The sequence below is a fragment of the Amblyomma mixtum genome, chromosome 3 (genome assembly GCF_055824585.1).
Source record: "Amblyomma mixtum isolate Tamu chromosome 3, ASM5582458v1, whole genome shotgun sequence".
Taxonomy (NCBI): Eukaryota; Metazoa; Arthropoda; class Arachnida; order Ixodida; family Ixodidae; genus Amblyomma; species Amblyomma mixtum.
This window is the reverse complement of record NC_143014.1, coordinates 114289693-114433871: the sequence shown is the minus strand read 5'-3', so window position 1 is coordinate 114433871 and position 144179 is coordinate 114289693. Positions and strand designations below refer to the sequence as shown.

Genomic DNA, 144179 nt, shown 5'->3' with positions numbered 1-144179 from the left:
CGACCACCTGTGGTACTTTAACATGCACTGAAATCTCAGAAAAAGGGCGTTCTTGCTCTGGCGCGTAAGAGCTCCACAGCTAAATGTAGATATTATGCACCAGCTGCTCGCGACGTCCCAAGCGCCACGGCAGGACTTAGTCCACCTAAAATAATTTCGTGTTTGCGCCTTGTCAGTGATTCTAAAGCAGATTTGTAAAATTTGTGAGTGGGGAGTGTTTCCGTTCGCTTTAGTAGCCGTTTCCGTCTTTATCATGTTGAAAGGCATGTGATTGTGATGATACGCATAAGATATCTAGACGCTTGCTTGGCGGGAATCCTCGATATCGCCACTGACATAGGCTGCCTTCTAAAATATAGCAGGCGGTTTAAGGCAGAGACACATGTGCGAAAAGTGAGTGCGATTCATTGTGGCACGCCTTTGCGAACGGCGTCGCAAGGTCCGATCGCATCTCGTCGCCTGCATCCAACCTGCTAGATGTCAACGACAGGCCGCTCGCGGCAAACGCAACGACGGGAAGCGGCAGCCAATGCGAGCGCGGATTGCTCTTGACGTAAATAATAAACCCTGGGATAAGAAATGTGAAAAATGTGTCATTTTTGAGGATCGCTGACCAATACTCATTTGCTGGCAGCAGTAACAACTGTGATACGAGCAAATTTCTTGCAAAACCGCCTCGTAGCTGCCGCTTGCCCGACGTTGGGGTCCGGCTTGCCTGGCGCCCGCTAGCTCCGCTGCAGACGGCGTCGCGGAAATTGACCATATTAATATTTTATTGTGAGATGATGCTGCTGACAGCAAAGTGATGTGAAGAGTAGTCTTTTTATTTTAACGCAGGTGACTTCCGAAGCGGGCTTCGAAGCGAAACAGGCTATATAGGCCTAGCGACGAGCAGGGTAGCCAGTCAGTAGCACAGCTCGTTGCCCGTAGCGCCTGCGGGCGGTGCCGTTGCCGAAAGCTCGCAACATACGCAGGCGTGCTTTGTAACTGCTTGAATTTAGCTGGCAGTCTTTCTGATAACATGGCTATCTTGTTTTTTCTGGTTCAAGTACACCAAGCCAGTCAGCGCTCAGGCACTGCTGCACGGAGGCGAAGTGTGAAACCGGCTGTGGGCGGAGCTTGGGTAGAGCGGCGCATCGATGCTTGCCGCTGCATGTGTCCCTGCTTTCAGTGGGGCGGCAGTTCGCAAGCGGCGATCGGTGAAGCGCGCCGGCGAAGTTTTCGCACATGTGTCCCCTGCTTTAGCATGGCTAAGACCGGAATATCGTGCAGTAGCACTTGATACCCTTACGTGATAAAAAAATTTGTCCTAGAGGACTTTGCCATAAAGGCTTATGGCCTACAGGCCATCCATCTAATGGCCTTCATCCGGAAAGGCAGTTACCATGAAGGCCTTCACTCTGAAGGCCTTTCACCTAAATGGTCTTACCTTGAAAGCATTTACCTCGAAGGCCTTCACCCAGGTGTACACACCTGACAGGTTGCCCACAACCCGGTGGGCAGGTGGGCCGCCTGCCTCAAAGCAGGCTTCACATACTTATATACGCTTGCCCGAAATCGCAAAACGCCCCTAGTAGTGTACCGCAAGCGCCACAGCTCCGCGGTCTGTTTATGCCAAATAATCCCCAATCAGCCAGGAATCAATGATTTTCAGCGTTAGCTGTTTTTAGCTCTTTCCTCAGTTTGGAGCCATTAGTTTCGGTGTCTGAAGGCCCAGCGGCGAATACCCAACGGCAAAAATGTGCCTCTCACATACATTCCCAGTACCTCCCGCCCAGCACCTCTTGCATAGTGGTGGGATTCGCTAACCGCTAGGCCACCGCTGCGGTGGTCAATTATGCGACGTCGCGAGCTACTTCAAAAAAGGAATGCCACCATTTTGGAAGTTGCACCTTAAGCCCTAACTCCAACGACACTTCCTGGGCGTACGTGCTCAGTGTCGGAGCTCTTGGCGTACGCCGGAACGGGCATCGAAAAGGGGCATGCATCTCCATGTCCCTGGTGCTGGCTCGCTCCCCATCTCGAGTCGAGGGAAAGAATTTCAAGCCGTGAAGAAAAGGGGCCGAGGGGCGCTGAAATGACCATTTAAACCGCGCAGAAAAGTTCGAGGAACCCGAAAGGGGCTCAAGCCATGAAGAAAAGAATCACCGAGACTCCCACGGTCCTCCGATTGTTGTAAACCGGACCCGGATTCCGACGCGTACGCGAGCGCCCGTGCGCTGGCGCTGATATCTAGCACGGACAGATATCTGTGCCTCGCCGAAGTTCGCTGGCGTCTCCTGCAGTGCGCATGCGCAGACCGGTTCTGGAGCACGCCAAAGCGCCGACGCTGGGCGCGTACGCCCAAGAAGGGCCCTTGGAGTTGGCACTTTACCTCGTCGTCGTTGGCGGCGGCGTTCGCAGCACAGACCACTTCCTACAACAGCTGTCACAGCGGTTAATAGATTGAGTCGAAACAGAACAACAGAAGGACAGCTGTTACAGCAGTTGATGGAGTGAGCCAGAAAAGAATTCATCAATGACCTTCGACACCCACTAATGCTACAACAGCAACCAAGCGAAAAGCAGTCACCACATACAGAAAAAAACATGCATCGACCGCGTCCTTCGAAAGCCAGTTCTAAGTAAAGGCAACCAACAGATAACAAACGATTTCAGTGGTCCATTATCCCTACTTAAAAATGAAAAAGATCAACTTTAATATTTCTCCATTTCTTCGCGATCACAGGCAAGCTGGCGCTGGATCATTCGCGTTATAAACTCGTAAACATGCTTTGATTATCGTTTCGGCAGCTTTGGTTAACATGAGCTCTAACCTCAGCATGCACTGTAGATTTCAGTACATGATGTTCAGGAGAGTTTATATTGTCACCTTCCTAGCTGCGGTGACGCAGTGGCTTTAGAGTTCGGCTGCCGAGTCGATGATAGCGGGATCGAATTCAGAACGCATCCGCAGCTTTTCGATCGAGGCGAATTGCAAACACAATCTCGCACCGCGCGATGGCAGTGTCCGGTAACCCGACCACCCCATGCAGGTGGTCAAATTCCCCCGGATCTCTCGCTACGGTGTCTCTCATAGATTGTACGCAACCTTGGTATATTAAAGGAACATTGAGGACAACTCCATCCAAATATTGTCCGGAGTAAAAATTGATTCGCTGGCTCTTTCTGGCTATGTCGACGCTTGTCAACAGTAAAATACGCTTTTATTGCTGAGAAAATTGGATTTAAAGATCTTCCCGCCAGTTGATTCAAACTCGTGACGCCCTTACCTAAGTGGCGGCGCAGCGTTGCCTCTGAGATCCGAGGCGCAAAAATCTGTGTCGACGCACGCACTTTACTTGCGAAATCGACCGCTGCTGGCGACACCTGTAATTTTTGTTCTTTTTTTTTGCATTTCCTAGCTTATAAAAGCTCCGTTTTCATTGAGAGTGGCGTTTTTGTGATTAGAACGTGATACCCTATCGATGCAGGCCAACTTAAATTTGCCCTCGTTGTTCCTTTAGCCTCCATATGTCAGTGCCCCTCCAACATGTTCTCATAGCGCACGATGCCAACGGTTGTCGGCTGTCTCCGTAGTTTGAAATTTCTGTTGAGCCTCGACCAAGTATACGTCTAAACAACAAGGCTCCCGCTAAAGCTAGAAGCGAACGCTTCATGTTGATGTCAATAAAATTCCCAACTATGTGCTGGCTGGTAGAATTTCGGGCGGTTCTTTCAATCTGCTGATTTCCGCGCTGCCATGCTCGTGAAACTTGTTTGATATTTTAAAACCTTTTTAGGCATATTTTCACGAAAACTCGTGAAATCACAATGGAGGATGAATTTTTGTTTTGAACGGTCAAGTTTATATGTACACAAATGACGATGGGTCGAAACTGGGGAATCAACGTTTTTTTGTCTTCGTAAAACCGCGTTCGAGCTGTACTGCCAGCAGCACGCTGAACACGAAAGCTCGAGCGCGTGTCTTCCACTGACATTAGCGCCGCTGGTCGTCAGCAGCTGGGTCTGAGGAAATGTTAGGGTGGAAACAGGACACCAGCTATCTCCAACCGTCGGACATAGGGTTAAGCGTGCTGTATGCGGAACTGTATGAACCGCTAAGAAGCAGGCGGTGGACACCGTAAATGGCTAGCTGTTGTTGCGAATCCGACTATCCCGAGATTTCAAGCAAAGCACATTATTGTAAGCACTCTGTGGTGTATTGTTCACATGCGCTATAGCTTCCTCTAGTGTCACCTAAGCGATGTTCAAAGCGCCATGTTTCCGTGTCATACCTTTGTTGGCGTCATTATTGCACGCGGGATGTTTAACGCCGCGCTCCGATTTGCTGAACGAAAACGGATGAAGTACCTTTTAGAATAGACTCCAAGAAAGATTTATGGAGAAGATAGCACGTAGCACAGCAGCGTACGAGCGGCACGTGTTTGTTTCCCATTTCTGTCAGAAACAGCACGTCACGCACCGTTTTCATTTCTGCTCTACTTCCTTCTGCATTGCCGCTTGACTGGTTCCGACGGCATTTCTGACGTGCAGCTGCGTCGCACGCTAGCAGCCTTGGTACCGCCTTTTGGTGGGCGGTGCGCCGTCTGTGCTCTGCCACCTAGCCGTCGTTTCAGCATCCGCGCACTTGCGAGCACGCCTCATGAAAATCAGAATGCAGCTTTTCGCTTTTTATGTCACGAGAAAAGCTCCGTAAGAATTTCAACTGAGAGTGTAAATAACCCGACTCCCGACGAAAAACACTATTTTGAAAGCATAAGAAAGCTTTGCTGCCAGCCTTCTATAATCAAGAAACTTGAATCCTTTTTTAGCGAACATACGCTTATTTTCCTTAGTCGTCAGGCTCATTCTAACTGGTTAATGTTAGACTACAAGCTAATTATTCATACATAAGTACGTGCGACTGGGAATTATTCTGTTAAAACATCGATGTGCCTGGTTTGAACACTCATTAAAGCGGCTTATTGATTAAAAATACGCCTGTTTCTCGAACCGAAGCACTTTAATAAGCCTTACTGGTGGAATGCACTCTGCTTGGTAGCTGCCTTTAATTTTAGAAATGCAGTAAGGAAAGAAAAGCAGGCATTCTTCAACAACACCGTATATCTTCTTTACGAACAAGCACAACAATGTTTTGCACTACTTTTTACTGTTTGAAAAAGTACCCTGGTTTCAGCTAACCCAGAAGTAGTTTTTGTTCCTCACTTCTAGTGTTGTTTGCTAAATGATGTGTTTTCCAGACCCATTATACGAATGACTCCGGGTTGTTTTCCTGAGTGCAATACTTCTCGCTTGCAGCCTATGAGTCCTGTGTTAAAAAAAAAAAAAAGTCGGTAGAACCTGCGCTGCGGTCGAAAAAGGCTCCAGTAGCGCTGTGCCTAATAGGGAGAAAGCGTGTGCAGTAAACCATTAAGACCAGTACGTCACACGTCACGAAGCGGTGGTTTACGAAATTGAACTCTCCTGCGACCGGACGTATATTGGACAAACTGGCCGGTGAGGTGTGCTTGCAGGAGCACAACAGATCAGTGGGCACATCCCCTTCTTTAAATCTAGCAAAGCACAGTAGTGAATTCTCTGTGCGTGAGCTTGTTATTGGTCAAAGAGTAATTTTGTTCCGGCATTCTGACTAATTGACAAGGGAGGTTGCGGAGGCCCGCCATATTTGTAAGAACAAGCACACGTGTGTTAGGAGCCCTTCGGCTATCTTGCATGACAGAAAGCTGTGATATACGGACGCGGCTGATTGTTTCTCCTGTTTTATAGTTGTTTTGCGTGAATTTTTTCCGGACTATGTACATATTCTGCGTTTTGTGGTCAAACGCTCAGTTGTGAGTTAGCTTTCGTGTCCATTCCTTGCACGTCCTTTATCGTTTTGCACTGTTTTTCTAAGATGCAGTAACAACTACCTCGGTTGTTTGCAATACTTTAGTGCTTCATTGGTGCATGATTTTTAAGACTAAATATTTTTTGGCCTGCGGATTATATACGGTAATAATTCAAGAGTTTTTAAAGCATTAATACGTTATCGTCCACATTAGCGTTGCAACTTTTCCTCCAGGCTGTAACAACCGAATAATCACTTAGCGACTGTAAAACCATCGCCACCTTGAAGGCGGTGCCCTTTATATTATCACGTGGCTCAGAGGGCAGGCACAGTCGCAGACGACAGATAATCAGGCTGGTGAAGAAATGAAACGATTTAATGGGTTAACTTGTGCTACAGGTAGCTGAATAACTAGGCGGCGGTGATACGAGCAACTGCACACGGCACCGCCCAAGATCAGATTCACCGCGGCTCTCGGCCGCAGTGAGTTTAAATGTAATTAGGAGCCTTCAAAATAGGATGCCTAAGACACCTGACACAATCACTACCATTGTAGAAAGAATGGTGCGTGAATGTTCCTTTTTTTTTTTAAATCTGGTCGCCTATTTCGTGACAGAAAATTTTAAGGCCGCGTAACGGTGTCTTTGACCAGGAACATAAAAATAAACAAACATTTCGAAGCTTCGCGGCATAATTCATTAACAGAGGAACAGAAGAGAACAGAGTGCAAGTTAACTAGCGTTCCTTGCGAATTATTACAGCTTGTCATATCTTCAAATATATTAAAGTTTTTGCAGTTTATTTCATTTTTTACGTCGCATCATCGTGACCTCCTCAGGTTATTCTAGCGTGAAACAGAGATATTTTTTTTCTACTAACAAACTTCTCTCGAATGGAGCTAATAGCAGCATATTCCTAATTTCTCTTCAGCTTTTTATTTAACCTCCCACAGGATCCTCTATTCTGAACTTACCAGAAAGTAATGACCCCAACATATTGGCTTGAAATGAAAACAATCTGTCTGACATCACTAAGTATGTGACTGCTATTCGTTGCAATTCTTCTAAATGCCCGGTTCACTCGTGAGTACGGTACTGTTCTGCCCACGGCACCCTCTTGGTTTTTAACTTGTATTACTAACATGCATAATGAGGTACAGTTGCCTGTTATGTACTATGTACACATTTACACAGTAATATATTTTTACTACAACATTGGTTCACTGCCGCGGGATGCTGATCGCAGTCTCTATCTGATGGAACATCCAGAAAATGTACCTCGATGTGTTTGAAAAAAAAATTATAAAGAATAAAATACTACGGAATGCTGCTTAGTGCAACGGCTATTCTTACAACGTTGTTGGTTCTGTACTGTAAGAAGTAGCCTCATACACGTGTTCAAATATCTAGACGATCGGTAAACTTTCTTAGTAAGTGTTCATTATTTTAATAAATTTTTGGACAAGCCATTCGGCATTTAGATTCAAAATAAATATTTTCCCGCCTAAAGAGTATGTCCTATCCTTAGGTATGGCAATTAGTAGGGCAAAGCTGAACGCCAATTGTTAGTATTCTGAAGGCATGCACAAAATTGTAAACCAATCGTCCCAATGAGACGAAATTGTTACGCCGAATACTACGATCTGTCAAAGCAACACCAGAGCGATCGTGGAACGACGTTTTTGTTTCTGGCATGCGGATGGCGGTAGAAACAAAGCAAAATTATATTATTACCCATGACAAAATCTGTTGGTAGGATAATGACAGACGCCATGCCACCAAATTCACTGTTTTGAGAAATATTAATTACTGCGCTCTTTAGCTAAGATAAAAAAGTGTCTTAGATCTATTGAGATGGGTGCTAAATTCAAAATGAAACAAGGAAACTCCTGCTAGGCGTTGCATCTTTGCAGAAAAAGCTGATAGGTTGCTATGTAGCCTACATAGTTGAGTACAAAGCGCCCGAAAAGATTAACAAGGTTAACGTGTTAGTACTGTGAAAAGACAATATTCAATTCTCTTCTTCGCTCTCAACTGGAAAGTGCATTTGCGGCGCACGATCAGAGCTACCCATTTTTTATTTACCTAAACGAATGAGCACAGAATCCTAGCGCACGTCTAATTCGATCTCATTTTCCTCTTTTGTGCTGCGTATCTTCGATAAAGCGACCTTTACACCTTGCGTACCTTTCGTTTCGCAGTAAAATAAGGCGTCTATTGGTTTTCGTGAAATTTATCATTTCACTATGAAGCTGGAACGTGAATTACCCACCAAGACTCGTATCTCTCATCTTGCCTTGACGATCCCTTTCGAGTAAATATTTCTATTTGTTGAAGGAGTGTATGTTTCAATTTTCCATTGTGAAGGCAGAAAATTGATGGGATCACCATTTCACCCCCTTCGCCAGTATCACTAACACTTTTTAATCCTTTAATCAAATATATTTCAGCCATGAAAAAATTGCACTCTTAATTTCCTGCTGTTGAACACCACAAATATAAAAAATTTTCTTTGTGCATCGTTTGGTTTTGATGGCTGTTGACTTCCTTATATGTATGTTATAAAGAGCCACTCGATTCCCTACCCTTGTCTGTTCAATAGCTTAAAGAGGGCCCTCCGTTCCGGCAGTCTTGATGCCATAGGTAGCATAAGAGGCTTTTCGCACAGTTTCCTCCCTCCCCGTTCGATCACGTTCAGCTTGATACTCGCGCTAATGCAGGGCGTACTACGTCCACCGCTAATGACGAGCGTGGCGCTGGCGGACACTCTCAATGTTTAGTTGCCCGCAACATAAATACCCATGAAGGAAGAAGATTGGACAGCCGTCCCCGTAGCTCAGTTGATAGAGCATCATCATCATCATCAGCCTGACTACGCCCATTGCAGAGCAAAGACATCTCCCATATTCTCCAATTAACGCTGCCCTTTGCTACTCGTGGCCACCCTATCCCTGAAATCTTCTTAATCTCATACGCCCACCTAACTTTCTGCCGCCTCCTGCTACGCTTGCCTTCTCTTGGAATCCACTCCGTTACCCTTGCCTTCGCATTACATGTCCTGCCCAAGCCCATTTGTTCCTCTTGATTTCGACTAGGATGTCATTAACACGCGTTTGTTCTCTCACCCACTACGCCCGCTTCCGATCTCTTAACGTTACCAGTATCATTTTTCTTTCCATAGCTCGCTGCGTTGTCCTTCACTTAAGCTGAACCCTCTTTGTTAGTCTCCACGTTTCTGACCCATAGGTGAGTACCGGTAAGATACAGCTGTTGTGTACTTTTTTCTTGAGGAATAATGGTAAACTGCCATTAATTGATAGAGCACCGTACGCGAAATTCAGAGGTCGTGGGGTCGGATCCCACTGATGGGATGTGGTTGTGTTTTCTTGTACCTTTTAATAAATTATCTTTCAACCATGTAATAATTGCAGTGATAATTTCCCACTGATGAACACCACAAATTGAAAAAAAAATATTCCCCTATACATTCTTTGGTTTCAGCGACTGTTCGCTTCCTTTATATGACTGCCCTCCATCGTTATTCTGCCATCTAGATTATTGTCTTTAATGAATGGCTGTATTTACAACGTTATCGTGTTGTTCCTCAATCGCTTCTTTCTATGACGTATGCGCATACTGAAGGAACCTAAACAGACAAAAAGTGAATAAATTTCGGCGATACGAAAAAGAACAAATAATAAACGTCAACTATTCTAGAATCTTAACCTCCTTTACAGAAAATTGTCCTCCGTGTCGTCGTGCTTCATACATCCTCCAAATAATACTGGTCGTAGTTAACCATGGCATGTTAGCCGTATACCACCCCGCGCACAATGCGCAGTGCACAGATGCTGGCAAATTCTTTACTGGAACACCGAAACAGTGCATGGGATAACCTTGATTGGACACATTCTCCGCTCCACAACCGTTTTGCTCATTACATACGCATTATTAGCGATACATGCTGCATTGCCTTTTTTTTGCTTTTTGTTTTTTTGCATTTGCGTGTGTGAAACATTTGGAGTACGTTTCATCTCTTTAACATTTTTTATATTTTACTTAGTGATGAGTATTTAGCGGTTCTGGCGTAGTGGCGGTTTTGTGGCCGGATCCACAGGTAGCGAAATCCGGTCACGACGTACATGCCGGGGAGATACGGTGACGAGGAGAACTCGCAGCTCATGTTCGCCGTGGGGTTTGTCTGCATACTTGCCGTGTCTGGCGGAATGAGTCTACTTGGTAACTCTAAACATACACTTTTTAACCATGAATGTCTATCTGGTTTCGCAGATAGGGAACACGTCGTCATTTATTTTTTTTTTTGCCACTCCGCCACAAACTTGCGCAGACACCCTGATTTGGTCAGATTTTCCCCTAAACATCTGACCAACCCAGTTCCCACCTCTAGTTATTGATCAATTCGCTCTCGCCCTGCCATAAGCTTGCCGTCCCGGTTAGCTCAGTTGGTAGAGCGACTGCTCTGGTGAAGTGGTGGTCCGGGGAACCCCGGACCAGGACGAATTTTTCTTTAACTACGAAGTTTCTGAGAGAGCTGTATAGCTTTTTTTTTTTGTAGCCGTATGGCTGCGCTCGGGTGGATGCCAATGAGTAATTACTTCCTTACGCCCTGATTTCGGCACGCGCCCATAACTGATGTGCCAGAGACGATCTCGCTCTTCCATTTTCAATATGGGCGGCACGGAGAAGAGATGGAATAATGATGCGTATTTCACACTCTACATGAAATATTTACATCGAGATTTCAAAGCAAAACTATCTTGGAATAGCGGAGTTTATTTTCCCGCCTGATTTTCACGTAATTATATTTTCGATGTTTTTGTTCCATGCAAATATGTTTTAATAATCGATCAAGTTTGTGGTTGAAGTATTTCAAATTCCTTCATCTTCAGCAGGAAATTGATGTCAGGCCTTCCGCTCAAAAACAGATAGATGGCTTGAAATAAAGCGACGAACTACATTTCGGTCATGTGTACCTCTGTGTTGGTTGCTCCTCCAGCTGAACGAGTCAATAAATTCATTCCATTGATGGCTTTCAAGTCGAAAAACTGAAACGGTGTGAGCGTTTGTTGCAATAAAACTATCTCATGGCTGAAACGGACTTCACTCTTAAAGAATGAATTTACTTTGTTTTAGCGTGAAAACCAGAGTATTCGGGGATTACACGGGATTTCGGCTATTAGATCACTACAGACTTAAATTTCAGATGGAAGTCGTACACTGAGCGAGAATGAATGTAGCGTGTCATCAGTGGTCTGATTCATTTTATATATCTCTGTTTGCGGAAAAAAATAAACGTAGACGTGCAATGGTGTGCCTACCTGGCACACAGAGAGTCTGTTCCTAAGTGGCGAGTCCAGCGTGGGTGGCTTTAAGCGAGACATACTCGGACGTTCCACAGATGAAAAGTCTGGATGTGTAACACCGCTTCCAAGATATAAAAGATCGAATTTTGACCACAAGTGCCAGACGAGTTTTTCATTACGCTTCCGCGCATTCAGTGATTTATGCGTTTACGTATTCAATCCAAAAATAAAAACGAAAACTGAGTTAGCGTGTGTGTGCTGCGGGAACGAGGGGGGGGGGGGGGGGGGAGTTGGCTTGCAGAGGATAAAAGAATGCGAGTCCACAAACACGTCTGGCAGGCCGGCCACCCTGAGTGGTTTAGCAACTATAACTGAGTGTAACAGAGTTTCAATAGGAAAAGAAGCGAGGCTCGAGTATTTGGAGGAATACATTTTATGCAACAAACTTCTGTTGAAGCGCGGTAAATTGAATGCTACGCATCTTTCGTGGAAACACAGGGCAAAGGTAAAGGTTGTTCCATGACGTCGAGAGGCTTTCCCTTTTTGGCATGGCAGCGACCTTTCAGACTTTGCAGTCGATAAGAGAGTGCGATGAACCCTTTACTGAACGACGCGGACAAGGAGAACGAAGAGGCACATGGGCAATGTGTTTTTTGTCTCTTCTTGCGGGGGAAGAGATTTCTCAGATAAAGAGTAAACAAACATAAAAACCCATTTGGTGTCTATGAACTGTGCTCACCCAGAAAACCCTTAATGCCCGCCTCCCCCCCCCCTTTCCTGCGCACACACACACACACACCTACAGTTATGTTAATCATCCTCTGTGGGGAGCACGCGCATGGCTTGAAGCATGAACATCTTGTCTTGTTTCATTTAAAATGCCATGAAACTCACATTCACACGGTACCTACGTCCCCGTTGCTGACACCCAAAATTAGAAGCAGGCAGTCAATGATGTTTGGGATGGGTGAAGAAGTATCAACGGAATATTTTAGCAAACAGACGAATCACCGAGGGAAAGTTGTTTCGGTGTCGCTGAACTTCATAATGCGTAAAACCCGGGCTGTTGTACAAGATATTCGAGGTAAAACAAACAAACAAACAAACAAACAAACAAACAAACAAACAAACAAACAAACAAACAAACAAACAAAGAAACAAACAAAAGAAACACTGCTACGTTGTGCTGGAATGCAAATAAAGAAGTACTGTTATCGGTTGTGTCGAACAAACAGTAGTTCTTACCTATCGCTATTGTAATAAGGAGAAATCAAATAATTTGTGTACTTTTAACAGAAAAAATAGGTCGAATATATCAAATAGAACATCGTAAAGCACGGAAAGATAACTAAAATGAAGTATTTTTTGGAAAAGTAACTCTGTTTAGAAGGCGTTTATTTTTGCGATTTGAACGAAATTATCGCAGCTGCAATGGAGCACGAAATTTCTGAACGCTGGCGCGCGCACATTTTTCATGATTAACGCGGTTTAGCCAGAGCGCACAAAACGTTTACGTAATAAAGCTATGACTGCAAAAGTTGAACCAACTGCATTTTCTTTTTCGCTCAACAACAACTGAATCCCGCATCAGTTCGGCTCCAGACATGCTTCCTATTACAAAAGGAACACCTTCATTCAGGAAAAAAATCAGGAAAATTACATTGGAACAAAATGAGAGGCATAAGATGGAAGCCTACGAGAATGCTAATTCGCTTTCCTTGTCTTCGCTTAGCTGTAAAAAAAAACGATGCAGAAGGCCTCCAGACAAGGTATTTGGTTCTGGATTAAGTAGGTCGTCGAGAACAGTCGGATTTAGGGGATTACCATCCTGTTCGTTTTCTGACCTCTCAAGGCTAGCCTCTTTTAAATAGAGAGTGTAAAAACTGCAGTTTTTTAAAACTTTTATTTGAAGTAATGCTAAACAGAATTAGATTTCAAAAAGTAATTAGGAAAGGGAAAGACAGTTTGTGTCCTGCGCTCCTCTATGTTATTCGCCGTTATTTAAGATACTTAGATGTGTATGCTCATGTCGAACACCGTAGATGTTATCCTGGATCGAGAGAATTTTCGTATCGATAACGTTTAAAACGGTTGCATTTGAAATAATCGTTAGGAGGTTCTTCCCAGGCCAGGGTGCTTTCTTTTTTCTTAGGTTACCAGTGCAGTATATCTATAATGCGATGATAAGATTGCGCATAGTACGAAATAACTGAAACTTAAGGTCATGCTGTAATACTCACCATTACAACACAGTGTCATTACATGCTGCATATACAAGGAGTCCTAATAGAAATATTTATTTTTTGCCGATATTATGGAGGAGCGGAAATCAGCAGAAATAAGTAAGTTCCCTTTAATCTTTTGCGGCAGCGAACATTCCAGGTGGGAACGGCGTCAGCGAAGGTAACCGCGCCCCTTTACAGGTCTTCCGGTTATTGCGAAGACAAAACGAAGCAAATATAAAGGCTAAGCAAAAATCCCGTAGTGCTGTTTGCTTAGGCTTGCACCTAAGAATCACAAGAGCCCAGGTGTTGCATGGGTCTGTGTTTTGCTCTTACGGCAGCAGGGCACCAGGGAAAATGGCCCTTGACAACCGGAAATGGCAAGTGTCAAGACCAAACTCAAAGCCCCAAGGAACCTTTCGTTTTATCGCTTTTGTGAGCATTACGGGTACGCACCGTGACCAATTTCAGCGTTCGAGATGTTATTATTCACTTACTTTTCGCTTCCACTTTCACGTAGCTGCAAAAGTTTTGTTGCTAATTCGTTTCTTATCGAACGACTTCTTTGAGTGCTGCACTCACTGAGATAAGATTCGGTTGTGCAGAAGGCATTTTTTCCAAATTGCTCTTTGTTGATTTGATACTTTCTTTCCATCTGAAGCTTTTCTGTTCTCGGGAGCATCATTTATACCTATCCAAGTTTTTGTGCTTTGACCTCACATCTGTGTGCTTTGCTGCCGGAACCATTAGCCAAGTCGCACAGTTTAAGCCAACTAGGAAATGTCGACTTCTTCCCGCCGTTGACTTCGCCCCAGACCGCCTTAACGCTGTTCGAAGCTCTGCCTTCCGAGCACACGCCCATGCGTCGGTCACATACACTTTCCTTCTGATTCTAACGCGGGAGAAATTTTAAGTGCGGGGTCTTTGGGATGAAATCGGGAAAATAAAACTAATAATAGTGAGAAAAAACTAGCGCGAAATCGCGGCCATGCACTACGGCCAACCAGTCCACAATACCATTCGCGCCAACGATTTTGCGCAAGGGTGTAAAGCGAAAGAAAAAAAATAGCGGAAGAAACGGTACGAGCCACAGCAAAGTTTTTGAATGTAGCAGTTTGAATGGCTGCCAGGAATTTAATTTCTGATGAGGAGAATGGACCACAGTGTTAGATTTCGTGTGATCGGAGTCGCCAGGCGAATTAGCCGCTGATTTCTTGAATTTGCACAGAGTGGCCAAGTTTATGCAACTTCTTTCAAGTTTTCTTTTTAGTTAACGCCAGCGCCAGGACAGTCCGGAGCTTGCGGCGGTTGGGCCCTGTCAGTGACTACGGGGAACAGTCGGCAGATTTGAAAACTAAATGCGGGCGGTCGGCGGACGTCGTCCGAGTGACGAACGAACTCGACGCCTTCCCCCGACCAATTCAGTCCGTTCGGTGCGTAATGCGTTGAGCGCTTTCTCGCGTCCAGTGCATTTGGCGGCGCCGAGAGAGCACCGGCGCCCCGAGCGCCGTCGCCTCCCGGCGGTAATTGGTGCTCGAGTGGTGGCGCGTCAGACCGCGAGGCAACGCCGTGCGGGGCGCGCTCGCGGCGGAAGACCGAAAAAGGGCCCCATCGAGCCAAAACCTAATCCCGTGTGAGCCACGGCGAGGCGAAAAGAGCGCCGGTCGGAAATTGGGCCCGGAAAGTCGCGCCAGGGGAGAAAGTGCGAATGTCACGACGCCACTCACCGAGCTGAAAGCCATTCACGGCCAGGGGAACAATGCTGAGGAGGGCCGCGGCGGCCAGAGATCGCACCCAGCGCTGGGCACCGCGATCGTCACGGCTCCCTTTCATGATGGCCTCTTCGCGCGTGGAGCCAGGATTGAGCTCTGTCAAGTAAACTCCGCTGGCTTCGAGTGCAGGCAGCCGACGCCGTCTTCTTATCAGATCGCTGCCAACTGAGAAGCGGAACCCGTCGCGAGCGATAGGAGCCGCTCTCGCTGCCTAGGCTTCCAGCCTCCGAGGGTCCAGTTTTGTTTTTTTTTTCTTTTCCTTTTTTGTCTCAGATGTACCGCTCTTTCGAAATACCGCTCTACGGCGCCGTTTGCATGCTCGCGTCTCGCACCAGGAAGTCCGCATACATCTCCGTTCGGACGCTGAGCGTCGTTCGCCCGCTGCAGGCTCCCAGGAGAGAAAGACGCTCTGCAGCGGAGATTCGTCCCCGTCGCGTCATGATCCGAATCGCAAATCTCTATCGCGAGTGGACTACGTTCGACCGGCGAAGTCGATTGCGGGACAAGGTCGAGCCTCGGCGGGAACGGCGAGAGGGCCGGAGAATGAATTGATGTAGGTGGCGTATAGGGATCGTGCCACTCGCACGTGTAACTCGCTCCGCAGCGGCGCTGCTTTTTTTATACGGTACTTCTAATCTAAGAAGGCGGGCCAGAGTAACATCGCGCGGCTAAGGTCTCCTGGCTGGTCCTTGGAACTACATCGAGGAGAAACTAACCAGGATAACTGTCGGCGCGATGGCAGATACAGGATGCGCTATTTAATTCTTTCTTTGGACATATGTTTTGAAGGTAACCAGGAAGAGGCTGCAGCTGATATTGAAATCAGGTCGCGACAGCTGCGGCTACCGAGCTGCCTCTCCTTGCGAGAGCTTAAAACACGAAGCTGGCGGACATTACTCAGGAAATACTGCAATAGTTAACACTCGTTGTACTGGCACTTCGTCCTTACCACAGTTTAGAACAGATTACAAGTTGCAATCCTTGGCTCACAATCTGCCATTTTTTCTCAACAAATATCAAGATACTGCTGGATTTAGTCCAAAACAGCTGCGAACATACTTTGTGGAAATGTAATCTGTATTTTTTCATATGTCGTTAAAGAAAACTGTGTTATTGCTGTACTCTTTTTTTTTGCAATTCAGTTCATTAGATAAACATTTTGTTAGCTTATTTCTGTTGTGTTGCTCTCATGCTTGCGCTGTACAATTTCTTTTCTATTTATTTATTGATTACTACGTCTGTATTGTTCATAAATTATTATCTCGTTCAGACTGCTGCTGCCATGTAATGGTTTCCTGGGCCTTCGTCAAGCTGTTCGTACAGCTTTTAGCCCCGGTGACCATCCAGATACTCGCTGAAAAATAAAACATGATTTGATTTGAAATAAAATGCTTCAACTTTTATAACTGTGCGTTGTAAATGTGCGCTCTTGTGGCCTTTTATTACACCTCCAAGTATAGTTATCCCGAGTATATAAGAAGGGCGCAACAGTTTGTTTCGAAACAGCTCTTCCCTGGCATGAGTTCAAGCAGGTACACTGCGCGAAGCAAATTAAGTGCGCAAATTAAAAGCGCGTAGAAAATAAGAGCATTGACTTAGCACGCACTCGTGGAGCTCGCCTCGAGCGCGGTACGTTCGAAACGAGAGGAGCATTATATTTAACGGCACGAGCGCGAGACTGGGTAGGTTACCTGAAAATTCTTTCTCGAAGTAGAAGCAGATCGCAGTGTCATAATGACTTGTCGTATGCTCTGTTTGAAGGTGCTCTTTTCAAAGCAAGTTTCTTTCAAATTCTACTCGAAAGTTTCTCCGTGGTTTTAGAACACGCATACGGCGACGCAGACGTTACCGCTTCATCACCGCTGCAAGTTGAAAGCAGGGGACAGCACCTTTGGACATCTGGCTAAGTGACATTTATTTCCGCTTCTACTCTGAGCTAGCCGGCATTCGCTTCGAGGTGGCGGAATGTGTCCCGGCGCACGCACGGTTCTCGTATTTCGTATCTACAGCCTCACCCTTCTCCGCTGGTAGTTTCCACAGCAGCAGCTCCAGATTGACAAGCGTGCCTTCCGTGGGACGGAGCTCGAGAAATTCGAGCCCTCTATAGGAGATGTTTGGCTACGCGCAGCGTGGGTGGAATTAAACCTGCTGCACCAAACGTCGGCTGCATGAAAAGACGCAGCTCGAGGGAAGCACCACTAAGTCGAATGGTGTGCTTGCTCTTGGGAGCCCTTTTTCTCGAAAACCTAGCGACGAGGAGCGCGCGGACGAGGTTCGCGTCTCTCGTAGAGCGGTAGCACCGCCACGAGCTCCATCCGGCACCACCGCCGCCGACTGGAAGCGGCTTGCGACCTCTCAACGCATATTACGCCGTGGCGTTGGTGCGTGCGACACTGTGTGCCAGGCTCTGGACACGGAGCCGCTTCGCCGCCCCCGGCACGCTGCTTGGCGTCTTTCCCCTTTTGGCTCACGCTCAGACCGCGCATTATGCGTGAAACCCGAGATAAAAAAAAAACTTACACACTTCTGTCTCTTCCCTTTTCTTCTCTTATTGTAACTCTTTCGTTGGAAACGTGGAAAAGCCAGCCATTCTATCCTCTTTAGTAGTGAATGCGTGGCTTCTGATTTGGTTCCTATTTTTCCGTACTCTTTGACGCCAACCAAATTCGAGTCCTTGATAGAGCTTTAGCATCTCTGGTTTTATTTTTTTTCGTTGATTTGCACTAGAAATGCTGCGCGCTTCACCTGCGAAGCCGAAATGTACCGATGACGTGAGAAAAGGAGCTTGTCATGTAGATCGCAACTGGAGAAGGCTTTAGAAAGGACCCACGTGACGGTCAGAGCGGATGACTTATTCGCAGTTCGTAGTTGCATTAAGAAGCCTGAGCTAGCTTACGTGTCGTACTGCTTAGCGACCTCCAGTGTTCTCGTGGCTAAAAGCAGAAAATAAAATAGAAATATAATAAAATGAAATATGTAGGGCTGCGCGGATCAGACAGGAGAGGAGACAGAAACGGAAACGAGACCACCGGCACGTTTCTATGTCTGCTGTCCTGTCTGATTCGCGCAGTCCTACATTTTATTTAATTGAACAACGTAGCCTGAAAGAGTGTTGTACTGCAACGACGCCCCCCCCCCCTCCGCCCCCCTCAAAAAAAAAATTAACAAGCGGCCTAATATCGCCTTGTTGGGGACAATTTTTCGTTTCAGTCATTTGAACGATATCTTTTTTTAGGTGTGCTATAAACTTCGATTGATATCATAAAATACCACTTGAGAGATTTGAACAGCTGAAGCTCACCGCACCGATAATATATTTAAATTGGAAAGGTAATTTCGGTCGCATGTGAGGTTAAAGGCTTTTGGAATGTCATAAAAATATCAGAAATGAAAGAACTATGGTTATTCTGATTCCGTGGCACGCGTTGGGGCTGCGGCCACTCCTCAGATAGATGACAGGTCACAAACACAAGGAAAATCAAACATTTATCCAGGCATTTACAACTTGTAAAAACGCGGTGCTGCCACAGTCGTGCAGCGCGGTAGAAGGAACGAGAGTGTCACGAGTTACGTAACATGACACCTGCGGAGGGAGGTGTAAAGAGGGAGAAGGAAGGCGGGCGAGAGGGAAGGCGCACGGGGAGAAGGAAGAAAAACAGCGGGGAGGAGAGAAGTCCAGTGTTCGCAGATGAGGCTGGCGCCCGGGCGGGAAATTCAAACTGGACTCGGGACAGCACACTCCCCGTCTGGTTATACATATAACCACTATGTGATGTGTTCAGTCCTCACATGGAATAAGCAGGACCGTCTCAGTCACAGGACGGAGAAACGTCTTAATCACTCCCCGTGTCGCCGTCTTGATCTCGACCTTTCGCACCCTGCCGTCCGCACTCGCGATGGCGTTCACAATGAGTCCCATGGGCCACTCGTTGCGATGAATCTCGCTGTCACTCAGGAGCACGAGGTCACCTGCCTTGAGATTCCGAGTTGTCCCCTGCCACTTCCGACGACTCTGCAGGGTGGTAAGGAACTCGCGTCGCCAACGGCACCAAAAAGCGTCGGCCAGCCACTGAACCTGCCGCCACTGTCGCCGATACACATTCTTTTCACCGAAGGCTGGTGGCACTGTGTTGCCGCCGACTTTCTGGGTCAGGAGTGTTGAATGAGTCAGCACTTCCCAGCACTCGGGGTCCGTTGAGACAGGAACGAGGGGTCGGGAATTTATGATCCCCGAGACTTCCGCCAAGAAGGTTACCAAGACTTCGTGAGTAAGGCGACGAGAGGTACTCTCAAGAAGCATGGAGTCCAAAATTCGCCGTGTGACTCCTATCATTCTTTCCCACACTCCTCCCATGTGAGAAGCATGAGGGGGGTTGAATACCCAAGTGCATCCTTGGTCTGACAGGAATGTTCCTAGCTTCTCGTGGTCTGGGCCACTGGTTTCCAGTTTTAGTTCTGAGCACGCTCCAACAAAATTCGTACCACAGTCGGACCTAAGTTGCTTTGCCGGGCCCCTTATGGCGAAGAATCTCCGGAGAGCATTAATAAAACTTGAGGTGTCCATGCTCTCGATCACTTCAATGTGAACAGCGCGGATACTCATGCAAGTGAAGAGCACGGCCCACCTTTTGCTGTTGGCCTCACCGCCTCTGGTCCGACGAGAAGCGACTTGCCACGGGCCAAATACATCTAGTCCGACATAAGTGAAAGGCGGCTCGGTGCTTAGCCTTTCTGCAGGCAGGTCTGCCATCTTCTGCTGCAGCTGCCTTCCTCTGAGCTTGCAAAACGTAACACAACTGTGTATGTACGAGGCGATGCTACGCTTAGCTCCGACGATCCAGAACCCAGCTGCCCTGACTGCTCCCTCAGTGAAATGGCGGCCTTGATGTTTTACCAGCTCGTGGTAATGCCGCACAATCAGGGTGGTGACGTGGTGCCGTCCTAGCATGATGATGGGCTTCCGCTCTTGCTGGTCGAAATGGTTTGCTCTGTCTAGTCGGCCACAAATTCTCAAAAGACCGTCGGAATCAACCCATGGGTCCAGCCTCCACAGAGGGCTTGACTTCGGAAGTCGCTTTCCTCGTTGCAAGCTTTTCAACTCTTCTGAAAAGGCTTCTTTCTGGACAGACAGAATAATGACTGCCTTCGCTCGGGCTAGGTGTTCTGTAGAAGCTCCTAGTTGTCGAAATGAGCTGTTATGCGGGCAGTCTGACACGTTGTGAGAGGTGCCCCGAAATTTGCTCACCAGCCGCACGAGCATTGCAACTGCGCGAGTCAGCTTAATCCAACTCGAGAAGCGCTCGAACCGCCTGCTGCCGAGTTCTTGCACGTCTACACTGGTTGCGAGAACATTTGCCTGGGGCCGCACCTCCGTGTCGGAATCAGCATCGACCAAGTCGAACTTGCCCTTCAATACCCGCGAGCAGTGTTCTTGATGATACAAAAACTCCGGGCCTGTCAGCCAGGCCGATCCTGCCATTTGGGCTGCTGGCACAGACCTTGTTCCGAGGTCCGCAGGGTTCACGTCTGAAGGAACGTAGTGCCATTGCTCTGGCCGTGTAGAGCTCCTGATGCGTTCGACCCTGTTACTGACATACACATAAAACCTCCGAGTCTCATTATGTATGTAACCTAGGACCCCTTTGCTGTCAGTGTAGAAATTTACAGCATCAAGCTCCATATCTATTTCACGACTGACGAGCTCTGCTAGCTCCACTGCCAACACCGTAGGGCAGTTAGAGGCTATTTTGTGGAGCTTGAGGTTTGACGCGGCCAACATCTGCTGTGTGCGGCGTATCAGGCTGATGGCTTCCTTGTCTGTAGAGACAGACTTCAACCCATCGTCCACAAAGAAATCCCTCTCAATGAACTGCCTGACGTCGCTGCCAAATTCTTCCTCTCCTTCTCGTGCTGTTCTCCGCAGCCCATAGGTTGCAACTGCTGGTGAAGGACTATTTCCAAACACATGTACCTTCATTCGGTACTCCACCACGTCACTGTAGATGTTGTTGTTGCGGAACCACATAAATCACGCATTTAATTTGAGAGCCATTTATTCCTACGTTTACTTTTTGTATTTTGCATCTGAGCCTTGTATTTATTGCTGTAGTTTGTGTTACAACTTGTATTTAACATTTTTCAATTTTGCTAAACCTGTTCTTTTTTGCATATATTATGTATTCGCCCCTCCTGCTTGGGCCTACTGTAGGCCTGCAGTATGTTCTAAATAAATAAATAAATAAATCTCAGATAATTTCGGTTGTCGTCTCGTACCAGGAAGCAGTAGAACATGTGCTTTATGTCCACAGTTATGGCCACGGGTTCCTTCCGGAATCGGATGAGCACTCCGAGCAGGCTGTTGATCAAGTCTGGACCGGTAAGCAGCACACTGTTTAAAGACACGCCTTTGAACTGTGCACTGGAGTCGAACACAACTCGTGTTTCGCCGGGTTTTCGTGGGTGGCAAACACCAAAGATGGGGAGGTACCAACACTCTTCTCGTTCTTGAACCGGTGGAGCTTCTTCGGCATGGCCATTCTTGAACATGTCCATGAAGCTCGTGAATTGTTCCATCAGTTCTGGTTTTCTCTTCAAAGTCCGTTGGACAGCAGTGAGGCGTGACTCGGCCAAGCACTTGTTATTCGGAAGCCAAGGCCTTGGAGAACGGAAAGGAAGAGGCGCTACCCAACTGTTGGATTCGTCCTTTGAGAACTCGTCGTCCATCAGCTTCAAGAACTTCCTGTCCTCGACTGAAAGTGAAGGTCTGTTGTCATCCTCCGTTGTCTGGAACAGCGTTTCAGCGATCCCATCGTCATAGCTGTGTTTCTTAGCAGCGTGTTGAGCTGGTTGGAAGCAGTGTGTCGACCCTTGCATGGAAGTGAGTTTCTCCTTGACCAAGAAAATGGTTCTCACATGGCTCGAAAAGGGAGGGACGTCCATTTTCGAGGACGTTTGTTTTGAGGTTGCTGACACAGTCCGGTGTGCGACTTCGACTTATGCAGACATTTCCTACGATGACCCATCCCAGATCCAGTTTCTGAGCAAATGGCGCATCAGCCGGTCCGTTGCGCTGTTGTCGAACCTTGTGTATTCTGAGGATGTCTCTCCCGAGGAGAAGTAGAATCTTGGCCTCCGGGTCCAAACAAGGAATGAATTTAGCAACAGCTCTGAGATGAGGGTGATGCAATGCCACTTCCGGTGTTGGAATCTCGGTCCTGTTGTTAGGCATTTCGTTGCATTCGATAAGCGTTGGCAACGGAAGCTTCACGGAGCCATGTATGTCTTCTATGAGAAAGCCAGACGCTCTTCTTCCTATTGCCTCCGTAGTTCCAGCACATGTCTTTAGTGTGTAGGGGGAACTGTGACCATTGAGTCCGAAAATGTCGAAGAACTCTGTTCTTGCGTGAGGCTGAGTCGGATGACTTACTTTCACCAAGCAGATCTTGGAGCAGGATTTGACACCGTTGCTTTGACCGCAGACCTCTGTGCACTTGGATGACACCTCAAGTGCAAAATCTTTGTCTAGAATTGCATCTTCAGCATCGTTCTGAGCTACAGGAGGCCTGTGGTTGACATTTCCAGCATGAAGCGCCGTGGCATGCCGATCGCTACCACAATCGTCCCATTTGAGAACTGTTTTGCAGTCTCTTGCAAAGTGGTCTGTCGAAGCGCAGAACCTGTAGCATATCCCAAAATTTTTCAGCAAACATTTTCGTTCATCCAGCGGCTTTTCCCTGAATGCGCGACACTTCCGGAGGGGGTGAGGCTTCCTGTGCAGAGGACAATACTTGGTTGCATCTTGCCACTTTAATGCGTTTGAGGGCGGATGGTCAGTGCTTGCCTCCACGTCCGTCATTTGCACTGAGATGGGTGCTCTTCTCGGGCTTCCATCCGTTGCCCAACTGTCTACTCTTGTGAGCCTTGAAGGGGTGCCGCTTGCGGAGCTGAGTTTGAAGCTAGGATCGTTTCTCGTTTTCGCTTGGTCCCTGATAAAGCTGGCAAAGAACGAGAAAGGGGGAAAGGCGACCTGATGATTCTGTTTGTACTTGGAGCCTTTCGCGATCCACATGTCTTGCAAGCGCTGGGGCAGCTTTTCTACAATGGGGTTTACCCCTCTTGCGGTGTCGAGATAGGAGAGCCCAGTCAGGTGAGGGTCACATTTTGCTGCCTCAACTTCAAGAAGGAGGTCTCCCAGCTATCTCAGTTTCTGGGTGTCTTTGTCGGTCAGTCTGGGGAAGTTCGAAATTCTTCGAAAGATGGCCTCTTCTATAATTTCTGGGCGACCATAGCATTCCTCAAGTCTTTCCCAAACTTTAACCCGGCCTCTGGGCTGTCGACGTGCACGGAACGCAGCCTCTTCGCGTAGGTTGACGATTCGGTCCCAAGCCATTTCACGAGAAGGTCAAGTTCCTCGCTTGCCGTGACTTCGAGAGTCCGAGTCATTCCCTTGAACGTAGATTTCCACGACCGGTAGTTTTCAGGGCAGTCGTCGAACTTCGTAAGCGAGGTACTGACAAGGTCGCGCCGAATCAGATACTTTGCTATGGCGGTCAGTTCAGGGGCGTTAGCTTCATCTCTCTGCTGACTAGCAATGTTCTGCGTGATGCCTTGGTTGCGAGCGCTTGGTGTGCATGGAGCGCGGTCTTCAGGTGCTTCATTGGCGTTCTGACAGACGTAATGCTCCCCGCCGTCATGCTGCTGCGATTGCTGGCGCGGGCCGATGCGCACGTGAGCCTGGTCAAGCACGTAGTCAAAGGTACGTTGAGCGCGGTCTTCGGATGCCTTGGAGACAGTCCGACAGATGTGATGCTCCCCGCCGTGCTGATCTACGGCAGCCTCCAGGACGTCCGCTTGCACTTCCGCGGCGGCCGCTTCTCTTTCCAACTGCATGACTTGTAACTCTTTGTCTAGCTCGGCTTTTTTGCGTTCGATTGCCGCAGCCGCACTTTTCTCTTGTTCTTCCAGTCTGGCCTTTTCCAGTTACACCGCGGCTTCTTTCCTCTTGAGAGAAGCCTGTACTCGCGCCGCGGCGGCCTCCGCTCTTGCTCTGGCGGCCAGCATGCTTGGCGTAGTCGAGACGGCCGAACGCTCTGAACGAGCTGAGCGCGACGAATGCCGTGACTGCACATAGCTTGCTGTGTTCTCAGAGCATGCAAAATGAGACTGGTCCGGACTCACTTGAGCAGCGGGCGACTTGCGGTCCTGTGACGCCATGTCGTCTGTGGCTGCGATGCGAAAACGGAACTTCTGAAGAGCGGAGCCAGGCAGCGGAGCCTAGGTGCTTTCGAAGATTGCGCGAGACACCGACTCGACGTTCATCGCGTTTTTACTATTCTGATTCCGTGGCACGCGTTGGGGCTGCGGCCACTCCGTAGATAGATGACAGGTCGCAAACACAAGGAAAATCAAACATTTATCCAGGCATTTACAACTTGTAAAAACGCGGTGCTGCCACAGTCGTGCAGCGCGGTAGAAGGAACGAGAGAGTCATGAGTTACGTAACATGACACCTGCGGAGGGAGGTGTAAAGAGGGAGAAAGCACGCGGGCGAGAGGGAAGGCGCACGGGGAGAAGGAAGAAAAAGAGCGGGGAGGAGAGAAGTCCAGTGTTCGCAGATGAGGCTGGCGCCCGGGTGGGAAATTCAAACTGGACTCGGGACAGCACAATGGTGTACGAAGAATTTAGTCAAACTTCGCATCATTAGTACTTCTCCAGGCCATGTTAATTTTCATCGATGGACTCCTCTTTTAGGTTTCAGTAAATTTGCTCCAAAAGGCACACTGAATGCTTCGAACTCATTAGCCTGCATGGTGTGCTACTTCCCGGCACCCGGTGGACTTTTGCAATGGGCATCGTATACGCGCTCGAGCACACCACGTAGATGCGCCACTTGCACAATCTCCGCGCCTATGACGTCACCCCGCATCGGGATTGGAAGCGCTCCTCATCATGTGAGCCTGCGCGATTAAAGTCAAGATGTCGTAGCCGGCCCGCATGCTTTCCATCACGTCGGAGACGTGCTTGACACAAATAGCATCGCTGTCTTGAATTCCTGGTTTCTGTGACTGACTTGTGCCATGAGCACAAATTTGCCTGCTGCCGCGGCGGCTAGCATCAGTACCCCTCAGCACATGGTGTATTATTCATTAAATTATTGTTGCATTTAATCCAACGTGTTTTTACGGAAATGTTTGTGAATATAAGCCACTACTGCGATGAACCCGGCGCATGCATGCACCATTTCATGTTTTCTAAGGGCAAGACTGATTCAGAAACTCTTTTTGCTGCATCGAACGCCTCGAACCACGCATGGTTCCGGACTATCGCAGGCAGACCACTTTGCGCTCGCAGAGAAAGGGCTCAATACAAGCCGTCGATTCAGAGTGACGGGTTCTTGCCAGTGGATTGCCGCAGGTAATCAGTCTTTACCGAGCCGACTTAGCCAAAACCTATGGAAGGTCTGCCGCTTGCAGTTGAGCACGCCAGCTAACACAAGTATTTTATCCCGGCCGCGGCTTCGTCTCGTGTGTCGTCTACCTGCGATGCTTACGCGCCTAATGCACGAAATACTCCTTGTGCTGACCCGCGGTCACGTTTTTTTTTGTTTCGTTGTTAGGCAGCTAATTAAGGACCGACTTACACACGCATTATTCAGCGTTGGCGTTGTCTTATCGTATGCAGCTTATTGTTTGGTAAGTGCATAGGAAAGAGGAAAGGCGGTCAGGTAGCTTAATCCGCGTAAATCGCCGAGAACAAAACAGTATGATCGGCACAAAATAGATCAATGACATGATAAAGAAAGCCGACCGATAAAGGGGGTGGGTGCCGAAGACGACAACTAGGATCAAAAATGGGTTGTACTCTCCAGTTATATAAAATCTTGGCCAGCAGTGATTTGTAAAACACTGAGTTGGTTATCTCACAGCTCAACTGCTGCGACAGGAGTGTGTGCCGAAGTGTGCCACGCTTAAAGGGGCCCTGAAACATCATACCTTTTTTTCTGTCGTCTCAGGTGCAGTGCCTGAGTTGTCGTCTCAGTGCCTCTGAGACCGTCTCGCCTTTTGGCACACAAGAGCAGAAGGACGACAAGCGCTGTACGGGCTACGCACGAAGTCACTACCCAGTCATGTGTCCTTGTGCTGTGTCTTGTCTTTATGTTTGAAGATACGCTAGTACCCCCTCCTGCCTCCTGCGGTATAGTACACGAAAGAGGGCCAATGAGAGCATTTTAAATTCTAAACAGAAACAGAAGCACTCTCGATGTGACGTAGGCCAAAAAGGATCACAAAAGAATTAAAATAAAAAAACTGAAGAAGTGGGCCAAGAGGGGTGTTTTAGAGGCTCCCTCGTTGTGCACCCTTGGCATTGAGGTAGCTCATTGTTTCTTTTTTCAGCTGCTATTATTGCGCCAACCACACGCGCACTGCTGCTCCCCCTCGCAGCTCAGTTCGTACGCCTATTTCTTTGCCAAACTTATTCCAAGTGACACAGGGGCGGATTTATGGTGTGTGTGTGTGTGCGTGTGTGTGCGCGCGTGTGCGTGCGTGCGTGTGTGTGCGTGTGTGTGTGTGTGCGTGTGTGGGTGGGTGCGTGTGTGTGTGTGTGTGTGGGTGCGTGTGTGTGTGCGTGTGTGTGTGTGCGCGCGCTTTGGGGGGGTGTGACCAAGATAGAAGCTTGTTTCAATGCCATTGTTAGAATACCTTGTTCAGTTGGGACCGCTAAGTTGGTAGAACGAGTGCAGTGCTGCCAACCCTAGGAATTTTAAGCATGAAATGCTTTTAGCTCCCGTTGTCGGCAGTGGGGTGACGTCACGCCGAGACCGAGAGCCAGCATACGGGCACTGAATTCCACTCATCCGGGCACTGAAACGAGAGCATCCGGGCACCGTACGAGATTTAACGAGACTCTCTAAGAGAGAGGGCCGCTTAGAGCAAGAGGGGAGCTCCAGGGAGAGAAGGGCTTTGGGCGGAAAAACTGCTTTCGCGCCGTCCTCAAGGATGGCGCTGCGGTCCCACACTCACGCATCTAAAAGACCGGCCGCTGCCTTTGGCAGGCAGATGTATACACGCTCGCGGAGTATTCGAACGCGCTGCATATACATTCTTGCCAGGCCTGCGTCTCGTCGTGTCCGCGTACGCTTCTGCATCGTCCTGCATTTCAATGCCGCCACCGTCACAGCTGCTTAAGCCGAGCAATGGAGCCTGATGAAAGGAGAGGTAGGAAGCTTCTTGCGGAAAGCGATCGCTTTGCGAGTGATACGCCACAGCAGAAGGCTGCTCGCCCCTGCCGACAACGCCATGATTATGCGGCCGCTCCCGAAAGCGACAAGGCCGCCACGGTTCGCAGCTGCCCGCACTATTGCAGGCAATCGCTTCGACGCAACAAGAAGAGTTTGGTGTGGTGTGTTGAACATAAGACCCATTTAAAGATTTTGACTAGTACCATCTACAACCAATGTGTTATGCCCGTTAACATTTCATGCTTACTCTGCTCTCGGTTACGGGAGAGGCAGAGATTTTTTCCCTAGATCTAGAGAATTAGGACGTCGTTTAGGGGAAAAGAGATTTTTTGTGTAATCTTGGGAAATTTCATTTGCTCAGAGAATTATTTTTTTTCTCCCTCAAATTGGGAAGACAGTACAAGCTTTTCATTCTTTTTCTCACAACTGACGGTGGCCCGCACAACACCGCCGCGCGCTCGAGTAAAGCTTGTTTCACATGTAGGTGAAAACGGTTTGTTGCTGCAGCTCAAAAGCTGTTTAGAGCCATCGCGGCAGCTCCAGCAGTCAGAGCGGCGATGTTCCAAAAAGTTACAAATTTTTCGCAGCGCTGTGCTGCTCAATGTTCAGTCGCTTGCATGCATGTGAACCAGCCTTTGCACGGACGTAATCGGACGTGTACGGTCCCGCCTGACATGACCAGTGGCACCAGCTGATGTGATCTGGCGCGCCACCGCCTTCCCTCAACGCGCGCGCCCCTTCCTCACGCTGTATTTGGAGCTCGCTGCACGACGTGAAATTCCTATTTAGTAAGCATATCTGCATGTTTGTTTTGATAACTAGGAAAGAATAAGGGCGGCATTTTTTTTATAAAGGAGCGCCGTGTTGGAAATCTGAGCTAGTCTAACTAGGGGATGTTGTGTCTCTACCCCCCCCCCCCCCCCCCCCCCTCTAACTCTCTTTGTGTGTCCCCGTCACACCTGTTTCCACATAGGCCATTCCCAGAGGCAGTGTGTGAGTTAAAAAAAAAAGGAATGGCCGGTTCGTCTGATCGTTTGCTGGTCAACTTCACGTCTTCGTCCGCTCGTCCGGCGACACGTTGCCGGTTGGGGCAGCCACTCCGAACTTCTTGGCCGAAAAAACTGATTTATTGGAGACGGGACCGAAAACAAGAACTTAGAGAAAAAGGCGGTTTGAAAAAAGGGCTGTAGAAAAGCGGCCGAGACTGGGACTGGGCGCGCTCGTACCGCTCTTTGTTTGCAGCGGTTTTTATCCCCTCGATAATTGGGCGGAGCTTTATTAAACCTGCTCTCGCCCAATTCTAACCAATACCGCTGCAGTGACACTCTACATACAAGTGGGCGGAGCCCAGTGCTCGCCAGAGCCCGACTCTAGAGGCGCCAGTAACGTCCACTGCTTAGCTAGACAGTCGGGGGTTTAAGAAGTCGCCGACCTTATTATCCCCCACCCCCACTTGACAGCTCATCTCTCTTCAATGTTCGTCAAGGGATCCTTTCAAGGGGTCGTCGGCCCCTTGGTCCCCGTTTCCCGCAGCCTTGGACAGCGTCCGAAGCGTCCGAATCGCGCGACCCGCGCTCGCCATTCCTAACCCCTTCAGACGGACACGGTAGGGGGAAATTAGCTACTGGCGGCATAGGCGTCTAGCTTAACACCTCCCCACCAAGAATGTTGGGTGGACGCTCGCCGTACACAAAACATACAAAAGCACGCAAAAGCACAAAAGACCCGGCTGTCAACAAAAAAAAAAAAACACGCAACAGCACAAGGGAACCGACCGTCAACCGGGCGCTGTACTAACAACATACAAAAATGGAACGCTTTTGCGTCCTACTAACAATGCAGAAAGAATTCTCAGGAAGAAACCTTCAGGTATGAGATACAAGCACAATCCTTAGCTTGCACATTTAGCGTGTAGGCAGACAAGCAAATGAAACTTTCTAATAAATCATTACAAAAATGGGAGGCACATGCAATAACACTGCAATACGGAATGAAGAAAACAAAGATTAACTCTTGAGTTCTCATGAAGTGCCAAAGGCACGCCAACACGATCCCAACGCCGACAAAATAGGCATTTTAACATGGATTATATGTCAGCACAAAAGAAAACAGTACACACAAGACAAAACAGCATGGGCTTGTCCAATTTTCAGTCTCTTGGCTGTAAACTTTTCATGTTTCCCCACTCTCACCAACTGCCCCATTGTGTGCTCGAGCCAAAGTTTACTCTTATTGCAAGCTGACAGCGGCAGAGTGGGCTGGGGCTGTGGACATAGGCATTGTCGCCACCCACCAGGATCGAACACGTCGCCTGTTCGCATGAAAGTGAACATTACGGGCTGCAGCGTGCACAATTCTTGCATTCGTGCTGCTCCCCGGTTGTGTCGCGCAGCTCCTACCGCTGCGGAGCCGCCGACCGTGTGCGCATACGGTGCGCAGGCCTCCGCACAAGGTTCTCGGTGCTTGTCCTTAGACGGGCTCTTAGTAAGTGCCAGCTCAGCCAATTCCTCCTCAGCGACCACAAGGTTTGCTGTCCACCTGTTGGGCAGACCCGCAAGAAGATCGCTGCGTGGGTAGTGACTCGCCCCTATCAGCGGCTGTGTAACTTCGCTCCTCTGAGGGCATGGAGTGAAATCGCCATCGCCGCTGCTCAGATTACACTCCTCTACCGCCAAGCTTGTCGCATCGTTACCTGAGTCTAGGTTTTCCAAATCGGAACAGCCTCGCTTACTCAGCTGTGCTGCTGCCTTCTCTGACACCGCTTTGAGAGCTGCGCATGGGGTTTGAACACACATGGCGCTATCACCAAACCCTGTCGGCCATACCGACGCTTCGCTTGGCAACAAAGGGTCGCACTGGGCGGCCTGGTCGGCCAAGAAGTTCATGTTGCGCTCATCAGTGCCACTGGCCTCGCTAATAACGTGCTCGGCTGGCTCGCAACAATCAGCCTGCGCACTCTGATCAATGGGAGAATTTTTCCCGGGCACGTCCGTTGGGCTCACCTCTCCCTTGGGAATCAAGGACTCTTGGTCTGCGTCAAGATTACTGTCTGACTCCAATTTGTGGCTCCTCAACGATAACGTTAGCTGCACTGTTTGCAGGAACCTGTGCGGCCTCTTGTATGTTCTCAATTGGAACCGAAAGAGTTCTGCTGCTGCTATTCTCTTCATTAGCCACATCGATCAGCAATTGATCAGCGCCTGTCGCGCTATTAGAGAATGCCTTTGTCTGTGCCGGCTCCGGCGGTACACTCGCCGCTCTCCGTGAGCGTTGCTCCTGCTGAATTCTCTTTCTCTCCTGCCGGAGATTCTCTTCAGCTATTGCTAATTGGCGCTTCAGGTCTAGTATGTAAGCGTCGCTTCTCTCCTTTTCTTTGGCTCGCTCAGCCTCTGACAGTTGTGCGCGCTCATGTCCATAGCGATAGCCATACCCACTTCGCCAAATGAGCGTATCCATTGTGCCCTGGTTAATTCTAACCTTGCGGCTCAAGCACTCCCGAGGCAAGTAAGGTGAGAATGGAGAAACTCACTCATCATGGCACTTCATCCGTGGCAGCAGCAGATCGCGTCCTAGGGTTCAGAAGTGTGTCCGGAATCCAGAGCTCGCAGCAGTCCCATCACTTCCTCCCGGCAGACGAAGTTGCACAGTGCCGCCGAAGTCGCGGCGCTTCGCTCCGTCGGTCTCGCTTCGCTCGCTCCTCGGCACTGTCGTGGAGTCTTGGCTCCAAGGCCTCTCCCAAAGAAATCACCTCACTTGGACCTTGGTCCCCGGGGCTTCTCGCCAAGATGTTGCCCCGTCAGGCTTCCGGAGGGTACGGCCTCCAACCGCTTCGCAGAAAGCCGCTCGAACGATCCTGGTCACGGCACCAGTTAAAAAAAAGGTCGGTATGGCCGGTTGGTCTTATCGTATGGTGGTCAACTTCACGTCTTCGTCCGCTCGTCCGGCGACACGTTGCCGGTTGGGGCAGCCACTCCAAACTTCTTGACCGAAAAAACTGATTTATTGAAGACGGGACCGAAAACAAGAACTTAGAGAAAAAGGCGGTTAGAAAAAGGCGGTTTGAAAAAAAGGGCTGTAGAAAAGCGGCCGAGAGTGGGACTCGGCGCGCTCGTACCGCTCTTTGTTTGCAGTGGTTTTTATCCCCTCTATAACTGGGCGGAGCTTTATTAAATCTGCTCTCGCCCAATTCTAACCAATACCGCTGCAGTGACACTCTACATACAAGTGGGCGGAGCCCAGTGCTCGCCAGATCCCGACTCTAGAGGCGCCAGTAACGTCCACTGCTTAGCTAGACAGTCGGGGGTTTAAGAAGTCGCCGACCTTATTGTCCCCCACCTCCACTTGACAGCTCATCTCTCTTCAATGTTCGTCAAAGGATCCTTTCAAGGGGTCGTCGGCCCCTTGGTCCCCGTTTCCCGCAGCCTTGGACAGTGTCCGAAGCGTCCGAAGCGCGCGACTCGCTGTCGCCATTCCTAACCTCTCCAGACGGACACGGTAGGGGGAAATTAGCTACTGGCGGCATAGGCGTCTAGCTTAACAGTGTGGTTCTGCGAAAGTGGTCTTTCTTCATGCACGCGCTCCCATGCGACCTGACAAGAAAGGTGGAACCGAACACGAGGGATGCATTTGACTCCTGGATTCCACGTACCTCCACTTCTGCCTAACTGTAACGACGTGTTTTCCCCGAGTTCCCCTTAAACGGCACCCAACGCAGCAGTATTGACCCTGCGACCTTGTGTGTACAACCGTCAGGGTGACATGACTCAACGCCTGCTGTCACCTGGGGAGACGAGCGTCTGCCATTCAACCGCGCCTCGCTCTTTGTCAACAGCGGGGTGACGCCGCAGCAGGTGTTCGCCTTTGGGGCATTTCCTTGAAACAAGATATAGGATCCACCTGGCCGGAAAGCCGACTAGCCCGACAACACGCTCTTCTGGACGCTTCCGAGTATCCAAGTGCCTCAGCCGAGGAAGACGACGAAGCGGGGAACAACCTTAAGGAGCACCCGGACGAAGTCCCTACGATTGGTCGTAAAAGGCGGGAAGATCTCGGGAGGGTCATCGAGGAGCGATTCCCTGAGCGATTCCCTCAGCGTTTCCCTGAGACTTCTCAGCTTTTACCCTGTTTGTCTCTGCTTGTAAATAACTTTGTAAATATGTGAATACAGTTTTTCCTTCACTTCCCCTACTCCCTGTCTCCGGCCCACATTCCTTCCTCCGTCGACACAGCGGCGGTGCTCCTGGACCCGATGCCTGGTGGAACACACTACTAGCCCGGCAAAACATATCAACTGGTGGCAGCGGTGGGATCGTCCACGCTTGGTCCTGGCTTCAGCAGTGGTTAGCGCTTGACTTTCTTTAAGAATCTGCCAGGCTGATAACTCTGGAAATTTTATCACTACCTGTAGATTGTTTTTCTGCACGTGCTCGCTTAAGCATTCCACGTAGCAGCTTGTATTGAAAGTCCTCGTTCGTTAGTTGCCATAGATTTGAGCAAACTAAAGAAGCCAGAGTTGATTTTGCTGTGTGAAAAACTGGGTATTGAGGTCAGGAAAAGTCACAGAAAGCCGCAGCTGATGGAGGCTATTAAGGAATGTGGTGCTGAGGGTGACGGAATTTTGGAGACCTGGGAGGTCATTCAGGAGGGAATCAGGAGGGCTAAGGAGGAGGCCGTCAGGGTTGAAAAAGAGCGCAAGGAAGCCGCTAAGGAGGAGACTGACAGGATAGAAAAAGAACTTGCTCTAAAGCGTTTGGAGTTGCAACAAATTTTAGAGGCGAAGCGCGCCGAGAGGAATTCGACATTAAATCTGGGGGTTTCGGCGCGAAAAGAAATTAAAATCGGGAATGAAAACTGCGTGTCTTTGCCCATTGCCCGCGTCGCGATCGAGAGCCCGCTCGGGGTGCGTCTGACCGAGGCAGCTGTCCCCCAAAACTTGCCTAAGCAGCATCACTCGATTTTCTCAAGTCGCTCGGATATGCTGCCCAAAGAAAAGGGTCTTTGTTTTGGAGATAACGCTGCGCAGGTCCTCCCCATTTCGAAGGCTCGTGAATTCGCAGCGCCAGCAGAGCACGTAGTTGAAGAGGGCAGGAATGAAACTTTAATCCAAGAGCATGTCCACAATGACGAGCCAGCCATCGACTTACTCACTTCTAGCAAAGGGGTAAAGAGCACCGATAGTAGTGCAGGCTACAGTGAGTCTTCCGAATCAGGCGCAGGTGATGATCTGGGGCTAGGAGAGGAATTGAATACCAATCTTGTGTTGCCCCACTCGGATGGCTTTCTCGAACTCCTTCATGTGGACAGAGAAACGTTCGCCGCTGAGCAAGAGAAAGACCAAACTCTACAAAATGTGAGTCACCAAAGTGACATGGGTGTGTTCGTGAAGAACATAACTTTCCAGCTCCGTTCTGGCCTGCTATACCGCCAGTATAAGGATAGGAAAGGTATCCAACACGACCAACTTATTGCCCGCGTCGCGATCGAGAGCCCGCTCGGGGTGCGTCTGCCGAGGCAGCCGTCCCCCAAAACCTGCCTAAGCAGCATCCCTCGATTTTCTCTAATCGCTCGGATATGCTGCCCAAAGAAAAGGGCCTTAGTTTTGGAGATAACGCTGCGCAGGTCCTTACCATTTCGAAGGCTCGTGAATTCGCAGCGCCAGCAGAGCACGTAGTTGAAGAGGGCAAACCTGACAGCGACTGTGGAGCTCCAAGCCAGAGCGCGGCGTTAGCTGAAAAGCGCGATGCCGCGCAGATTGCCCTTGCAACCCAGAAAGGCGTAGGAGCAGCGCAAAAATGTAGTCCTCCAGAAAGCAGTCGCGCGCTGAAAGCGGCAACTGCAAGTTCTATTGTAAGCGAGGAATGCGCCTCAGCGCTGCCTCGAAACAATGATCAGTTCAACGATGAGGGAACGACAGCCGCTCGCGACCAAACACCCGAAAATGAGTCATGCTCCAATGAAACCAGTGTGTCGTTGCCCATTGCCTGCGTCGGGATCGAGAGCCCGCTCGGGGTGCGTCTGACCGAGGCAGCCGTCTCTAAAAACCTGCCTAAGCAGCATCCCTTCATTTTATCAAATTGCTCGGATATGCTGCCCAAAGAAAAAGGCCTTAGTTTTGAAGATAACGCTGCGCAGGTCCTCACCATTTCGAAGGCTCGTGAATTCGCAGCGCCAGCAGAGCACGTAGTTGAAAAGAGCAAACCTGAACCTGTAAGCCCGAAGCCTGTAAATTCTCACGGTGATGAGCTAGAGCAGGCTTTGTTACAAACTGACGATGAGGCGAACGCCGGCGGCTTAACCCGTGACGGCTCCGCTATAGCTAGTGACGCGCCACGGAAACCAACAGCGAGGGTTTCCACAGAACGACAGCGTACAGAGGTGGCCAAACGGGAAGACTTAATTAAGGCAAAAGTGCGGCTCATGTTGACTGCTGCACGAAAAACCGGACAACCGTGTAACCGCCCCAATTTGGCACCTCAGCGCTCAAGAGTTCGCACGCACCGCATGAAAGGAAATCAAGCTAAGAGGACACAACGCGCAAACCAAATTCGAGAGAGGGGGATACGCTGGCACGGCATTCGCACTCGTTCGTTCCCTTCTCGCGTTCTGCTTTCTAAGCGCCAGCCAAACATCAGAACCGCGAGATTTGGACGAGGAACAGTTCAGGGTCCCAAGCTGAAGTTCCTAGCCTTGTGTCATTTTGCACCTGCTAGAGCAGCTATCGGACCGCGGCCGCGCAGGGGGCGGCTGAAGAATAGGAACCAGTAGATTCCTTGAGTCGCAACGCTGTTGTGGGCGGATTCGAGGAATAATCCCGTCTTGAGTTCAGTGCTTTTTGTCTTTTATTAATTTAACTCAGAGAGAAATTTTGGAGCTTGGCATTGCGGGACTCAGTTTACATGCGTTGCAGAAAATTGCGAGGTAATGGCAACGCTGATGGCCTCAGCCGAAGCTTTCACGTGTAATGCCCTTTCCTGACTCCCCGGACGTTAATTCGCTAGGCAAATTTGTATTTTTTTTTTGCTTTAGCGGGAATCATTTTTTGTCTGTTTTGTTTGTGTGTTCAGCACCTCCACCTTCCCTTTATGCTCTCACGGGAGGTGGCTTTCTGTGACATAAACCGTGCTACAGCACCTCCCCAAAATCTTAGGCATTTTCCCCTTTGGCTAAACATGCTCTCTGTATTCTTGTTTGATCAAACTTGGAAACTTTTGGAGGAGGACGTAAATTTCACGCGACAGCTTATTTTCTCGAAGGAGGTTTTGTTGACCGCAGACAGCTTGGCAGGCCTTAAAGTTGGTTTGGCGCTTTCTGCTTGTTGGGCTTTGGACTTTGCTGGTTGGGACTGTTACAGCTGTCAATGAAGCAAGAAGAACCATTGGGCCCAGCTGTGACCAAAAGGACACAACTCCAGGTCTCTGCGCAGAGCAGCGTTGGCTGCAACCACTACGAGAGCTCTTCGGGCGGCGGACGTACTGTTGTGTCTCTACCCCTCCCCCCCCCCTAACTCTCTTTGTGTGTCCCCGTCACACCTGTTTCCACATAGGCCATTCCCAGAGGCAGTATGTGGTTCTGCGAAAGTGGTCTTTCTTCATGCACGCGCTCCCATGCGACCTGACAAGAAAGGTGGAACCGCACACGAGGGACACATTCGAGTCCTGGATTCCACGTACCTCCACTTCTGCCAAACGGCCACGACGTGTTTTCCCCGAGTTTCCCTTAAACGGCACCCAACGCAGGAGTATTGACCCTGCGACCTTGTGTGTACAACCGTCAGGGTGACATGACTCAACGCCTGCTGCCACCTGGGGAGACGAGCGTCTGCCATTCAACCGCGCCTCGCTCTTTTGTCAACAGCGGGGTGACGCCGCAGCAGGTGTTCGCCTTTGGGGCATTTCCTTGAAACAAGATATAGGATCCACCTGGCCGGAAAGCCGACTAGCCCGACAACACGCTCTTATGGACACTTCCGAGTATCCAAGTGCCTCAGCCGAGGAAGACGACGAAGCGGGGAACGACCTTAAGGAGCACCCGGACGAAGTCCCTACGATTGGTCGGAAAAGGCGGGAAGATCCCGGGAGGGCCTATTTAAAGCGCTCGACACGCTCATCGAGGAGCGATTCCCTGAGAGATTCCATCAGCGTTTCCCTGAGACTTCTCAGCTTTTACCCTGTTTGTCTCTGCTTGTAAATAACTTTGTAAATATGTGAATACAGTTTTTTCTTCACTTCCCCTACTCCTTGTCTCCGGCCCACGTTCCTTCCTCCGTCGGCACAGCGGCGGTGCTCCTGGACCCGATGCCTGGTGGAACACGCTACTAGCCCGGCAAAACATATCAGGGAACAATGTCCTGTTCACCTGCCGCGGTGGCTCAGTGGTTTGGCCACCGGGATCGGCTGTGGGCACACCGAGCTCCAGCAAAATCACGTCTACGTCCGGGTTCCTGACCTCGGATTGCCACCAACCGGTCTATAGGAGTGCTATACTTCATCGCCTGTACGCCTGGTAATGAAAATTCGAAGCGTTCTGCGCCGTTTTCTGGCCCATCAGCATCTGGCTGGCCGCCCACGCCGGGCGCGCTAAGCCAAGCCTACATCTGCACCGCCGGGGCAACGCCCCCCGCGCTCGTCAGCATGCTCGCAGCCGGAACGTCGGGGAGATCGCCTAGCCTGTCAGCAGCCCAGCAGGCGCTGAATCCCAAGCAATGTGCTCCCGCGGCGCCCCGGCAAGCCACCGCAGCCACGATCGTCATGAAATTTGCGAACCACCTCAACCTCGGCAACACTTTATTCCCTATGCTCTGTCGGTCCGTTATGGATTCCGCCCACCTAACCAAGACTGAACGTGAGGATACCTACATCAAACTCCGCACCTCGCAAAACATCCTGGATATCGATACCCACCGCCCCGCCGCTGCTGACAAGCTGCTCCAACCCAAGCAAGTTTCACTGAACAACACCCAGTACGAAGTCACCTCGTACGTAGCTAACGACCCCCTTAACGCCCGTGGTGTTATACATGGCATCACCATGGACTTTACCGAAGATGACTGCCGCGAAACGACCCCCTTAATGCCCGTGGTGTTATACATGGCATCACCATGGACTTTACCGAAGACGACTTTGCCGCGAACCTTCGTGTTGACAGCACCCTACTCATAAGCGCCAGCCGTCTCGGACGTACCAACGCACTTCTGCTCACCGTCGAAGGGCTCCGTCTACCACGCTATGCCGTCTTCTACAGTGGTGTGTACCGCGTCTACCCGTAAAAGCCCCACAGCAAACAATGCATGAACTGTCTCGCCATAGGACACCGTGCCGACGTCTGTCCTAACAAGCCTAGCCTTATTCGGTGCTCGATTTGCAGCCAACCATTTCCTCCTGACCAAGACCCAACGACTACCCTACACGAATGTGAACCACACTGCTGGAACTGCAAGGGCGACCACACATCGTCTCATCCTGAGCGCCCCGCAAGGAAAGACGCCGACGCTGAAGTCCTAAAGTGGCACCGCGCACAACGACGCTATCGCGCCCGCGCCGCCCCTCTACCCCCTAAAGCCGACGCCGCCCCTGCCTACCTCGAACCGCTACGAGGCCCTTCAGCCCTCCTGCAGCAGCAGCAGCAACCACAAACGCCCCCTCATCCGCCGATTTTGTCGGTTACATACATACGGCGCACGATACCCACCATTCAGGAAGACACATCCCACCTCAACTCAGGGACGAAACAGCATCTCCTGACACACTCCACCTACCAGGGTCACCGTATCTCGATTCTAAACTGCTACTGGACTCCCTCCGACTCTAAAACCAGCATCCCACCTTTGCATATGGCCCTCGCTGCCTCTAATGTCCCTACTACTTTCGTCCTTCTTGGTGACTTCAACTGCCCACACCCTGCATGAGGATACGACCGTACTTAAGCCTCCGGACGAAAACTCGACCGCTTCGCCAGTATTCATCACCTCACCCTCCTGAATCACACGTTCATGCCTACACGTCTAGGATGTGGAGCACAATCCGACACAAACCCCGACCTTGCGTGGATTCGCAGCGATCTCCGCGCTTCTTGGAGTAATACGGGTGAGACGATGGGGAGTGATCACTGTATTCTTCAGATAACGCTTATTCCCCAGCGAATCTCCGGGCCACCCGGACCACATCTACCTCCCACTATGCTCGTAGACTGGCCAAAGGCTCGGCCGGTCCTCGACTCCTTATCTGTCTCACTCGAGGACCCCGAAAAATGGTGTAGCGCCATTATGGAGACCGTTTCTGAATACACCAAACATATTTGCCGATCTGCCGACTATCCATACATTGACACACACCTTCTCGGGCTATGAAAACAACGTTGCCGGGCCATAAAATATTGGCGCAACTGTAGATATAGCTGCGCACTGAAAAGAAAAGTTGCTGACCTAACGCAAGCAGCCCAAGAATATGCTGACCAACTATCCACGAACAAATGGCTTCAGCTCTGCGATGACATGGTCGAGAGACTCCACACTCCAAAAGTCTGGCACATTATGCGCACCCTACTTGGGCATGGTAAACCTCGTAACACACTTCAAAAGCTACAGTTGGCCCTCTCCGTCTCACAAGAAGAGCTGGCTGAGCATATCCGAGATCAATTTTACCCATCCTCCACTTCTCCTGCCAGCACCCCGTCATACCCTTACAATGAAGAAGAAGCAGACGTGCAAGGAATGAATTCCGACTTCATATTCGCCGAACTTCAGGCTACTTTACACTCCCTTAAGCGAAACACAGCACCCGGCCCAGATAAAATTACCCATGGTATACTCCGTAACCTTCCCGATTCGAAACTAGACGAACTTATTCAGATCATTAATACTGTTTGGCGCTCCGGGAAAATTCCCGCTGCATGGAAAGAGGCACACATAACTATGATTCCGAAACCAGGAAAATCATCTACGCTCATCACTAACCTCCGTCCTATATCCATGACTTCTTGCCTAGGGAAGTTGATGGAGAAGATGGCCCTTACCCGCCTCGAATGGCACCTTCATACCAATCACTGTCTCGCTCCCACTATGGTCCAATTCCGCGCCCACGTATGCACACAAGACAATGGACGGCAAATCTATGAGGATTTGTACGCCTTCCCAAGCAGCGCACAGCTTCGAGTTTTGACCTGCGTGGATATCAAAAACGTCGCCCACTCCGCAATTCTCACCAACCAGGCAGACACTCGCCCTGAGGTACCGCATGTTCAACTACATCAAAGACTTTCTTACAGACAGGACTCTCCGAATCATTGGCCCTGACGGCACACCTTCCAACCCCTTTCCCCTCACCGCAGGTACACAACAGGGATCCATTCTTTCACCTATGCTGTTCAACTTGGCAATGAAAGAACTGTCCCGAAAACTCGCTGAAATTCCTGGCCTACGCCACGCTGTCTATGCGAATGATATTTCTCTCTGGTCTACCACAGGAAACGCCAGGAAACTAGAATCCACTTTGTAGCAAGGCCTCGACGTCGTTCAGGAGCATGCACACCACATAGGTCTGAGTTTCGCCGAAAAGTCGGAATACATCGTGGCTTCTAACGCTCCTCAATGAAAAGCTTCTACCTATCGCGAACTCTTTCAACTCTGTCTCGCGCAAACCCCCATCCCCCGACGGAGCCACGTCAAGATCCTTGGCTTCACTTTTCAGCAAGATGGCAAGTGCAATGTGTGGCTTAGCCAACTCCTGCAACAACTGAACCAAATTCGCCACATGCTGTCCCGTATATCTCGCCAAAAGCATGGACTATGAGAACACGAACTCCGTCGAGTTATAGAAGCACTCGTTTATTCGAGGGTCATGTACGCCTACCCTTATCAACGCCTCACATCCCATCAAGTAAGCAAACTGGAAGCCTCTCTGCGTCGCTTCACTCGATTAGCCATGGGAGTTCCCATATACGCCGTAAATTCTCTGATCGCAGAAACCGCCATTTTCAACTCCCTCGAAGAACGCGCAGCAGCACACCACCGAGCCCAGATACAGCGTCTCTCTACCTCCGAGCAAGGCAGAAACCTCCTCAGCCTTTTCGGACAGACCATTTCCCACCTGCCCCCGCTTCAACCATCTGCTCCCCCGTAGAAAAGCCTCCCGCGTCTTACTGTAAAACCCATTCCACGCCACATGTCTCCAACGATAAATCCCGGTCGACGTGAAGCACTGACGAACCCTTTACCCGCACTGGACCACGACACTTACTGTACCGATGCCCATATCCTCCAGCACCAAGTAGTTACTGCAGTAGTCGGCCCTCGAAGCACCTCCACACATCTCCACACAGGAGTGCCCACCTCAACCGACGCAGAGACTCTGGCCATAGCAAAGGCGATTACGCTTCACAACCACCTTTCTTCCACCATCACCATCCTTGCAGACCCTCAGGCTGCCACACGCTCATTCGAATCTCAAAAACTCCCTCCCCATATCCTCGATACTTTGCTGCAATACCTAACCGCCCACCCCACGCTCCATGTTCGCCTTGAATAGATTCCTGGTCATCAAGGTATACCGGAGAATGAGCTTGCTCATGCTCTGGCCCGTGAAAAAATACCACCGGGCCAGCCCATTATACCCCAAGGCAGACCGCTACACACCGACAGGACAGCCGCGAACACCTTCGCAATTTGCGGCACATGTGACGAACCCTTCCGTCACCCTCCCATTTCCTTTGCCGTGCCACGCCACTCTAATTCGACAGGCACAGACTAACTCCCTTCCCTGCGAACTGTATTCCCACTATACCCTTCATAAACCAGGCAAACCCGCCTGTCTCGTGTGCGGAGAACATCCCTCAAACATTCATACAGATTGGTTATGCCCCCGCGCCACTAACTCTCCCACCATACCTTCCTCGCACACCTTGCCTCCCTCCTTTCACATCACATGGGCCCGATGGACCCCTCCACCAACCTCTCTGCAGCCCACCCTCTGGTCGCTCCTCGCCGCCCACATCCGAGATATCCAAGGGACACGTGGCCCTACTCTGCCACCGCCGATAAATAACGCCCACCGAACGGGCAGCTAAGAAGGCTCGGACTTGAGCCGAAAAAAATAAAAGTTATCTCTCTCTCTCTCTCTCAGTGGTTATGGCGCTCGACTACTGACCCGAAAGACGAGGCTTCGATCCCGGCCTCGGCGGTCGGATTTCGATGGAGGCGAAATTCTAGAGGCCCGTGTACTGTGCAATGTGAGGGCACGTTAAAGAACCCCAGGTGGTCGAAATTTCCGGAACCCTTCACTATTTCATCCCTCGTCCTGGGTCGCTTTGGGACGTTAGTCCCTCCAAAATCATAAACCATAATTTCCAGTTCCACCACAACGAACAAAGTGAGTTGAGGTCACAAGAGGCATACAAAAGCCAATCACTGCTTCATTGTTTTAATTGACTTAAACTATTACGTCAGCCACCCTCTAGAGCAACCGCCGCAAATGAACAAGCAGCTTTTATATCGCAGTTTCCGTACACTCCTGAAGCGACCTTGAAGCATTTTGTACGTACAGTCTTTGTCAAAAGTAACCAGGCTGCATAGTTTGCTTCTAGCTTCTGTAGTGGAGCCCTTGTGACTTTCCTAAAGGTCAAAAGTGGTTGGAAGGTAAGAAGACCCCCATTCCTTACCTTTAACGACCATTGCAGCTTCCGGGACGCTGTAAGAGCTCCACTGTACAAGCTAGAAGCAAACCATGCAGCCTGGTTACTTTTGACAAAGACTGTACATGGTATCCTTCGGCTGAAGTCTAAACGGACACAACATGTGGGGAAAAAATTCAGTTAATTCCACATGCCCATGCTTGTTTACTAATATCTTGCGTACAGCAAAAAAAAAGAGATATACGATATAGAGCCTTTAATTTGTAATTTCCAAACAGCGCTACGGTTTATCTCGTAGCTTCATTTAGAAGTTAATTTTACATCCTTGATTTCAAATTTACAGCTAATTTGCTTACCATCGTCTGGTAATAGGGTAGCTACATAATAAAACTTGCTACTGAACTACGCGTAAATATACAATTTTGCAATTTTACAATATACAACTGAACACTATTTTTCGTATCTAGAGAAATATAGGGAATTTTTGGTTGCAAATTGGGGGAGAAGCGGCTCTGGAGGTTGGCAGCACTGAGCGAGTGCCCCGGTCAGGCAGTGGTCTCTGGTTCGAACCCTTGACCAATACAAAATTTTTCTTCGACTACGAATTTTCGGTTAAAGCTGTACTACAGTCCCTTGTAACCGTATGACTGCGCTTGGGTGGGTGTTGACGAGCAATTACTCCCTTATTAAGCCCGACCCACATGGATCGATTTCCTCGCGAAAAACCTGCGAACGGCCGCCCGGCGGCGGCCGCTTGGCCACCAACCAAGCCGTGCTAGATAAGTTCGCCTGGCGGTCAGCCGCTCACCGGAAGCGGCGAATGCGAGCTGTCAGCGCGGACCAATGAGGGCGCTCTGCTTCCGCATCCAGCTTCCGCCCACCGCTTTTGATTCTGCGCACCGACCACAGTCAACATGGCGTTCAAATTTGCGCGCACTGAGTATTAAGGCTCGTTCACACTTGCCCAAAAATCCGGCGAAGGAAGCGGATTCGGCCGCTTTTGACGCCGACCGGGGCGGAAAGCGGCGGGGCGAGGTCAATCGGTCCAGACTGATTTCCGCCGCGCGGCGACAAACATGGCGGCGCCCTTCAAAGCCGGACCTCTCGCTTCGGTCGGTCTGAATTCTCGTTGTTACTGCTTCGGTCTGAATTCTCGTTGTTGCTGCCGTAAATGGAGCACCTGTTTTTCGCTTCGTCTCACCTTGCCTATAAGAAAAAACAAATGTGATAAATCTGCTTTATTTTTTTATTTAGAGTGACAATTCCCCACTTCTAGGCTTAAGAGGAGAGTCAGTTTGTTTACAGTAATGGTTCCCGTACCGAGAACCAGTTTGCGGCACTATAGGCTGAGTTTATTTTTGCGTCCCTACTAGCATACGCTGAACTAAATGTGGGAATGCGCCTGCGTTTAGCGTACGTAAGCATGCACACGCTTATGGTAAGTAGACAGCTTAAATTTATGTTATTTTCTCACTATATCCGTGTACGCCGCAAGCGGCGACGAGGTGTAGAAAAGCGCGAAATAGCCGCGGCGCGGCGGTTCCGCCTCGCCCGGGCGTCGACACATGACAGGTACTAGTTTTTGCGGCGAGCGAATCCGCTTCGCTCGCCGGATTTGAACGCGCCCTTACTCTGTCTACTCTAGCCTACGGTCTGATAAATAGAGACTAAATTGATAAAATTGAAACAAATCTAAATAATAATTTGTTTCCTTTGCCGCCCTCTAATAAACCAGGAAGTTAGAGTAAGCTTAAACATTTTTTTGTGTGTCAGTGTACTAAGATTAAGGCCATGCCGTTGTTAGCAACACTGAAATCAAGACTGCTGAGGTCTGGCGGCGGTCGCCTGTTTTTCGCCGTATGTGGTGCAGCACGGCGACAGCGCGTCGGCGTTCCGCCACGCCGCGTGAAATTCGCAGCGTCTGTTCGCTCCATGTGAGTCGGCCTTTACAGGACAAGGTACAGCCGCCGTCGATTGATTAAGAGCTGTCCGAACTCTACGTGTCACGTAGGACGGCACCGCGTACCACTGCGTATTATTTGTTTCAAAAGATCGTAGTATTTGCTGGAAGTAGTGAGGACAAAACTTCTTCGAAGTCTTTAGCCGTTTTCAGCAAGGGACGTAATATGAGCCTCTCCGCAGGGTCCAGAAGTAAAACAAGTTGCTGCTTTTGGTTTTATTGTGTTTAACGACGCAAAGTGACCCAGGCTATGAGCGATGCCGTAGTGGCGGGCTCCGGATAATTTCGACCTCCTGGGGTTCTTTAGCTTGCACTGACATCGTACTGTAGGCAGGCCTGTAACATTTCACCTTCAGAGAAATGAGACCGCCGCGGCCAGTATCGAACCCGCGTCCTTCGGGTCAGCAGCGGAGCGCCATAACCACTGAGCCACCGCGGCGCCTTGTAAATGAGGTTTCCTTAGAGCTTATCTTTTGAACGTCCCTTGCCGTACCGCTTAAATGGTAGTTGTGCGTCCTTTTACTTGTGATTCAATGATGACACTGCCCATGACAGTGAAGCAGTGGTGAGTCAGAGGAACCACCAGGCATAATGCGGTCCAGAAGTATGGGCGCCGCTCGTTTTCAGCCGAGTGAAACGGCCGTAGAATAGAAAGGCGATTATGCGTGCAGTTCGCCTCTGGCTGGATGACAGTACGGTGAAATGCTGGAAAAACACGCTGCTACGCTTTCTTTGGGCGACCGACATGACCGCGGACAGGCGTAACTCGTTTCGCTGTGCTTCAGGTCATTTAGGTAAAGAGACTCACCTCCTTCCCCTGCGAGGGCACTGCAACAAGCTGAAAAGGTGCGAAAATGGACGCGAACGACAAATGTATACATCAAAGGCAGGCGCAGATGGCTGACAGCTCTCTAAAATTAAGTTGTACATCTGCTGCGTTTTCTTCTTCCCACTGCGGTACTTCCGGTTGACATGCACGACGTTCTAGTCAGAGGGCTCAATGTTTGACCGAGGCACGCTATGAAGTCATGTCATAAAGTGTTCTCATGCAGCCCTTTCCTCGTCTCATCACAGTGCTTCTATCCCTGGCTATCCTTCGTGACCCACGTGTACGCCAGGATGTGCCATGCCTAGCACTGGAAATAAAATGCCGCCGCTTATCAGTTCTCGTTTGGAAAAGAAGGCGAAAGCATGGTCTCAAAAGACATCTTAGATTCAGATGGAAGTAACGGAAGTCGGAGGAGGTTTATCATGAACGGATGAGGATCACGCGAGTGTCACGCTCTGCTGCGGGCTTGACTCTATGCGGCCCCAGCATCCAGCTATTCCGAGAGGAAAGAAAAAGCGCCGCAGACAATGGCATGCTCCGGCAACGGACCGCGTTGCAGGGCCTCTTTGCTGTGCATGATGGCGGACCAGAACAACAAAAAAAAAGTGACAAGTCTCTGAACTCATGATCTCGTTGTGTGTCGCTGGTGTGGTGCACGTCCACTCAAGCTTTAGTGTGATGACTCTCCGGATTTCCGCAGAGAATTTATTTGATTTCTTTCAAGAGTAGCAGTCGGCATGAGCTCGACAGGATGATTTTGCTTTTTTTATTGTTGTTTTTAATGCTTACTGTGCTGACTCTCAAAAGTGCAGTGAAATTACGCCCATGCACAATAGATTACAGGATGGTGTACAGACGCCAGCAACAACAGGTTTTCTTCAACCCCACCGCGCAGCATGGTTGAAAAGCTCCCGGATTGTAAGGACTCTGAGGAGAGGTTTGCTATTTAGTCTATATAAATTAAATTTCTCACCCAACAAGTGCTGTTTATAAATAAAAATGACAATTAAGTGCTTCTTCGGTGTCGGTGGCATTAAATGTGTCTTCACTAAGGCATCAGCCACTGTTGTGAACGTGGTTTTTTTTACTTCAGTTTCATCTACAGAATAGATTGAGCACTTCATAACCCCAGCTTTGGCAGGCTTGGGTTTATTCCCTCGACGATCCTTACATGTACTCTGTCTGTGTTGACTTATTACAAGAGTAGCGAGTGCTAATCGCTGCCCTTGTTCCAAAAGGGTGCATTACAATTCTCTTTACGACGCAGTAGTTCATTCAGACTGATGTAAGACATGGCGGAAATTATAAATAAGGGTGTTTGCAGTGGAAGCTACTATTTGGAACGAGAGTAACCATACTGGACGTAAATGGGACATGTGCAGCAGTTCTAACGCTCTTAAAGAGCATGAGAACAATTTCGCGATCAGTAGTGGGGCTTGGTATTCAAATTATGCCGTAATAAAAACTAAATGTTTCGTTCTCAGTGCGCACTTCACCCGTATAAAGATGTCATGTGGCCTAAAAATTTATTGATGTCGTGAAAGTCAAGGTAGGACATTGCCAACATTTAGCGACTGCGTAGAGGGGTTTCTGGTCCTCCTACGCGCTGATTAATGAAGGGAAAAAGCTTCTGAAGAGCCAATAGGTGTCAAAAAGATTAGGTAACTCCAGCATGCCGGAGGGATGGCGTGAGTCTTTTGGACGTCGCGGGCGTAGTTCAATGACTCGTCGTTGATGCTGCCGCTACGCTCCCATGTTACGACAGCGCATTTTGCATAATTATCGATCCACGGTACTTGCTTGGTTCATCTTCGTAACGGGCGTGGCGGTGGATGTGAAAAGACGCGAGCACTCCCTGAACGGCTGCCAGTCACTACAGCGGACGCCAGGCACACGTGCTTAGATGACGCACTTTCGTCAGCGCGCTTATTCTGAGCTGCGTCAAAACATGGTGCCTTTACGAAAGTGCGGTGCTCTTGCCAGAAGCGTCAAAACGCCATGCATTATCTAAATTCACGTAATCAATTTTGAGTGCTTGTCGTTGTGTTCGGGGCTCGATGCTATGGGACTCCTGAGAACCGCGGTTGCTGTCTATTGAAATTCTGGCGCCGGGCCACTGGAACCCGCCTGAATGCCACGCAGACTGCTGCCCGGCAAGGCGTCTTGCACAAGGAGCTGTCAAGCGCCGAGTAAAGCCTTCGCAGCTGATAGAAATAGTAACTCATGCTCTTGTAATGGTTTATTTGCGTGCTGTACATTTCACAGTGCTCAAACAAAATTGAAGCTAGGCTTTTTATCAATCAGTAAGCACACACCACTAGGTAATACGCCTTATGAACTAGAATGACTCCAGTGCGTCAAAGCTCATATGTATGATGTCATACATTCATGCTGGCATGTCATACGATTTGGCAAGTTACACAGTTTCAAACTCTATCGTCTCATGATGACTTTAGCTCCGCTTCAAATTTGACTTTAGCTCCGCTGTAACGCTCTCCCGGCAACTGGCATGCACAAGTCTCGATATCTATATCTAACATACTGAGTATCACCGCTATGTTCGTGTTCACAGCCAACGTTACTCCAACGGAAAAAAATAAGGGTTTCGAGGAAGAGCTCTCGAATTCCTCTCCAAAATGATTGAGATACACCGCCGCAAATCGTTGTCATAAAAGACAATCTGATCTAAGTTTATTGTACTCACATAATTACCATTCTAAAGGTACTTAGGTTAGTATGCACCTAGTGGTTCTATCGCCTTGACAAATGTGGGCTTAGTTTTATTCTGTGGTTCGGTGCATATGTTTATACCATCTATTTTTGGTAAACGAATGGGCCACTAAGTCATTCAATAAAACTTCTTGCTGGGCGAGTTGGTTCATTTTGCTTGAGGGGATGTTTGTAGCGCGACAAAAAACAGACAAGGGACAGAAGACGAACGGGACAAGCGCTACTCTCAACTGGTTTATTCAAGTTTCGATCGCATACATTTGTACATTTCCCTTCTCCTTCAAGAACCTAATCACGAGAACACTCATGCGAATGACAAGCAAAAAATCCACACGCTTGCATCAGATCAGGTTATCTAAAAAGTTATACTCGTTAGAGTACATCTTCACCGAAGGGCTGCTGACGCATTCCGGCCCTTTCTTTTTGATATGGATTCTTTTTGATACCACTTTCATGTGGCAAAGTCTATATTGGCCAGTCCGGACGATGCTTGAACAAGCGCCTGCGCGAGCATGAAAAATGCCTTGACAATGGGAGCGGAACAAATATGGTAGTTCACTGCAAATCATGCAAATGCTCACCAATTTTAAATAAGACAGAGGTCATTGGCCGAAGCAAAGATGCGCTAACGCGAGAACTGGTAGAGGCGTTCCATATCAAAAAGAAAGGGCCGGAATGCGTCAGCAGCCCTTCGGTGAAGATGTACTCTAGCGAGTATAACTTTTTAGATAGCCTGATCTGATGCAAGCGTGTGGATTTTTTGCTTGTCATTCGCATGAGTGTTCTCGTGATTAGGTTCTTGAAGGAGAAGGGAAATATACAAATGTATGCGATCGAAACTTGAATAAACCAGTTGAGAGTAGCGCTTGTCCCGTTCGTCTTCTGTCCCTTGTCTGTTTTTTGTCGCGCTACAAACATCCCCTCAACCACTAAGTCATACTTACAAAGAAAGGCGAATGAGAGACTGGTGACGGGAATCCATGAGGTAAAGATTTGGAAACCCATAAGTTGGAGTCGTGGGAGTAATGAGATTTTTTATTCGCATGTAATGTTTTGTATGCCTCGATGTTCAATCCTTGTGACCTAACATACTTCTTCAGTTAAGAACAAGATCTAACATCCTGAATCGCATTACATATTTCAAAATGTCATTCCTCTACGGCTTTCTCTGCCATTCCTTTCTCTTCATATGTTCCCATCCATTACAGGAAGGCGGAGCGAAAGCTAAAGGCTTCCGCTCATCGTGTAACCTAAACTACAAGTATTATTTAAGCCATTCGATCAATGTTTAAATAGGTGCAAAGCAGACAAAAGTAGCTGCGAGCTGTCTTGTTTTCGTTGTAGCAGAATTAAACCAAAAGAAGAAAGTCGCTATGCAGTATCATTGGCTGGCGTACTGCGCCCTTACGTATCAGCTATGGTACTCCGAAGTAGGGACACACTGACAGCCACAGTCCAATGAGGAAAACTAGGCGAAGAGAAGAAACTTCGTTGATTGTTGTCGCAAGAACGAACAAGAAGAAAAGGCTAATTCAGTGTGCATACATCTGTAGCTGGATGCAGTCTAGTACGTCTACATGTCACGTTCATGAATTTTGTTCTTGTAACCCTTAGGATAACACATTGAAAGCACGAAAGGGAGAAGGACCAAAAGCATTACAAATGGGAACCTGAAATCGAGAGAGCCGTAGTGTGTAATGCAGTAGAAAATAAAGGAGTGAAGGATCTCATTAGAAAGCAAGCCGGTTATTAGAAAAAGAAATCGAAATATTCAGATCACCCGAAGGAAGAGAAAAGACCCTACTAAAGAGAGTGAGCTCCTTCAGGGGGCAGTTCGAACCATAAGGGTCAAGGAAATAAAAAAGGCAGAACGCCAGATTGTCGGGTCAGAACACTGACCAGAAAAGACACGAGCGAAAACAACAAAAGAGGATACAGTTGGTGCACTAAGACAAAACTCATGAATAAATCCCCAGCAACTTCGCAGGGCTTACAAGGGAAGGAGTGCCGGATGCAGTGGCGCAAGAATTATGTTCAGGGATTGCATGCGGTCGGGTGCAATTGTGGGGGTTGACACCGCCGGCTGCACAGTTTCGGCGTGTTCGCCAACAGGCAGGTTCCTCAGTATCTGCTTTTATTGGAGTTCTCGTTTGTTGTCAGGTACGCTATTCTGCGAGTGGTGATGAGCTTTTTCGAATACTCTACTCTTGTTCCCCAAAGCCGAACTGGAGTAAACTGGATTCTTTTCCTATGCCGCCTAAATACAGGCAGCTGTCACTCCCCAGAATGCTGCTATAGCTGCAAGCGCAGCATCTAAAAGACCCAACAATACGCGCGCACTTCTTATTTGTCCATATCGCGGCACTGTATTGACTTGTTCCGCCACCTAGTCCTTTTTTTTTCACAACGTAGCCGCCCTTGTGAACATGACTTTGCGGTCCTCGTCACCTCTCGCGTGGGCGGGTCGAGGCACGTAGACCGGATCTCGCGCCGCTAGAGCATATATTTGGGGAAGCGCGTGCTGCAATAGCTGCCAGCGGCGGCAGGGGCCAGGTGCGCGCTCGGGCTCAGGCACGTAACGAGGCCGCCAGAGGGAGAGGAGGGCAGCTGCGGTGCTTGTTGGTCCAGCGGCCGCATCAAGCCTCGCTGGCCCCCTTATTGGATCTCCGCGACAGGGAGCGCACAAACTTGGGCGTGATCCTCTGCAGCAGCGCGGCGTTGCTGTAGGTCGGGCTGATGGGCAGGTACGAGAAGGCCGCGTTTGCCAGACGCGCCCTCAGGAAAGGCAAGTCGTAGCAGTCTTTGGTGAATTCCCCTTCGTCGCCGCTGCCGGAACCGCCGGGCCCTCCGTGGTGGCCGCCTGAGCCCAGGCCCCGCTCCTCGGGCGTGCCTGCGCGTGTATTACGAGTCGCCATCGTTAGTGTACATGCCGCGTTCATGGGGACCAGCGTACAGCTAGGCTTGTGACAGAAACCCTTAGTCCATTAGTCCATTTCCGTGGACCAACTTTTCTGACTTTTGCGCCCTACGCATTATGACGAATTTTCGTTGCTTTGTTGAAACACTAATTAAAGCGGAGGGAGGCTTTAGGTAATACCGCGACTCAGCGGGTCAGATAATTCTTCGCTACTTTCTGTGCTGTACACAATTACCGGTCGTTCATCTTGTTGAGTTCATGCACCCACATACTGGGTGCCATGGGAACGAGTCTGATAAGTGCAAAACCTAGGGAGAAAAGGGAAGAGGCATGCTTAAGTGTTACTTAGCAGCACAGCTGCAGCCCCCATTTCCGGCCTTAGCGCATTACTTGCATTACTCATATAAAAGCCAGCCTTACACGTGAGTTTAAGCACATGCTGACCAAGCGATATTATTATGCGTCTATGGTTAATGCAATCTGTTCAAAGGAGGCCTAATAAAATGGCCCCAACATAGGAGTGTAAATTATGGGTGTGTTGAATAAACTGCTGAAGAGGGGTACAGGGTTGTTTGCATCCATATCACGCTCTTATTAGAATTTTGGCGCATGGTGGCTTGTTATTGTCGGCATGTACTACTCCTGAAAGAGCAGCTAAAAGCTGCTTTTAATAACAGTGCGACTGACTGGCTGGCTGGCTCAGCAAATAAACTCCTGCTTGGAGACATATCAGGGGTAGCTGTTTCGCTTCAAAAAACAGTACAGACACAATAAGCCATCCGCGGCATTACAACGATAGCTGTGAGATGAAACATAGCACCGATGAGCCGAGGTGTTGTATGAAAACGTTAAAGAATAAGTTTGTCCTTTTTCTCTCGTTAGTATGAGGATATGAACACATTGCATGTTTGCAAAGTTTTATAAAACATGAAAGAGAGCTAGAGACTGTGTTTAATGAAAGAAAGAGAATTTAGGTGGTGTTTAATAGCGCTGTTATGCAGCTCTGTGTTGGGGAGGAGTAACCTCTAAAAATAATGAAAATGGAAAATTGAATGTTTCGGGTGTCTGCATAATCGTAGCGGAGTATACCAGACTTGGTTCCTCTTTTTATTCTCTTAAGCTTTAGTTTCGAGGAAATCTACTCGCAGGTATTCTAGAAAGCTGTCTGCTGCCTGTTTTTTAAATAAAAATTGCGGATATTTTTTCAAGACTAAAAATGTACCCAACAGTACACGAACGGTTCCCGCTGGAAATACAGAGAGAGAAAAAAAGAAACCTTTCTCTGAGTACATAGAAGTTTGCTTCTGTGGATTTTGAGCTTACCATGCGACAAAGACATACAAGCAGAAATAGGAAACAAAGCGCTTGGGGTTACGTTGGTGCCGCAACGGTGTTGTTCCCCACCCCTTTGTCTGAAACTAATTTATAACATAGTTATTCGAAAATTTGACCTGACCATTATATCACGCAAGTATTTTGTCGGTTCTTATTGTGATGTAATATTATGTGACGCTAACTGACGCCGAAAAGCAGGTGGTGTGGCCAGGCCTTCTTAAAGTCTGGTGCGAGATTTGCAAACGTAGCTGCCTCAGTTGAGGAAGTTTGATAACAAGCGCAAAGGTTCTGCTGCACGTGCCAAGAAGCTGCGACACTTGCGCATGTTGGAAAACAACAGTATAGGATAACTTGACCAACAGGCAGAGAGACAGAAAGAGAGAGAGCGTACGCGCGCTTCAAATGGAGACCTCGCGTTGGCGATAGCCCCGCGAATGCTACCTCCCAGGCTAGGTAATCTAATAGCTTCTCAGATTTTGCATTTCATGCATTTTTAATTTGGGTGCTATATTTTAATAATGGTACTGTTATTTTTCTCTCTCATGTTTTTTTTTTTCAGTGTTTATCGCAATTTGACTTGAGTTTTCTTCGTTGGAATTTTTTTGTGCTATATCTATTTATTATTGTGTTTCGACTTCTCGACTGACATATTTCTTCTAGTTATTATCTTTCATTTTGCGTAAAATATCTGCAGAGTTTTTTTTCTATATGTGTTATCGCCTGCTGTAGCCAATTATTTTTTTTTCTATGTACCGCTTGCCTCAGTAATGCCCTGTGGACCATGAGGATATCGGAAATAAATAAATAAATAAATAAATAAATAAATAAACAAATTGAGAGTATCAGCTCCAAAGTTGGGCGGAGTGCCCCATACACGAGTGCGGCCATTATCCGCATATGCACGGTAATTTATTGTCCGCGTCGACATGTTATCATAATCAGGTTCACACGCTTAGACTAGACAACGCCTTGAATCTTATTCGTTTTCAATGCATATGCTTTAGTAATATGTGAAAGGTCTTTTTTCCAGCACTCGTTTTGCGGACACCAACGACGAAAAGGTCGACTTTTGTGCTCAGCGCCGCGGCTTTTGTTTTAGCTAAAGGAAGCTGTTGCATACTTAAGGTTTGAAGCAAAGTTTAGGTTTGAAGCTCATGAAAAGTTTGGGATTAATTGGATCGATTAGCTAACTTAAGAATTAGGAACTGGAGGTATGGTTCTAATTCAAAAGCTTAAAAGAAATCATAATCTATGGGGTAAAAGAAAGAGAACTTTTGTCTGCGGACCATCCATTCATTCTGAAGCGTCCAGGGCTTTGGCCATGCCCAAGTTCATTAAACCATTCCATCGAAGCAGTTTCGAAATGAAGCGGGCTCAGCGCTTGCAGTCCAGGCCGGGATGTGGCGCAAGATGAAGACATGCAAATGACATGCCGTGTGGTTTTGTACGACAGCGCTCCTCGGTAGATTGCAGCTCTGCTGTTGCTGCTGTACGGCCCGGCAGAAAACCTATTTTCCCCATGGCGGCCTTTGTTTCGATTGTGTGAAAGGAAAACCTGCCGGGTTTTCACGTGTGCGCTGAATTGATTCGTCAGGGATACAGCGCACGGAACCCAAAAAGCTTTTCGAGGGGGGGGGGGGGGGGGGGGGGGGGGGCTAGGATTGCATTAGGGTTTAACTGAAAACATTGACAGAAAAACTGGAATCAGTTTCAACATGTTTTCGGACAAAATTGCTCATGCGCCATTAACGATTCGCCGCCCAGTAGCAGAGAGTCGAGCGTGGGCAGTGCCTAGTACGCTGCCAGTGTGTTTTCAAAAGCAGGTGGTCTGAGAGGCGAAACGCATTTCTAACGTTATGCGAGTCTCTACACGAACTTCAAGCATTCCGTTTTGTATGTTATGAGAAAGTAGTAGTCCCTAGAATGAGATTATAAATAAGTATCTAAAACATTAAAAAAATATATTACAGATTATCTGTTAACAGCCATCTGACCATCCAAAAATGTGAATAAAACTAGCGCCACACGCCTTAGTAGGAGACGCAAAGGTGGAAGTTGTGCAGCATGCTCCCATTTTGGGAGCGAAAATGGCATACGCAAGCTTATATAGTATAGCGCCCCAGGCTGTCTGAAGCATCACTGTACAGTAAAAGGGCAGGAATCGGGGATGAAGGGTGGGTAGGGGCGCCTAATACAAGCTCATTTTAACGCGTGGAAATATGAAACGCCAATCCCAAATGCAACATTGTTTTTACTACTAAGGATATCTGATTTCGAGCAGAGGGGTGATGTACTATGAGCTACATTATTAACTGTCGACTTTAGTTTAGTCGCATAGATAACAAAGTTCATGACAGTGACTAGTGACTTATACAGAGGTCGAATGCATACCTGGTATTGTGTTGTCGAGGAATATGCCGAGGAAGCCTCCAACAAACATGCTTGTACTCAGCAGGATGACGATTGTCTGATCTAACACGTCGTAGCCTGTGAAGTGAGACAACGTGCACAAATTAAGAAAAAAAAAACTGCACAAACACTGGCTTTCTGCAAAGCGGCCACCTGGCAGTGTGCGTGTTCGCTGCCATAATAGCATGTAGTGACCACAGTAGGATCACTTCACACCTGGACAAGGTTCCTCAAGATTTGCACGATTAAAAGAGAGGCAAGGAGAGGCAACACATCAACAATGAAAAGCAGTCCGGTAGAAAGCCACGTTGATCTCCGAAATCCTTCAGCTTCAGCATCGTTTGACTAAGATGCGTTTTCGGAATAATGATGGGTTCAAAATTGAGGCCCAGTTTGCGCGTTTCCATTGCTTACGCAGTCCAACGAGGAAAATGATTACAGAAAGTAAATGGTCATGATGATTTCCCGTCAGAAATGGCGTAATTTGTAAGTTTAAGTCAAGTGCCCTTTGTAGGGTCTCCCAAAACAACTTGCATTTTTGCTGTTTCTAAAAGCATGCCCGATGGTTTGGTTCGTCTTACAGACTGCAGTTCGCAGAAAATGCGAAAATACTCATTTTTTTTCACGCGGTAGTAATTAGGCTGTCGTCTCGCAAAAAATTTCCGGCTACTCCGTAACGAAATTCTCTGATTGGTCAATTCCCTGATGACGTCATCAGGGTCTAATGTCCGCAGTTTATCAGTCAGAGAGCACTGCCACATTTGAAATTCCCTGCGAAATTTTTTGATTGCTCGCGAGAGGTCACATGGCCTTTCGACGTCATCACAACGTGTCCAGCGTGGATGATGGCAACCTGCTCAGCGGTTTTTGAGAAAACTGCCCACTGCTGCCAAATTCGACGCAGTGGCCACCTGCACACCATGGCGCTGCGCATAAGCCTTACGGAAGCTCCGGAAGAGCAACCTGGGTCTCACAAGCATCACCGGTGGCTGTGTTTGAAACAGCCGCCTACCGAGGCAGTGGCGCATCGCCTAACCGCTGCACCACTGCGCCAGTATGGGTATGGGGACTATCCGCGAGCTATGAATGCGATTCATAGAGTCGTGTCGTCAACACCGCGGGACCCGTAGTGGACCAGTGCACTGCCAAAGTTGAAAATGTGAACACCACCAACATTTGGAAGTTGGCCCACCCTAAAAAATTTCTAAGATCCCCCAAAATTTTGGATGTAGACCCACGCTCGAAAATGGATTCTGATCGATTAGTGTGTCGGATTAGTAGTATAATCCCTTATGTTAATCCAAAGTAAGGCACTTGAACATTCTATAGGTGATTACTCATGCATACGATGTAAGGGCTATAAATAGTACCCGATCCCGGCCGCGGCGGTTGAATTTCTTTGGAGGAGAAATTCTAGAGGCCCGTGTACAGTGCGATGTCAGTGCACGTTAAAGAACCCCAGGTGGTCGAAATTTCCGGAGCCCTTCACTACGGCGTCTCCCATAGCCTGAGTCGCTTTGGGACGTTCAACCCCATAAACCAAACCAAACCAAACCAAACCAAACCAAATCAATAGTACCGGTTCCGACCAGAGTTTTGGCAGGAAAATCGCAATAAGAACATTAGACTCTCATTGAAAATGAGACAACAGTAAACTAAATGCTATCGAATTTTCTTCTTTAGGTGTTTGGTGCAACGTTTTAAGACATTGGCCTCAGGTATGTAATCCAAAGGAAAATGCTTTGATGCAAGGACAAATAAGCATACCACGTAGTCGCGGTTGCACATAACGTTCGTTGAAGCCAAAGTATTAGGAATGCTACATTAGAGGAAACAGCATAATTCATATCAATTTCCTGTAGACATTTTGAGGCGAAACCGAATATATGTAGTCAGTAGAAAAACGAGCTCGAAAACGAAAGCGAAAAACGAAAAAAGGGCAACGAAGGATAAACGTTTTGCGCGAACTCTAACAAATGAGGGCGCACAGGGAAACTTCAAGAAACCACACGGTTCGGTAATACGGAATAAAATGAAGCTTTAGCGAAAAAAAAAAAAACTCGAACAGTCTGCCTCTTACATTATTAACGTTCATGGTTGTGAAACGCGTGCTTTCACTCATCAGGGAGGAAGGGGGGTTAGGTCAATCGCAGTCGCTTGCACAGACAGCATTTAGCAAAATGGACTGCCGGAATCCCAAAACCTTACATTGTGGGAAACGTCCACATTCCAGCCCATGTGATGCTTATGGCCCAGGTCCGCCTAAGTGATATTATTATTTGTCATCGTGTGAAGCCGACAGATTGCGACAACTACGACAAGAATTACGCCTGTCTGCTCATATTACTCCTCGCTGCTTGCTAAACTCTCTCTCTCTCTCTCTCTCTCTATATATATATATATATATATATATACGAGGTCTGTTAGAAAAGTATCCGACCTCTGGCCGTTGAAAAAAAACTTGCATAACTGGAGCGTTGCAAACCTAGTCATCTTTAAAGTAGTCTACTTGGGACTCCACACACTTCTCCCAGCGGTGCTGCCATTGTGGGAAGTATTCCGAAAAGGCCCTTTTCGGAATGGAGTTTAGCTCAGCTGTCGTTGCAGCCATAATGTTCTTCCTTGTCTGAAATCGCGCTCCTTTCAATGGCCTTTTGATTTTGGGAACCAGCCAGAAATCGCAGGGGCCATATCAGGACAGTAAGGAGTCTGTTGAATTACAGGAGTCTGGTTTTTCACCAAAAAATCTGATTCGAGTGCGAGGAATGTGCAGGAGCATTGGCGCGATGGGTGCGCCAATTTCCTGTTGACCTCAGCTCCGGGTTCTTGCGCCGCGCAGCATCACGTAGGCAACAGAGGACATCCCTGTAGTACTCTTTGGTCATTGTTTGACCCTGTAGAGTGCGTACTCGTGGTCTGCCACACAGAGGGTGTCAAAGAAAGCAGTCAGCATCACTTTCACATTGCTGCGCAATTGGCGGGCCTTCTTAAGTCTTGGTGACGTGGAATGCTTCCACTCTGACTACTGGGATCTGGTTTCCGGGTCGTACCTGTACACCCAAGACTCGTCACTAGTGATTATGATGTTGATGAAGTCGGGGTCACTGTTTGCGGAATCCAGCATGTCCTGTGAGACTTCAACACGAAGCTGGTTTTGCTCCACCGTGAGCAGCTTCGGCACGAATTTCGCCGCAACTCTCTCCATGGCCAAATCTTCGGTGATAATGGAATGTGCGGAGAAATTGCTCATGTCCACCTCTTCCTCAATTTCTCGGATAGTCACGCGACAGTCCCGCATCACCATAGCGTTCAGTTCGGCAATGACCTGGTCATTTTGGCATGTTGATGGCCGATTGGAGCGGGCTCGTTCTCCACCGATGTGCGGCCATCTTTAAAACAATTGTAGCACTGCTTAAACTGTGTGCTGCTCATAGCATCTTCACCGAAAGCCGTCTGAATATTTCGAATGGTTTCCACTAGGCTGTCGCCAAGTTTATGGCAAAATTTGTTGCAGTAGCGCTGCTCCTTTCACTCCGCCATTTTCCTTGCAATAAAAAACCGACGAGAGCACTGCACACTGCCTCACTCAAACGCTGCTTCCCAGCGACTGACGCTATCGGCAGGCGGGAAAAAATTCATGCATGCGCATGAAGGTTCAAGGTCGCCTCATGCAAGCGCGCTTGTCTCATATCCATCAGGTGTTCGCAAAAAAATAATAAAGTCGGATACTTTTCTAACAGACACCGTATATATATATATATATATATATATATATATATATATATATATATATATATATATATATATATATATATAGTGATGTCTTAAACCTTACAGAGCTTTATTTAGAAAACTATGCCAGATATGGCTGTTGATCTAGATTGTACCGCAAGGCGGGCATCATGTATCTCATACTGATGACTTAATGCACTTTCCATATATTTTTGAATGTTTATATTCATGGTATAAATGCTTCTCCCGCATTGCATATTTTTATTTTATTTATATGAATATACTTTAGCCCTCACTTGAGGGTCAAAACAGGAGAGGTTTTTCTTTTAATTTTCGAGGAACAAAAACATCAGGCACCGACAAGACACAAAAAAACATTATCAAAACACGAATACAGGACCAGCAGTGATAGGAAGATAAAAAAAGAAAAAAAAGCAGCTCCAACAAAGTACACGCGAATCACTTAACAAAGATGAGGGAAATCATAACAGCAGCATGATCAGTTGTCAATTGCCCCGTTGCCTGTAATATAATTCCAAAGGCTCTCAAACTCTGACATTTTGAGCTGCGACAATGCATTCCGCAATTCTATTCCACATATTAATACATGAGGGGAAAAAAAGAGTTTTTAAAAGCAGCTAGGTGGACTCTGTACGGCCGTATTGAGGCACTGTGGTTTAAACGCGCACTATGTTTTAGAGGGGGGTGAATATATGTTTCTTTGTTTATTTTTAGTTGATTCCTGGTGATTTGGAAAAAAAGTTTCAACCGTTGTTTTTCTCGTCGTGTTTCGAGCAGTTCCAGGTCGCAACATTTAAGCATGTCTGTTACAAAATCGGTCTTCCGATGACACGAACATACAAAACGCACTGCGGTTCTCTGAATTTTCTCGAGTTTATCTCGCATGTACACTTGGTGGGGGCTCCAAACGGAGGAGGCATACTCGAAAACAGGGCGGATAAATGACTTGTATGCAATTAGCTTGAAACTTTTTGGTGCATGCTGTAATTTTTGTCTCAAATACCATAGTTTGCGATAGGCTTTACAGCAGACCTCTACAACATGGATGCGCCAGCACAGAACGTCATGAATAAATTACTCCTAAATACTTAAAGCTGCGTACATTATAAGTTATCATCCCACATCCTTACTGAGCATTAAATACAAGTGCAGTTGATGTATTTTATGATGTAGAAAATGGTAACTTGATTTTAACTACGACACCATGCGCAGAGACGCACGTTAATACTTTGGTAATGCGGGAAAGCCAACTCAACAAGCTTTCAAATGTGTATATTTGACGTTCGATATTTCTATCCGTATTGCTGATTAAGGAAATTTAAAAACAGGTCTCATCTTCGATGTTGATGGCCAACAATTTCACAATGTAACATTGTCTGAAAGAATCAAAACTAAAAAAAATATTAGTTAATTTAAGTTAATTAATCGTCTAATTACTGATTCATGTGAAGCATATAATGTCCGCCTTGCTGTAGATTACAGCTCAAGAGACCGCACCGTCGTATCTGTCACAGTTTTCAAAATAAATAACTGTAAAGGTTAAAAAAATGGCACTGCATATCTGCAGAGGGAGATTAAGGGCGGAGGCGTTTGCCCCCACCCCCTTACCCAAGCGAGACATTGTACTTACAAAAACCATGCTGAATCCCTTTCTTTGGCGAAAACGGTCCGAGAAACGAATGGTTCAAATGCACACCGCCCCCCTCTCCAACCTCCGCCTCCAAGAGTGACCCATGTATCCAGCGCTGTAATCTGAGCACGGCTTCCATTTAATGCGTAGCCTTTTCTTGATGGATTAAGCACGTAAGAGGCGGCACCTTGAATATAAGTATTTTTCTGAAAAATACGAAGTTAAACGATGGGCACACGCACAGGGTTCTTCGTTTTCGGGTAAAATCCGATTTTACCCGATTCTTTCTCCCCAACTTATTTGCCCGAAGATGAGTTTTCTAGACGATGTTGGTTTTGAAGTTCAGAAAGCTGAATACACCGAAGAATATTTATTGATGTCTAGTGCTTATTCCAGACGGGTGTCTTCGGTCAACGAGGGATCTTAAGCCTCTTTCAACACTCGTTTTCATGAGGCGGATTAATTTGAGATTAAGTTAGAAAAGGGCGATTTAGAAGCAAAAGGCCAAAACATGGCTACCGAAGAGGCGTCTCACTGGAGTCACTGTATTAAGTGGTATACCCACGCTAACAACATCCTGATCATCGTTATGATATTGAATGTTCTCGCTCCGCACAAGTAAAGGCAAGCCGCGATCTTGCTCAGACGCAGAAGTGCTTCGTAAGAGGCTGGTAATGGACGCGACGAAATAAGTTTAATAGATTGAGAGAAAAGGAAGTGTTACTTGGTAAAAAATTCTTCAATGAAGCCCGCAATTTCCATGTTGTCTATCAAACAATGAACAAGTAATAGGGTTCTTTATGTCTAGTAGAAAACCGAACTGTTATAATCAACTGATCCGAGAAAAAGAAACGAACTACGGCATTTTTTTCTGAAAAATCTGGTCGTAAAATCCGCTCGAAAAATGTCGCCCAATTTTTCCCCTCTGAATTCCCGAAAAAGTAAAACTAAAAAACGAAGGGCCCGACATATAAGACAGGTACTCCGCGCAGCTTGGAACCATTTTATCCCTCGGCAAGCGAGCAAACTTATACAATTAGCCAACAAAGCAATGCAAACAAGAAAGAAGCTTGAAGGGGTCAGAAAGTGACTACGAAAAGGTCACCTGCGCGAAACACATAGACAACACCGCTTATGTCTGGCCCATTTCCGAAGCATAAACTGGTTGGACGTTGCACACTGTACCCGTCGTACGCGTCCATCATTAGTCTTGCTACGTTCTGCGCAAATCCGTATATTCAAGAATGAGCCATCTGGCCCACACCAAAGTAATAACTGACAGCACCTGTCTTTATTGCGTCCGGATTGCGGCTCGTCCAGTGCGACACCATGAGGCCGAAGAATAGCGACGATCCCAGCACGAAGAGGTTCCTCGAAGAGTTGAGGTCGACACACTGCGCGCTAGACAGGCCCACGGCGGCGATCATGGCGAACATGATGCAGAATACCCCTCCGATGATCGGGTCTGGGATCGTGGCAAAAAGAGCGCCAATCTTGCCCACCACGCCAAAGCCAATCATGAAGACGGCTGCCCACTGCACTATCGAACGACAGGCCACCTGAAAAAAAAAAAGAACCAAAAGCCAGCTGCTTTATGTCCCACCTTTCTCTCTGAGTGTCCCACACTACCAATGCAAACATAAAAGCGAAGAACGGCTGGGTTTCCTTCGCCTCAGAGCGTCGAAGTTAAAAGTAAAAAAATTAAAAGATGGTCATCGCGGTTTAACGCGAGATTCAGCGACAGCCGTTCAGGTATTTACTTTTTACTATTAGATGAAGTAGGCTATACGAAAGCGACTTCGTATCTATATAGTTCTATAGCGCTCTCTTTAGTTTTCCACACATCATAGTTTTTCTACTAGATCTTCTCTGCAGTGGGCCAATCTAGGCGCACGGCGTCACCGATGACCCTCTCCTCGGGCGGCAGGTTTCGCAGCAGCTGCCGCAGATGGACTGTACTACATTCCTCTCCTCCCCTTCCTACTCTCCCTCTTCCGTCCACGTTAATCACCTCCCGGATGGTTCCAGTGGTAACCAGACACCAGTTACGCATTCCTACGCTCTCTCCATACCCTCCTGCTTCCACGGTAACCACCCTCCAAGTGGTTCGCATGGCAACGCACCCAACCTGTTACATGGATGACGACAAGAACGGGCGCTTACCAGCTGTCGGTGTAATATAATGATGAAAGGGATAAGTCGAAAATTAGTGAAGCCTGTGGCAATCTTCTGACGCATCTCGTGGAGCACGCCGATCTCGCTGCCACTTGCAACTTCCTAAAAAGCGAAGTGATTGAACTCGCGGCGCTCCGGTTGCCACAGGTCGAAGTTAAGCATCGAAAAGTAAGCCGCAGCGTCGTCGGCGCTCCGTCGCTAAATAACCGATACAACGGGCGGATGAGCTGAAGAAGCCACAGTGGCGTCGGATGCGCACCTTGGTGACTGCGATGATACTGATGTTGGTGGAGTAGGAGGTGAGGCCGCAGCCGCCGCCCCATATGCCCGCCAAGATGCAGCCGAGCCCCTCCATCCAGATGCCGCGGTTGATGGCGTGTGTGGGTGGCGTGGGCACCTGTGAGAGCCTCGCGCAGGCGTAGTAGTCGCCTACGGACTCCACCACCGAGGACAGAATGGCTGACAGCATGCCCAACACCACTCCGAGCGACACCCGCGGCATCCCAAACTGGCCTGCGAGGTGCAAAGGGAGCAGCATGACTGCGCGCGTAGGCCTTCATTTCCGCTAAGAATTTGTACAAGTTTTCTCATGCATCGAACACTGCTACTTTTCTGTTGCTTTTATCCAGCCGTGCCTAATCTTTGTATGTGTCTGTTGCACCGGAATGAATTAAAGACGGAAACATCTAGCAATTTTCCTTAGCTGAGATGCGCGTAGCAGTCATACCATGACATGTGGCTCGGACAGTTACTTGGTTTTTTAATGTTGGGGAATGTATTGGCAAGGGGCGTGTCCTCCCAGCGTCCCACTTTGCCTTCTTTGCATTGAGATGGACTCGCGCAGTGGAGAAGTGCAGCCATACTCACCTGGGTAAGGTACTCGTATCCAGGGGCTCTTATCGATGATACTGGCTCTGATGTCAGTTCGAGCTGGGTCCCCGGGAGGCAGATAATCCGTGTTGGTCATCAGGAAGCAGGCGCCCCATGAGATGAGGATTGCCAGCAGAATCTGGAAGTAAATACTGTTTGAACCCATCGAATGCACAGTGACTGCGCACAACTGCGTCCCTTTTGCGGCAAGACCATCGGCGTATATGTATTGAGAGAAATTATGCTCCGTTAAATTGATTTGGTGCTCCGAGAAAACAACGGATGGAAATTTTCCTTGCGCGCGTGTATTGGTGATTTCATAAGCACAAGAACAAAACCTACCTGCTATACTACCCTCTTCAGAAACGAGGAGAACGTTCTGGCAGTTTGGATTTACTTCAGCGATGACAGTTTCTAATTTGAAGCTAGAACATATTTCAACTCCTATTGCAATAATCGCGGTCTTGAAGTGTCTGAAATTGCATGTAGTCCTACAGTGACACTTGGGTATCTATTAATATATATTTGTGTAGTTAAATATACTCAAATTATCGTGTGGATTTGCTGAACCGCCACTCAGAACTTGAAGAAACGAGAAATTTGTATTTCATATTTTACCAATAATTGCACAATATCAGTGCAGCTATGCAGCAAAAATATTTAGATTTGCTCATTTATTTATTTTCCCCCAGGGCCCAAGGGCATTATGGAGGGCAGTGTGTGAATCAAATGAATATATATAGAACACGAAAAGCAAAAAGATAACGCACAAATAAATGGTCATTATATAAAAATATTCACGAGTGCGCAACAAGATATCAAAGTGCGAAAACACCAGCAACCCCACAAAGCAGTACATGTGCTAAGAAAAACGAAAAACGACAGAGAAAATACACTGCTAAAGATTATAGCAAAAAAAGTTACAGAGAGCTGCGTGAAAAGCAATGACATCCGCAGTTTCATCAGTGGTGCCTGGAAGCGATTCCAACTGTCATAGAAGTGTTGGGAATGAAAAATTCAAGACAACATTAAGTGATCAAGCGTCATAAGATTGTTGTGTTAGAAGATTCTGTCTGAGATGTAGGTTGTAGTGAAAAACGTTATCAAATAAATATAGCCGACACACTTTTCTACGTTCCGTTAGAAAAGGGAAACAAAGAAAAGGCTTTCACGGCAGTCACGCGAGAAGTGCGATGAGAGTTAGACAATATAAAGCGAGATACGCGATTATGCACTTTTTCAGGTTCACTTATGAGAAAAACGACGCCGGGGGGTTAGAAAGAAGCTGTATATTTCAATTTTGGACGAGCCAAAGTTTTGCAAAAGATGGTTTTGGTTTATGGTAATCCCAAGGCGATTAAGGCTATGAGGGACGCCGTAGTGAAAGGCTCCGGAAATTTCGACCACCTGGGGTTCTTTAACGTGCACTGGCATCGCACAGTACACGGGCCTCTAGAATTTCTCCTTCAAAGAAATTCAACCGCCGAGGCCGGGATCGAACCCGCGTCTTTCGGGTCAGCAGCCGAGCACCATAACCACTGAGCCACCGCGGCGGCCTAGTTTTGCAAAGGAGAAGCTTTAGTACGCTAGGAGAACATGAAAAGGTCTTCTAAGGAAAATCAAGCATAGGGTTGGCGTTAATAACCACGTGATGGACACGCAGTTTCTATGACAAGTTACTAGTTACGTGAGCACCTGAATATTTATGGGAAGAGACAGATTCGAGGAGTATTGTTGAGGCAGTAAGTAGGAGCTGTCACACTAATGCGGGTCACACGCATATTGTTGTTGCACTTGTTAATGTTGCTCCCAACCGCGGTGGTTGCATTTCGATGGAGGCAAAACATTAGAGGCCCGTGTGCTGTGCGATGTCTGTCTTCCTAAGACTGAACCGTGACGGACACCGGAATCTGCTGGTCAAAACTGACTCACTATTAGTTTGCTGTTACGAATTGAGATCGGTTCGGAAAGCGTGCAGCCACGAAAGCATATTAGCGTCTAGGTTCAATCTCTTTAGTTTAATGAAAATTTTTAACTATAAATGATAAAGCGTATAAACTGTCAAAGCAATTTCCTCTAGCCGGACTTCCAACCTCTCCCAACTTTCCATTTGGCACCACAGCTTGGATCTTGTTAAAGTGACATTGAGGGAAAATTGAAATTGGCATAAATAAATAAAGCATCACGTTCTACTCGCAAAGAGACCACTGTTACTGAAAATAGAGCCCTTACGAGGTATAGAAAACGAGATACAGGCGTCGCCATCAGCAGCTTATTTCGCGAGTAAACTGCGTGCATGGACGCCTATTTTGGGGCACGGATCTCCGAGTCTAGGCTATATCACCATTCACATTAAAATGGTGCCAACCAGTCCACTTCGGTATAGGCCTCACGAGTTTGATTGGAGTGGTGGGATAGTTTTTAAGTTCTATAAGGAGTCTGCTTTGCTGCCGAATAAATGTTAATATACTCCCAAAAAACCAAAGAATCATTTTTTACTGACAATATTTAGATGAAGTTCTCCCCAGTGCCTTTAGGTGTATACGGTATTAGGTACCAATTTTTTTTAGACACTGAGAACGAATTTCCCCGTGAATCGACAGGAGGCTCACGCGAAGAGGCTGCAACTGTTCAATTTTTTTTAGAGAATGAAAATGAAACTTCTTTTCGATTATTTAATGGCAAGGCCTCTAATGGAATGTTTCTATTTCTGCTCGGGGAAGGGAAGTACACAGAACGGCCGCCGGGTGACATGAATAGATGCAAATGGTGCTTATTTCTCGACAAGGCCTTCGCCAGGGGTCGCATAGCATATATATAGATATATATAAAGTAGATGGGAAATCTTGTTCGGCAGTCGTCATCACTAAGCCACGCTGGTAATGGTAACCATTTGTACATAGTCATTAATTGGTTATCTTAATATATAATATATAGTTTAACCCGCCGCGGTGGCTCAGTGGTTATGGCGCTTGGCTGCTGACCCGAAAGACGCGGGTTCCAACCCGGCCGCGGCGGCTGAATTTCGATGGAGGCGAAATTCTAGAGGCCCGTGTACTGTGCGATGTCAGTGCATGTTGAAGAACCCCAGGTGGTCGAAATTTCCGGAGCCCTTCACTACGGCGTCCCTCATAGCCTGAGTCGTTTTGGGACGTTAAACCCCAATAAACCAAAACAATATATAGTTAGACTGTAGATGCAAAACCGCGTAATCTTCTTTGTATGAAGTGTGGTTTCAAAAACGGTGCTTTCCAAAGGCCTAGTGGCTGGTGATTTGCTATTGCACGGTGCTGAACGCGCGCAAACCCGCCCGCTGTACTGATCTTGAGAATGAGGCCTAATCAGAGCGATACGACGGATATGTAATAATGCTTTGTAATAATGCTTTCAAGGCTAAGTCATTCAGTAGCGCTACTTCGCTGACATCAATAAACTTTCAAGAGCTCTCATTTCCCAAAGAGAGCACCCGTTATTCACCGGGAAAATATTGCCCACTTAAGTAACGAATATGTTTTTGTTGTGCTATTTGACATGAGGGTAGTGCAGCTTTTTTGATGTCACGGCATCGAGAGCTATATGGTCCTTAGTTGCATAGCACTGCCGCGGTAAACAAAACGCAAGTATTATTAACTTTAATGACGTCATTTCCGCCTTCATTTTACCATATTTTACGTGTTTTGAAAAACTGAAACGCGTTTTGAAAAACGCAGTCGGATTAAAACGTGTTCCCGCTGGGACTCCTTTTTGAGCTGCATTTATAAAAAGAGCTTTCCTCAGTGAATCACACTTGAGCTACCCTCAAGCACGTACTGAGCCTAGATATGTGTGCTTCGCTTTGTCACTATGAAATGTCGACATGAAAGCAAAGCTGTGTAGCGCGTGTAACCAATAAGCTTTATGCGTAGATAAATAGGCACTTCCACATGAGTGCGACAAAGCAGGAAGGCGTGGCTGGTAAAATAAACAACGGCTCTTTTCGTTCAATTTAATTTCTTTCTTATGGTCTGCCCGGTGATGGCACAGGCGTCGCGCGGCTTGAGCTTATGACGAAGGGGAAAACGAATATTATTCGAATAGTCCTCGATTCAAATCGCAATATAGTCTCGGCCGGAGAACCTCATTCTTTTCCCGGTTTCTTTTTCCCTTCAGGTAACTGTTGTTTAGCAGCTCTCTGCGCATTGCTGAACCAATTAAATGGCATTTTTGGGCTTCTTAAGGTCAGTTTTGTTTTTGATATTTTGAGCAAGGATAACAGTCGAGCCCTGCTCGTAATGAATGCGCAAGGTGAAGGAATGCGTGCAGCATAACTCCAGCAGTACGGTAGACCTCTCTTGCGGCTTTTATAACTTCTTTTTTCTGTGGCGCGATATTGGAGTTGCCTGTCGACTGGCATTCACAAGTTCTCGTCTCTATGGCGCCCTTTCCAAGCAAGAACACTAACAATAACAAGAATGACGTCCGTGCTTTTTAGGAGATTCTATATTTGGCCACTTCTTGTTTTTTTTTTTCAGGTAGACGTCGACTGAGCGATGCTATTGCACGAGCAACAAAACTACGTTTATAAAAGGCGCTCGTCTACCGTGTTTACAACACACATGGGCGTCTTGTTCGATTGTAACGCTCTAGCTCGCCCTTCTGAAGCACCACAAGGATCTCAGAAAACACGGACCAGAACAAAGCACGGACAGTTGAAAACTGAAAAAAAAAAAAAAATGAGGAAAGCAAGCTAAATTGAAAGACAAGAGTTCACTCAATTCACGATACCTATGTAAGGCCACTGCACCGCTCCGCCTTACTGTGGGACGGCTTCAGAAGGGACCGAAAAGGTTTCGCCGGTGAACAGTGCTGTTCACGTTGCCTCCGAAGCACAGGGAAAAAAAAGAAGGGTGCAGTGCTTCAAGGAAAAAAATTTGTAGCGGATTCAAAGGCTTTTTACCATTGTTTTCGCACGTGGCCCACAGGGGCGGAAATTGCGTCGCGGCCACTTGGCGGGATATTAACCGAAAGCAGTGCTCTGCTTCCAAAGCAGAAAGAAAACGGAAAAAGCGGAGCACTCGAACGTGGTACACGGCGGCCACGGCTGAGCGTGCCGATTTTTAATATCGGCCGTACAAACAGTTTCCGCTCTCTTTACTATGTGGTTTCCTCCCATCACTCTCGGCATAAATCAAGGCTTATAACTTTCTTTGAAATGCCAAAGCCAGGTTTCGCAACTTCGCATGCGCTGCTGAAACAAAGTTTGTCGTCTATAGACGTGGTTCCGTTTTCTTTGTTTCTGCTCCTGATGCCTGGGAAGCATCTGTTCCCACTTTTTTTCTTTTTACGGGCAGTCTGGGCCGAGACTTTTTCGCTTTTTTTTTTTACTAGCACTGCCGATATCAGTGGAGCACGCTGTTGAAGGGAATAATTACTCTGTGTCCTTATTTAATTTTAGAGTAAGAACCGTGGGAGAAAGAGATAGGTGAAAAAAAGGGACATATAAACAGAGAGAAATTGGTAGTCGGATCAGGAGTGCGCGAAAGTCCAATGGCAGTATTAAGAGTGCGAGACGCAATGCTTTTTCGTCGACAACAATAAGCGGCGTAGAGATGCAATACTCGGCTTTGTATGAAAGAACAAAAACATAGAGAGCAGAGATTAATTTGTTCTCGATTTCGAAACTAAATTATCTCTAGGAAGAGGAATTCGCTGTCCTTTCGATACTTCCGCGAGCTGTCACTCTCACGTTTGATGCAATCGGGCATTTTGATTTAAACAGGTACAGTTCTCCTCAGAGCGCCTGAAGGAATGAAGGCGATCCTGAAAATTCAGTTTTAAAAGCCAAAGAGCAGCACGCAGTAATGATGTATGACTTTTTGTTATTCTCGCTCTCCCTTTCTTCCTTGCTTTCTCTCTCGCTCCCTTCCTTCCTTGCTCCCTTCTTTCCTTGCTTCCTTGCTCCCTTCCTTCCTTCCCTCCTTCCTTCCTTGCTCCCTTCCTTCCTTGCTCCCTTCCTTCCTTCCTTCCTTGCTCGCTTCCTTCCTTGCTCCCTTCCTTCCTTCCTTCCTTCTTTGCTCCCTTCCTTCCTTGCCCCTTGCTCCCTTGCTCCCTTCCTTCCTCCCTTCCTTGCTCCCTTCCTTCCTTGCTTCCTTGCTCCCTTCCTTCCTTCCCTCCTTCCTTCCTTGCTCCCTTCCTTCCTTGCTCCCTTCCTTCCTTCCTTCCTTCCTTGCTCGCTTCCTTCCTTGCTCCCTTCCTTCCTTCCTTCCTTCTTTGCTCCCTTCCTTCCTTGCTCCCTTCCTTCCTTGCCCCCTTGCTCCCTTGCTCCCTTCCTTCCTCCCTTCCGTGCTCCCTTGCTCCCTTCCTTCCTTGCTCCCTTGCTCCCTTCCTTCCTCCCTTCCTTGCTCCCCTGCTCCCTTGCTCCCTTCCTTCCTCCCTTCCTTGCTCCCTTCCTTCCTTGCTCCCTTCCTTCCTTGCTCCCTTCCTTCCTTGCTCCCTTCCTTCCTTCCTTCCTTCCTTCCTTCCTTCCTTCCTTCCTTCCTTCCTTCCTTCCTTCCTTCCTTCCTTCCTTCCTTCCTTCCTTCCTTCCTTCCTTCCTTCCTTCCTTCCCGTTCTTCATTTCTTTTTCCTCTATATCTCCCGGCCTTCCCTATTTTCTGTCATACCTCCATTTTTCCCTTTATTCCGTCCTTCCATTCTCTTTTCTTCATCGCTTAACAGAGAATTACATTTTCACGGAGAGTTCGGGGATAAAATTGTTTAGGCCGCGTTCGCTCTTTCCCCGAAATACATAACGAAGGGCGCAGTTCGAGCGCGAAGGCACTCTTAGGGCAATTACGCCCACAGCTTATTAGTATCATGATGCTTTGGGGCACCGAAGTTCAGTCAAACTTTTATTCTGCTTCAAAACTACTGAGTAAACGAGTTGGAGGAAAAAAAAGAGAGCACAGGACGGACGGTATCCAACTTAAAGGATCGAATAGCGCTAAAAGCAGGCGATCCATCGAACAGCGTTGTTATGGCTCAGGCATCTTAGCTCCGCCGAATGGCGCGAATGGAGGGCAGCCGGCAGACGTGCCGCAGAAAGATAGGAAACTCTCGAGGCATACTAATGAAGAATGCAGCACGAAGAGACGGCTTGCGACATCAGCCGCAAGAAGAGGCATCGATTAGCTCTTCTGAGGATAACTCACGACGAAGTAGCCGCTATTGAAGTTTGGACTGTAGGCTCGGGAGACTGAGCTAGGTTGTCCATTCTGAGTGTTGAAGGAGAGGACTGAGCGACCTTATAAATATCCACATAAGCACCCTTCCTCCCTGCTCTACGCCAATTTCTGCAATGCTCACAAAGAAGCCATTCCAGAATACTCTGCGAATCTCTCCCCGTTGTCCCCGTCCATGAAAACAGAACATCCCCGTTGATATGCACGAGAGCGCGTAAAGAGCGACAGTCAAGCCCGACTACAAATTGCTTTTTAGAATTTCGGCACTGCTTTAGGTACACATTCAAAACGCGCAATTTATCTCCTGCTAGCTTTTTCAAATCTCACTAGCACAGACTAGAGAACTAGAGCAGGAATGCAAACGCCCACGCTCTGTGGTGGTGCACAGTAGATGTCGTCAATGCAGGCTTTCTACTGCATGCGCAGGTAAGACAGTGCCATTTTCCACAGCCACGCTTCGAATATGCCCCCGCTTCGAGCCCTTGGATGAACAGGCGAAAGCGGCGGGGTAGTGCGGGAGAAGTATTTTGCTTTTTCTGCGGGGAACGAGCTTGCTGTAACTCGTCGCCATTTGTGCGCGTAGCGTTCCTTCGTCCCCGGTGAAAACGCAACGAGAAGCATAGACTACAGGCTGGCTTGAGAAGTAACGTACGAAACGTTCACATGATTTTTAAGAATTCTTTATATGGAGTTTCTAAAGTTGCTGTTTGCACCAAAGTTTGAAGCCCGTAATTTGCATAGGAGGAGATAATTTATGCCAGTCGTCAGAAGGCGGCCGGCCCGGAGTTGCAGAACGATCATTCTTTCTTTGCGGCTCTCGTTTCAAACACAACTGATGAACAGCAGCAGCCAGGGCGGGCATCGTCAATGCGTGGAAAACGCACGCATGAAAGTGCGAGGCCCGAGTACGGCGTATGGAGTGTAGCATTTGAAAGGAAGTCGATGTTTCAAGAACGCTGTGAATATTTGCGGGTTGTTCAAAGACAAGAAATGTATTTGATACAACTAGCCAACGAAATTCTCCTTTTAAAAAGGGCAGTAATGAAATCGGAGCAGGCAAGCATAGCTTAAACGAAATTGGCAGTGTTTTAATGAACAGTAGTTTTTCCGCGTTTTGGTAACATTATATCTGATATTGCTCGGTCGCAAAAAAAAAAGTTTATCCGGATATTACTATCAGAGAATTGTCCGCATTAATTATCATGAACAGTGCGCGAATGTCTGAAGTTTTGAATACGAATCGAGTACCAATAGTTAGCTTCTATCTATTGAACAACGAAGAGCAGATACATTTATTCGACTTAAAACAGTGCGCAGGGACAGGACACAGTCGAGAAACACACAGACACAGCACTGACTGTGCTGTGTCTGTGTGTTTCTCGACTGTGTCCTGTCCCTGCGCACTGTTTTAAGTTGAAAAATGAACCAACTGGCCCCGCTACTTCCCATGATACATTTATTCGCAATAGCATTTTTATTCTCATGCGCAGAAATATTGCACTTTGTTGAACATTGCACCAGTAAGCATTAACGCTTAAGGCATTGTTCGGATCGGTCAGTAAGATCACCGGCTGAAACATAATGCACGTTCACGAGAATACAGTTACTGTCTTGTAGTAATAGCAGGGAACCCTACTTCAGCGTAAAGAAATAATCTACGTAGGAATACCGTAATTAGGTTTACAGTACTAACGGAACACTGAGGATAGCTCCATCCAGTTATTGTTCTCCGGTAAAAAAATTTCTGGCTCTTTCTGGCTATGCAAAAATTTGACCGCGAGTAAAAGACGCATCTGTCGGCTAGAAGATTTGTTCGGAAAATCTTCCCGTAAGTCGATTCAGTCTCGTGACGCCCTGACAGAAAAGGACGGATTGCCATCGCTTAATGGCAATGTTGCTTAGCTTCAGTGATCCAAGCCCAGAAATCGATGTCGACACATTCATTTTACTCTCGAAATGCGCTGGGGATCTACGACACCTGTATTTCGCTTCTTGGTCTTTTATAGCTTCTAGAACCCTCGTTTTCGATGAGAGTGATATTTTTGCGATTAAAGCGCGGTACCCAATCGATGCAGGCCAACTTCTATTTGTCCTCAGTGTCCCTGTAAGTAATCATAATCTGTAATAGGGAATCCTGAGCCTTACAGAGTGCACGGAGCCGCCAGATTTCATTGTCTTCGTCGGCAAAGCTCACTAAGCCTTTCCCGCGAATAAGAAGGTGAGTGCTTGTAGATATAGAAGGTGAGATATAGCCAGAACCTTTGGAAAAATTTGTAATACGTAGGACACTGAATTTTCGAATAGATTACGAAGAATCGATGCGTGCTATTTTGTTGTCTATTCGCAGTTGTCGAATATTCGCGCATCCCTAATTATCACCTAATTAAGAGATATAGTAATATTCATAAAAAATTTGGAACATGTTGAGCGTGCAATATAATATTCTATAATTATCAGTTGGAAAGAAAATTTTTCTCGAAGAGATATCTATACCTAGGAACAGACGATTGAAAATCCTCAGATGTTTTGTTTTGGTTCAGGGAACCGTACTGAGATCCCTATACTATTTCTTGTTTACGTCAATGACTTGTGCTCTCAGTCGTCGTCAATAATACGCGTTTTTGCGGACGATGGGGTCTTATATAAGGCTGTGAAACGTTCACAACACTGCAAAGAAATTCAAGACCTCGATATGTCAGTTTTGTGTTGTTGTTGGACATTAATACTAAGAAGATCAAACTCATGATCTTTTCGACTCGCAAAGTACCTCTTGTGTACAACTGTTCTCGCGCCGGTGAGTGCATGCAGTGTCTTAATATGAGTACTTTGGGGTGCACCTAACCTACACTCTATCTTGAGACATCCATATCGACTATGTATTATCGTAAGTTAGGTACACCTTTAGTTGTCTTTCAATGTTCACAGCCATGCGCCACGTAATGGCAGCCAAGAGAACTACAAATTCTTGCCCGGAATTCCTGGTAATGAGAAGCCCTGTGCACAACAGGTAATCTCAATCAGGAGGCTTACGGAAAAATGTGCGTGCGCGATTTACTTAAGTTTCATGTGCAATGACAAAAACTTAACTTTCATTTTTCCTTTCGATGACAACTCGGTATCGAGGGCTTGGAGCTAGCCTTCTTGACTCTACTTTCAATAAAAAATATATTGAACCTACCGGGAAAAGCTTGAAGATGGCGAATTGTTTCACGACGCAGCCTTTTCCACGTTCCCATCCCGGAACTGGGATAGTGACGTTTTGGAAGTACTGTGAGAAGATGGTCATGAGAATTATGCTCCTGTAAAAATAAAACAAAACAGAAATAACAAAATTGGCGGCTGATTCAGAATAGCACAAAGTTTATATTCATCGTAAAAAATGTAATTGTTTCTTTTTGTTCTGATGCCATTCATCGCATTTTGGTTATGATATAAATGGGCGACATCAGGTGTCGCAGGATGTTCAGGGTTTCATCCTACACATTCTTTATTCTAAACATGCTGAATATTGGTACAAAGAACAATAAGAATGAGGTGTTACTGAAAAGCAATTGAGCAAAGCACTTTCTCTTTTTCTCCATAAGTACACTTTTCGCGGCTATCGCGGTTCGCGACGTGCCGATGCGGTGGCCCAATTTTCCCCCGAGAATTCTTTGCGCTCATCATATAGTCGTTCCTTGAAAGTGCCTACTAGTGCATTCTAGGGAGAAACTTTGTTCCCAAGTCTTTTGCAGTCCCATCTAAAAAAAAAGCAAAAGAATCTAAGTACATTCGAACAATTATTTTGGTCATACTACTCACAAATTTACCTCCCATAAGTAGTTCGAGGACCCTAAGTGCTCACTTTGCGTCATAGGATACAAGGAGAGTAAGAGGCAGAAAAAAATGCATGGTTTTGTTCTTGTTCTGTCCAGTGCTCTGTCTTTCACTAGATCAGCGCGCACGAAGACGTAAGTTGTTTAAAACCAAATACCATCGTGCTTACTAGAGTATATACTCCTTACCTGTTGAGACTAAGAAAGTGATAACTGTATTTAACATTTTTAAATTTTGGCCTTATAGATATACTTCATGATAGGCACGCGCCACCCGTCACTCTTTAGTTGCATGATGAGTCGTTGGCAATACCACTCGATGAAGAAGGCTCTTGTTCAGTGAGAGCAGTGTCCTATCTTGTTGAGTTCATTAGCGTGCCAGGAGCAACAACGGCGCACTAACTTCGAGAGAGCATGAACCTGCACACAGGTGCAGTGGTTCATAAGCTGCCCTGGTTGCCGAAAATGCAGTTTTATCTGAATTCCGGTTTTGAGGCTTCGCGAGTCTCTGCGGCGACTGTGCACATGGTCGTTAAAATTCTTTGCGCCTGATGATGAGACCGCGGCATTAGCTGTAACGGCAAGCGGGCACTCAACATGAACGCGGCGCCCCAGTTTCCAGAGCTGAGCCGGGCAGCCTCTTCGAAGAGCGAGAGGCCGACCAGGGCGATGCAGGGTGCGATGCCCAGTGGTGTTACCCAGCGTAGCAGGAAGCCCACGATGCCCGTGAAGCCCAGCAACACTTCGAACGCAGACGATGCGATGATGGCCCCGGAAATCTGCATCAGAGGCGCAAAGCACTGTGTACCACCTGGATGCACGTTGTTTCTCTGCTCTGGAATACCGCGCTCAAACGGCACCATAAGTGAATTTACGCAAATAGGTACAGACGAGGTCAGAATAATAAATTTACGTTTCGCGTGTCGCAGGTTCAAGTAGTGCGGCGCATTCTAAGGTGTTCATGTGGGCCGAAAGGGTTCAGTTAAAAAGAAGACGAATCGTGCGAGGCGAGCATCCCATATTGTGCCTCGATATTTTGCATTTCTTACGTGGTCTGAAGGGATGGAGTTTTGGTTCGGTTTCAGTTTATGATGTTTAACGTCCCAAAGCAACTCAGGCTATGAGTGACGCCGTAGTGAGGGACTCCGGAAATTTCGGCCACCTGGGGTTCTTGAACGTGCACTGACATCGCACAGCACAAGAGCGTCAAGTATTTCGCCGTCGAGGCCAGAATCGGACACGCGCCTTTCAAGTCATCAGGCGAACACGATAACCACTGAGGCATCACAGCGGCTCAGAAGCATGGTGCCCCATTTTTTATTACTGACACTCTTCTCTATATTCTCTTATGTCACAAGCGTTCTCACAAACTTCAGTGCTACATCTCCAAGAATTTGTTCTTGATTACTCTCTTGTCGGGGGTTCTACTATTATTCGCACCGACGCAGCCATTGCAGCGTTGCCCTTAAGGACAAGAGACGGTGGTATTTGAAGTTTTATCTTCGCAATTTCCACGATACGCCGAAACCTGCACTCTCGGATAGCACGAAGCGTTGCTGGTAGCTAATCGTAGATTATGTGTTGGTCACACGACCGACGCGAAAAGCGGTGCATGGCTTTGGCTGGAGGCGAAAAGCGTGGAGAAAGGGACACTTGTTTCTTCACTGTTCTTCTGCTGGTCATTCGTTTTCAACAGTCCTTTCTCTCTCATCTTCTGAACTCACAGGACGCATTTGTTAATCGCACAAAACGCAGGCTTAACGCACTGGACCGATGTCTCAGCACTATGAACATTAATATACCAGCCAGAAACCTTACATGTGCTATTAAGGAGCAGTTCCAGTTCTTGCTTGCGCCGTCGCATTGCAGCTTCCAAACAAAAGAAGCAAGTAGGTGTGATTGAAATAGTGGCAGAAAACTTATTTGAGCTATTGTATTTACCCGCCGCGGTGCCTCAATGGTTATAACGTTCGGCTGCTGAGCACGTGTTCGCGGTATGTAATTCCTGCCGCGATGGCACTATCTCAGCGGAGGCACGAAGCAAAAATTAGTGATCACTGCGGCAACCCGCACGGTGAGAATGCGAAAGCATTGACGTCTCCTCTGCACTTGTCACGTCTGTTTGCCTCTCTTTGTCATTTTCTTTTGTTTGTTAATAATTTAAGTACTGAATTAGCGTAATTACCTTATGCTTTACTTAAAGATCGATATATTTACTCTGATTATACCTTCTTTTATCTCAGTCAAGCATTTTGCTTTTTGAAATTTGGCGCCGTGGTTGCTTTCCCGTCCGCTTACTATATCCCTGACCAGCCTATTGAGCCGCCCAGTAGTTTTTGCTGATAATTAACTAATCTATGTCAATGAAACTTTTTTGATCGATTAATCATCACTCATCAAATACATTTCAATTCATTACAAACTTTTTTTATTTTATTCCTTTTCCTTTTCTCCCACTATTTTGCCTTCCGCGGCTGTTTTCCCGCACATTCACTATATCGACGTCCACGCTATTTCTACTTTTTTTTTTCGCCATTTCTGGCTCTTATAAATGAACTAATCATCCTATCGACATAATGTTTTTTTGCGCAGCATCCTGACACCGTCCTTTACCGATCACAATTATTCGCTTGATGCTACCTCTTCTGATAACGTCACCACTGCTGCGGACATGTTTTGCGGACACGTTTTGCGGGCACGTTTTGACCCGACCCCACTGACATAGCCTAGAAATACTTTCGCCTAAAATGCTTTCGTATTAGTGCACGTTAGAGAACCCCAGCTGGCTGAAATTAATCTGGAGCCATCGACTACGATAACGCAATGTTCGTCCTTTCACTGAATCCTTCGTTGTCCTCTCCACGGCGTGGCTTGGGTGTACATCCTGAGCGAGATAGTTATTGTTAAGCGTTAGTTACGCGCAACTATTACGTAATTATTGCTATTACATCTCATTTAGCGGGGAGCCTCTGTGCTGACAGGGACGGATCGCAAATGCTGAAACAAAGGGCTGCGTAGAACTGAACGCGCATTAATACGCTTCCGACTGAAAACAGCAACCAACAACAAAAGAGAAAATATAGCAAGAAACGAGGGAAAAAATTATAGAAACAAAAGAGCGGCAGGAAGTGTTACAAAAAAAAAATAAAACTCGCAATAGAGCAGCTACGAGCCATCGGTCGCACACTGAGTTTCTACCTGGAAATTATGCACGAGCTAAAAATGATTTTAATGTGGCGAGGCGATAAAAGAGACCCGACGCAGGTCACACTAGAAGGAGCGTCTCACGGGACCACGGATGGCCGTCGGACGTTGGGAGTTTCTTGGTTAGTTTCCCGCTATGCTGGGCGTAAGAGTAAAAAATAAAGAGAGCACGAAACTAGTGTTCGTTCGGCTCACGCCAAACGCAGAATTACCAGCGCACAGTAAGAATGAAGAAGAAAAATGCTGCTCATAGCCCTCACAGCCTGGGGCAACTGCTGAAAAAGAGTTTTAATGTTCCGTGACAAGTTCATGCAATCTGAATTGCAGACCAGGATATTCACCATATATGCCGGGCGAGGCTAGATTTATAGGCAAATCTCTGAGAGCGTGGAGAAGAAAGAATGGCCAGCGTGATTTTTAATACAAAATTTCTCGTTCAAGAAGGGCGGTGTTGGTCGTTCTCTGCACACCCTGAAATCCGCTTAGGATAGTAAGTCCATGAAGTTGGTAATCTAGGCATGAATGTTTTGCGCAAAATGGGCTTAAATACCACGAATAAAAAGAAAGGAAAAGTAACTCAATATTTGCAAACTTCATGTGCTTGCTCATTTCCATAATGGCTGCTATAACTATGCATCAACTGTGGATCGCTGAGTGAGGACCACGAAGCCGATTTATTGGATGCTGAAGAAGTTGTGCAGCGCGCCTAGCTGGTGCGCACCCGAGCTCTTTCTTACTGGGCGCGTTCTACTCAAGGGCTTTCGACTATCGACAAATAGAGCCGATAGCTTTGGGATGCTGATCACTACGACCTTAAGACTACACGTCGCTGTCTCTCGAGTGGTAGAAAAGCTATGGGGCAAACAGATTCTGGAGAAAATGGCCCTTGGGGCGCGACAGCCTAGTCCTTACATGTGTCTTGATAAATCGCCCAATTGTTGAATGATTCGGGCATGGAGTAATTTATCTGCTCTATCAGGATAATGTGCGGGGTCTGACTATTTTGGGCCACTGATGATTCAGCTTAATGCGCTAGTTTAACTTTAGACGATAATTATGGTTTGTCTGCGTACTTGGACCCTTCTTGCTTTTCAGCAGTCTAGGAGGAATTATGAATGTAAGTAATAAAAGATGACTTTAATTCGAGTTTTGTTCTTTCGAGTTATTTTTTTAGACAAATTTATTGATGTTTCATTTATAGCATCTTTCAGCGCTTGTAGTAATTGCTCAAGTACTGCGCAAAAATATGTAACCAAATCCATTGATAGTTTAGCTAGAATGGGAATATAGTTAATTGTGCGGAAAATCAGCGGGCTTGTTAATGAGCCGTGGACACATATTGAAGTATGTGCTGTCTCCGGAAATATCTTTCACCAATGAGATCATTCGTATGTTGAATTCAACCATCCCAAAAATTTCGGTCAGTATTCAGAGGCATTCGCTATTCGAAGCAGCAAGCTATTACCCACACAAGTTGAAAACACGAAGTATCCACGCATATCATGCTGACTGCGCTCAGAGGCTCTTTAGCATTTGACGGAAATGGTCATTTCTGTGTTAAATTGCGCTGAAGCGGCCGTAGTGCAGGATAGATTACAGCCATCAGAACACACACTCAGTATGGGCAAATTACAACAAAAAAGACGTATTGAGATTTATGCATCCAGTTTCGTTCTAAGTCACAAAGCACAGAGATGCGAAGGGTTCTCTGGTTCGGTGGTTTGCTCCCCAGGCTGCCTCAAGAGCTCACATCTTTCTCTCTTTCTTCTTCCCAAACATTCTGCGGTGAATTTCTCGACTTTATTTTCGTTCTGTGTGTAAAATTGCAGCGGCGATTTCGTGCATGGCCGCGTTTCCCATTTCTACCTTCTTATTTTGTGTGTCCGCATTCAAGCAAATTCAAGGAGGGAGAAGGTTTACAGCGCGAGTAGATTTATAACTTGCTCAAGCCAACATACGGCAATGGCTTTCTTCTTCAGACCGCTGTTATTGTTTAGTACAATTGATTATTTCGCTATCTTATTTTATCCTCCGCTTTAGTGCGGCTGCGTGCACATAACTTCTATGAATTCTATGAACGCGTTCTAGTCGTTCGTGGGGAAGACGATAATAGAAGTTGTTAAATCTACGCTGGGTCTTATAAGTTCTCTGTTTCAGCGGTCGTATTCGCATGCAAATACTCTGCAACTTTGCAAACCACACCGATGCACCTTTATTATTCATGTTTGGTTCGAGAAAATTTAACCAGAAACTGAATAAGCTCGTTTCTCTAAAACCAATAGCCCAGATATGAACACCTTAGTTTTGACGAAACACGAACATTATAAGCTATAACAGGGTATAATGGAAGAGGGCAGTTGTAGGTAAGAAGCACTGTAAAGGTTAGACCTGCGATGCATTGTTTTAACATGCGCTGCGAAGGAAATACATGTGACATTACCAGCAGCAACCTTGGAGATCTGCCAGACAGCGCCTTAAGAGCTGCGCAATGGCGCCCCCTGCTAACTCGATAGGCTCGAATCCTGATAAATTGCATACTAAGACATATTTATCAGAATTTACAAATTATTTATCTTGCTATTTCCAGCGTTTATTGTGCAGCGTTTCTGAAAGCACTCGCCACTTCCAGTACGTTGCGAAAATGTAATATGATGCTGCATTCATGCCAAGGAAAGTTTAAATTTTTATCTAGGTAGTTTGATGCCGCGACTTCCTCGTAGTGACGATAAGTTTCGTGTGCACAAGCACCATCGTCTCGATAAGTGACACTTGGCGACGAATTTGAATTCTTGAAATTCTGTGCAACACCTCGTGGAGCATCAGAATTACCATGCTCGTAAAGTGACACGGATTGTTCTCTCCCTCTGCTTAGTTCAAATGAACAAAAGGGGGATTAACGCAGGATGAGAAGAGCCAGTAGCAAGAAGGATTGAAACAGGTGCGTACTGCTGCAGTTTCATATGTCAAGAGTTCCTTTTTTTTTATAGAGTAGGACGCGGCACATTCACAGACTATTTTAGTCTTTCAGAGATAAGAATATGACGGGCTGTACGAGGAACCACGAGTCAAATAATGTGTCGTTTTGATCAATGGGGTCGAGCAGGTGACCGTGCGCTAGACATTCTTGAGCCGCCAGCCTATTCCCGAAAAGCACGCTGATGGGGCCTGCATGCTGCTGCGCAGAAGGTCGTCGTTAAAATTAATGTTTTTTTTTGGAGTCTCACACCTCGCCTGGACTACCAGGCCCTCCGTAGGAGAGGGCAGCGGATTAATGGAGGTCTGCTCGCGTTCTTGGTTTTCTAGAATATATTTTGGCCTCCTTCTCCGCCGTTTTTGCATTTCACCTTTGTCTCAGTGCGGTCGCTGCGGCCGGATGCCGAACCCGGTATATCTCGTCTGCAACAGCAGAACGGCGTAGTCTCACAGTCACCACAGCGGCTTGTAAACAGGACTAAACCTAACACAGCTGCACAAAAACTGACTGACGCGACCTCTCTAATCCATCCAGCATGAAGCGTGCAAGCATTAAAGTTAAAGAAAAAAGTAGTGAGCTATTACACAGACTTCTGTAGACAAAGACCCCAGCACGGATTGACAAAACGAGGCGCTCTTGCCTCAGCTGGCACTGGCTGTAGGCGGCAACTGTACGAAGTGCCGAAGAAGAGGATTGATTGGTTGTGGTGGTTTCGGGTAACAGCACTCATGACGCCGAAGAGAGAGGTGCTCTCCACGCTCCATGGAGACGAGCCTGCTCTAAGCCTCCTGTTAACCGGGCGGAACTGTGGTTAGCGTAAGCGGGAAACAAGCTCTGTGGTCTATTATTTTTTTCTCTGTGCAGAGCTATCACGAGACCTAGACACTCTGACTGGCAACAGCTGCAGCTACTGCCACACACACTATCACTTCAGGCTTGCTCCGCCAAGCGTTGCGTGCGGAGTTACAAATTGTGGGTGACTTTTTGACGCCTCGTTTCCGACCGCTACTGACAGATGTGCACTGAGTCTATATTCTAATGATGATCCCAGCGTTCACGAATATGGATGCGTTTCACGGAGCACCTCCGGAATTTTTTGCGAAGTAGGCAGATATTTGGAAGATATTTGGCTCATCATAGCAATAACTGTGACTTGCGTTGCACTCATTGCAATGAACTTCAGCGCGCGGCGTGACAACAGTACAGTTATTTTACATTCCCGAAAGAACACGACACCTCCTTACATTTCCTGTTGGGAGAGTTTCCATCAACATTTAATTAAAAAAATTAACTAGGAAAAAACAGTATAGAAGTGCATCCAGGGAAAATTTAGCCACAGAACAAAGAAGACAAAAAATAGCGAAAATACTGTTTCTCATCAATTTCCCGTCGCTCCTCTGCGCTGATAAAAAAAAAAAAAACACGGATCGTTAACAAGGCGGAGGCCTATCTATACTTCTGAAAAAATTATCTTTTGATTTTCTTCCGCCTAAAGTTCACAAACCCTACTCGCACACGATAAAGGAATCAGCTGACGAGAGGGTATTATACAGAAGATGCGCATATTCAATGTTCGTTAGCATTGGAAGACAATTTGGGGTCCTGTTTGTTAGCTATCCCCATTTTGTGTACGTACGCGCACCTTAAGTCACGTGCAGACGAAACGCTGTGTGCATTTGCAGCCCCTGCGTATTAGACGCTTTAAGCCTGTGACATGAACCAGTATTTTCTGGCGGGTTGGTTGGCGTGCGTCGTTATTTGGAAAAACTGTGCGAACAGGCAATGGCGAAGCGCCGAGAATAGGCAAACACAAAGAACTCTCATTGCTTTGACCTCATCGTCTCACCATTTTTTTGAGGTTAACAATATGTGCCAACTAGCCAGCCCGCAAATAATGCTAGACATGGGCCAGTATGCCTTGTGCCGCGTCGTGCGAACGACTTGTCACTCAGTGCATAGACAGTTTTTATTGGGGAGGTACCTCGATGAGATAAGCTGCAAGACAGCTAGTGTACTCGGCTCCTTTCACCTCCAGCCCATGCGCAATGTGGTTTTCCAAGGGGAAGATACGCCACTGCCACATTTCCCCTAAAGGTGTTGTAGATGCTCTCTCAGAAACTAAAGAAACCGTGAAGCGTGAATTTTAATTACAAACTAACATTTCCTGCACCGTGCTTTCATTGCTTCTGCGTTATCTGCTTGCTCTTTTCGTGAAATCACGCCTTCACTTGTATTCTACTGTATTGTATTTATTTTCAGTCAGAAAAATGACGAAAGTTCAGGTAAAAGGTGCATCGAGATGCTTGAAAGCCCTCAACCCCAGTTCGACGGCAACAGGGCGAGTGCAGTCTGCTTCAGTATGGTATAGAGCGCTCGAGCAGTCTGCACCCCGCAGTCAAAAGTGAAATTAGGAAGTACTCACTGGTTTGCGGGCAAACTGCTTGCGTCCATCTTGCTTGCAGGTTCATGTAGCTCTACTTTCGTGCAAGCGTAGGCTTTAAAAGTTGGACACTACGACTAAATGTCGACCTTTATGCAGTGGAGGGCGCCGGTCGAGCGCTGTACACGAGGGAGAGGCAGACTGTACACATATTACCAAACGTTTGCGTTGTGATTGAGCAATTTATAGAATCCGCCAGAGGTTCGGCTCTAGAGGACGAGATTAAAAGCACTAAAACGACAATTTGCGGAACGTCTGGAGGAAAATGTTTGCGGATTTGATGAGATGCACTTTCTGCCTCATTTCTCTCTTCTATCCCCTGATTTCGGGCAGCTCTGCTTTGTCCCCGAAGCTGATCGCATAAGCATGTAAGAAGAGCACGCTGGACGCTACTTAGTCGCCGCAGGCGCCTGGTGGCTCCAGCATCGGCGTGCGAGCCAGCTATATCTGCGCAGGTGCCTACCTCGCTCATCCGCGATTGCCAGACGGCCGTCCACTCAGCGTCCGTTGCAGGGCCCGTGAGTCCCGAGTCGGGATCACGCGCAGCGATCAACTCTTCCTCGGTCGGGCAGCGCCACTCTGGTAGCGCCATGGTGGCCAGGATCGGTACTAGAAAGGTCACGCTGCAGCCTTGAATGATGGGCAGCCTGCGCAGTGCCCATTAAGGGATGTAAAGATAAGGAGACAAGACAATGTTGCAGCACCAACACACGCGTAGTGGTTCGGCGTACGAGTCGGCTAGAGGTTTCCACAAAAAAGCGAGCCGAGGAATTCCTCGACGAATGAAGCGATATCAGGAACAAGGTCCATCTCTCATCGCCACCCTGCTGCGTGTTCTTCGCCGCATGCACCTCAATGCACTCCTCTCCTTTGCGCTTTATTTCCTCTGCTGTCTCCGTTCCTCCCTTGCATGGCCCAACTGCCCAGAAACCCGTGCTAATCTTGGACATTCCCTTTTCTCCTGCCGCATTGTCATGCAATCCTCCTATTATCCATACCCCTCTCCCCAATACGGTGGGCCTGGCCAGCTTCGCACCAGCGGATAGACGAACATGTCCCGGTGTCTCTTGTGCACGGCATCCTCATCACTTAGTTCTGCATCACAATAAAATATATATCTCGTGCTCTCTCAAGGGGCAGCTGAGACCATGGCTGTGGTTCTGCGGCAGGAGTAAGGAACAAGAGTTTGTGAAGTTAGCTATATCAGTCCACTTTGAGGGCTTCTGCGACCCGTGATGGTGCCTAAAAGTGATTTGAGCCGACTGTCCATAGTTTCTGATATCGTTTAAGGCAGGATATCAGCTACAAATCGCAATTATTGACCAAAAATGCGTGTTTGAATAATTGGCAGAATACATTCCCCAACCATTCAGGATCCTGTCCGCAAATTTTATTTCTCATCCAGGGAGCAGAAAAGAAAAAATTCAAGTTCTTTGCAACGCTCGTGGCGCGCTTACGGCGCTCAACAGGAGCTTATTGTGAGGGGGCTGCACCTCCTACCTCTCACAGTATCCCCCCCCCCCCCCCCAGCCCCTACCCCGCGGGCCTCATCTTCCGCTAAGCAGGGCCCGCTGGCAGGCTAAAAGAGCTCAAGTCCGCTTCGATAAAGCTGCCACGAATTTCGAATTCTCTTCCGTCAATATTCCCAATACAAAACAACAATCGTGGATCATATTCGTTGGCCAAGTTCGTGATTTGTGACTTTTGCTTTACGGCAGATATAATATTACTACGATGACGAATACTGCGATGCCGCAGCCTTCGGAAGCTTCCATGTTACAACTGCTGATATAAAAATTAAATAGGCCATCGGAAAGACTAGTGCGAGCAGATTCAGCAAAGGGTTATTGTGTAGGTGACGAGATTAAACAGTTACAAAACATGTTCAGTAATAGTTAAAAAATATGTAAGGAATGAGGGAGGGTGTATAAGGCTTTTCCCACAGCCGCGTACCTGATGCCGAGCGACGTCTGGATGAGAGTGCCGATTCCTGATATGAAGAAGATGGTGGAGATGAGGTAGCCACGGGCGGGATCTTCCTCTCGCATGCAGAGCGCCGGTGCCAGGGCAAAGGGGTAACTTAGTGTTCCCGTCGCGGCGATCAGGTAGTGCTGCAAGACACAGCGGTGAGGCGTCAATGCACGTGACCCCGAGGGAAGCCAAGTCACTGCGCGCAGAATCGCCGAAAAGAGTCTCCAACTGCTACCTGACAGTGCCACCAGCTTAGTGGCAATGGTCTGCTAGGTCACACAAGTGCGCACTGTGCTCGCCTTTAGTAAATATTTAAACGTCGCTACGGTGAAGCGAAACTGGCAGAATTACGCAAGGCTAATATCATCTGTAGCTCACAACAAACTCAACCTGAACTCTTTCACGCACGCTAAAAAATAAAACAAAAGGTGAAACACTCCGGACTGTCATCGCAACTCTACGCTCACTGTCATATTTAAATTTTGTTCGTCACTTTCAAAACACTTTTAGCTCTTAGACAAGCTTCTTTGGCAGCCAGTTCACTGCTGCAAGAATGAAAGGTGAGACGTAAAAGTTGAAGTGAACGAAGCCGTGCAGAAGTTTATCACTCAGAGCATTCGCTGAAGATGGCTGCGGCTGGCTTTTCAATTGCAGCTGACATCCTACGGCTGACAACTAGAGACAGCTAGTATTCTTCATGTCTTCTTTGCTGAAAATACGCGGTAGGATAAAAATGCAACTGATTTTGAGAGCGGCTTTGCTGCTCTGCTGAGGGCCGAGTAAGTGGCTTTATGGTGGGCAAAACAATAATGTGCAGGTTAAATAGACTGCTGACCACAACTGTATAGGAGGCCAGACGCCTGCTTGGTACTATGAACGGAGTATCAGTATTCATTCACCAATATCCAATCACATTACATTGTGTACGAAAATAGTTTTACCTGTAGGCCAAGTAAAGCGCTGAAATACCACGCAGGACTGTCGTCTACTCCGTAGTACATCATCTTTTCTGGGGGCGCTTTTGGTGCCTTGGATGTTTTGTCATCCTAATGAAAAAAAGTGAACAAAAAGCCGAAGTTAGCCTTCTTTTTGCATTAATTCAAATACTGCCACTTGGAAGTGAGTGCTGACCCCTAAGGCGGGGTTCCCGCGCTGGCGGTGGCCGCTGGCTGTTTTTGACGTAGCTTGCGCGATCGTTGTGGGCCTCCCGGTTGCGATAAAGCTCTAGTTCTTTGAAAAGTGCAATGCATTTAATTTTTAATTATATGCGTTGTTAATACCAATTAATGCTGCTTTATAAGGTGCGAGAAAAATACAGAGTGCATAAAATGGTAAGTTTGTTCCACTTTCCTGCCTTTGCAATGTTATTTGAAAAAAAAAAAAAATAAGTGCGCGAAAAAGAGAGCAGCGTCTGCAGCATTTGAAATAGTTAATATCAGGAGCAGTTTTAGGCTCCAGTGGCTAGTTGGTAACATTGGTTGGTAACAAGTTGGTAACATTTTTGATTCATACCGACAGCGAAGAAGCATGAACACAAAGAGAAGGAACATGCAAAAACATGAACGAACGCTGCTGCGTTCATCCATGTTTTTGCACGTTCCTTGTCTTTGTGTTTATGCTTCTTCGCTGCCGGTATGGATCAGATGTACAGGGAGCGTCAAAAGTCCCAAGACCACGGAGTCTGATTTTGATCTGTATAGTGGGATACTTACGATAATCCCGAACCTAAAAATCTCTGTAGGGGAGAGAGGAGAAGTATCATTGTAACCTCTGAGTGGTAGTTTCACGGAGGTCTTAAGTGCAAGAATATATCGCTGGAAAGCGGACCATGTGTCCTTTGAACTTTTGCCGCACCCTGTACGTCCTGCGTCTGACCAAGGAGCGTTCCTTGTCCTAGAACAATGTCTGCTGAAATGCATTAACGGCAAGCATGCACAGGTTTAGACGTGCTGTCACACAACAGAACCTTCTCAATCACACCGCGGTTGCGCTCAAGGCATTCGTCAGGCACTTGGGATAGTGCTCTAAACTGCTTGGTCACTTCGTTTCAGCAGCTGAGATCGACCCACAACCGCGAACGTTGTCGACCAGAGCTACGCAGTCGAGCAGAGCACGAGGAAAAGTGTTATCGCATTTGATAACGGTAGTTTTTGACCTCATGATAATGAAATCCACTGCCGCCCTATCTCTGGCTGATGTATGGACAAGTTTGGAGGAGTTGGTTGAAGAATAAAGTTATGAAATATACCCTTCACAAAGTATTTTAGGCTAAAATGCATTTCTGACGCAATTGGTTCACCAAACTTATATACTAGGTGTGCCCGAACACTACCCGACTACTGCACATCTGACGGCATCTCGCTACGCAACACAAAGAGTAGAATGGGCAAGAAAAACAAAAATAAAATTGCCCAGCCCGCACCGCCAGATGCCACATAGCGGCCTCACTCACTCTCCTTTGCAATCGCTTCTTTGCTCGTTTTTTGATGCTTCTGACAAAAGCCATCGCCACCGTCCTCCGGCTCCCACAGCTGCTCTGTACACGGGATTACTGCAAAGCAACAGGCGGTCGCCGCAGCGTTTCGCAATTTTTCGTCGTTTTCTTTCTCTTCGCAAGCCTTTTTATCTCGGTAGGGTTGGTTGCGAGGGGGTTGAAAAGGAATCGAAGAAAAATAACAGCCTTTTCAATATTTGAACTCCCGGCTCACGAAGCGAAATAAACGAATTTCTTCACAAAAGTGTCGCAAGAGTGGGAAGGTCTTCGGTTACGCTTCTAAATGCGCCGACGTTCACCTATACGACGTACGGTTGCCGTAATGAAGAGTCGGTGCTCGTTTCCAGCTGTGCAAGCGCAGAGGCAGGTCTCGATAAATAATTGCAGCGCATAGGGTAGCAGCAATAAATTCGAGATGTGGTTCCCGTCTCTTGTCCTCACGGCCTCGTGGCGTTGGCTGTCTCCCCAACATGCATACCCTAACTCCTGCGAAACTGTGATTCGTGCTGTGTCACGATCTATCCAAGATTGCTGGCCTCCATGCTGGTGGCGCCGCGGTAGTGGCGTTCTTCGTATTTACTAGAAGCTCTGTATAGGTTTTATACGCTTGTTGCGGAAGCTGCTTCCACCGAATTAGCCATGGTGCAGCTGTGCGCGATGCGTGCTTTAAATAATTTGTCGGTGACGTTCAGAAGAAAGATGAACGAATAAAAAATTTCGTCTTCTGTTATGTTGCAAAGGGTATCAGCCATCCGTGGGAAGAACTGTGAACTTCGGATTTGAAAGTTAGACAGGGCATCAATTTTCAGAATTTCGCCCTTTTTGGCTTTCATCGTCTTTTGTACTCCACAATTGCTAACGTCCCCTGTGCCAAAGCAGCTGCGTAATTTAGAGTAAATGCTGCCAAACCCATCAGAACTCATCTACTACCACACGGAAATGAGCTTATTGAACATTTGTGCAGCAACAGATAAAGCTTCCGTCACCAGTACGGTTTACTTGATCAGCACACCAGAACGTGTTCAATCAGCGCCGCTAGCTTCGTAACTGGCAACTACAACCCCTGGTCGAAAGTAACGCAAAGCAAACAAGACAAATCCTCTAGACTCATTTAACGCTCGTTGCTCCGTCGCTATTTTATTCGCATTTGACGAATAATTCCACAATGTGTGTAAGCCTCGCTTGCCTCTCAAAGCTCCTTCACGCATTTCCCGCAGATCAGAAAATGAGTTCAGTTTCAAACGAACACATTGCAGGAGTTAAGCTTTGCACTGGTCTACGCTTCCGCATGTAGCCGGCTGTAGCCGCATGTAACCCATAAGCACTATTTTAGTTAGCCGGGTCCTTTGCTTCATTTTTTTTTTCGATAATGTTGCAATGTTGGTTTAATTTTCCTGCGCTTGGTTACGGCTATTTTCTTTCTTGATTTTTCTATTTTGCTTTGTACTTTCTTTATTTCCAGTTCTTACGTGGTGTTGATTAGTAATTTCTAACTTCTCTTTGCACCCCCCCCCCCCCTTTTAGGTTCATGTAATCATTTTTTACCTAGTGCCTTTCTATCATTCTTTTTTGTATTACACGTTCATTTAAAGCCCATTTTCTTTGACAAGATGTTGTTTCTGCCCGATGTCCTTACTGAATGACCTGCGTTGGTTTTACAGGAGAAAACAAATAAATACAAGTCATTAAACGGATGATTTAACGCGTATTGAAAAGTCATATGCTGTAGGAAGCTGCTCTATGCCATCGCCTCCTTCAAGGCAAACGCACTGTCTCTGCCATTCCTAAACTTCAGCTTCTCTCCTCAAGTTCTTCTATCCGGCATTTGGTTGCTACTCTCTTCCCCCTCGTACTGTGCCAAGTCGCTGCCTTCGACACTGCCCCTTTTCCTGATCTCGCAGCCCATCACCAGCCTACATCGCTTTCGCCGGACGCCTTCACGACCATGGTGCCCTCCGATCTATGTCCCGCCCAAACAGCGCAGCTTCGGGCCCTTCTCGAATCATTTTCGGACATTTTCGACCTATATAATGTCAAGCCGGGCAATGCTCTCTCTGTGACGCATTGCATCCACACCGGGGATGCCTCTACTATCCGCTGTTGACCATACCGAGTCTCCCACGCTGAGCGCCAGGTCATTAACGCCAAGGTTACAAAAATGGTTACTAAGAACATTATCGAACCCTCATGCAGCCCCTGGGCCTCGCCAGTCGTCCTTGCGAGGGAAAAGAATGGCTCATAGCGTTTTTGGGTTGGTTATCGCTACATGAACAAGATAACCAAAAAGGACGTGTACCCTCTCCCGCGCATCCACGACGCCCTTGATTGCCTATAGGGTGCCAAATTAGTCTCCTCCCTAGAACTTCGCTCCGGCTATTGGCAGATAGCTGTGGATGACCATGACCGTGAGAAGACAGCGTTTGTGACACGTGATGGGCTGTATCAGTTCAGAGTTCATAAGCCTTTTGGCTTATGCAACGCTCTGGCCCCTTCGTGCGTATGATGGACGACCTTTTGCACTGAAGTCCGTACAGACGCCAGCGGTCATGGCATCAGCGCTGTCCTTTCTCAACGGCAATCTGGGTCTGACCGTGTCATCGCCTACACCAGCCGCCTCCTCTCTACATCAGAAGGCAATAACTCCACCACGGAACGCGAGTGCTTGGCCCTCGTGTGGGCTGTTGGGAAATTTCGCCCGTATTTACACGGCCACCCTTTTACGGTTGTCTCTCCTCTCTGAAAGATCCTACGGGCCGGCTGGGTCGTTGGGCTTTACGCCTACAAGACTACGATTACACCGTGGCCTATAAATCCGGTCGGCTACACACATATGCAGATTGTCTCTCCAGATATCCCGTTGACCCGTCTGACCATCCTGGCACTGCTTGCGCCACCGACCTGTTCTACTCTCTGCTATTGTCCACGTTGGCGATGAACAGCGAAGAGATACTGAGCTGCGGTCCATTACTGACCGCCTCAACTCCTCTCCATCTGACCCTGCTCTGCGCCGGTTTGTGCCGCATCATGACACTTTATACCTTAATCCCGCCGGCCTCAAATTCCTGCTCGTTGTGCCCAAGCACCTGCGTACTGATGTCCTCCACGAGCTCCATGACCTCCTTCCCATGGCTGGACATCAGGGTGACTCGCGTACTTACGCCCGCGTGCGTCGTCGCTTCTTCTGGCTTCGCCTCTACAAGTCTGTGCGCTCCTATGTTCGTGCCTGCGACCAGTGCCAGCGCCGGAAACGCCCTGCCGCTCTCTCAGCGGGCCTGCTCCAACCTATTGATGTGCCTCCCAAACCTTTCTATGGTGTCGGCTGGAAACGCCCGATTCCTTAGTCCACCTCCGGAAACAAATTGGTTGCAGTTGCCACGGACTATGACACTCGCTGCGCAATCACATGGGCCCTCCCCACCAGTACTACTACCGATGTTGCCGACTTTCTCCTGTACGACCTCGTCCTTCGTGTAGGTGCACCCCGCCAACTTCTCACCGACCGCGGCCGCTGCTTTCTCTCTAAAGTTGTCGACGATATTCTCCATTCTTGCTCAACTAAACATGAGCTGATCACTGCCTATCACCCCCAGACAAACGGCCTGACAGGGCGTCTCAACCGCACTCTCACCGATATGCTCGCAATGTACGTTTCACTGGACCATCGGGACCGGGATACTGCCCTTCCATACGTAACTTTCGCATGCAACTCTCCCCTTCATGACACTGCCGGTTACTCCCCGTTTATCTTTTGTGCGGTCGCAAGCCCCAATTACCTTGGGGCACACTGCTTCCGACCCCTACTTCTCAGCCTTCTGAATATGCACACGACGCAATTGCCCGGGCCGACCACGCCCGCCTACTGGCGCGATACCAACTCTTCGCCTCGCAGGCCTCACAGCAGGACTCCTACGATCGCCGTCATCGCATGGTCACTTTCTCCCCTGGCGCACTCGTTTTGCTCTGGTCGCCGTCTCACCGTGTCGGGCTTTCCGAAAAACTTCTGTCACGATATGCTAGCCACTACCGTGTGCTCCGCCAGGTAACCGCTGTCACCTAGGAGATCGCCGCGGCCTACCCGGAGACCGCCTCTCGTACGAATCAACGTGATATTGTCTACGCCTCTCGCCTCAAGCCCTACCTTTCGCCATCCCCTGTCACGCCCTAATTTACACCGAGAGAGCGTTTTTGTGACCGGGAGCCTTGCAACGGGTATCGTGGCTGAAGACGAGGTGAACGAAGTGTCTTGGTGGTGCTCGTGCTCTGGGCTTCGCTGCCCTGTGCCCTGTGCTCTGTGTTCTCGGTGCGGGCCCTGTGCTCTCGGCCTGTGCGCTGTGCCCGGAAAGTTCTAGCGTCGTTCTCGCCTCGGGAGGCGTAAAAAATATGATGTTTTGTGCCCCAAAGAAACAAGCGCACAACTTGTACCTCTTATCATTAGTTGCGGTCAAGCACGCAGTTGCACCGCACCACAATACATCACTAATCTACTGGCTAATCTGACTCTGTCACGATTACGCAAAACTCCGCAGGCAAAGCGCTGCGGAAAAGGTCGCCCCACAGCGGCGAGAGTTGGTCAAAGAAAACGAAAGTTTTCAAGGCAAAGTGATATAAATTATAGTTTTTTAAGTTCTGCCGTGATTTTGAGCGGGAAGCCCCCATGTGCTAATCACATTAGAGGAGATTTACCATTCTTGTAGATCAAGCGATGCTAGTCCGAGGCTTCCTATTCAACAAGTTCTGTTTTTGAAGATGAGGTGTATTCTATCGTGTCCATAATACTGCACCAACAGACTGGTGTAAACAGTGGTTACTGCAATGCTCAAGAAGTTTGCAAATTATGGGCAGAAAAATAGAAGTGCGCTATATATTCAGCGCTCCGTGTCAGCCACTACTCACGAGTTAGATGTAGCTGGTGCGCTCACCAAAAAAAAAAAGAAATTATGATCACCCACTTACTGTCGTCCCCGTTCAAACAACGCAATATGGCCAAGGAGCAATAGAGGGCTCCTTTACAGCGCATGTTTGCTTCAATTTCACCATGGATATACAAGACAAGGCTGGCATCGTACTCGTTGTGTTGTTTCTGCGGAATTTTCAGCAGTTTTTTTTACAAACTCGGTGCTGTCTAGAACTTGACGATGAGCGCTGGGCTCTGCTAGCAACGCTGAAGAGAACAAGGTTATTAAAAAAACATCGTATTCCCGTGAGAGAAAGAGGTGTGTATGATAGAGGCTTCCCAGCTTTTTCTCAAATATCTTCGCAACACTGACTTGTGCGGAAAATAACTGAGTGCTTTGCGTTCACGAAGAAAGAGCAGATTAGCCTTTATAGCTGCGGATACGAGTGGTGCCATATTTTTTGTAAGGAATGGAAGACTAGTCCGGCCAATACCCTACAACAGCCTCAACCTCAACATCAGTCTGTTCGCAAAATTTTAAAGCAAAAGTGGCAAGGAACGGCCTCCATAAAACATAACTGCGAGACTACTTCAGAAGGAATGATTCTCTCCGGCTATCCTCACAACAGTGAACACATATACAAAATGGTTAGAGCGACTGGTAATTAGGCACAACCTAGCGGGTGTTGTGTTTTTCTACATCAACTTCGCTTTTTCGAGGTATTTACATATTTTGGAGTAATGGAAGTCAATATTCGTTGACCATACAAGAGTGAAAACAATCATTCTAAAAGAAATCGGCTGAATGGTCCGGAAAATCAGAGCTATAGTAGGCTCAATGAAGCTGGAAAGAGTTTCTGTCGCGAAATAAATAAGAAAGAGCCTGGATAGGCCGCCTAATGAACTGAGCCACAGAATCAGCCGCCGAAATGGCACGGCCAGTTGTTTCGAAAGCATGTCCCCAGTGTATTCTTTGTCCATGCAGTGTCTCTCTTGCGAACGAATAGCTCACTTGAAAAGCGGCGTTGTGAAACGAAGCATAAGACACATGAACACTAATACCAGGTAAGAGCTTGTAACCTTACAGGACATCTGAACAAACGCAGGTTCAAACAATCGCTCTCGAATGCGTCTGATGTACGCGCATCGTTCTTTTTTTTTTCTGCTAGCTTTTACGACTTCTCTTGCCAATCGGTAACTCCCAAGGCAGGTGGCAGCTTTTGTTGTCGGGAAACACGCCTGAATCTATTGCAAGTGCGCGCAGGCACGCGAGAATGATCGAACCCTGCTCGCCGATGATCTGATTGGCGCACTGGAGCGTAACGTCGCCCGGGTGTCCCCGAAGATAGATCGATTCGGGGATCTACCGGCTCGCAGGACGCTCGAGGGGTGCGGAGGAAATGCCGGCATATTTTTGGCAGGAGCTCGTGTTGACTTCGATTTATCTCCGTCACTTTGAGTCTTTGCCCGGAGCGAAACTGAGCGGTTCCGTGAGCGCGCGAACTCTGACGCGCTCGCCGAGAGAGCAGGAACGCCGGCTGCGCTGCCGCCTCGTCGCACCGTGACACTCCCCAGTTGTGAGAGAGGCCTTCGGCTTTTGAGAGCGCACTTTGCTCGGACGGCTCCTTTCGCAAGCCGAATACGGTGTCGCCGCGCGGGATGGGATTTGGAGATGACGGAAGCAATAGCGCCGCAGTCACAGCCTGCCGCCGCTTTGACCAGGCTGCGCCAAACCAGGCCATCTCTTTGCCAATCTTCTAAGGTACAGGCGACGAGCTGAATGTGAAAGGACACGCTCAAGGCGCGGCGCGCGAACTATATGAGACGAATATTGTCATCGTGCGAGAGGATAATGAGCAAAAGAAGACAATGGGGTCAAAGTGTTATTACCTTCTTAAAAAATAAGCTACTGACCTAAGACACAAATCACTTTAAGGGACAATTTACGGACTTTCATTCAAATCAAGTTGAGCGCGATGCGTTGGTTTATCTGCTGCTACAGTTTGCGTTAAGGCAGAAACTTGGGATAGTTGAAAATGGTCGTTTGAATTCAACGTAGCGTCGATCCGTCTACATGTGTTCTGTTTTGTAGTCTGTGTTCTTCTCAAGCGTTAGGCGTTATGAATTGAAACTGTTTGTGTTCAATGGAATAGGGTGTGTACCCGAATACCACTAAATCCCAAGGTTGACACATCGAACAGAGTTCCAAGACAGCAATTTCAGTTTTTCGTTTAGCTGTTAGGCAAATTTAGGCACCAAAAAGGGAACAATAAGTACCGATGAAGGTAAGCAAGCGACAATCAAACTGCGCTGCAGCTGCTGGTAGTTGGGCAGGAGTCTGGAGCTGGAGCTATTCGCGCCCAGATTTTTGTCCATGCATTCGTTTCTACCACTTTGCTTCGTCCCCTATCTCTCTGTTAATGAATAGGCGCCTGTTTCCAGATGCCTAGCTTTTGTTTCACGTCGCTGAACATGATGTCTTAGTAATTTGGCATGAAATACATATGGTCACCACAACAGTTATTACTAGCAACCGCGCGTAGTTGGCGGGAGCATTAACTTGCGATAAAGCTGCCTATTAGCGAAATCATAGGGTCTGTAAAGAAATAAAACTATCCAGTGAAGTAGCTGCCAAGTTCGGCAGGCGGTCCTCGAACTGAGTGGCCCGGAATCAGCCTATCACTATTTATGCCCGTCATCATCTATTTTTGCCGCCATTGTTCGAAAAAATGGTGTTCATCGCGAAAGAATGAACAGTGGAAACACCATAACATCGTTTTTTTCTTCACAGCGAAAAGACAACAAAACAAAACAAAACAATAAACAATAAGCCAAAAAGAAGCACGCCTCAACATTTAATCTTCAAGTGCGCAGCAAAAAGGGTTTGGAGCTATGACACTGTGTCGAAACTGAAAATCGAAACTTGCATTGGTTGTCACACCAGAAAAACATTATACATGCAGGACCCACCGTCTCCTTCTCAAATGTTAGACGCGTTTCTCCATTCCTAGGTCCCAGGGTGTCTGTCGGTGCCTTGCTGAAGTCGAAAACATCTTCCCCATTCAATGCTTCCTGCGAACCACAAGGAAATAAGGATTTGATATTATAGCGGAAGAAAGGGAAAAAATGACTAAACAGAGCGCAGTGAGTGATCTATTTCGTTTTTTAGCGTAGTGTTGCTTTTGGCTTTTTGTTTGTTTCGGAGTCCACTTCTTTTCTCATGACACGTGCTGATACATTACGAAGTGAGGATTTTTTTACTTTAAGAACAGATTACTTTTGAAACAGAACTGTAAAAAAATGAGTGACGTATAAGGTACTTCTACGAAGAAGTGCATTATATTGCAGCGGGTAGATGGCGACAACGACGAGAATGATCATTTGAGCGAGCTCAAGGCAGACGAAGACGACAATGAAATGCACGATGTGTTCTTGGCGCCGCTCGCAGCTGTTCCCTTCGCTTGTATGGATAACTGTAAATATAATCTTTCCCGCAATATATTTAGGCGAAAGCCTTTATTTAATACCGCATACTGTCGTTAGCAGCCGTGTCGGCAGATTTTTCCGCGTTTCGGCGTCACTACTTAAAAAGGAACAGCGTCGAGGCTGGGAATCGAACCAGGGCCTTCGGCATTTGAAGCGTAGACGCTACCACACAGCCACGAAGGCTCATTGTTTGAGCTTGAATAAAGGCGCATCTAGTGAATGCATGGGTTTCATAAAGAAAATAAAAGAAATAAAAACAAAAATAAGAAAATAAAAATAAAAAGCAATAAAATAAGAAAAAAAAAGTACAAAAATAAAAAGGAATAACAAACAATAAAGTGAGAAAATACGCCCAAAAACAAAATAAAATGAAAAATAAAATAAGAAAGAAAAAAAAGGGCGCCAGGGAACGCTTTCGCCTTGCGGCAGTTTAGAGAGCCAAAGCGCCCCCTGAAATTTTTCTCTATTCTATCTTGACGAAATCACAGATACTTTCAATCGCCCGTTGTATTAGTTGCTGTAAAGCCCTTATTTTTGAACATTTGACGTCACTGAAAATTTATGACGTACGTTTTCCACTTTTCTGCCCATTTGTACTAGAAGGTTTCGTACGTATGTTTTCTAGCTTCTGAGAATACACAGTGAGCTAATCCGACTGCTCTCATTGCTGCGGGAATACACAAAACGTAGAGACTAATAATAAGTCAGCCATTTTCTTCAACTTCTCTATAAGCGTCCTGATGTACGAGGGATGAATGAAACTAATTGTGGAGCTTGTAATTAGAATGTCCTACAAAGGAGAGGATGCTGATGAGAGAAACTAAAGAAGCTGATTAATTTCCGTTATTTTTTGTTGTGTACAAAGGAGCAGAGCAACGGTGATTGGCCGAATGGCTGCTCAAACCTGAAGTATGAATGGCTGCCATCGATTTCGTAACGAAGTAAGTACCATGATAATCTGTATTCTGCTCTTATTCAGCCATATTTACACCTTCACGTTTTCTCAAAACCATTGCTTGCATTGATGATATCGGACATCCTACTGAACTATAGATATCAATTATGCAGCTCCCTTTGTTTTATTTTAATTAGGGCTCAGAAAGACCGCACTGATGCAACCGGTGAGAAAACAAGAACAATGAAGCTAGATGATCTCTTCTGAACTATTGTTTAAAATCAATAATTGCTTATTTTTTCGATGCTCAGAAATGAAAACGTATTTTTTTTCTCCTCTCTTTCCTGGTCCACCCCTACATGCTTAGGGAGAGCCACCACAGTGAGAGCAACTACTGATTCTGTTTTTCTACCGATGACAGCGTGCGTCGAAGGTGTTCTACTCACGTTAAGATATTGCATGGAGCGAGGTTCTTTAGATGAAGCCGGCGCACAAAAATCTGATACTGGTGATCAAACGGTTAATGGCCATAATTGCTCACAAGCATAATGGCCACACAAGCTCAGAGCGGTTGCATTTCGCGAGATATTAACCCTGAGTCGAAAACCAATAACGTTTCTTCCCGCAGCAAATCCAAGTTTATGGGCAAATTACCTGTGACAAACTGCCACAATGACAGCGGAACCAAGGAGGTATTATTTCCGCATATTGCAGTGCATGTTAATAGCATACTATGAAGTGCATGAAATGCGCTTCCCAACATTTTTTAAGCTGCATGGAAGGATGGGGCTACCTGTTCATTGATCTCGTAAGATGTATTATGCGAGAAAGTATGTCTGAAAATACATTATTTAGATTTGGTTTGCAGTACAACATGACTTCGTCCCTCTTTCTCTATGAAGGAAAACAAAAAAATCATGATAAAGGAGAATCTAAATTGCACCATAGCGTGCTGTAATCATAGATAAGCAGCAATTTCAGCTCAGCTGAGAGTAAAGAGATTATTTATATTTCCTTATACTTCTCTCTGTACAAGGTGCAGTTTTTGTCCGACTGATTAAAAATGCTGAGTCCAAGTACGTGCCCTCTTCCTGCTTACGAAAAAGAGTGACGTCAAACAGGCGAAAGCAACCTTACATTAAGGTCATCACGCAAGAGTCAGAGCAATGCCCGATGCTAGGGCGCTTTTTAAACGCTCGGTCTGCTTGGCCACCACAGCCGCGGACGAAAAAAGTGTGCTGCGGTGACCGACGTGATCGCAATAGAGAAATCATTCCCCGCCTCAGATATTAAGCGTAGGGTACTAAACAGCGAGGAAAAAGCTGGGGACACTGGCAGCCGCATTCCAAAGACATTGATCTGGTCCCCTATCCTATTAAATATTAAAAAAAAGAAAAGAAAGTGACCAACATAGCGACACCGTTTGCCCCAGATCGAGTCGTATGACACTCCGCTTATAAAACGGCGCGCTCCACTTCTGTAGCGGTCGCTACTGCCAGGGAACCTTTCCCCAATCCCGTCTTCTGCTGCTTTCTCCATTCGCCTTCATTAGCTTACCTTTCGGGAAAATAAGGGTTCAATTTCGGACAGCTCAGTGCTGTCCTCAACCGCCTCCTCTGGGGCCGTGGCCGGCTGGCCATTTTCATGTGCGTGGCTGCCGACCCGGGGGCGTCCTGCCTGGTCGTGCGAGGCATCCTCCTTGATCCCACCTTGGGATTCGCTTTGCAGGTCCATCCGGACGTGCGGACACCGGCGTCCTGCAGCGTACCTACAAGACACGAAGCACGCAAGTGAACCAGAAGCGAGTGATTGCAATGACGCCAGCCCCTCTCAAATATTTCGACACGCAATCCGTACACTGTCTACGCACTCTGTATCAATCTGTTTTTGAAATATTCGTGGTGGACCACCTCAGGAAATACAAGAAAGCGTGTTCGGCAGTTACAGCCTTATAGAGAGGGATGCGCGTAGGTCGTGATTGAACCGTATGAATGAAACGATCAATAAAAAAAAAATCACAGGTCATCGCGCCTGTTGGACGGGTCTATACAATCAGAAGAAACGAGGCATAAACAACGTCTTCAGTTTCAGAATATCATTGAGAAGATTTTAGCCGGAAAGTTTTCCACTCTCGTAGACAATGATGAAGAAATGAAATGTTTTTGAAAGGTGGCTCTGGTTTGTCACAGTGAAACAACATGTTTAAGAGCGTCTGCCATATTTGCCCGAGTGTGACGCGCACCTTTTTTTTTTACAAAAAGTGATGCTCAGCATGAAATGCGCTTTACAGTCTAATAATAATAAAAAAAACCTAAACACGCTATGAACAACCGACAATCACTGCCGTGCTAAGGTGGCGACTGAGCCTCTGCGCTGGCATTTGGAGTTCTGAGCATGAAATACCGGCCTGCCTACGACCACTGCGGTATAATGTCCATGCTCTAGCAGCTGGATATTTGCCAACAACCCAGGAAAATGTCGCATTCAGAATGTATACTGCGAGTGATTGATTAATGTCTCACACACATTCACACCAAACAGTAAGCTCAAGCGTGTGTTGTTGGATGGTGCGGCGTCTAGGACGGTTGAAGCGCGGGGCACTAACCCATTTCGGCAATGATTAGGCGAGCTTTCAAGAATTTAAGAGGTGTCGTCTAAAATGCGATAGAGGTGAGAGCAACGGTCCCGAACCCGAAAGGAAAAATGAACGTCCCTTCAGGCTTCTTCACAAACCTTGCATTTTCTGTTTTTACGAACACAAAAATCTCTGGAGCATAGTATAATCATGTTATCACGGTACCTAAATGCTGTCAATCCGTACCTGACAGTTTAGTCCGAAAAAAAAAAGCGCTTTAAAGATGTCCCTAACCTTGCCAAAAATAAGCGCTTTAGATATAAAAGAGCCACAACGTGAGGATTTTGTTGTGTATGCCGTAAATATCTGTGAACCTTCCGAGTTGCAGACAATAAAATCCGCTCCCCCCCAAAAGTATGGACTCTTAAAATGCCAGCTAGCGGCATGGGCGACTGGTCGAGCAAACATTTTCAAGCTGAAGCGTATCGAAAGTGACGTGTGATGAATGCTTACGTCACGTGGGTTATTTTCGGCGAGTTCCAATGGCATTACAAATAGTTTCCTCGATCTCTTCGTTTTCTGAGCAAGATTAGCCAGAGCTTTCTATTCATTTTCAGTTCTAAATACATGCTCATCAGCGAAGTGTAACGTACCTTGTTTCGCTGTTTCGTTCGTTTTCCAGCGTGGAGAAATAAATTTAAGCTCCGCTTTACAGCCTGCGTTTCCGTGAAAGACGCGCATTGTTTCGTTCCTTCACTTCATTCGTTTCTTGTGCGTGTGCGTGTGTGCGTGTGCGTGTGTGACAGCTTTAACGCGCTCTTGCTGACAATCGATCTTTCCAGTGAGTGCAAAAATAAACCTTTTCCTAGTATACAGTTTCACTGAGCACACATATAGCCTCGATCAAAAGTATTAAGGCGCAAGGCATTTCGCTTCAGGCGCATACAGAGCCATTACGGCACTGATAAAGGTCGAATGACGTTTAAATGCCAGCAGATGATTTGTTCCTGCAGTACAGAAGCTTTCTGCTTGACTTGTGTTTTGAATGATCCGCTGCATGGTTCATTCTAGGAACATTCATTTCGCTGCAGCTGAACGCTGTGGCCTTGCGACTTTTGACCAATACTGTACTTACCGGGCTGTGGCATGCATGTGCAGTAAGCCGCATTTTTAAAATCTCCCAATCAGCAACATGGTAATATAGACCAGTGGCAATACGGCTCTGGCCAGCAGGATAAATTTGGAAAGCTGTATAGCGGAATAAAAACCGTTGCACGGGTGTGGCCATGCTCTCCAGCTTCGCTGTTGTGAGGGCGGCATTTCCGGATAGCGCAATGCGCTATCCGCTATAGTGACCTGTCCGCCGTCTATAAGCATGCGCACCTCGCACTTACATATATATTCGCCCCTCCCATGAGGGGATGCTAATAGCAATAATGTCTACTAAGTCTAGCCGTCCTTCGTAAGATAGAAACCATACTGTATGCAGCCAGTGGCTGCTAAAAGAATGACGAAGTGGCATGATTGCCACGTCTGCTAGCTAGCCTTTTCAAAACATTTCTTGCACAGCACGAGCTCTTTCGACGGTGTCGCCGAAATATAAGAGAATTTTCTCTGCAAGGTGCATAAGAGTTGATTAATAAACTCAAGCTGAAAGGTCACGCTAGCTGCCTGCTGCATGCAGACAACCAGGGAGGGGGGTGCATTGAGTGGACAAATATAATGGCCATCTTTCATTTAAAGAAGGTAGGTTAGGTCAAAAAGAGATTGGTTTAACCGTACTTACACACGGAAATGTTTGACAGCGAGGGAGCTTGCATCCCAGCAGTGCTCGCCTATGATCACTGATGATGGTTGACCTCGCAAACGCAGAGACTCTCACTACCGTCGCCTTGCCTGAACGTCTGCACACTATGCAGCGTCTGGTGGTTTGAAAGGCAGCTGTGCTACTCTAATATCATCGTAGCTTTACTTCGTCTCGAATCTTGCAGTTAAATTCGACTCAGCTGATATTAATCTAAAACCCTCGTTTCAAAATATGAGCGTTTGGTGGTGGTTCCCGTGCCCCCGGTTGGCCATCATTTCCGTTAGCGGTTGTCGTTGCAGTAGTGCCGCAAATGTAGTAATAGGGCACCCTGTTAGAGGTGAGAAAAACTGTGAAGTTTTGTGAAGCGTAGCATGACGCGCGATACCTTTACGGAGTGTGCCTACCAAACTAAAGTCGAAAGGGATAGCATATGCCGCATCTGTCTGTCTCGCAGCCGCAAGCGCCGTTGGACTCCTGCAGCTGCCATCTGCTGAAACCGGAATCCGTACTTATGCTTTTTCTTCTGTCAATACCAAAAAGTTTGAACAATGGTGTAGTTTGTCATGACATTCTGACAGACAGACTAGACGGGTAACCACGTAGAGATGGCTATGTTCACAGCGCTGGTAAACTAGTATTTTAGAGCTGACTTAAACAGCTCCCCTTTAATAGCTGTTCATGAGTTTGTGTCGCCATGCGAGCGCAGTCACTGCGCTCTGTATCGGACTCAGAAGACCAAAATTTCCTCGGCATGATTTATCGTAACTGGCGGTGAGTGCCACACGCATATGTATTGCCCTGCTCGTCCCCTCACGCTACATTGGAAATGCCCTAAAATGACCGCGCCGAGCGCAAAACATAACGTGTTTGACTGCTAAAAAAGCATATAGCGAAGTTTACGCGTTGTTGAAGGAAACATTTTTGTTTAACCTTACGTTCAGTCACCGGATTAAAGTATCCATCTATACAGAGTGTTTCACCTAAGACTTTACACAGTTTCTGAAAATAGGCTTTTTTAAGTTGTAAGCGCGCTTTTTTCGACACAGCATTGTCAGCGGTGTAGCGGTGTAGTGTGAACGAAGAAGTCACCTGTTACAGTGTTCCCGGTTCTGTCGCGCCCTCAGACATTCATGCTATTTCTATTTTTAAGATATCCGTGGTTATTAACAGACTTATTCCAGTTCTACTTGATGGGACTTCATGGTATAGCTAATTATATAGAAGTGTATTGCTAGTCTAAGAACTTAGAACAAAATAGCGAGGTTTATTTTCTGCCTGGTTTAAGCCTTCAGCTTCAATACGAAAAACAGTGCAGTTTTTATTAAGGCATAGCTAAAACATATAGAGCTAGGAGCTATGAAAAGGAAAATGCTAGGTGTAGCGTTAAGGGACAGGAAGAGGGCAGAGTGGGTGAGGGCACAAACGAGGGTTAATGACATCTTAGTCGAATTCAAGAGCAAGAACTGGACTTGGGCAGGGGATGTAATGTAAGGGAAAGATAACCGATGGTCGTTAAGGGTAACAGACTGGATACCAGGTGAATGCAAGCGAAGCAGGTGGTGGCAGAAAGTTAGGTGCCCGGATAACGTCAAGAAGTTTGAAGAGATGAGGTAGCCGCAGATGGCACCTGACAGGGCTAATTAGAGGGGTATGGGAAAGACCTTTGTCCTGCAATGGTCGTAGTCAGGCTGATGATGATTGTAGTGAATTAAAACATGCTTGGCAGATTTGTATTTCGCACCAAGGCCGCGAAAGTTAGAGCGAGCCGCAAGTGCAGCTTTCGTCATAGATGTTCCGCCCAAAAGTTTCGCTTCTAAGCCATGTAGACGCGTTCTCTAGCATCCTTTGCAGTCCTAGGCTGCAGAGCGGGAGAGGACGAGCTTTCATATCACCTTCAATACATTTGTAACGCTAACGCTGAAAAGCGAGAAATATTGAACTCGCACAAGCATATCTGGTGAGTTGTCTATTTTTTGCACCTCTTGCCTCAATGAATCGCGAGGCTTGTCCCTTCTTCCTGAACATTGCTTGTGAGTAGCGCTTGAGTCCTGCAACACTTGTGGCCTGTTGTGTTGCAAGCGGGTGATGAGACCACCGTCAGGCTCAAATGAATTGCGAATGCGACGATCCGACCACCAACACAATACGTGATTATATTTATCTGAAGAGAAAAAAGCAGGCTTGATTTGTTTCCTCCTACGAAAAGTAGTCATCGCACCTTCGAACTGAATGTTAACCGCGATACTATTTATTCTCTCTAAAACAAATTAGTAATTTCCTTTCTTCGTTTCATTTGTAACGATGCTAATGTATTTTCGTCCGGTAATGCGCAGCACAGTGCGAGAGCGTTTTCTTAAAAAAAAATAGTGGGTGTCGAGGCAGACCACTTTCGTTAAGCATGCTTCATCAACTTTCTTTGCCGATTTGCTTATTTTCAACTGGCGGACTGTACGGATCATGCCTGACCTTTTCCAAGGATGCAGGTTCTTGTCTTTAAGTTCCCGGGGAAAGTGATACTTAGCCGCTTCCTAAGGCTTCCCTAGCCAAGGTGTGTAGTGGGAGTCCGCTAGGGAGTACTTATTATGGAACCAGTTGTACTGAAGCTGGCATTACCCTTGTCAGTAAGCTTATAAGTAAACATGCTCATATTGTCACCAAATAAAATTCACACAGAAACATAGCAGCTGGCTGGCATGCTTTGCGTCAGTGGATCATACTGCAGCGCTGAGGGCTTCCCTGTTAGAAACGAGTGAAAGAGATGTGACGGATTCGGAGTGAGCGTAAAGTATTAAATTAAAATTTTGGATCTGACTTTATATGATTTCATGAGCCTAGGTCCCCTAAAATCGGACTGGCTCTAAAACACGCTGGAAACGAAGACATGCATGAGGGTTGAAACCACAGCAATGTCACACTATCTTTTCTCTTAAATGTAGTGCACATAAAAGGTAAGATAATCACACTGGCGTAATCTAAGCACCATTTTACCCACATTGAATAGTTACAAATCTGTTCGAAGAGTGAAACGAATAATAAAGAAAATACTAAGTGAAAGTCTAAGGGTAGGTTCACGAACCATCTACTGATGATCACCGCAGTGTGGAAGGCGCGGGGGATCTTCATCATGTACCTAGAGGAAGCACAGCACCAAACGTCGAGGTGTTCTCGGAGCACTAATGCGCAAAAATGTAATCTAAACTGGCATTTTTAAGATGCTTATTTACAGATGCTAGCAGGGATGATATGCGCTAACGTTTTATCGAATGGCTTTGAACCACTCTCACCCTCCACCCCACCCCTTCCCCCGGCCACGTGTGGACTTCATCCAATAAGCCACGCTGTCTGAGTTAGAGAAGGTACATCGGGGGCTCTGACCGAAGCGCATTAACCGCTCTCAGAAGCATTCAAGTCTGTGATAGCAGCAGGCAAAGGAGAGGGGGTGAATAACGGTAGAGGAACTCGGTCTTTGCGCTGACGTCAGTACACTTTCGCACTTGTGTTTCAATGTGTACATAGCCAGCATTGTTTTCGACTTTACGAACGTTACCCTCACGGAGACAGACAAGCATGTTCGTGCATTCTATACGCTGAATTCCATTAAAATCTCTGTAACGCTAGTTAGACATGATTTTTAACATTGGTGCGATGAGAAATAGCATCCACGCGCTTTCCTAGAAGTACATGTGTGTGCTTTCTGAAAATTGTACTGTATGCTAAGGTGGAGCAAGCGTCTACAACTCCACAATGCGTCGGAAATGTTTCGGCTATAAAAAGAATCCAAGCTTAAAGGCGTCGCACGTGCAGTGAGTGAAGACAACTAAGTTATTCATATATCTGGGGCGGTATCTTTTTAACGCTTACGTAGAGGACATACTTGGAGCTTGCTGCTCAGCAGGAAAGCATCTCTGTTTTCTTTTTTCTTCTGATACTAGTGTTTCATAACTCTTGAAACTACATATAGATGTTTCCCGTTCCGCACGTGCGCGCTTGCAAGTAATTTTTACCAATGAGTCGCTTAAGTCTGATTGTTTGATTGCACATATAGCCCAGATCGAAATTATGGTATCAACTGTAATGCTAAGCAGCATTTTCTTGCCGGAACTCTTGCAGGAAGCTTAGGTAGAAAGAAAATGGCAAAGAATATTTGCCGGCGAAAGGATTAGTACATTTGCCCCCCCCCCCCCCCCCCCGTGTTTCCTGCGACTGTTGGAGGTTTCTAGCAATAATTATAACTTACCCATTGCACCAAGTGCCATTAGAGTCAGTGATCAGTGGAGTAGATCGCGATTTCTTTTATACATAGTGTAAGAGGAGGTTGTGGCTCAGCTGAATCCGCGACATGCTGAGTGCTCAGTTTGCAATACGCAACGATGGTCTAGCCAAGCGTTCGGTCTGCGAATGAGCTTCACACCACAGGGTCGTCGTCTCACTAATGATAAAGCATTACTAGGCTATGTCGGTGGGGCCGTGTCATCAGAACGTGTCGGCAGCGGTTGTGGCGCTCTCAGAAGAGATAGGATCAAATGAATCGTTGTAATCGATAGAGGATGTTGTGTGGATGATGCGCAAAAAATTTGATGTCGATAGCGTGCTTAATTACAGCCAAAAATGTACGGAAGTCGATATAGTATAGAAATAGCACGGACGTCGACATAGTAAGAGAACAGGAAAACAACCCTGGATGGCAAAGTGGTGGAAAAGTAGGCAAAGGAGTGAAAATAAAGTTTGAAATGGATTTAAATGGTTTGGTGAGTGATAATTAATCAAACAAAAAGTTTTACATAAAATAATTAGTTATTAGTTATAGTAGGTGGATGGGAAGGCAGCAGTGGCACCAAATTTGAAAAACCAAAAAGCGCGATTGAGGTGAAAATGGGAATATTGAGAGTGAATGTGTCTAATTAAGGTAATTAATTAAGAAAAATGTAAAACAAAGTGATTGCAGTCGATAACCGTAATAAATGAGGATGATTAATCGATAGAAGTTAATGAGAATAGCTAATTAATGTGCTAATTAAGGCCAATGCATTCTAATTGAGAAGAAATTGGGTAGTAATGAGATTAATTAAGCGCAATTGAAACGAGCACACATAAAAAATGAAATGATGGCGTAAATATGGTGGCGATTACACAATGCGTTTGCCGTGGTGACAAGAGTATCAAAGAGAGGCAAAGAGTATCAAAGAGAGGCAAAGAGAGACGAGTGCAGTGGAGGCATCAAAGCTTTTGCATTCTCCCAATGCGGGTTGCCGCAGTGATCTCTAAAAGTTTTTTTCACCACATTTCACCATCGCAAGGGAGCGTGGCTGCTGTGCTACGGTTACCTCCCGGCGCAAAAGGAGCCATCCTGACAACTTGGGGAACACGCACGAAGGGCTGTTCGTAGCATGGCTTGAGGCAGTCGACGTAGACTGTTTCACGGCCGCGATGGCGAGCATTGTGGGGCGGAGAAAGCGGTTCAGTAAGATAGTTCCCTGGAGAGGTTTGGCAGACGACACGGTACAAGCCATGGTACTTGGAAAGGAGTTTCGTGGAGAGACTGGGAACGGTTGACGGAACCCAAAGCCATACGAGAGGGTCTGGACTGTCTGAAGGAAGCGGACTGGTGGGAGCATGAAGGTGCTTATGACGATTCTGGTCTTGCGTTGTAAGAGAGCGGACGAGCTGGCGACATTATTCAGCATAAATGGGTCCTTGAGAAAGAGTCAGGGACTTGGACACATCAGGAGGATACAGGAGAACGGTGGTCATGGTGCAGGTGGGCTCGCGGCCATAAATAATGAAAAATGGACAGAAGCCAGTTGTGCTCCGTGTTGCATTGTTATTACCGTATATTACATATGGAAGAATGCGGTCCTAATTTGAGTGGTCAGATACAATGTACAAGGCCAGAATGTCACTCAGTGTAGGGTTGAAACGTTCAATTAGGCCATTTGTTTGAGGGTGGTAGGCCGTTGTAGAGCGTTTAACAATGCGGCATTGGCGAAGGAGTGCTTCGACGGTGCCGGAGAGAAGGACGTAGCCCCGGTCACTCAGCAATTCCTTAGACGAACCAGGGCGCAAAACGAAATGATACAAGATGAAAGACGCAATGTCTTGTGCAGAAGCAGATGGCAAGGATGAGGTTTCTGTGTAGCAGGTGAAGTGATCCACTGCCACTATGACCCAGCGGTGTCCAGCCCAGCAGGAGTGATGGGAAGGGGCTTATAGAGATCAATGCCAACGCCGTAGAATGGGCACGTGGGGCGGGGAAAGGGCTCATCGTAGCAATAGAACGGTGAAGAGGGTTTTTGCGACGTTAGCATTCTGGGCAGGAGCGAACGTATTGTCGGATAAAGTGGTACACTCCCCGCCTAGAAGCGCAGTCAAAGGCGCGTGTAAGCTTTCACCACAACGGCGCGAGCACGCTGGGGGTCGGCGGGAAAAGAGGCGTATATGTCGAAACGGAGATGCCGAGGATTGACTAGCAGCCATTTGCGACCGTCGGAAACGTAGCTGCGGCGGTAAAGCAGACCGTCCCGTATTGCAAAGTGGCGGACTTGACGGCGGAGAGTCCGGGCCGCCGGACGCGTAGATGGCGTAGATAGGAGAACGTGAAGGGAAGCAATCCAGGGGTCCTGGTATTGCTCAGACGGCATGTCGGCAATGTCAAGGGAAGAGGAATCAGTGGCGGCGACAGATGCGGACTCAAAGTCCAAGGGGAGAGATGAGCAGGATAAGGCGTCGACATCGGAGTGCTTACGGCCAGAGCGATATACGTCTTGAATGTCGTATTCTTGTAAACGCAGCGCCCAACGAACAAGACAACTAGCAGAGGGCATGGTTATCAGTTACGACAGAAAATGGGCGACCATATTCGTAAGGTTGGAACTTGTGGATAGCCCAGATGGTCGCCAAGCACTCTTTCTCCGTCGCGTAATGATTCCTTTCGGCTTTGGTCAAAGTGCGGCTGGCATACGCAGAAACCTGTTCGGCGAAGCCGGGATTTTTTGTGACAGGACTATGCCGAGGCCCGCGCCGCTTGCATCAGCGTGAATTTCAGCGTGTTGGCTGCGGTCAAAATGGCGGAGGATTGCAGGCGGAGTGTGGAGAAGTCCGCATCACAGGCTGGTGTCCAAGACGAGAGGTTGGGGTCGCCGGCAAGGAGTTCAGTCAGGGGAGGCATGATAGAAGTGAAATTTCGCACGAAGCAGCGGAAGGAAAAGCACAACTCTATGAAGCTACGCAGCTCATTCAGTGAAGTCGGTCGAGGGAACTCGGTGACTGCAAACAGCTTGGCAGGATCAGGAAGAACGCCTTGTTTTGAGACGACGTGGCATAAGATGGTAATCCGCCGGGCAGCGAAGCAGCCCTTCGTCAGGTTCAGTTGCAGAACAGCGTCGGTCAGACATTGTAGGACACGCTCGAGGCGGTCCAGGCAGGACGACAGTCTCTAGAAAAGACGACGACATCGTCCAGGTAACAGAGACACGTGGCCCACTTGAATCCGCTTAGGATTGTGTCTATTATGCGCCCGAATGTGGCCGGCAAGTTGCACAAACTGAACGGCATAACGTTAAACTCCTAGAGGCCATCGGGAGTAACAAAGGCCATTTTCTGCCTGTCAACAGCAGCCGTGGGCACCTGCCAGTAGCCGGAGCGCAGGTCCAGCGAAGAGAATTACGCGCCTTGCAAGCAGTGGAAGGCATCGCCAATACGGGGATGTGGATACACATCCTTTCGCGTAATCTTGCTGACTCAACGGTAATCAACACAAAACAGATGTATCCATCCTTCTTCCTTGTGAGGACAACGGGGGAAGAACGGGGGCAGTGGGAAGGCTGGATGACACCACACTCAAACATTTCATTCATTTATTTGGTAACGACGTTGCGTGCAGTGGCCGACACGCGATACGGGTTCTGGGGCAAAGGGGCATACGTGCCGGTGTCAATGCAATGAATGACAATGGATGTTCGGCAAAGAGAGGTGTGCGGGAAGTCGAAAGACAGACGGAAATGCTGAAGTAATGAGACAAGCTTATCACGTTGGGCTGGCGAAAGGCTAGCATGGATAAAACGGGAGAAAAACAGAAACGGAGTCTTGGTTTGGCACAGCAGCAGGCGAATCTGGAGAGGGGCTAGGTCGTGAGATGCGGAGTATGTTAGAACTAGATCGAGTAATTTGACATGTCCCAGGAATTCGCTACGAAGAAGCGTTGATGGGCATGAAAAAGGGTTTGTGACGTGAAGTTCGCTGTGGCTATCGCAGATAGTCAGAAGAGCGAAAGGAAAGAGGAAACTCTATCGACGGGCAGCAGGATCAGTTCGAATTGAAGAAAACAGACGAATTCGAAAAGTAGGCGCACAAGAGGGGCACCAGTGCTGTGGAGAAGGCAGGAATGGCAGTGTCTTCAGCGATTAGCATTTTACCGGCATGGGAAGAGGCGTTGCACCGGAGGTCGGGACACAGCGGAGACTGTTCAGTGCTGGCAAGGGCATAGTCGATGATCGCATGATGAGGGGTGAAAAAGTCACAGCCCAGAATATGATCGTGAGAACAGCGGGACAGCACGAGAAACTAGCGATGTACAAAACGCCCTGGTAAAAAAGGCGAGCTGTGCACGCTGCCAGAGGTTGAATGCGGTGCGAGCTGCCAGTGCGGAGGGAAAAGTTCTAAACAGGCGTCGTCACTGTACGTAACTTTCGGCAAAGGGCGGCAAAAATAACAGACAGCAGCGCCCGTGGTGGTGGTGGTGAAAAACTTTAATAATCAAAGAGAGTTTGAGGGTCAAAAAACCCTGCTGCGTGGCCGGTATCCTTAGTCCGGGACACCGCACGACGAGGCCCCGTCTCGCGCCCGCTTTACCGGAGCCCTTTGAGACTCCACTGTGGAGCAGTTGAGGAGGGCAGTCTCCCATGCCTCTCGGGTGGGGGTGGGGGAAGGGGGAAGGTGAGGATTCTGAGTACATGCCCACACCATGTGAAAGATATCGCAGATCTCTCCATAGTGCGGGCAGCGCCCATCTGTGTTCGGATCGAAGTGTTTTGCTATGGCAGGACAGAGAAGAGTTCCTGTATGCAGGCGCCGCAGAGTTCGCTCCTCCGTATTACTCAGCCCCTTGGCAGGTACTGGGTAGAGACGGTGGCTGTCGCAATAATGAATTAGGATTTCGCGGAACTGCAGAAGCGGTTTATGAGCTTCTGAGCCAGGACACCTAGGATGAGGAGCCCGGTGTGTGAGCGCTGGGGCGGCCGCATCAGCGGCCTCATTGCCTCGTAGACCCTGGTGGCCAGGAGCCCAGATCACTTTTGTGCGAGTTGGATCGGCGGGAGCGCGTCTTAGAATTTGGGAGGCAAGAGGTGATATTTCGCCTGCAAGATAATGTTCACAGGCCCGGTGAGAGACTGTGATAACCATTCTCGATTTTGGATCGGCGGCAACGAGAGCTATTGCGACTTCCTCCACTCGTGTTGAATTTGGGGCCCGAAAAGATAGCCAATCGACATTCATTCCCCGGTGGACTACGGCAGCCGTGAAGAATCCCGTTGGCGACGGCCCTGTGATGTCCACGTAGTAGACGCCCTCTTTATATCCATACTGACTCTCAAGCGTGCGAACCCGCGCTTGTCGTCTGCCTTCATGTGAAGCCATGCCCATGTTACGCGGGAGCGGAGCGACCCAGAGCATGTGGCGCCACAGCACCGGGATGTTCTCCGTCCCCTCTGGTATGCATGTGTGTTGGATGTGTAAGCGATTTAGCAGGCGGCGCCCAGGAACCGTCTGCGATAGCCGCGTATATTGGTTCACGAGGTGGGCCTCCCGCAACTCCAGATAGGAGTTTACCACTCCCAACGCCTTCAGTATGGCGTTGGAGGTAGCCACCGGGAGGTCCAGTGCTCGCTTTGTTGCCTTCCTGATGATGGCGTCAATGCGCTCGTCTTGTTGTTTCTTGGGGCGTAGGTACGGCACGGCGTAGAGGATCCGGCTGGTCACGAAGGCATGGGCGAGCCGTAGCGCGTCCCTGCCCCGCAGACCACCCCGCTTGTTGGAAACACGGTGGATCATGCGCCCTACGTGTTCACCTATGCTCTTGAGTTTCGCTATAGTAGAGTCCGGCTTAAGTTTGTTATTGATGAACAGACCCAGGATCCGGAGCTCTGCCACTTCTCTGATGGGACCGCCCGACAGAGATATGTGCAGAGACGTGTTGTCCTTGTGGTTTGTCCTGACGTGTAGAAGCGCCCGTGTCTACTAGGGCGAGAACGGCGACACTATCGACAAGCACTTCAACAACATTGGCGGGGGAAGACGGAGGACAGTTTGATAGAAGCGCACTTCTTGCCTCCGGAGCTTCGGCTGTTAGTTTTCCCCCGAACGAGAAAGAAAGCGACGGCGCATGGCAGAGAGAGATCAACGACGAAGTAAAGGTGACGGGTGTGAAGAGTATGAAGAACGGTCAAAATGGAAGGAGTCCGCAGAGGGGCCGGATGAAATAGGTGGCGAAGGGGCGCATTGTCGTAGCGGTACGGGAGTGCATCGTCCCGGAAACTCTGCGTCTGTTGTCGACAGAGCCGGGCGACGTGACCAAGCAAGCCACAGGCATAACAGATGGGGCGGTTGTCCTGGGTGCGCCATGGGTTCATAACGGCGCAGTGAGGTGGTGGGTAACGACAGGAAGATGCCGGCGGTGGTGACAGCGGTGCGACGGGTTGGGGGGGGGGGGGGGCGGGTTGAGGGGGAGACTTGGCTTCAGGGCGCCAAGGTCTGGCGGCAACAGCAGTGTAGGTGCGTGGGGCGGTCGCAGGAGGAAACCGAGGTCTGGAGGGCGAAGCGTCGGCGACCTGGGCCTGGTGGCGCATCGAAGCATGGGATCAAGGGATGGCCCAGGATCTTCAGACACAGGAAGAAGTGACAGTTGACGGGTCACCTCTTCCCGTATAAAGGCCGTGACCTCGGGAAGCAGTGAGTTCAGGTCAGAAGCGAGACTGCAGACCGCTGGCGCATTAAGCGACTCGTCGGGCACGCTGGAACAGCCAGTAGAAGCCGGCTGCTTCTTGAGGACGTCATAGCTTTAACCAAGTTTGCTAACATCGACGGCAGTTTGTGGATTCTTGGCGAGCAGCACATGGAACGCACCGTCGGAGATACTTTTCTGAATGTTGTTAATAGTGTCGGTCTCACGCATCGATTAGTTGATACACTTGCACAGGTCGACGACATCTTCGATGTAACTCGTAAATGCTTCGTTGGGGTGCTGAGCGCGGACGCATTGCTCGACGCGCAGTTTGCGCACAGCTGGACGGCGGAATACCTCCATGAAACTCGTCTTGAAGGAAGACCAGGTAGGCAAGTCGGCCTTGTGATTTAGGAACCACAAATTAGCCACGTCGGTAAGATAAAGTAAAACGTTACCGGGCTTGGTGGCGTCGTCCCATTTGTTGTAGGTACTGATGTGCTCATACAACGACAACCAGTCATCGGCGCCGCTGAAGACGCTGGGGTCGGGCTGCCGGAGCACGTCGGAATATAGGATGCCTGGCAGGCGAAAGTATGGCGGTGTCTGGCTGGGGACTTCGGCATAAGAGAGACGTCGGTGCTAGGGAGTTCCAGGTTGAGAAGGAGAAAGTATAGCAGCCTCCACCAAATGTAAGAGGGGGTTGGGGCTCAAATGAATCTGCTACACGCTGAATTTTCAACGCGCAACAACGGTCTAGCCAAGTGGTTGCATGGTTGGCCTCAAGTAAAATGGCACATACCCACTACGGGGGAGTGGCCAAGTCGCAGGCGGTGAACTGTTGGAAAGATTAGCAGTTTTAGAGGAAAAGGAGTTGTAATAGGGTATAGGCTGACAGATTGGACGACGCAACGACAGGGGTCCTGTTAGCTGGGAGATCGAAGATGGGACGATGGCTTTATGTGCAAATTCGAATGCAACACATGGAATGGTTCAATTTTGTATTGACTGACAGAGTAGAAAAAAAATATAAATGAACTGTTTGATAATCAGAAAAATAAAAACAAATAGAAAAATAAATAAATAAAATTAATATTAGTATGGGAGTCACTGTGTTTCTAGAAGAAACTTTTGAACAGCACAGCGCGCACTCCTGTTGCTTCGTCCATGCGAAGTAGCGCCAAAGGAAAGAACAACCGCAGTGGACACAGGCAAACCCAGCTGGTGAAACGGAATTTCTAACAGGCGCCTCCTCAAAGAAGAGAATCGGCGGCAGAACAGCAGGTAGTGATCCACTGTCTCAAGCTCGGCACAAAATGGGCACAGTGCAGAAACCGCCAGACCAGATTTGTGAAGGTAAAAATTCAGCAGAGGAAATCGGCATCGCAAACGCGTGAAAGAGACCTCCAGCCTGCGCGAGCGCCAGTCTTTGCTACTCCAAGGGTGCAGAAGGTGCTGATATTCGGGAGATGAAGTAAGCGCCCAGGCTTACTTCACACACCACAGGGTCGTCGTCTTCTTTTTTTACCACAGTAAGTGAGCGTGGCTTCTACGCTACAATAGCAATATGTTTCTGAGGCTAAACTACCCACGTAGTTTCTGCAATGACGACATAGCAGCAAAGGTCCATTATACAGCAGCGCTGAAGACAAGGCAGAAAACGAAGAAAATACGACACGAGCTGTTTGCTTCGTTTTGTGCCTTGTCTTCTGCGCTGTTGTATAATGGATTGTAACCAACTTGCCCAGCTTTCTGTCCTTCTAAGCAGTAAAGGTAATGGTTACAAAGTAGTATGAGGCCCCAAAAGATTATTACCTAACGAGCACATAAAAAAAAAAAAAACTTACGGAGCGTGGAACTGCGGAATGAAGAGACAAACAAAATTTAAAAATTGGCAGCGGCTTAGCTCTGCTATGCCAGGATATACGCAGCGTGAAATGAGGGTGAGGTGTCCACATCTCGGTGGATACCTGAACCAGAGGGAAAGCGCATAACTGCCCTCTTGAAATAGTTGACACCTCAACAGTGCTTTAAGCTAAGTGGCGGTAGTAACAGGTGTGCGCTGCATGCGTCGGTTTTGACAACGTTGTGCCAGAAACGCGGCGCTGAAGCCATAGGCCGTCGGCGTTCGTTGTGTTCGTTGGCGTTGGCGTTGACAACGTTTTACACTCTGATAATTTTAAGGAAAGGGAGTGCGCATAATGGCTCCCTGGGTCAAAGGACGTCTGAATCGTGCTTATAGGTACGTGGGGTGATGAGAGAGAGATGTGAGCTGCAGGCATTGACAAGGTTGTGCCAGAATCGCGGCGCTGAAGCCATAGGCCGTCGGCGTTCATTGTGTTCATTGGACTTGGCGTTGCCAACGTTTTACACTCCGATCATTTTAAGAAAAGGAAGGCGAGCGGGCGCGGCTCGCGCCGTGTGACGTCACTGCTCCTCGCGCATGCGCAGCACGGCTCTCCAGGAGCCACGCAAAACTGCTCAACCTCGGCTAGTGTAGCTCACGCTACAGAAGGTGAAAGTTGCTCACGACCGAAATATGTAATCGTCGGAAACCTAGGTGGCAAAGATTCCGGCAGAAGTTTTATTGTAATGGAACCGACGTGACACCCATAACTTACTGGTGTATATGTCAGCCGAGGCTACTTTACACGACAAAAAATTCTGCCCCACTATACTGAAAAGTTATTAAAAGAAAAATGTTTTTTCGTGTATTGGTCGCTCTCAGCACGGTCTGAATCGTCCACTGAACATAATAAATGATGAGATTACCAGGGCCATTAGTTTTCAGGGGACAACCATATGGTTATCTCACGTCAATAATATGTTCAGGTCATTTCAGCTTCGAGCCCAAGACATTTAAAATGAAAGAGCAGTCAAATTTTTAGTTTACAATGTTTGCAGGAGGTGAAACTATTCTAAAAGCATTTTATCATCATCATAATCATCAGCCTGACTACGCCCATGCAGGTCTAAGGCCTCTCCCATGTCTCTCCAATTAACCCTATCCTTTGCCAGCTGCGGCCACCATATCCCAGCAAATTTCTTAGTCTAATCTGCCTACCTAACTTTCTGCCGCCTCCTGCTACGCTTGCTTTCTCTTGGAATCCACGCCGTTACTCTTAAGGACCCGTGGTTACTATGCCTACGCATTACATGTCCTGCCCGAGCCCATTTATTGCTTCTGATTTCGACTACGATGTCATTAACCCGCGCCAGTTCCCTCACCCACTCCGTCCGCTTCCGATCTCTTAATGTTACACATATTATTTTTCTTTCCATAGCTCGCTGCGTTGTCCTTAACTTCAGCTGAACCTTGTTCGTTAGCCTCCACGCTTCTGCACCATAGGTGAGTAGCGGTCAGATACTGCTATTTTATATTTTATCTTGAGGGATATTGGTAAACTGCCATTCATGATCTGAGGGAACCTGCCATATGTGCTCCACTCCATTCTTATCCGTCCAGTTATTTCCCTCTCATGATCCGGATCAGCGGTCACTACCTGCCCTAAATCGACATATTTCCTTACTACTTCTAGCCCCTCGCTACCCATTGCGAAATGCTGTTTCCTTGCTAGACTGTTGAATATTACATCGGTTTTCTGCAAAAGTATTTCGTACTAATTGGCATTGTTACAGACAGTTCTGATACTTGAGTGAAAAAATTTCCTTGTCTGTGCACTTGGAATGGTCACAGCAAAGAAAAATGCTCGCGACTGGAAAGCGAAGACAGCAAATGCACGCACCACGTCGTAATTATTTGTTGCTTTTCTGATCATGTTTCTCGGCCCTAAATGTATCTAAAACACAGCAAAAAGCAAAGCACAACACAGCAAGAAGTAATACTGTAAGAACATCAAATAATGGCTGGTTACGAGCCTCTGACTGAGGAATGACGATTACAACGCGGGTCCTACGGAAGGAAATTGCTTATCAGGATTCAATAAAACTTAGAGCGCACTTTTTGCACAAACAAGGGCGGCAATGTGCCTGTGCACTTTCATGTAGTGAGGACTGATGCTAAATTCGTGAGCAATATCCTCAATATTGCAAACCGGGAGAGGCTATATAATTCTAGGAATATTTAGTGGGCTGCGTTTAAGTTTCGCTCATTGGTGGTTACTATTTTATAAAAGATACCGACACCTGACCGATACATGAGATTACGTTGAAGTACAAAGATGTTACGTTTTGCTGATAGAATCCGTGATGATATTATTGGTTAAATCAGGAATCATGTTTACTTCAAAGGAAATTGCGTAAATCACGACGAAAGCGATGATTTTTGTTTCAGAATTTCGAACCATCATTTGGCCCCAACAATGTTACCGCATGTCGGTGCGCCAAACCTTTGTGTTGTTTATTATGTTTTTGTATTGAAAGCGTTTGTTTTATAATAATAACGTTAAAGCTCGCTTCAGAGTGCCCTTTGAACGAAAAAGGCCCTGTTAAAAAGCGGCACTACCTTTTTGTCTGCATGTGGATGGCAACAGCGGCAGCCCCAGCAACATATCGACGCCCATGTCTCCGGTTCGTACTACCGCGTTTGCGAGTCTGTATGCACATTCGTGGACAAAATTTTACGAGGTGAGTGAATCCGCTTCTACAAGTTCCTCTGCGACACCTGCCGGAGCGTTGTCCGCCATCGAGGCTGCGCTGGGCGAAGGCAGGGCACATGCACGCCCTGTACTGTAAATGACTTCTTTTTGGCAAGCTCTCTACTTCGCAAATGTGAATGAAATCAACGTGTTGAAGTATTTTGCAGGCACTAAATTTCGCTCACCAGAGTTGGCAGGTCCTTTTGTGACTTCTTGTTTCATGTTGCCGTAGCATGCAACTCTATGCTGCCCACGTACAACATGCGTTGGAGCAAGGACAAAGTGCGGTGCTTGTCATGTGGGGCACTTTGAAAGAGTCATTCAAACATGGCTTAAGTACACCGCAAACTCGAAGAGCACAAAGCTGTGCGGAATGGATACGCTGTGGAGCTATTAATGCGAAAATATTAGATGGGTCACCAACAGGAAAACCCGATGTTGCGCAAAAAGTGGCGGTGTTACGAAATTCGCGATTGGTCGAAACGGTGTGCTGTAATCAAAAGCGGGAAAACACGATATGTTAGTAGTCAATACTAGTGCTTACAACTGCCCCAACTACAGTGGAATGGAACTGCAATAGAATTGGAAGGGCATTAAAATAGATTTGGAATATAATCTATTTTAATGAAATAGAAATAAAATTGCAAACCTTTCGCATTACTCGCACGAAATTTTCTTCAGTACCCCCGGTAATTTTTCTGATACAAAAAAGTAAGAGTGAGCGTGAATGACCCAGGGCACTTATTTGTATTTCTTTTTTTTTAAATTTCACTTTGTTTCATAATGGTTTGCAGAAACCGGAGCAAAGGCAAAAGGCAAGAAGTCTGGCAAAGGCGTCTTCTCCGCATGCAGTTCGGCACACAGGCATTAGAAACATGTAAAACCAATATTGCGAACACATACCATTTGCATGCATTAAAAATGGCCTTAGATCTTGTTTCAAGAAATTAGGGAAAGAAAGCTAAAAAACACACGTCTAGGAAACTCCTCAGACGAAGAAAACATGCAAAGTGTCCGACAAAAACAATTTCAGTTGCCAGCACCATTTTAAATAAGCATGGTCACGCATGCACACAGACGAATGATGCACAGACGCATGCTGTACGCACACAGCTGACAGAATTTTTTCTTCCCTTTGTAGGGGACAAAAAGGATAAAAGAAGCAACACTAAAACGCCATATATGCTAACAAACGCTAGAGCACAAATAAAATGAATTCATTGTTTTCTTGAAATAATACATTCTTGAGTAACTTTTGGGTAATCGGCTTGTTTAAATCTAATAGTTTTTCAGTGCTATTTAGTAGAGGCAGTGTTTGAACCTGTACGTGCAGCCTACCGTAATTTGTCCCGAGTATAGGGATTTTTCTGCTATGTGTACGGAAGCAGCACTCTGCAGGGGAGTTTGCTGCGCTGTAAAGTTTGTTGTTCTGGACATGTTGCAAGAGCTTGCAACAATATAACTGATCAGCCTTTATCAGTGAACATTTTTTCAATAGTGGATCTGTCAATAAATATTGTAAATGCCCATGGTATTTTTCTAATACGCGCAAAACTCCCTTCTGTAGAGTAATCAGCTGATGAAAATTGCCCTGTGTTGTTGTTCCCCGTATTCGCTAGCAATAAGACATTCTGGAGTAGAAAAACTTATAATATAGTGAGGTTCTGAGCTACTGTGGTACCAATGGGCTTAGTTTATAAAGACAACCTACTGCCTTGCTTAACTCGGCCGCCAGTTTCGGCTTCGACACAACATTCCATGACAGGTGCCCTGAAACCACACACCCAAAACTTTTTCAATCTTAATGCGTTCTAGACTTACGCCATAAAAATAAGCTCAATATTGGATATGATTGGCTTATTTATGGGTGCAAATATCATATACTTTGTCTTTCTGGTATTCAGCTGCATGTTATTCTTGTTAAGCCAGCCTGAAAGGAGCCTCAAGTAATGGTTAACATCAGTTTGAAGTTGAATAAGCGAATCTCTCACGAAAAAAACGTTAATGTCGTCTGCGTACATAATTACTTTCGTAGTCCTTTGTATGCTGCAAAGATTATTTACATAGATTATGAACAGTAGCGTTCCGAGAATAGGCGTCTGGAGAACAGCATTCTTTACTTTAGCATATGAATCGAATTCTTGATTAACGTTGGCGTACTGATACCGGTCGGCTTAGTATCTCTGCATTACATCTAGAGCGATTCCGCGCACTCCGTGCCTATTTAGTTTAGATAAAAGAATGATGTGAGACACAGAATCGAATGCTTTCTTGGAAACAAGAAATAATCCCAGTGTACAAAGTCTACGCTCGAAATTATTATGTCGTGCTTAATGTCTAGTAATGCTAGTTCCGACGATTGTTTCTTTAGTAACCGGCATTGAAAGTCAATTACTGCATTATATTTGTTGAACAAATTTGCCAGCCTATTCTTCAAAACACTTTCAAACACCTTGGAAAGGACCGGTGATACCAATGAAAGTCTGTAGCTATTGTCTGTTTTTTTTCATTACCACCATTAAAAATCATAGATACGTGTTATTTTTAAATATTCAAGAAAAATTTCAACCTTAAATACTCTATCGATAATATAGAATATAATATATTGTTAAACTAGAATTTTGTCGTCACCAAATGCCATGAAAAGGGGGCTCGAACGTAATCAAGTCGACTTGCTTCACTTTTTGTTCGAGCCCCCTCCGTTGTTTTGAACAGACATACACTCAATTTGAATTTGAACCGGGGATATTGTATCTGAGCCATATTTATAGGTACGGGTTTTGCGCCATCGAAACCAGCGGCAACGTTGGCTCAGTTGTTATGGCGCTCGGCTGCTGATCCGAAAGACGCGGGTTCGATCCCGGCCGCGGTGGTCGAATTTCGGTGGTGGCGAAATTCTAGAGGTCGTGTACTGTGCGATGTCAGTGCACGTTAAAGAACCCCAGGTGGTCGAAATTTTAGGAGCCCTTTGCTATGGCGTCCCTCATAACCTTAGTCGCTTTGGGACGCCAGACCACCATAAACCATAAACCTTTACTTTGCTGATCATTCGATCCATACATGCATCAGTGGCATCAGATGCATAGTCCAGACATCAACGACGTGCTCTGCTGCGATAATATTTTTGTGCGCTGTTTAAATTTGAAATTTTGCCCAAATAATTCGCGCGAACAACTTTTCCCGAGTTCCCGATTCGCGAAGAACGAAAAAATTAGCTTACCGTGAAAATTAAGTCATTGTTCGCTTGCCCGCCTGTCCGTGGAAAACTGAGAAGTAGCTTGAGCTTGTAGGCCCCTATTGCCATCATACTTGAAACGGAGGACCGAAGACGACGAGGCAATAGCAGTATTCAGCCATAAGTCTAAGAGGAGACTTGCTAAGAACTGCAGCAATTACGATAACAGTAATCATTTTAGCTGAATGACGTCTCAGCGGCTGGTAGAGGGAAAAAGCGACCATATCGAGATATCCACGAAGCAGCTCCCATTTGTTTTATCGCTCCCCACAGGCTGTCAGTTGGACAACTCCGAAATTAGACTGCATCATGTTTCTTTTCATTAAACCCTCGGCTTTTTCTACATGATTTCAGTGCGCATCCCACAGTGGCCACTGCAACTGCCGAACGCCATGATCTTGAGCACAGCGCTTACTCTCCATGTTGTGTGAACCGGGCTCCTGACATGGTGCAATAAGTGGTCCTTTAAGGGCACACGGGCCGGAAGCTGTTGTCCTGAAGAGAAGCTCTGTGCGCAAAGCTTTTGGTGTTTAGCTGTTGCACTGGCCACCGATGGGTGCGGATTTGCACCCTGCAGTAAATGTATGGTGTTTAGTCAAAACAAATCTGATGGGGTATAATTTTTAAAATGCGAACGCTTGCACCCTGCCGAAGGCGTACAAATAAATTGCAGTGGCGTTGTGGATGTCCCGGTACGGGCGCTTCCCTCTATTAGTCGATGCCATGTCCTTTGGGTAAGCCCATTGCCGTTGACGGCAATTACTGTAGTTATTAGCAATTGTTCTCTCAGATTCATGGCAGGATAGAGTTACTACGTCGTCGTCTTCAGTCCTCCATTTCATGAACGAATGCAATTTGTTGCTCAAGAACTGCTTCCCATTGCTACGTTTTGCGTCGGCACGATAATTATGTCTGAAAACTAAACATTTCAGCAGAATTGCCTCTCTGGTTGGGTTTGCTGACTTATAATAACCTGCGAAACATCTCCAACCAAAACTTAACAAAACTTTAAGACGTTTTGTTTGGAGGTGCCTCGTAGTTTACTATAATTGTCTGTGCTGCGCTGCTCGTTATCGCCCGTAGCTGAAGCATACTGGTTACGCTTTATGTTTAAAAATGCCTTCCGACTTAATAAATGCGACTTGAGTATGCGAGCACGTTGTGGCCTTGTTTATCTTTTCTTTGTTTGGCTTTGTTTATCATTGTTGGATTTGTTTGGCTTTTCCTTACCTTACTAAATTTTGTGGACCTTATTCTCGGCGGCGATGATGTAAACAAAAATATACTCAAAAGGGATAAAATGGTGGCGGCCACCCTTTTTATTCCATTTGTGAAAACATTTACTCATTGAGTGGGGAGTAAAAAGGTGGACTGTCCTCCATTTTACTCACATGAGCGAATATTGGTGTTAAAATGAGGATTTACCAGCATTTACTCCAGTCTAGAAAGGGAGTTAATTGTGCTAAATACTCCACCAGTGCCGAAATGGAGTAAAAAAACACCATTTTGTGCAATCCGCCCCGCCACCTAGCGTCCGTCTGCTTCTGGTCAGTCGTCTGATAATGGCGGTGAGTGAAGACCGCTTGGTTACCAACGTCGCTGGATCTCCGTTCACTTCTGCTCCTTCACGGGCGCCTGCCGCGGTACAAGACATCGGCTTGTGGCCGTTTTCCGCTACAGTACGGTACATAATCGAATTGCTCCTGTGAAGCCTCCAGTGCTCTAACCATACCTAACTTTCCTTTATTTGTGTCGCCACCCCGTTACAGCCCCCGCTTAGGCCTAATTCTCACAGGCTTTTTTCAGTGTGGTCCTCGCAATGTATTGCAGCAGATTGTGTTTCATGAACATGGAACTGTGATAGAACATAGTGTCAACCCTGAGCTCTTGATTGAGCTCATGAGGCTACATTTTTCCTCAGTCATATTGAAAAGCCAAGCCTTAATGAAGTGAATATGGAAGCAAACACCGGCATTCCAAACTACCATCAGGGGTGTTTTCAACTTTTCTGCTCTGGTTTTTAGTCAAATATAGCGTGATGCATGACCGTGAAAACTACTCAGCGACTCCTGCTCAGTTTTGAACTATTGATTATAATGTTACAAACCCTTTATCTACAAACACGGCCAACCAAACGAGCTCGTACAGCAAAGGGAGACGACTCCTGCCGCCTACGCCGCCGCTGGGCTTGCAGACGGCGAATAGAATGCGGGACGCGGAGTTACATTAGGGCAGCGCAGTTTCCCAAGTTGGGTTGCCGGAGGCCCGCAGAGCTACTGCCCGTTTCCACCACTGTCACGGAAAGAATGAGCCTGAATGAGGATAAATAAACTATAAACATCACGCCATTTTCGGGCTCCATTTCTATAAGGGAGTAAAAAATTTACTCCCTTTTCACTTCTTAATAACTCCATTATATAAGGGAGTGACTAAAAAACAGCATACATATGGAGTAGAGTAAAAAAAACATCCTTTTGGGTGTGCGTTAGAGGAAAAGCCCTTTTGGGTGTTTTTTTGCTAACAGTATACTTGCATCACATAGCCACTCTTTATTTTACAAGACAATCTTTATTTTACGCCATATCATCGATTTCCGAACTCGAAACACCATCGAGCCATTGCTGTTTTCATAGTTCAATGCCAAGTGCAGACAGATATTTAAACATCGCAAACACCGTATTGTGGTCAGTGATGCAATTTGATTCACAGGACACATCAAACCAAAGTTTTTGTTTCAAACACTAAATCTATGCACGTTTTTTGATCCGTTATGTTGCGAGGAGTAACTAGATAGAAATTGTACTGTTGCCGTAAACCTTTTATGAACGGGAGATGTTTGGGGCAGTCTTTGTTAAAGTTCCCGACCAGAACCACAGTTTCACATCTGAAATGCTTTGGAAGCCCTTGGTATACGGTCTGGCTCAACATTTTAAGACAAGGTCAGTTTCGCAGCTTCGCTCGGGAGGAGGCTGAAGCGGTGATCGCGCTGTGGCGCTGTAGTCAAGCTTTTCTACATCGTCTACCAGTGCGGAAGTTTCGTTCACTGCAGTAGCGACAGGCTAGTCGAATTTTAAAGCTGGGTTTTGCTTGGTGGTGGTCGTAGTGATTGTGGAAGCAACTTCTTTGGGGGGAAATCGGTGCACTTGATGATTTCAAGCGAGTGTTACACAAGCCATCTTGCTTTGCGGCCGGCTGCACAAGTAGCAACTCAAACTACGCCACCGATCATCATTTTTCAACACCGCTTCGCGATGACAGCCAGTTTTTAAGATGAGAGCAGGTATTGCGTCGCAGGAACAGCTGTATCGAAAGTCCAAGGTATGTGAGCGGCATTTTCAGGATGATGATATTATCAAGGACTACAAGCGTGTTGTAAACGGGCAAGAGGTTCGAATTCCTCCCGGGAACTGTACATTGCCGCGTGGCTCCCTGGACTTTTTCCCTGCCTTCTGGAGTGAATCTCAAAGCCAAAAAATGACGAGTGCAGGTGAGTCACACAAAAAGCGTGCTTTCACGCAGGTTTGCAGGTCCAGAGGGCATAGCATCGACAGTACGTGGACAATCTTTATTCGAGTGGTTGACATGTACTGATTCCGAATAAGTTGGTGTGCCACTTTCTTGCTCAGCTGAGACCAGCATTGCGTCTGCTGTGACGCTTGATGACCTGGCGACTGTGAGGTTATTTCTACGGACTAGCTATACACGATAAAATAGCAGGGAAGGTGTGGGGAGTTTTCTGCTCCAGGAAGCTAGCGGCAGGGCGTCTAATAATTCCGGAGGCTGCTGTCAAGGAGATAGTAGCTGCATTGTGAGTGACAACAATAAGCTTCACAAACAGCTCTGCACACGCAGCTGCACTGCAGCTTCTGTCAGCGACCTTGAAAGAATCCTGAAGAAAGTAGATGGCTTAACTGTCTGTGCAGGTCAATGACAAATCTTGCTGAACACCTGGCGAAGTAAGAAACTGTTCATCGTAGAAAACTGCCACGTGGGAGAAAAAAGTTCAAGGCCATGGCATTGAAGGCAGCACTCTGGTAAGTTAGGTCAAGGAATTATACGATGAAAGCCAACAGTCACCAAAAGCAAGGAGCATAGGGGAGGTTTGCTATTGTTAATTTGTGGTCTTCATCAGTGAGATATTAATAGGGTCATTATTTTAAAGATTAAAGATTATTTTACAGGGAAAAGAGAGGGTATAGTTACGACATACATAAAGGAAAACAACAGGCACAGAAGTCAAAGAGCACAGAGATATTTTTTATTTTTTAATGAGTGGTGTTCATCAATACGAGATATATACGATAATTATTTTACACAATTGATTAGAAAGGAGGAGAAAAAAACTACATGCTCCTTGTGGGATTCGAAACCACGAACTCCTAATTTCTTGTCCGGTGCTCTGTTAACTGAGCTACTGCGACGGCTATCCAATCTTTTGCTTTCGAGGGTATTTAGGTGTAGTGTAACCAGAAACTTGGAAGTGTTCACCAGCGCCAGCCTCTTCCATAGCGGCGAGCGTAGTACGCCCTGTATTACCGTGAGTGACACGTGGGAACGTGATCAAACGGTGAGGGCGGAAGCTGTGCGAAAACCCTCTTGTACTGCCGAGGGCCTTGATTCTGGCAGTCTTGATGCCAAAGGTAGCATAAGAGGGTTACATTACTTACATAATCTAATGACGTTTGGGCAATGTTGCGACCGTGTAATCCGAATTTGTGTAATGTTTTAAGCACTTTTAAATTCCTTCGCTCCACGTGTGAAGCCAAACCTTTTCGACCGGATTTTCGCGACTCAACCCGTACGCAACCGACGGAATACCGCAATTGCCGCTGAACCGCAGCCTGCAAGTTGTCGCCTTAAGAAACGATGGGAAAATTCGCTCTGGAGACTGAAGGCTTCCGATGAATTGTGCACTTTCGCATAAAATCAGTGGCACAGAGTCAGCGACCGCCATTACCATGCACTCCTCCTTCGTCATACTCATGTCGTCGTGCCGGGGAGGAAAAACCGCTCTTGCCTTCCCGACCAGCCTCGTGAGCTTCCGCTTGCAGCCAGTCCGACGCCTTCCCGCGCGTATAGTGGAGCAAAATGAGCGCCGTCACTGGGGCTGCGGGCTGCGGCTTCGTTCACCGCGGGTACAGGAACGGGCGGGCAGTTTGTTGTCTCTGGTTCGCTCGATTTTAGTCTAGGGACTTCCTTTTCTTGCATAGCGCGGTGTCTGGCCAACAGGCCATGCTTGCACCCACTCCGGCTCTTTCATTATCTCTTCTATGCTTGTCTGCTCATGAAGGCAGCTTTATTGTGTGAACGTAAAGGCACTTAGGGAATTGCTCTGCAATTATCGCAGACGGGTTTTTTGATTATGGTTCAAAGCCTCCTGTGCAGCTACTGCCTATTTTTTTCTTAAACCTCTCTCGAGCAAAATTCTCAGAGAGCGGTCTATGCCATCCTCGACAGTTGCGATGCAACCTTCCGAGGGACGTCACGCTGGTGGGTCAAGTTATTTGCAGTGGTGTCCGATTGGTCCTTCAGTGGGCAATACGGCAGCAGGTCGGCAACCATGCTCAATAAGCATGTATTTCTTCTCGTGCAGGTTAGTTATTTCACGAATATATTATGTTGTCTAAGTAGTAATGTTTGCCTTGTGCTGCTGTGTTGCCCAGGCCGGTTGAAAAGCGTATTTTCGGCTTGCCTCTCCTTTCTCGTCAACCTACTTGTTCAGTTTGCCGACACAGAGCAAGATCTGGGGCCTGTTGATACAGTTCATGGCTATAGAAACCCTGGTAGTAAGCATTAAACGCAACAGTGAGTGACAGTGATCTTCTCAGTGTTCTTGATGGCCCGAAATAAATCCTTAGCAGAATGAATGAATTTACTGCAACACAAGCTTCCTTCACGGACACCCTAGAGCAATGCAAACCTAAGCTTGATTCTCTCGAATTGTCCTTCTCCCGCTTGTCAGCTACTCAGAAGAAAGTCGTACCTGTCGAATATTTGTTTCACGGAATCAGAAGGGATGATGCTTCCATCGCTGATAAGGTTGATCAACTAAAAAACCGTAAGCATTGGTTTGGTTTGGTTTACGGGGTTTAACGTCCCAATGCGACTAAGGCTATGAGAGACGCCGTAGTGAAGGGCTCCGGAAATTTCGACCACCTGGGGTTCTTTAACGTGCACTGACATCGCACAGTACACGGGCCTCTAGAATTTCTCCTCCAAAGAAATTCTAGCCGCCGCGGCCGGGATCGAACCCGCGTCTTTTGGGTCAGCAGCCGAGCACCATAGCCACTGAGCCACCGCGGCGGCCCGTAAGCATTGAAACAATATCATTATTTGTGACCTACAAGAGCCAGCAGGCGAAAGCCTGACATCGCTCTGTCATGCTGTAACCAACATTTTTTCAAAAGTAAATTGAATATAAGAGCTAGTGGAATAGAAAGGTTCTACACGTTTGGCATGAAATTTTTTCACAAAACCTGTCAAGTTATTGTAAAACTTACTGATTACCGCGAAAAACATTTCATCTTAAAGATCTACTCAAAGGTGAAAGATTCTGGGCAATACATCATAGAGCATTTCTTCTAGAAAGTGCGTCCGATTAGAAAGAAGTTATATGACAGCAGTGTTAGCACCAGGAACTATAAGAAATGCGTGAAACTAGTTTTTGATAAAGTATCAGAGAATGGAAACTGTGCATGTGGGATGAACGAAACGAGATAAGGTAGCCGATCCAAAGCGCGTGCAATCGTGCCAAGGAATATGCTCCTTACCTTCGAAGCTCTTGAGTCTAAACAGCGGAAGCATAGTAAAGAAAGGTGTATATCTGGAATATTAGACGACTCTTCATGATCTTCACGTGGTAGCACTTACTGAAACCTGACTACACCCTTGGCGTATATATGATAACAAATTTTCTCTGCCTGACTTCGATGGACATTGCCAGAATCGCAGCGAAAGGGGCCTTAAGTAAAAAACTGAAGTTCTGTCCATGAGTGCTTCAACTAGCATTCAAGGTTTGTTTTGCAAGATGTTCTGTGATCAACACTTTGTAATGGTCGGCACTGTTTGCAGTTCCACAGGTTCTCATCTATAAGTGCTAGTGCCTTTGAAATCTACATTATCAACAGTACAAACATTAAGACCAAAGCTTATTTTGTGTTGAGATTTCAGTCTTCTGAGGATTGATTGATCTGTTTTTCGCTCGCAGTCGAGATGTCGCTAGCAATGATGAACTCATTAGTATTGTGTTTTTTATTTGATTAAGCTGGTAATATTACACACCCATTCAAAGTACCAATACGTGTGTTTCTGTCCTTGTTTTTGTAGGTAGCAACATCCCTGGTGAAATTCAGTGTGATGCAATTTAAGGTTTTTAGGACCATAAAACTTGCCTCAGTTCAATTTAGCTCATTTGCATCAACAAAGCTAATTATTGCATTTCACCTAAAGTTCTTTCTTCTGCAATTACGTTAGCAGTTGGTAGATTGTAAGTGTAAATTATTAACTTTAAGCAATTATAGTAATAAATAATTCTGACGATGTCAACTCTACGCGGTTAAAGTTCAGGAACACGGTGCATGCTTTGTTAACCTCTTCGTTCCCTCTAAGGATAGGACAAATAATTGCCGTATTTATTGGATCATGAGAGATATTACCTGCTGAGAAAGAAAAGTAAATGGTCTTAAAAAAACTAATTAAGAAACGCGGCAATCAAAGCTTACGTAGTCAAATCGGGCTCTCAAAAATTAGCCGTGAACAGAGCACCTCTTGCAATGTTCGCTTGGACAGGCTGATAAAGTAATCACAGGTTAAGGTCTTGAGACTCATATCATCAGAAGCATCCCGCGCCGATACCTTTGTCATAAACAATTGCTTACCGTCTGACGACATACAGATCTCAGGTGCATTCAGGAGCATTTTAAATCTGTCTTCACACCCGATGACTCTTGCACACCTCATTTCGATAACTCTGAGAGCCTACCTGCCATTTATAGCATTGAAATAATCTTGTCGGGTGTGTTACATCTTTTACTGAATTTGGACGAGTGGATATCCAATGCACCAGCTTAAACACCTAACGCATTTTGAAAAGCCATGCAGAATGGTCGTCTAAATTTCTGAAGGTTGTCTGTAATGCGTCACTGTCAAGAGGTACGTTGCAAGACGACTGGAAATTGTTCAAGAAGAAGCCATTATTTATAAATGGAAACCAAAATCTTATTTCACATTCTCTTACGAAAGTCCTAAATTGTTCTTTCAGTAAGTTACTAGGAAGAATAGTTCATAAACGCATTACCGCTTTTTTTTTGTACCCCATTCCCAGAAATTCTGCACAAGGGCATTTTTCCACCTCAAGTTCTTTAAGAGCGCAATGTCTTCATATTCCGGAAGATTCAACTATAGGAATCAATTTATATGCAGATCTCCCTTCAATAGGTTTGTATTTTTTCCTCTTAACTTTTTGCCACCTTAAATAATGTTTCCCGTTGGTTTTTATGGCAGTCTTAACTACTTGATCCGAGCGGGCGAAAAATTTTAAAAGATTTTGCTACGCATAGCAGGAATGGACCATTACCTTCAATATTTCAGTAACAGTACTTAAAATATTCCAAAGTTACCGCACAATCAAAGTTATGTCCAAGAATCCTGGGCTTGCTCGTATCCTTTCACTAGTTCATCAGGGCTTTAGGGAGGTTTCTCGATCGTGACCCAACTTGTTGAAGCAACTCACGACTTCGCCTCAGCCATAAAAGACTGAAGCCAAATAGATGCAGTGCTCTTAGAGTTAGCTAACGCATTCGATAAGAATTCCTCCACCAAATGACTCATTAAACATCACAGTAAACTAAAACGTAATTTGCTCTGTAACTGGTTTTAAGCGTACCTCGACATCGACATCGACAGCGACATGTTTTTGGAGACCTTCCTTCTGAAATCTTAACGACTTTAATTGAAGTATCCTAGGGTAGCATTCTAAGACTGTTAGTTTGTTTGCTTTATTTATTATTGTTCGCTATAGCACAGAAATCCGGTTGTATGCTAACAACCATTTGCTGTATCCTGTTATAAATTCACAAGATGATAAGTGGCACATGATAGCCTGCGTCTCTTATGTGCTATAAAACTCAACACAACACCAGATGATAAGGTTAAGCGAAGCGTTGCGCTTAAGCGGCTATTGAAGTGGTAGTGTACGTGGCAGATGTGTGTTATTTATGCTAAATGAGTTGTTTTGGCCATCACAAACAAGGAGCGCCCACTGATTGTTGACTATTCAAACGATGGAAACAAATTTCTCTCAGTTAATGAATACAGATATCTTGGACTTCACATAACTTATTATATGTTATGAGAGTTGATGTCTATAAGTTTTCGTTTCTGCCTAAAATATTATAGAATAGAATAACCTTGACCGACATGCATTCAACAAAACTTGTTGACTTGAAACTTTTGTAAAAGAGTTGGAACTGTGTTGTAGTGACTGACTATACCATTCCCACTCTGTAACAGCCCGCAAGGGCTAACAGTATTTGGAAAGAAAAATAAATAAATAAATATCCGTTGGGACCGCCACAGTACCCACATTACTGGTAACAACATGACCAACGTCAACAAGCTGGCTTTTCTGCTCTGCTGCTGCCTATAAATAGGCTGTTCGTCGAATGCCTCCTATAAATTTGGTTCTTTAGTACGGTAGTGCGGACGCTGTGAGACTTTCATGGCATTTACGCTACTTCTTCCCGGAGATAGTCTTATCTTGCAATATTTGCAATCTTTGCTAACTGCGTGAGTGAGGACCAGTCACGTCCTGTATAGTAGAGAGGAATACAACAGGAGGGGTCCTCCCCATTTCCTCTTGTTCACATTTTTTGCCACCATTCCCTGCATTAGAATTCCGAAAATTTTACTCTCTTTGCCTATTGCTGATAAAAGCACTTTTGGAGTGATGGTTACGTGGCCTTTAGTGGATTAGTCTTCGTACAAAAAAACTCACAGGCATTTTTCGTGTACTTCCATGGTGTCTATTATTTGGGAGGCAAGAACTTTTAAAAATATCACATACATACAAATTGTAAAATTGCACTCAGAATGACACTAGAGTTTGAATGATATCTCTTTCAAGCAGTTTAAACCACTGGTTTGTAGAAAAAAAGAAGTGCACAATTGTACTATTAACTATTATGATGCCGTTACGATGCAGTATTATGATGCAGTTGACTGATCGGAAAGGCACGAAAGCTGAAAATCTTTTCAAACGTTTTTTTCGCTCAAAAATTTCCCGCGTCGAGCTGCTCACCTGTGCTTGTAAAAACACTCACAACAACAAGGGAACTTATTAGCTGAGAATAAAAATACACTGAATCATATTCTGATGGTTCGATGGTTTTCAGCACGCAAATTTAAGGCACATACATGTAGGTTTACCGTTTTCCTTTTGCCAGCACTTGAAACAAATGGAACACATTGTTGCGCTGTCCTGCTTGAGAAAAGCTGGCAGTTATTAAATGTTGGCAGCGGAGGTTCTTGCTCCACGTGATACTCAAAATATCAGCAGTGATGACGCAAAATATTGCATTTGGCGGCATTTAGAAGCCAAATCGTATATGTTTAGCAATTTGAACGCAGTAATGAAAAATTCACTCAGGCTCGTTATGTACGAGCTCTCCACCGCTATTATTGCAGGTGCCTGGTGAAGAGCTGTCAGAGAATTTGGAGTTCTTCACCTACTAAATGAACGCCATCGGCACTGCCATACAGAGCGTTGACCCTTCAAACAGTGCTAAAGAATGGCTTGCCTTGCCACACGCATTCCCGACCGCAAGGTAGTGTATCGATCTATTGTAGGCAGAAAAATATTTAGGAGGCAGTTCATTTTCTTGTTAAGTCAACTGCCTCCGTGCTGTTGCTTAGAACCCCTCGAGAAGGCGGCATAGGTTCCTTGCTAGCTGTCTTCCCCAACTCCGCACGTTGTAGCAACCTAAGGTACGGCGGGTACAGCAGTGAAAAGAAAAGAACGCCCAAGGAGCACCTCAGAAGGCGGATAGAATGGACATGATTTTCGAAATGGGTATTATTGTTAGGAACGGATAATTAGACGTAAGAAAAAAAAAACGAGTGTGGATAATGAGAGTTCTTTAAGCGCCAAACAAGAATATACGAATATTTTAAGACAAGTCTGAAAAGATCTCTTACAACGTAATGTAAAAGATCTGTTCAAGGTCTGTATGGTTTTTGCATGAGTAGTTTTTGGTGTTGATGTTTCTTTCCACCTATCCACTCAGAAAAGGAATCACAGCAAAAGTTGGCCGAAGAAATTTCCCCTGACCAGTTATTCTACTTAAATTGAAAAGATTCGTACTTGAGCCTGCAGTTTTAATGCTTACCTTCACTCTAGAAACCAACCGGCAGGACGGTGACCAGGCGCCCAAGGACCAAGTGCTCCCTCGGACGTCGTGAGTGTGAAGGAGTGGGACCAGTGCTATCTATGCCAAGCGCGATCCGCAAGTGGGGGCGGGGTGAGGGAACGGGGGGGTGATTATTGGGCGAACTACCACTTGCCCCCTCACCCCGTGCCCTCGCAGCTAATTGGCGGCAGCCGATTAGCGACACGCCACCGCCAAGCTGCTCACGCAGGCGCAAATGGAGATAATGGACTTAACCGCGGGAGCAACCCAAAGCCTGTCTCTACGAAAATGTTGACCGAATTGCTGCTCTTCACGTTTATGGTTATGATAGCTGTCTGGCGGGACTCGCGGAGGTGCTAAGATAATGCTTGGAAACCTCTGGTAGTCATATTGCCTGATAACTGCCCGCTTCATTGCCACTATCTGGGGTCTTTGCCACTGATGGCGGGCTTTCTCTCGCTGAGCTTTGCGTGTCTAGAGACGGCCACACCACTTTCTCACACTGCAGCGCACCGACATATCACACACATGTTTTACACGTGAGGCTGCTGTGGCTTGACTAAAAAGCTATGCCAACGGTAAGTTCCATAACGTTAAACAGGCATATCGTGTCATGTGCGTGGACAGTTCAGTTCGCCTTAAATAGCTCCAGGTGGTCGATGAGATAATTCAGAACCCGCCGTTACTACAGCTTCGGGATGTTAAATTCCACATACCATACCAAACTAAAATGTTTCTTCTTGAGAGCCATGAATGTGGAACTACATCACGTTAGTGAAATGTAACCAGTCACAGTGCGACAACCTTACACCAAGGATCTTGCTATGTGCACTTGTACCTGCTAAACGGTGTGCTGCTTAGAGACAATAATCCCATCTTCGCGCGCATTCCCTTACTTTCTAAACAGTAGCCCAGATTTGGTTTCGGGCTGTAATATTCTACGAAAACACCACAGGTGTGTAGACGCACTCTGGATAAGAGAGAGCAACTTGTTACGGTAGCTTGCGTTCTCGCGGCGCAGGTTAGTGCTTTTCTTCCCAATGATTTTTCACCCTGGACAAGTGCAAGAATCCAGAAATATTTAAGCACTTAAGTTCATGCGTCGGAAAATGTAGCTAACATGTTACGTGCAATGCTTTTATATAGTATTGTGTTTTGTGTATTCTCTTGTCGTGCACCCACCTCTACTAGTGTAACGGGTGTGCAGTTGAGTATGGACAGAGTCTGCATAAAAGATCCGACACCTTTCTTCGGCATGTGATGGGAACCATATGGCACTCTTGACACTCTAGTGCTTTAAGTCGTACGCATGCAAGTTCCTCACAGTTAGTTGTTGCCTCCAAAACTTTATAAAAATAACGCTACTATACAACTTTACCCAGTACGGGGCCTGGTCTAGTGTCTTGTGGACGTACCAATTTTGAAATACGCGTTACGTATGCACACCCGGTCAGTTCTTTAACAGCACCGTACGTGTGTCGACCAGGCGGCGTGTCGGTGCTTTACCGTTTCACGTCTTCGATTTTCAGTACCTGACTACTTACTTCCTTTGATTTTCTCGAGCAGCCCGGAAGCTTTTCCCAGCGGTCCGAATGTTGCCGCGCCGGAAACGCGTTCATTTTTCGGCTCTGGCAGCTCGCGGTCCGGTTGGGGCTGGCAGGATTTTTAAACTTCAGGAACTAGCACACGCTGGTTACATGGAAAAGTAACGCTTGTACTGCGAGCCGCACTGAGACGGACAATATTGGGCGCCGGGAAATAATGGAAGTTTAGCCTTCACAAGCAGCTATTTTGCTGCTCTTCCAGCCTTTTGGTTGATTTTTCAAGCACATACTCTTGCATCTTCGATTAGTTAATTCAATTTAAATTCGCAACCTACGGAACCGTTAAAAGCTCGGGGCGGAGTATTTGCTTTGTGTTGTCGAGATGATTTTGCTAGCTCGGTTCGCGGTGCCCCGAGCTCTGTGTTTTATCGGTGCAATTAAAGCCTCAACTCTAAGACCACAAGTCAAGCCTCTCGTTTGCATGGAGGCGCTATCACATGCTGTGGATATTTTATCTGTTATAGGGGCTCGACCACTTGGGCTTCAGTAAGCCGCAAACAAGGTTGCGCTGCGCTCAATGCGCGTGTCTCACGCTGCCTTCATCGTCTACGGCTGAAGCGTTTACGTGCATTGTGCTACCTTAGTCGTCTGAGGGTGTAGCGTACCTGAGCACCGTCATGAACGCAGCAGAGGGGTGGGTGGAAAGGGACATTGGGAATTAGGGTCTCTGTTGGTGAAGTAGCCGCCGTTGTCGCTTCGGCAGACGCGCGTCTTTTCTTTGTATCTTTTCACGCACATTTCTTTCAACTCCCTCCTGTTGGCACGCGTGTAGGCGAAAGTGGCAGAGAGCACTGAGAAATGTGTCTTAGCTCTCACCCAAAGAAGTACACTTCACAGCGTTGCCATCGCTTCTTCCTCATTGGTGCCAACCAATATCACAGTGAACGTTGAACATAGTGACGTGAACAACATGGTGGCACCCTTACGGCAAGTAGCCTTTCGCTGCAATTCACGTTCGCAAGCTTTAGTGAATTTTTTAGACCACAGCCCTTAGGCGCCCGTTCCTGCGTTCCGCGTCGTAGTCGGCGTCGGCGTAGTCATCGACGTTGTCGGCATAACCGGTTGTCCAAGTAGCAGAACGAAACGCCACATGGAAGGTGGCTGCCAGGGGAAGATCTCGGAGGATGGCTGCAGCGTAAACGCCACCTGCTACGTCGGCGTTGTCCACATAACGCGCTACCTGACAGGCGCCGTATTACTGCTTGCGACAGGTGGCGTGTTGGCAGGTAACAGCAGAGCGAAACGCCACCTGCCACAGCGAGAGCGGAGGAATGAACAACTGGAAGGTGGCTGCCACGGGAAGATCCAGAAGGGTGGCAAGCAGCGTAACAAGCCACGTGTCACTGCTGACAGGTGGCATGTGAAGAGCGGCACTCAAACTACGCATTACGGACTATCGTAATAGCGTGTCATTTTTTTTTATTGCAAAGGCCTTGCTGTATTAGCTTATGTCGGGGACGAAAAGGAGACAAGAGACGGCGCCGTACGAAACGCAATTTCCTCGCCCAGGGAACGTTATGTATGTGTGGGCGTGTGTGTGTGTGTGTGTGAGTGCGCACGAGCAGACCAAGCGGCAGGCGCCCGAAAGGTGATCCCGCAGCCGTCCCCCTGCGACCATCCCTGAACCGGGCGGCGGGCTGTGAGGTCGGGCAGCTCGGTTGCTGGTCGCCGGTTTCCGGGAACTCTCGCTGCCCGAGGTGCTGAGAAGGCGGGAGCGGCGAAAGAGGGAGAAAGGAGGACTTGGCGCAGCATCGAGGGACAGTGATTTTGCTTACAGTCTCTCTGCGAAGTTTTTCTTGTTTTACCATTCGTCCAATTAGATAAGTTCAGTTTTACTTGAATTTCTTCTTTGTGAACGGAACTAACGAACGCGTACGTTGAGAACGTACTTTCTCACATACAGCTTATGCGGTGCGTCTATCGTGGACGTACATCGTGGACGCATTTACTCCCGCGATCATGCTGGTTCCAGTGCGCTGACGAGGAGAGCGAAGGTTTTGATGTGGACTGCTTTAAAATTTCATGTTGAGGTAAAAATAAACACAGCATCAGTTTTTTCGAAACATGACACTCCCGACGTGCTGTCATGTACACTGCCCAAGCATTTAAAATCATTACGTTATACGTTAAGTTCTCGCAATCGATTATTCCATCGCAGTGTCGTATGACGCGTGAATAAATTCTCAGTGAGAGTAAGCCACTTGTGTGCCATGACCACCTGCGTATGCTCGGCGATGTTTGCGGCGGACGGAGTGCGCTCACGGTGTCGGACATGTTTGGCGTTCAGGCATGTCGTACTCCGTTCGCGAGAAGGAGTGACTTAATCACCCCTCTATTGTCTATCGTTAACATATCTGTTGCCTATGGACGTCGTGAGGTCAACGTACGCGCTGTGCCGATGCAGAAGTACTGAGCTGGCGCTCCTGCGTCGCGGTGAGTGATGGCTTCTCGAGAGTGCGTATACGTCGGAACACAGCTCTCCCAAGGACTCAGATTAGCCTGCACTGCGGCACTCACGGGTAAACATAGGTTATTGAGGCACCATGTCGAATAGGTTTGTGATGTTATATCGAGCCCTGCACAGCGCTGCACAGTGAATAGCTGAAGACTGCGGATAGCGGCGGGGAGGCCGGTTTCTGGTGGTGAATCTGTCAACAGCTTCTGGTGATTAGACCAAGTGACCAGGGCGACGTTACAACCAGAGCGAAAGTCGCGGTCTGTAAGCGGAAAACAGGTGTATCGAAAAGGCCCATTGCACGGAGAGGCGGAACGAGCGAGAATTTCCTCCACCGCTGCCGCCCTCTGCTGGTTTCTTCCCACAAGGACGACACAGCCTCTGCCATGTTTAACTCTGTGGACAGCTTCTTGGCCGAGGTGACATAACAAGAGCGACTGCTATCAGGCATATAATGTCGTCGACGCTAGCGATGTCGTCCGATTACGCTGGACGCCCACGTCATATCGGCCTTCCATCCACGGTTTGACAGACGCAGGGAGGGCGACGGCTTAAGGAGAGACCGGTCGTGAGTCACGTGTGCGCTGGACAGAAGCGAAGGTCCACGGCGTCAGCCTGCACCTTCTAATGACGACGTGACATAGAAGCCTTGCGCCGGGCACGAGACAAGAACGCACGCGTGAAGCCCGGTAGTACCCAATTGGCCGTAGCCATAACTGGTTACTGTACTCGGCTACTGCAGCGCTCGCAGGAAAAGCATTTGCTAGAGCTTATTCGTGGCGCTAATACAGGTGTAGTGGCATAAACTGTACAGGCATCACGTGCCCTTACCCAGAGTTACTAAACACTCCGACTGGCATGAGAATTTCGCGGCATCGCAGCTGTCGCTTATAATCGCAATATAACGAGGTAAACGCCCAGGGAATTTTTTTGTTAGTAAATGTCGTTATACTACGCGTACACCAGAAAGTAATGAGTAGACATGCAAAGCAAGAAAAATAGGCGACATAATAAAATAAAGAGTTTTCGTTCACGTCTCATGCCTTTTATTAACGCACTGTAATCACGTTGTAGGTGTGTTTCAACGTATATTGTACCAAAAAGGAAAGCGCTTTCATCGTTTAAATATTTTGTGTTTGACGCCAAGATGTCTAGCTATTTCTGTTTTTTTTTATTCGCCGCGACTCTCGTTCATTTACACGAGGAGGCAAGGTACTTGTCGCTATAGAGCTACAAAAAAAAAATACAAGGCGAATACTATACTTTCACCACAGCAGAAGCGTTGCCGTGTTTTGTGCATTGAAAATACACGTGGCAGGAGATGAAAAGCTTGCGAGATACGGGACACCAGATCGACCACTTGCTCCTTCACTCATTCCCTGCTCTTTCGCGCGATGACATAGCTGTCATCTTACAGTGGAAATTACCTGATAAATTGTTTTTAAGCGATAAAATATTCGCCAGTAATCTCTATTGACTAACACCAGAAAATAAAAAAATGAAAAATATCACTTATGCTCCTTGGTTTCTGTGGCTGTTGGCTTCAAATCTCTCTCTTCTCACGCGCGCGCACGCGCACACACACACACACACACACACACACACACACACACACACACACACACACACACACACACACACACACACACACACACACACACACACACACACACACACACACACACACACACACACACACACACACACACACACACACACACACACACACACACACACACACACACACACACACACACACACACACACACACACACACACACACACACACACACACACACACACACACACACACACACACACACACACACACACACACACACACACACACACACACACACACACACACACACACACACACACACACACACACACACACACACACACACACACACACACACACACACACACACACACACACACACACACACACACACACACACACACACACACACACACACACACACACACACACACACACACACACACACACACACACACACACACACACACACACACACACACACACACACACACACACACACACACACACACACACACACACACACACACACACACACACACACACACACACACACACACACACACACACACACACACACACACACACACACACACACACACACACACACACACACACACACACACACACACACACACACACACACACACACACACACACACACACACACACACACACACACACACACACACACACACACACACACACACACACACACACACACACACACACACACACACACACACACACACACACACACACACACACACACACACACACACACACACACACACACACACACACACACACACACACACACACACACACACACACACACACACACACACACACACACACACACACACACACACACACACACACACACACACACACACACACACACACACACACACACACACACACACACACACACACACACACACACACACACACACACACACACACACACACACACACACACACACACACACACACACACACACACACACACACACACACACACACACACACACACACACACACACACACACACACACACACACACACACACACACACACACACACACACACACACACACACACACACACACACACACACACACACACACACACACACACACACACACACACACACACACACACACACACACACACACACACACACACACACACACACACACACACACACACACACACACACACACACACACACACACACACACACACACACACACACACACACACACACACACACACACACACACACACACACACACACACACACACACACACACACACACACACACACACACACACACACACACACACACACACACACACACACACACACACACACACACACACACACACACACACACACACACACACACACACACACACACACACACACACACACACACACACACACACACACACACACACACACACACACACACACACACACACACACACACACACACACACACACACACACACACACACACACACACACACACACACACACACACACACACACACACACACACACACACACACACACACACACACACACACACACACACACACACACACACACACACACACACACACACACACACACACACACACACACACACACACACACACACACACACACACACACACACACACACACACACACACACACACACACACACACACACACACACACACACACACACACACACACACACACACACACACACACACACACACACACACACACACACACACACACACACACACACACACACACACACACACACACACACACACACACACACACACACACACACACACACACACACACACACACACACACACACACACACACACACACACACACACACACACACACACACACACACACACACACACACACACACACACACACACACACACACACACACACACACACACACACACACACACACACACACACACACACACACACACACACACACACACACACACACACACACACACACACACACACACACACACACACACACACACACACACACACACACACACACACACACACACACACACACACACACACACACACACACACACACACACACACACACACACACACACACACACACACACACACACACACACACACACACACACACACACACACACACACACACACACACACACACACACACACACACACACACACACACACACACACACACACACACACACACACACACACACACACACACACACACACACACACACACACACACACACACACACACACACACACACACACACACACACACACACACACACACACACACACACACACACACACACACACACACACACACACACACACACACACACACACACACACACACACACACACACACACACACACACACACACACACACACACACACACACACACACACACACACACACACACACACACACACACACACACACACACACACACACACACACACACACACACACACACACACACACACACACACACACACACACACACACACACACACACACACACACACACACACACACACACACACACACACACACACACACACACACACACACACACACACACACACACACACACACACACACACACACACACACACACACACACACACACACACACACACACACACACACACACACACACACACACACACACACACACACACACACACACACACACACACACACACACACACACACACACACACACACACACACACACACACACACACACACACACACACACACACACACACACACACACACACACACACACACACACACACACACACACACACACACACACACACACACACACACACACACACACACACACACACACACACACACACACACACACACACACACACACACACACACACACACACACACACACACACACACACACACACACACACACACACACACACACACACACACACACACACACACACACACACACACACACACACACACACACACACACACACACACACACACACACACACACACACACACACACACACACACACACACACACACACACACACACACACACACACACACACACACACACACACACACACACACACACACACACACACACACACGCACGCGCGCGCGCGCGCGCGCGCGAAGGAAGCCAACTGTCACCGAAACCAAGGAGCGTAGGAAAATGTCTCTTTTTATCCGCTTAGTTATATTCTGCACGTTTCTCTATCACCTGACTAATGGTATAAATATGGCCTAATGTAGAGTACCCTTTCCGAAAGCATCCCTGGTACTTTCCCTACCGTACTTCAACAGAGCAGCACTTGGATTTCCACTTTTCGCCTTTGCACTGCCTTTTAGGCTGTTTTGTATTCCTCTTTAGTTACCGGCGAGATATCCACTTCCTTAGCACTGCAGCCTTTCTAATCAACGCAATAATTGTTTCTCGACTGTGTGGAATTCCTCGGCCAGTTTAACTTGGTTATGAATAGTGCTGATGGCATTGCCTTCCGTTTCTCTTAGTGCGTAGATATGAGTTTTCCCCACGACAAAATTCCTCTTTTGCCAAGTTTAAGCTCTCTCCGTTCTTTGGAGCATGCTCAATCCTCTCAATTTTAGATTTCCTTATACCACTAATTTTAAGCTTATCAGTTAGTTTTGACAATTCAGCCAGTTTTGTTCTATCTACGAAATTTGACGCTTTCATTTTTTGGTGTGCCTTTTTGAGATCGTTTATCTCCTGAGAGAGTTTGCCAATGTCCTGTCTAGCTACTCTACACGATGCGCAACACATGGGTTATATTGGTAAGCTTATCCTTCATTGATGCAACGTTTAGGTTGTCGTTCACGGTTAACGGGGAGAATCTGTTCTCAGGACCCTGGCCTGCGCTATTTTCCCACGGACCACTAACTCGTTTGTATTCTTCTTCCTCGCTAGTTTTCTCTGCTTTATTTCTAAATCTAGTCTGATCCTAGGCCTCACCGTCCTATGGTCGACACATCTCACCTTGCTTGGCACCTCCCCACAGTGAACGATGCCTGGATGGGTGCGTAAAATGAAGTCTATTTCTTTTTTATTCTCTCCGCTCGGGCTCCTACAACTTCCGCTTCCTGTTGCTCGTTTGTAGAAGAAGGTATTCATGATTTGTGAACTATTTTTTTTCTGAACTCTACGGGTAATTTCCTCCTTCTATTCCCAGTACCTATGCCATAATTTCATACTGCCTTGCCACCTGCCTGCTTATTGCTTACCTTGGCATTGAAGTGACCCATCAGTGTGCTGCGTCCTTGCTTTGCTTCTTGCCGATTCTACGTCTTTCTTTATCGAACCTTTCCACGATCGCGTCATCGCAATGGATACCGTTGTAGGCGACTGCAAATCTCATAATGCGCGCATACGTGCCGCTGTGTTGTTGCACTATGCTGAGCTTTTAATGACCACACTGTCTCACCCCCTGCCTTTCGTTACAGAGCTCATGAAGTAGTCATGAAGTGTCATGGAACAAACAGCCTCCTAAGACTGCTCGAACCTGGAAAACACCTTGCAAGAGAAGATGGAATAATATTTCTTTTGCTTTGTGACCACACATTGGCACATATCTGCTAGGTTGCGTTGGTGGCTACTTAATGCCAGATTTGCTACTGTCTGGAGCACCAGGAGACTAAAACTTTGGGCTGGCTCCTTTGCAGCTCTTGGCAACTTAGAGCTATTACTTGGGCGCATTTGTTAAACACATTTTACTAGTTCCTAAGAAAATATATGAAGATGATTCGTCGTTTTCGTGCTTCATGATTTCCGGTGTTGTTTTTCTCAACAATGCAGCGGCACGGCGTATCATTTACTTTTTTAACTCTTTTTTATGCGCCAAGACAAATGTGTCGTTTGCTTAGTGGGACACCATGAATTTATAATACGCTCCAGAGCGCGCGTGCACAGTACGCTCAGACTGCAGCGCATTTTTCCGTCTATGATACTCTCGCTTGCCCGCTTAAGTTTTAGCTCTCTTGTTGCCATTTTTCCTTGTTTAGTTTTTGCCGTCTTCCCGCTTTTCCAGAAACTGAACGCCGTAAATGAAGTAATCACTGGAAGCACAAAGTACCGTGTATGTTCATTGAGCCCATCGGCGAATTTTTTATTGGATATGCCTCTATTTTGCCAGAATCACAGGTCTGCCACTTGAAGGCAACTGCCGAGTACTAAAACCTAACAACTCGCTTCAATTGCTAGCCCAGGAAGTGGCGGCTTTGTAGGATATTTATCGTGAATGTCCCTACTTTCACATTGTAAAAGGGTGCCTGAAGATGCTATCACTTCGAATTCAAAACATCGACAATGATAGGGTGTTTTCGATGTCGCAATAGCAAAAATGGAACTTGAAAATAAAACAGGCCCGAAACTTGCGTGTGGCAACGGTAGGAATTAAGTGTTGCCTACTGCTCCAAGCATAGAGTTTCTTGCTATTTCCTAGAGGGAAAGCTGGCAGCCCGTCTATGGGAGTTTGCATGGCGACCCCTCGAGACCACTTCAGCCACCATGGGCGCTCAAAGCATCATGGGGCGGTGAGCTACTTGTTGCGGAACTGCAACTTTTGGCCAAAAAATAATATAAAAATAAAGCTGTTTGATAACTACAAACGTCCTAACATTCAATATCTTGTCTAATGATTGCAACAAACGAGCAGAAAAAGCATTTAAGTGCAAAGTTTGCCAAAATAAGAGACGACTCGCTCTCCTATTGGCCAAGTAATGAACACTATAAAAACTAATATTTCGTAATTAACAGGCACATTTATAAAAGTAAATATGTTTTAAAAAAAATGTTGTTGCTTAGATACTTTAAGAAGTTTTTTAATGGCATTTTGGAAAAGTGAAACCTTTTATTGGCGTCGTGTGTCTATGCGTTTGTACTACTATGGTTTTTGCACACTGCGTTCGCGCGAAAGTCGTCTGCGCACACACGAACAACGTTTTCGGAATGAAACATTTTAGTAGTGCCACTCTGTGTTCCCTAAAAACTACGACTGTCTCGCAACAAGTAGCTCACCGCCCCATGATGCTTTGAGCGTCCATGGTGGCTGAAGGGCAGCGCCGCCAGCTTTCCCTCTAGGTAATAGTAAGAAACTCTATGGCTCCAAGAGAAGACTCTCTCAACCTTCGACGTATAGTCCCCGCCAAAGTATGCAGTCCAAGTGGTTTGCGCCTAAACTGTTTAGCGGGGCTCCCTAGCGCATCTAGCAGTCCAAAGCTTCAGAGGATTGAGAACGCAAAGTCATTCCTCTTTCAAGAGCTTACGGTCGCTGAGGATGCCTAACGAGGCGTACAGCAGGCCTCACAAGCAAACCCCTGGGGCCGTATACTTTTGACGGAGATGTACAAACCCCACAGCTGCAAAAAAAAAAAAATCAACGTTAATTGCATTCGCTCTGTCATTGTTTATTCAAAATGAGCGAGAATGGGGCAGAGCCGAACGTCTGCGCAATTATTCTTCGGTATTTGACGTTGGGCACAAATTTTGCACCATGAATGCTTGCCATGACTTTTTTCGGCTATTTCTGACTTCGGTTTTGATTTTAGCTAAATTTATCAAATGCCCAGCGGCCACCCACTTGTGAATGTTTCGTAGACAGTGTATGGCCGTACTGTTTTTCACACGCATATTTATCTTTGGCATGCTTTTTTATGTGCATGAGTAACCTATGAAGATTTAAAGCACTGGCGCTGCTGGGGCAAAATTACATGTTTTCGCTGTTTACGCAAAGGGTATTAATAGCGCACGCGCAACATACAATCATACTTACACCCACACTCTTGTTCACAGTGTTGAAGCGACCTACAAAAACCAACACTGCGCTATTATACGACCCTTCCCTGCCCCACAACCACCTTACCCCCTTCTCATCAGTGCAGCCCGCATGACACGTGACTCGCCGTTGGAAGTGATCATGCTTATATGCAAACTGGAGGCAAGCGTCCGTCCTGGGATCTGTGAGAGGTGAAATTCAAACCAGTGAAGTGTTTAAGCTGTAATGAGCTGTACTCAACTCTGCAGGTGGTGTGCTCTAAGCATTGCTTTTGACACCACTGAACAGCTACCGAAGGTGGGTTTCACAGCCGGCTTCATTTTTGTAAATCGGAAAAGTTATGTTACCGCATTTGTTTTCGTACGGCAATATTGGCTATTGTAGAAATAAAGTGAGTGTACATTCATTAAAGTGCACGAGTCACTTTTGATCACTGCTTTCTGATACCAAGATTTGACGAGTAGGTACAAATGGTCTAAGGCGCTGACATCAAAACCTACACCAACCGAATTAAGACCGAATAAAGGTGGGAATAATTATTTTAAGATCGCTCACACTTACTGAAAATGAAAAAGGGCGCTGCGTAGCTCTTTCTCTAACTTATGGTGCATCATTGAAACACTAAAACATTCCTCGTTGGCAGTGAGGTTCACGCCTGGGGTTTCTCGTCTTTCTTTTTTTTTACGCTTGCAGTAACGGGCTGGAGAGCAAGAACGTCAGGGCCAGCATTAGCAAGGCTAGGGGTCAGCGGCCATTGACGCGTTAGTATACTGTGTCTGCGGCCTTGCTTAACACACCGTATAGGGTATTTTATTCGGTATTTAACCGCGTTGCGGTCGTTGTGTCACAGCCGGAAACTGTCTCTTCGTGTGAGGACCAGCCAGTGGTTCCGCTCCATTTTTAGCCGCACGAAGTGAACCCTTACGGCGGAAAATTACACGCAGACTAATGATTGCGATTAAAAAAACTAACGCCAGATCGGCTTCACAAGAATGATTCAAGGGTAGATATATTCTGACCAAAACGTGCAAAGAAGGCAGCCGACAGGAAGCGTGAGGGAACGCTCTTCTCTCTTCATAAAAAAAAAAAAAAAATCTGCTGATGTCAAAATGTCCTTGCTGCGCTTCTG

The 144179-nt window shown here is 47.2% G+C and overlaps 2 protein-coding genes across 2 annotated transcripts in view; both read right to left on the bottom strand.

Annotated features, from left to right (window-relative positions):
- Nucleotides 1-15810, bottom strand: part of LOC149351449 (uncharacterized protein CG3556) — a 77772-nt gene extending 61962 nt beyond the window's left edge. The window contains exon 1 of the mRNA XM_089577025.1: nucleotides 15103-15810. Within this exon, the coding sequence (XP_089433151.1) occupies nucleotides 15103-15208 (106 nt within the window). The 5' untranslated portion in view covers nucleotides 15209-15810. The remainder of the gene's footprint in view (nucleotides 1-15102) is intronic.
- A 32724-nt stretch (nucleotides 15811-48534) lies between these two features.
- LOC149351448 (solute carrier family 23 member 1-like) lies at nucleotides 48535-130729 on the bottom strand. Its single transcript, XM_089580757.1, has 13 exons — nucleotides 130523-130729; nucleotides 97545-97755; nucleotides 94577-94678; nucleotides 85160-85264; nucleotides 84201-84358; nucleotides 82711-82894; nucleotides 74227-74408; nucleotides 72993-73113; nucleotides 62613-62754; nucleotides 62005-62258; nucleotides 60856-61129; nucleotides 54170-54265; nucleotides 48535-50416 (listed from the first exon to the last, which is right to left on the bottom strand). The coding sequence occupies exons 2-13, from the start codon at nucleotides 97719-97721 to the stop codon at nucleotides 50163-50165; spliced, it is 2049 nt and encodes a 682-aa protein (XP_089436883.1). The 5' UTR covers nucleotides 97722-97755; nucleotides 130523-130729; the 3' UTR covers nucleotides 48535-50162.
- Nucleotides 130730-144179: the final 13450 nt, after the last annotated feature.

What these genes read in the sequence shown, in the direction of transcription:
- LOC149351448 (XM_089580757.1), bottom strand. Translation starts at nt 97,721, where the DNA reads ATGGACCTGCAAAGCGAATCCCAAGGTGGGATCAAGGAGGATGCCTCG. An exon ending in GATACGAGTACCTTACCCAG is followed by an intron (nt 62,259 to 62,612) that starts GTGAGTATGGCT and finishes TGCACCTCGCAG; the next exon opens with GCCAGTTTGGGATGCCGCGG. An exon ending in GTATCATCGCAGTCACCAAG is followed by an intron (nt 61,130 to 62,004) that starts GTGCGCATCCGA and finishes TTTTTTTTTCAG; the next exon opens with GTGGCCTGTCGTTCGATAGT.